The sequence below is a fragment of the Cyprinodon tularosa genome, unplaced genomic scaffold (genome assembly GCF_016077235.1).
Source record: "Cyprinodon tularosa strain WSP-4 unplaced genomic scaffold, ASM1607723v1 ctg209, whole genome shotgun sequence".
Lineage (NCBI taxonomy): Eukaryota > Metazoa > Chordata > Actinopteri > Cyprinodontiformes > Cyprinodontidae > Cyprinodon > Cyprinodon tularosa.
The window spans coordinates 934,851-1,056,746 of NW_024038774.1; the positions used below are offsets into that span (position 1 = coordinate 934,851).

General features: G+C 41.0%; 2 protein-coding genes across 4 annotated transcripts; one reads left to right on the forward strand and one right to left on the reverse strand.

Annotated features, from left to right (window-relative positions):
* Nucleotides 1–40,111: 40,111 nt before the first annotated feature.
* Nucleotides 40,112–96,556, reverse strand: shq1 (SHQ1, H/ACA ribonucleoprotein assembly factor). Of its 3 annotated transcripts, none has more exons than XM_038285247.1 (12): nucleotides 96,440–96,556; nucleotides 95,488–95,654; nucleotides 95,328–95,392; nucleotides 91,045–91,173; nucleotides 90,788–90,948; nucleotides 90,585–90,697; nucleotides 90,416–90,513; nucleotides 69,415–69,572; nucleotides 69,060–69,113; nucleotides 63,925–64,048; nucleotides 57,654–57,774; nucleotides 40,112–41,003 (listed from the first exon to the last, which is right to left on the reverse strand). In XM_038285247.1, the coding sequence occupies exons 2-12, from the start codon at nucleotides 95,628–95,630 to the stop codon at nucleotides 40,424–40,426; spliced, it is 1,746 nt and encodes a 581-aa protein (XP_038141175.1). In that variant the 5' UTR covers nucleotides 95,631–95,654; nucleotides 96,440–96,556; the 3' UTR covers nucleotides 40,112–40,423. The 3 variants fall into 3 exon arrangements, with proteins under 3 accessions (XP_038141175.1, XP_038141173.1, XP_038141174.1); XM_038285245.1 differs by having other exon boundaries at nucleotides 90,788–90,951; XM_038285246.1 differs by lacking the exon at nucleotides 96,440–96,556 and adding an exon at nucleotides 96,274–96,408 and having other exon boundaries at nucleotides 90,788–90,951.
* Nucleotides 96,557–99,703: 3,147 nt separating this feature from the next.
* On the forward strand, nucleotides 99,704–121,654 carry gxylt2 (glucoside xylosyltransferase 2). The gene is made up of 7 exons (XM_038285249.1): nucleotides 99,704–100,140; nucleotides 112,246–112,444; nucleotides 113,122–113,253; nucleotides 115,108–115,359; nucleotides 115,653–115,776; nucleotides 117,756–117,928; nucleotides 120,483–121,654. Exons 1-7 carry the CDS (start codon nucleotides 99,842–99,844, stop codon nucleotides 120,657–120,659), a joined length of 1,356 nt encoding a protein of 451 aa, XP_038141177.1. The 5' UTR covers nucleotides 99,704–99,841; the 3' UTR covers nucleotides 120,660–121,654.
* The last annotated feature ends 242 nt before the right edge of the window (nucleotides 121,655–121,896 follow it).

The following is a 121,896-nucleotide window of genomic DNA, read 5'->3' on the forward strand; positions in this document are numbered from 1 at the left end:
CACTACCAAGTTTAACCATAGAGGTGGCGTGTTCAGAATGTAGTGACGTTTGTATTAATACATAGAGATTTGCATGTAGGCTATAAAAGCAGCTAAATCATCAACAGCACTTGTAGAATAAAAAAACAAAACAAAAACCTCAGATTTATTTCAGCAATGGCTTTCTTTTTGCCACTCTTCCATAAAGATAGCCCCGTCACCAACTTATGGAGGGAAATTAGCTGCACTAAATCTTTTTTTAATGGTGCAAAAAATAATGGGTCGGACAAATATAAATGCACAGAATACTCAGATTAATTTAAGCTAATGATTCAAGATGTTGGACTGTCTGGTGTTACTATATACACTCACCGGCCACTTTATTAGGTACACCTGTCCAACTGCTCGTTAACACTTAATCTCTAAGCAGCCAATAACATGGCAGCAACTCAGTGCATTTAGGCATGTAGACATAGTCAAGACAATCTCCTGCAGTTCAAACCGAGCATCAGTATGGGGAAGAAAAGTGATTTGAGTGAATTTGAACGTGGCATGATTGTTGGTGCCAGAAGGGCTGGTCTGAGTATTTCAGAAACTGCTGATCTACTGGGATTTTCACGCACAACCATCTCTAGGGTTTACAGAGAATGGTCCGAACAAGAAAAAACATCCAGTGAGCGGCAGTTCTGTGGGCGGAAATGCCTTGTTAATGCCAGAGGTCAGAGGAGAATGGCCAGACTGGTTTGAGCTGATAGAAGGGCAACAGTGACTCAAAGAACCAGCCGTTACAACCAAGGTGGGCAGAAGAGCATCTCTGAACGCACAGTACGTCGAACTTTGAGGCAGATGGGCTACAGCAGCAGAAGACCACACCGGGTGCCACTCCTTTCAGCTAAGAACAGGAAACTGAGGCTACAATTTGCACAAGCTCATCGAAATTGGACAATAGAACATTGGAAAAACGTTGCCTGGTCTGATGAGTCTCGATTTCTGCTGCAACATTCGGATGGTAGGGTCAGAATTTGGCGTCTACAACATGAAAGCATGGATCCATCCTGCCTTGTATCAACGGTTCAGGCTGGTGGTGGTGGTATCATGGTGTGGGGAATATTTTCTTGGCACTCTTTGGGCCCCTTGGTACCAATTGAGCATCGTTGCAACGCCACAGCCTACCTGAGTATTGTTGCTGACCATGTCCTTCCCTTTATGACCACAATGTACCCAACTTCTGATGGCTACTTTCAGCAGGATAATGCGCCATGTCATAAAGCTGGAATCATCTCAGACTGGTTTCTTGAACATGACAATGAGTTCACTGTACTCAAATGGCCTCCACAGTCACCAGATCTCAATCCAATAGAGCATCTTTGGTGGAACGGGAGATTCGCATCATGGGTGTGCAGCCGACAAATCTGCTGCAACTGTGTGATGCCATCATGTCAATATGGACCAAACTCCCTGAGGAATGCTTCCAGCACCTTGTTGAATGTATGCCACGAAGAATTTAGGCAGTTCTGAAGGCAAAAGGGGGTCCAACCTGTTACTAGCATGGGGTACCTAATAAAGTGGCCGGTGAGTGTACATCAGGGATAAGCGCAAGTCAAACTTTTATCATGGGCTTCCCTCTTTAAATCAGTGTGTAGGATTGGACTGAAAGAATTTTGTTTGTGAAGTGGAATGCGAGAACTTTTGTTGTTAATGTGTTCAAAATGAAAAGTCATTAATCATTCAGAAGTCATTCCAAAGTTGTGAACCATTTTGGTGTTTACATCTACATCAAACATTCTCAACAATATAAATTAAATACATATTATTTAAAGTATGGGATTGTCCTTCCAGAGTCCAAAAACTGGACTCTCAGATTACTTGTTTACTCCCCTATATTGCCCCTAGGTGTAATTGTGGGTGCAGGTTTGGGTGTCCTCTGTGTTGCCCTGTGATGGATTGTCCTAGGTGTACCCTGTCTTTTGACCAATGGTCACTAAAGGAAGGTAGCAGTGAACCCGAGACCCCACATTGACAACTTGGATAGACAACAGTTGGAGAGGCATTGACAGCCATGCATCTTCATACTGTGTCTGTTCAATTTTTCCTATTTATGCAGCCAGAATTGCAACCATCTTACTTTACAGGCTTTGCATATTTAGCCACCCGTAGCCTTTGTGTATTCATGTTTGTTTACATTGTGCGATGGTTAAACCTCAGAAGGAGCTGTATGAGATGTGTGAACCTGTCTGTATGGGACACTGTTGGGAAAAATAGGCACATTTGACAATAGGGACATTTGAGGACACTGTTTCCTTCAGCTGCTGTGGAATGTTTTCATGCGTGTTCCTGTTTGGAGAGGCCGCACCAAGCTCCCAGAAGGCAGGAAACCGCATGCTCCTTACAGAGGGGCTGATAAGAAAGGGCGAGAGGAGGAGAAGATGGGAGGGGTGCTTTAGCAAACCTTCAGGAAGGTAGATTATCCCACGAATGCTGGCAGAGCTTCAGCCTTTGTGCATGTCTGCATAAGTGTGTGTATCTGGGTATGGGGTGTGTTTGTGTGTGCAAAGAAGCAGCTCCTTCAGCTCACTCAGCAGTGGGGAGTTTCAATGAATCCCATGCAGGCTCCACAAAAAGCTCCAGAACAAAAGGCCTGCAAGCTGAGAATGTGCAGCTCATACGGGCACGACCCAATCTCACGGTTTGTTAACTCTCAAACGTTACACAGAATAAAGACCAAGACAGTCACGCCTCGCTTGTCAATTACCTGCCTGTTGATGAAAAATCTGACAGCTCACCACCTCGGTTTGAAGGGTTCGCACATGAGAGCTACTATTACCTTGGGTGAAGGCACAGAGATGCAGTCTGTTGAAGTTTCACTGCAGAATTGATTAGTGTGTTTAGTCTGTTTAAGCATTTTTTTTTGCATTTGACTATTGTTGAGTTGTTGGTTTGCAAACTAAAAAATTAAAAATAGGAATTTTATGATTTTATCATGCATGATCATCCAAATTTGTGTCTATGTAAATTCTGTCAGCCAAACCACAACATATGGAGACTTCTGCCCACTTCTAGGTCTGATGTTATGCAGCTTCAGACAGCCAGAATCCCATGAGAGGGAGGCGGCTGAAGTTTTTACAAGCAGGGGTCTCAATTACTCTTCGCTAGCATGGCCACACAGAGTGACAGGAAACACCTGGTGCTCTAGTAAACCAGCAGCTGTTTGGCTTAAATGTTGATCCAAAAACTATGACACATTTTGAAATTGTTAATTTTAGATATATTATACATTTCTGGACCTGAAAGGTTTTGTCTTTGCAAAGCCTAAGACTCAGCCATATTGGACGGAGAGTGTCCATTAATACTTAGCAATCTCTAAGACTTGCCACACATTGTCAAGCAGATTTTCTCTTAGACATTGACTAGGACATTATAAAAGCTGATTATGCCTTAAACCATTCCCCAGTAGCTCAGGCTGTGTGTTTAGGGTTGTTGTCTTGTCCAGTCTCAGGTATTCTTCATTCTCTCCCTGGCCTTGCAGAATTATCTAATAATTACCCCTGTAGAAGGAAGGCACCCCCAAAGGGTTATTGGGCACCATCATGGTGATGTGCTGTGTTTTCAACATGTTTAATAATATTTTCACATATTGCTGTATTATATAATAGGTTTGGAATATTCGTCCATATTCCAAACCTTTCTTTAAGAATTTATAGAGGCTGTACGTGAATATAAAATAAAGCTTTGAAATGTTTTTACTCATCAAATAGTGTGTTGGTATTAATACAATATCAGTAATCTGGAAGGGAAAAGAGAAAAATATTAAAGTTAAACTTATGTTATAGGGGACAAATTCTTGCATATCTGAGCCGAGGAAATAGGCGACTTCCAGCTTCCTGTGGTCTAGTACCTGCTGATGGCGAAGAAAATGGTTACATGCAGATAACAGCTGAAATGTAAAGTACAGTAATCCAGGCAGCTGGGTTTCCCACAGCTCCCAGTATAACGGTGACTGCTAAACTGTGTCGGATGAGCTGCAGAAATTAAGACATGTGAGCCGTAAATTGTTGCCCCAAACCCCAACACTAGGATGGCAAGCCACATTGAAATTATGGAGGCTGTACTCTTAAGCTGGGCTGTTAGCAGCCCCCCCAGGGCTGAATGCTGGGGCAGCATCTTTGAATGTGGCGTGTGAATGAAGATTTCAGCTACTGAACATGACCGATTGTACTCAGCACCACAACAGCTTCCTCAGGCCAAGACAAAGCACTGATGCAGAACCCCACATCACTCATACACTCAGGGTTTCTGCATCCTGAGGCTGTTCCAAATAGAAATCTGATTGTGAGGGCTCTATAGCGTTTCTAAAGGTGAAACTGCTGGGTTTATACAACACCTACTGTGCAGCTGCCTATTCTCAGCCAGCCATTATCTTTGCTCATATAACCATGATTGGGGTCCCCTGGAGGGATGGAACTGATTACTGCAGCAAATAGCGCACTGCAAAAAAATTTAAATCTTTCCATTTTTCTTAAGATAAGTGCGCTTTTTCTTTAATTGAGTCAGTAACTGAGGCACTTTGCCAATAGAAAAAGACTATTTGCATTTAAAATATGAAAAAATGGCTGCAATCTCTTGTTTAAAGTGCATACTATCTAATTAGCTTATTATCTTATTTTAAGGGTAGAAATAATCATTCCATTGGAAGATCATCTTATATACCTACTCAAATGAAGGTTAAATGCACATATTGTAATAATTTTTTAATACTTTTTTTAGATTGCTTTTGCAGTGCGATAGCGATGTGAGATAAGATATATATATTTTTTTTTATTTGCAGCCCAAACATGCAATGCTTCTAAATCTTCTTTGGCCCAAATTATCCTTATAATGTTAAAATGATAAACTCTCCCAATTTGCTCAATAATTTTTGGATGTTAGATTTGCTGTTTTTTTTATTTCGATGCAAATGAAAATATATGGCATAATAAGTGTGATGCATATTAAAAACTGTTTTATAATATTTGCAATTACATACTGATGCAAAGCTCTGCAAAGAAGCTTGCATGATGAAATGAATACTAACAGGGAAAAACAAGCCATGACAACTAAGATAAACAAAACCTCATCCTTGATGACCAGTTTTCTGCTCTGCGCTGCTTTTTAATGAAGCAGACGGTCTATGGAAAATGATTCATTCACTGTTCTGCTCATCTGAGTGGGTAGGGCAACATGTCAGCCCATTGCCTATGTTATCTCCAACATGTGGTCACAAACACCAGCTTTCAAGGGTTATAATTCACCAACACTTGGAATAGCTTTTAGCTCGACTAAGGCTGATGTTTGCGATTTTCTGTGAGTGAATCCAGCTGTCTGGATCTGCTGTCAATTTGCTAAATTAGAGTATTGACAGATAGTGGGCCATCCATCCAGCAATCAATATGTTTTATTTGAATACCCTCAAAGAGGGTATTCAAATTCAATATTCAATATTCAAATTCCTCCCCTCTTTTTCTTCTTCTAACTTTTCACTTAGAGACAAAGCGAAATTCAGTTTTGTGCAGCTTTCAGACAGTAAATGAGTAGCAGCTTAGCAGTGGATTGAACATTTCCGTTTCATAAAGTGCAGCAGTGATCAGTGGTAAACAGTTTGGGGAAAAAAACATGGTGCAAAACGCAACAATATGGAAGTTCATAGCATTTCAAAATAAATATATGGTGCAAATATGCAGTATTCTTGGTTTGGTGTTATTAGTGTGGTGCAGAGTTTGTGACTTAATTTTGTGACAGTCTTTCTTTTAACAGTTCAGCTGTCTGATGGCAGTGGGGAAAAAGCTTTTGCAGAATCTGCTGGTCCTGCATCAGATGCTGCGAAACCTCTTCCCATAGGGAAGCAGAGGGAGAACAGTCCATGGTGGGGGGGTGAGAACACACAGTGCTTGGATGGAATGTCTTTAACGGGGGGGAAGAGGAGCCCCAATGATCCTCACTGCTGTTCCCACCACTCTCCTCACCTTCTTCCAGTCTGAGGCGCTGCAGCCTCCACACCACACAGTGAGACAGCTGGTCAGAACGCTCTCCATGGTGATTCTGTAGAAGGTGGTGAGGATGGGTGGGGGCAGTTGGGCTCTCCTCATCCTCCACAGGAAGTACAAGCGCTTCTGTGCCCTTTTGACCGATGAGGTGTTGTTTACATTTTATCATGTATTGGACAGAAAAACTATTTGGATGAAAAAGCTCTGGTTAAACGATTAGAGATCTGAACTGCACATAACTCTGAAAACACCAGGGCAATACTTTTCTATCCAGTGGCCTAGAGATGTTGCGTAAGTGACTGACTGAATATGATAATATCAAAAACAGCTAAACACATAATTTATTAATCATATGCTGTCAACGTGAGGGTGCAGGTTGGTTGAGGTCCCAAATGCAGATATGAGTGAGGCAGAGATGAGCTCTTGTAGGTTTATAATGTAGTCAAAGGGCAACAGAAACTAAATCTAAGAATCAACCCGAAAAACCAGGGGTCCGTTTCATGAAGCAGGTTTAACAAATTTCAATTCAAATCCACAACTCTAAATTGATCTAGCCAACTGTATCGAACTGAGTGTTCGGTGGCTGCTTTCAATTAGTTCAATAAATTTTAACAAAGTCCACTCAGAGTTAAGCGGGTATGAAAAGCCATTATCAGTGGAGCACCTATTCGATGAGTCAACATGACAACAGGCAACAGGAAGTGCCTATTTCACACCACTGGGACTAGAGATTTTAATGCAGAAATGCAAAAATAAATAAATAAAATGAAAAAAGGTGAAATTGTTTTAAAGACAGAGTAACAGTGCTACAGCTACAAAGGAGAGGAAGTGGCCACGGTGAAGATTGTTGGTTGAGTTAATGCTTAAGTTATATGAAGTGGACTATATCAGGCCGTTTTTACATTTATTAAAAGCACTCCTTTCTGTTGTTTGTAGATGACTGAAATAAGATTCTTCCTGATCAAAATCACACTCCTAGACCTAACTGTAATAACATATTTTCTAAATTACATTTTTGTAGCAGAAAATTAAATTTAGAAAGTAAAAAAACCAAACAAAATTGTACTAAAAAGAAATAAAAGTTATATATCTAGATATGCTTACCCATTTTAAATGGCCACTCTGACATTCATCAGCTTGACTGAAAATGTATTTAATATATCTGAAAAATATATTTTCATAGTTAAAATAATACAAATGCTGATTTGTAATATTAGGAATATGGAGATCTGAAATTCATTTCAGTAATTCTTCATGTACTGTAAATATAACTAAATGAAAATAAAATTATCTGCATCTCTCTCATATTAAACAAACCAAAAACAAATACATCTCATATCCTGTCAACTGAGTAGTGGAATCCTCTCCCTATAAATATTTTATTCTCTGTAAAAAAGCGACGATCATTCTTTTATAAGATGATTGTTTTAAGGTTTGGACAACTTAGAGTTTTCGGTAAACCTGCTTCATTAAAAGGGGCCCCAGGAGATTTAAGAAGAAAACACACATGGGGAGCCAAGTAACAACAAAGAACCAGAAATGGATGGATGTATGGGAGACAGAACAAAGACTGGGGTAATCAGCTGATATGGAGCAGGTGTGGATGGAAGTGACTAGAAGGGAGCTAGGGGAAAGGAGACAGGCACAAGGGGGCAACAGAGAGTAACTTAAGATTGCTTAAATATAGCACAAAATGGAAAATAAACCAAAGATCAACAAAACAGAATTACTTAGATAACAGAAAACTCAAAACTCAAAGTCCTAAAGGGGAGAACCATAAGATTTGCTCCTTGTTTTCTTTTGCCTTCACTTACAGCTGTTAAAAATAAGAAGACTATTCTATAGGGTTTGCTTGTTTTTAATTGTTTGGCTAGTTTTAGAAAGCCAATTACCCAAGAACTATATTTGAGAACTACCACTGGACATCAGATTGTAAAGTAAGTGCTTATTTTAGATAATCTTTTGCAAAAATGTTTTGTAAAGAAATTGTATATATATTCTTTGTTTGTAGAAACCTGACATTTTTTTTTCCATTTAAATTAAAAAATTAAATTTGTCATTTTTTCTCAGTACAAATAAAAAAAAACTTTACAGTTGAGATATATTTGATTTTCGAGGGCTGTTTGGCAGGTTGTGTACCTTTTGCAATATTATGCTAATTTAACAGAGCTTGAACAATGGCAAAAGAGCATTTCAGATTGTAAGACTGTTGTTAAATCTTCTGTAGAGGACTGCATCATTCAACAGACTTTGGTTGCCATCTTCATGCAGTTAGAACTGCAATGGCCTAGTCAAAGTCTAGACCTCAATCCAATAGAGAATCTGTGGTAGGAACTGAAAATTGCTGTTAACAAACCTAGTTCCATACCCTTTAAAGAAACTAGAGGCAGGATGAGGAAAGGACATTCACGAGTGACATGACTGTGGGTAACTGCCGCCACCAGCCAAGCCAGCAATGGAGCATGCAGTAAGGCAGACAGGCTGTAATCACTGCACAGTACTGGTGATCCTGTATGGCTGTTTACTCAATGACGATTTACTACAAGACCACTGCACATATTTTATGACAGCACCGAGCACCATGTCAAGCAATTCTTCTTCTACCACCACTGAAATAACCATGACTTCCTGTATTAAAGCTGTCTGTGGCACACATGTAACGTCGATCGACATCACAACCGTAGGATGAAATTGTAGCGTATTATAAAGCACACAGCTTATACAAGGCAATGGAGGGATACATGGATGGGCTCATAGGTGTTGGTTTTGAACCCATTGGCCAAAAAATAAAAAAATAACTGGATATGCATGTACAGTACTTATATAGCAGGAAGAATCGACCAAAGGGCTTTACACGACATTCATTCACACACAGACTCATGGTGGCAATAACATGGACAAAACACTGGAAAAACGATCTAAACATAAGTATAAATTTTTAAGTGTATATACCCTTAATTTGAGCAGGTAAATAAGATGATCTGCCAATGAATAAGTATTTTTACTCTTAAAATAAGATAATTAGATAATATGCACTTGAAATAAGACAATGCCATTGTGTTTTCTTATTTTAAGTGTAAATTGTCTTGTTCCATTGGCGAAATGTCTCTCTTACCTCCTCAATTCAAGAACAAATGCACTTATTTTAAGAAAAAATTACTTATCTGGATTTCAATTTTTCCAATGAAAAAAGACTGCCATACAAAGGGTCCCCCTCTAACCACCAGAGGTAGACAGCACAGGTGAAGTATCTTGCCAAAGTAGGAAATCCAACTGAAAGGCAGTGCAGGGGCTTGAACCACAACATTTTAATTTGTAGAGCAAACTGCATACCTACATACTCTGCATGTGTGTTCTTTCGCAATTCCTACTCCTAGTTCCTTCAATGAGCTTGTTTCATAGTTTAAGTTTTTTTTTTTAAGTTTAATGGTGAGTGGAGTTATACAATAGACAGTTAAATTTATCTGTTTGGTATGAGGTAAGCAAAAAAAGGAGAGACAAAAAGGTAAGTTTAGACTGATATGAAACAAATAAACAAGTGAAATCCATAAACCGGAACACCCATAGATAAGACCAGAAAGATTTCTGTCTCCAAAAAGTGCAAAGATGGTAGTTGCACATCTTAAAGGACATATGTATTCAGGTAAGGCAAGATACCAATGCACACCACACTTTTTATTTCTCTTTTGTCCCATATAGTGATTCTTTACAAAAGATTTATGTAAAGCACACTGATATAATGTATAAATGTAACAAAAAGGTGAAAAGTTTTAGGGCCAGAAGTACTTTTGCAAGTCTCTGTAGGAATTACTCCCTCCTCTCTTTTATCCAGAAACAAGCTGAAAAAGTGAACTGGTTAATGCTCCCCCCACCCCCTCAAATCCAGCTGCCAATTTCAGCTATTAGACAAGACATCCATCATGATCGTATAGGGTGGAGTAACTGACCTTGATGCAGTCTTCACACTCAATTTCAGACACCCTTGGGGAGATTTAGGCAGTGAGAACGTGGATAGCCTTCACATTTGATTCTTACAGTACTGGCTTTGATAAGCCAGAGAGAAGAGGAGTAATAGTGGAGATATAAAAGCTGAGGGTAGAGGGGTAAGAGGGAGGGGGACAGGTGAGTCAGCCGATGATGAAAGCAGCACAAAATGAAGATGAAGTAACCAGACTTGTGGAGATGAGAGGAGGAGATGGTTGGAAATGTCTGTTAGAGTGAGCATGTAGGAGGTGACTGTGGATGAAGGAGGATAAAGAGCTTTTCAAGGACTTTGTGATGCCCCCCCTCCCAACACCCGACCCTTAAAAACACCTCAAACTACTCTGGGAAGAGAAGACACAATAAAAGGCTGATTTCCAAAAAGGGGGCAAAAGAAATCTGAAGAGCGATCCATCACAGCGGAAGCACCAGAGTGAATTTAGGCAACTGTGAATAGCCTGGGCACGCGCTCTCTTTCTCTCTTCTCTCTCTCTGCAGAAGAAGAAAGGTGGCCTGTGAAAGGACGGTTACTTCCACCCCTCCCCCACGCTTCATCTCTCTCTCTTCTAGCTGCTGTGAGGAGAAGAAAAAAAAACAAATGCATGCACAGATGAGCACTCTCAAATGAAAACATACCTCCATACCACACAGGAATTTGCTGCCACACCATTTCTATTTTGATGCTGCAAGGCACTGGGTGGGGGCGTTCTTAAGACAACAACAAAAACAAAGCCAACACCTGCTGAGGTCTAATGTGAAGTGATTTGGACAATGCACTCCTTTTGCTTTCCCTTTTCTTCCTTTAACAGAGTGTGTTCTCTTCCTTCACTCTTTCCCCTGTCAGGAGGAGCGCGCAGCTCCGCCAATGGACCCCAATCCCCTGGGAGTTTATTTGTGAAACACCACCTGCGGGGTTTGAGTGGCATCATTAACAAAGGTCAGATGTGCTCACTGTGAAAATTATACACAGATGAATTTCTCATTGACTTGTTAATGCACCTGATATCCCTGCCCTGGGTGACAGAGTGCCCTTTGCTGCCTGTCGGGGGATATTTGTAGAAGAGTGCAACAATGCATTTGATTTAATTAAGAGGCTGCTGATAACGCTTTACACTTGAGTTAAGCAACCATGTAAATACAGCTAACGTCATTAATGAAGCAGGCAGCAAGACAAATCAATGTAGGGCTGGTGTGAACGTCTGGTGGATCGGAGTAACTCAGCTTTCATCAGACAGAGGAAGCCCTTAAAACCACTCAGTAGTAAAGTAGGAGCATTACATTTTTTGAATTTTAAGCTTTTTAATAATGCATATTTTCACAGTGGATGGATGATACGATGTGAATTCTAAAACATTATGAGAGCAGAAGTTTGAGTTTTTAATATAAATATTTCTCTAACCTACATTACACATTCTGGCTAAATTACAACAGCAGTTTTTGATATGGCTATTAAAGGAAGTTACCCAGGGCTGTGGTAGAAAGGGGTTGGTAGTGGGGGGTACACAACCATCAGTTGAAGAAGTTCTATGGTATAGATTGTCACATGGACATAATTTTAGTGGTGTTGGGGGGGGACATGTCCCCTACACTTCTTCAAACATCCGTTTTGTCCCCTGCACTTTTTACTGTCCAAAAAGTGTTACGTTATAGTACACAGACATTGGTCGAGCACTAGGACCAAGTGGAAAACCGCAGTCGATGCACGCTTCCCTGAGTTTAAATCGCCCACAACCTCCTGATTGGCTGTCACAGCTGTCACTCCTGAGAAGTTTACTTTACAAACATCTGATGCGCCATTGAATCTGGTCTGTGATTGGATGGTCAAACACGCTGAAGTTAGTTGTCTTAAAAAAATACTTGCACCCCCCACACTTTTGAAATCAAAGTTTCGTCCATGTATTCTCATGATATTAAAACTTTGAACTTGATACTCATATCAAGACAAATGATTTATACTTGATACCATATTTGATACTGCGGCATAAAAAAAAGTTAAAGTTACAGAAATCTTTCTAGTTAAGTTCAGTTCAGTTCATTATCACATCGTTTAACAGCCCTAAAGTTTTCTCATGATCTGCCACAAAATTTAGATGACTTTCTGCATTTTCATTAACTGAACATGTAGTAGTCAACTGCTAAATCATAAACATGCAAATCGATCCCACCTACATTTGGTGCAATTGTCCTTTTGCAGGAATTTTTTAGCAACCACATGCTTTTTTGAGCCATTGACATAATACTGAATCAATTTTTGACCACCGAGCTAATTAAAAATGCAACAGCTGATTGAAACTAGTTGTTTTTGCTGGAAAAGATCAAGCCATTATGGATAGTAATTTTCAACAACTTTTCAGGTCGGGGCTCTCGGGAGGTCGTTCAGGATAACTTTCAACACTAGTTTTAATGTGTGCAGGGATCATTGTCATGTGGAAGCATTAAACTAGATCAAGGTTTTAACAATTAAAACCACAGTCTGTCACTCTCTAAAGAAAGAATACAATATACCTCACAATCATTAAAGTCCAAACAGCCATCTATAGAAAGGTTTAATAGCCATATAGAACTATTTTGATGATGATGATGATGATGATGATGATTTTGAAAGATGAATGGTTGAAGAAGTCAAGGTCACGTTTTTAAACCTAGGAACTCTCAGGTATGGTTGTGGTAGCATTATGCTGAGGGTCAGTTGTACTGTTTGGTTACGATTTTGGTTACGAAATTTCAGTTACGATGTCTGTATACTTGTGAAAGTAAAATCTGTTGGGCTCTTTTTGGCATCAAGACAATTATTCTTATTGCCACATAGGACACTGTTAAAAAAAAGAAAAAAGAAAAAAGGATGTATGTATACATTTAAGCCTGTATTAATGATATAAAAACATTTCTATGTGGATCAGAGAAGAATACCTTAAATTTAAACCATTACATTCAACTCTTGTCTTGCATAATCATTCTTCTCTGAAAACAGAACAAATGCATCACTGAACCGCAAAACTAAAATGATCCCTGGTTGTTGTACAGGCATTATTTAAAAAATAAAAATAAAAAATCAAGCCATTAAAAATCTGGGCCCAAAAGCTGCAAAAGTCTTAAATAAAGGCTTAGATTAACATCTTTGGCTGTGTTTATTTTTCATTTTCACAAAAACCAAACTAGTTTTATTTTACTGTTGGCACAGAAATTTGAAGGGTGAATTGATGGCTTGTAATCGGACATAATAAGAAAGTGATGATGCTGAAGTGTTCTGGCTGCAGAAAATCTTTTTTTATTGTTTTTGGAGCATTCAGATGCAGAGCTTAATGATGTGCACTGTGCTCCATTTGGAAAAAACTGAAGAATAACAGCACTTCATCAGGAAAAATACACTGAAGAGGTCAAGCATTGAAGCCAAGTGCTCAAGTTTTAGCCTTGTTTTTCACCAAAAGGCTGTTGGAGCCACGATCTTCTCTTTATCGCATTGCCTTCCAGGAATAAATTGGAAGTCACTTTCCTAACAAATAAAACTTGGCCCAGTGTACGTCCTGTAAAGAAAAATGTAAAACTGGTGAAGAATAATCCTTACATGTTTTACAGTAACCCATTCAAAATTCAGACAGAATTTTTCAGGCTTTGCATGAATAGATCAAATCCCTTTAAACAACATCAAAATGCAGCAAAGGAAACGGATCATATGAGACTAAACATAAAACTTCAGCTACTGCAATTAGACATTTTTAAAAGTCAAAGCCTCATTGTTTATTAGCTTTTTCCTTTTACTCTTTCCGTCTTGGCTTGGTGTGGTTAAAAACACATTTAGTTTTCGATCTGAGGTTCTATTAACCTCCCTGTATGATTTAAGAAGGACCACAAGGCTTTCATGCCTGTGGTTCTAAGATTACCTTAACATAATGTTTGTACTTTGCTTAAGTCCCTATTTCTAGTTCTGCGGTGTGGTGGAGCAAAGGTGACAGTGGTGTGTAATTTGTTTAACAGCCTCAAAATGCTCTGAAATGACCTCACTTTAACTGCTAATTAGGAGCCACAATCAGTGTGCAGATTGACTGTTGATAGTATAATTATAGTGGTGGTTAGCATAGTGGGTACAGACTGCATTTTTCTATGTGCTGTGGTGATGGTTTAAGCTTTTTGCATGTTTTTCATGAAGCTCATCCAAAGCTGAGATGTTTGCCTTGTTTGTTTTTTTCAGATACAGATCTTTGCATGTATAACATCCAGTTACAATGAATTAAGAGCAAATGTTCTACAGTTTACTAAAACGTATCTTCTGCTTCACCTCTATTACCTCGTGTCTTATAAGCTGAGGTAATTTATATTGGTAGAGTTTTATTACAGCATGACAAACTTTTAAAAGCCACTTATTCTTTGTCTGTAGAATGTGGGTAAACTCCAAGTTTATGCGGTGCTTCAGAAGTACTGTATATGCTCATCCGTCCCTTTATTAGGTTAATTTTACGTGGTCTGTTATTGTTTTCATCTTAAGAACTGGCTTAATTCTTTTCGGGACAGATTTAATGTGTTTCCTCTGAGATTTTGACCTGGTCATTATTTCTAGTGTTGCCATTTTTTAGAGCAGTCAGTGATTGGCAGGGTATCAAGCATGAAGAGTAAGAGGATTTTACTGACCACAGCCTAAAATCATATAATAGGATGTTTTTCTTTAAGTTGAAAGGGGTGTGCTGCGGTGTGCAGCAAACTCTCCTCTCATCTGTCAGATTATTTATTAAATGGTTTTATGACAGTGACAAAAGCTGGATTGCATCATAATCCAACGTGTGCATGTTAACGTGTATGAGCTCCAATTTTACATGCATGATTTCACATTTCGTGTGGCTGGAGGGGGTCAGGGGACTGTCATAGGAAATGAATGGAGAGGGAGCAACAAGGCCTCCCTTTAGTGTCTGATATGGAGGACTCAGGTTTGCATCTTGGTTTGCACATCAGGTCTAAAAACCTGTTGCAAGGACGAGTACCCTAACCACACTTCTCTGTTTCATCCCTGTTTTTATGTTCTTAAATTGTTGCTATTTGATTTTAATCATTGGTGGATTGGATCCTCAGTTCATTCTTGTGTACATCTGGTAATCTTAATCTCCTTTGGAATATTTCTGTTTCTTCCTCTAAGTTGTGCTCTTATTCATTCACTTTCTTCCCTTAGCTCTCTCTCCCTTCATTGCTTTCAGTTGTTCCAAATTTCAACACCTGATTACATTCACCTGTGTCTCTTCCCCCTAAATGAACTGTCCAGTTGACATGTTGGTCTCTTACATCGCCCTGCCACATGAGACTGTTTTTTTTGTTACTCACATGCTCTTAATTTTGCTTTTCATTGCTTATCAAATGCTAATATTTAAATTTCCTGTTTGTATTCTGTTCCTGTTTCAACGCCTAAATGATTGTTTTATGATATCTGGTAGAAATACAGGAATACCTCATAAGAAATCTCATGGCTTTTGCAGTAATGCCTCAGCTGCTATTTTTCAAACTTTCTCTGCTTCTTAGCTCTGCAACAGTGCAACTAGTTCATACTTTAAGAGCAGTTCAGATCTATTTTTACAGTTCTAAACTCCTCTTAAATAACATAACTGAAAACTGTAAAAACATTGTTTGTTTGAGTTGACAAAAACATTTTCATAGCTAATTTAAATTATGTAAATTAATATTACTATTCATGGTGAGGGACCCACTTTTCTACTTCAAACAAGCATTCCCATAGTCCCTGACTGCTGCTTCTCACCTAAAATGGACAATCATAAACTACTTACACAATGCTCCATAAAACACAGATGCTTATATCTTATCTCCCGGGAGGTCAAAGAGGCAGATAAGTGTGCAGCTGTCTCAGTGGCCCCGCACAGCAGGAACACGCTGCAGTCATAACATTGTGCACAGGTCTGCCTTAAGGAGAAACGCTCTGTTAAGAGTCAAGCAGCTGTGTAAGATCTGGCTCTTCACAGATGACTGCTTTGTCATGTAAGAAGGTTTAGGCTTGTCCTTGTCAACTGAAGGAAGCGTTCGGTTGTGGAAAAACATGCAGGGCAAGCGATGAGTGTTGCGCTCATCCATGCGGCTGAAACACATGAAGCGCTCCATGGTGCCTGTGGTTTTCTGCCCTGGGAGTAAATGTTAAACGCAGAGGCTCATGCAGCTCGGATAGAATCACCACAGAGTGATGCAATCAAGGCACACACACAACGGCGCAGTGTTATCTGCACCAAGCACATTTGAAGCACACGAAATGTTTCTTGTTGTGCAGATGGTATGCAGAATGTTTCCACAAGATATAAAAACTTAAAAAATTTAATTAATTAAAAAAGCAGAGAAAGTAGTGAAGCTTTTCAAACTGGTGAAAATTGATTTTAAGTGCTGCTTTAGTAATGTGTGATAGTGTCTTTTTAAATCTCCATGACTAAACTCTGACATGAGTAAGAGTTCAGGTCGTGTTTGGTTTCATCCGTGAGAAGATTAAAATTGCTCAATTTAGGTTTCCTGGAGGCCTGGATGGTTGATTTGAAAACAGATTCATTTCAAACAGATCCAGCTGAAATAAAGTCTACATCTCAGACTCTTGGGTATCTATCTGGCTGCCAGGTTTCTGTGAACAAGAGAGAGAGTACCATTAATCTAAGAAGAAGAGGAAAAGAAAAGAATAGATAAAGCTTGTGCTTGTGCTGTTAGTCTAGGTTTGTCCAGTTTTTATTCAAAGCTAGAAATGATTAGCAATGATTGAGGACAATTCATAAAACTACTACCTAGTTTGCTTAATGCTACTTTGAATGTATCTCTGAAATTAAAGCTAAGGACATGGAACGATATTCAGAGTCACACCCTGGAAAACAGTGGGACCAAATATCTGTTTTGGTGTTTATTCCACAGTTCCTCCTCATTAAATGCAGTCAAAGTCAAAAATAACATAATAAGAGATTCATCTGGGAATCTTTCACTGCATGTTATCCATGCAGAAGCCATATTAGATCCAAAATCCAGTATTACTTGGCAGGTTTCCAGAGGGAATTCCAAAGTTGGGAGCGTTCAGCCTTTTTTTTTAGAACTTTTTATTTAACCATTTTATAAATCTTACAAAACATAACATTTCCTGACAGAAACTCAAATAGTACACATCACAACAAACACAAAATACCAAAAGTCTTTACAATTATGACAGCAGGCAGAGCAGACAACATCCACAATCTATAATCTGTGGCCAAGCAGTACCCTTTCCCAATGAGGAATTCCATCAGATCCCTCCTTTTAGTAATATCTCGTCCTCTCCATCAGAACCCCAGATATTCTGAAATACAAGTCCACCTTCGTATAAAAATGTCCATAGTTAGCTGTAGGCTTGCAGTCATTTGCTCCATTATGTAAACGTGTTTCAATCTCTGGGCCCATTTATTTATAGTTGGTGGTTTTACATCTCTCCAGTGCACAGTAATCATTTTCTTTGCTATCAATAAAAGGACCCTCAGTATATATCTCTGATCTGTGTTATATTTACTTTTAGGTATGGCTCCCAACAAAAACATCACAGGTTCAGGCATCACCTTTACTTTCAATATTCCCTCTATTTCCTTTCTAATATTGTCCCAAAATCCCTGTATTACAGGACAATCCCAAAAAATGTGTGTGGTATCTCCAATTTTTCCACAATTTCGCCAACATAGTGCTACACTAGGTTTTTTCACAAATGAGGAGATGATAAAGGGAGTATTAAAGTATCTGATCTTCACTTTCCAGTCAAATTCTTTCCATAGTTGGCTGTTAATTCCCCTATCACAGTCGGTACATATATCCACCCATGTAGAGTCTTCAATTATAACATTTAATTCTAATTCCCATTTTTCCTTGATATTGTTTGTGTTTTGTAATGTGTCAGTTCCTAACCTTTTGTATATATTAGATATGTGTTTTTTTGTTGGGAAATGCTTCTCTATAACACTGATAAAGTACTCTTCTATTTCATTTGGTTTTTTCTGACCAAATGCCTTTCTTTATGACTTGTGATATAATGTCTTATCTGAAGGTATCTATAAAAATCATTTGATGGGAGGTCAAATTGTTCTTGAAGTTGAGAGAATGATTTGAATTCTGTTTCTATAAAGAGTTGATTGATTGTACAGAGACCTTTATCAGCCCATCTTTTAAACCCTCTATCCCACACCGAAGGGGGAAATTCTATGTTCCCTACTATTAACATGGCCCTTGAGATGGACTTCGGTCCCCTGAGCAATTTTTTAACTGTTGTCCATACTTTTAACGTGTGTTTTATCCATTCGTTCTTTATTCTAATTTTTTGAATTGACTTTGTATCAATAAATGGCAGTGTAGATAGAGGAACAGTTTTAATTGAATCTTGCTCTATTTGAGTCCATGTTGTTTCCCGGTCATTTTCAAGCCACGCCACAATTGCATTTATTTGGGCAGCCCGGTAATAATTTTTAAGGTTCGGGAGACTCAGTCCTCCCCTCTCCCTAGGCAATTGAAGGCATTTCAATCTAACCCTTGGTCTCTTCCCTTGCCACATAAATGTTGAAATTAGTTTATCTAACGTGTTCAGAGTTGAGGCAGGTACTTTTACAGGAAGGGACTGAAACAAGAACAAAAGTCTAGGCAGCAGGTTCATTTTTACAGTCTCAACTCTACCTATTAAAGAAAGGGGAAGGACCTCCCAGTGCGTCACATCGTTTTTTTATTTGTCTAATTAGTTTGCTATAGTTGGCCTCGAACAGCTGAGTGGGGTTAGGTGTAATAATAATTCCAAGATATCTAAATCCTTGTTTGGACCAGCGAAAGGAGACACTGTTATTTAGCTGTTCAGGCCAGGTGCCTGAAATCATCATGGCTTCTGACTTAGTCTTGTTAATTTTGTAACCAGACACTGACCCGTATTCACACAGGCACTTCATAAGTGCAGGGATGGAAAGAAGTGGATTTTTTACAAATAGTAAAATATCGTCTGCGAATAGAGCTATTTTATGAACTGACCCCCCTTCATCTGCTATCCCTTGGATATGTACGCTTTGGCGTATTGCCTCTGCCAGAGGTTCAATACTTAGGGCAAATAAGATAGGAGACAACGAATCCCCCTGTCTAACACCTCGCTCAATCCTGAAGAAGCTGGAGCAGTGACCATTAACTCTAACTTTGGAGCTGGGCTCTTTATAAAATAGATTGATCCAGGCCACAAATTCTTTCCCAAAGCCCATTTCTATTAGTGTCTGCCTCAGAAACACCCAGTCGACTTGGTCGAATGCTTTCTCAGCGTCCAAGCTGAGAAACATTGACGATTGTGTTTCTTCTCGTGCTGTTGTCTGCAGGTTCAGGGCTCTCCTTATGTTATTTGTTCCTTGACGTCCTTGTATGAATCCTGTTTGATCTGGTTGTATTAATTTCTTAATATTTTTTTGAATCCTGGTAGCTATTATGGAAGTCAAGATTTTATAATCCACACAGAGTAAACTTATAGGGCGATAGCTGGTACACTGATGAGGGTCCTTCCCCTCCTTATGTATTACAGTCAATATGGCTTCCGACCATGAATTTGGGGGGTCTCCTGATTTAAGTACGTAATTATATAATTTACATAGTATGGGAGTGAGTTCATGCACAAATATTTTGTAATATTCTCCAGAAAAGCCGTCTGTTCCTGGTGACTTATTCTTTTTTAATTTGGTGATGGTTTCCCTAATTTCACTTTCTGTAATAGGTTTTGTTAACAGTTCTGCATCCTCACTTGATAGTTTTTTCAGATTAAGAGGGCTTAAACATTTTGTAACTTTCTCTTCTTTAAATTCTAGTTCTTCAGCCGTATATAACTGTTTGTAATAGGTTGCAAACGAGTCTGAGATTTTAGTTGGGTCAGTCTCAATCTGATGGGTTTCTGGGTTCCTGATCTTGGGAACTGCACGACTAGATTGGGCCTTTCTTAGTTGAAAAGCCAGTAATCTGCTTGCTTTATTACCCATTTCGTAATATTTTCTATTGGTATATCTGAGCGCTCCCTCTGCCTTATATGTCAGAGCTTCATCCAGTTGTTTTCTAACCTCCATTAATTTTTTTTAAAGTATCGTTCTTTCCCATTTGTTTATGTTCTCTTGTTAACTTTTTTATTTCAGCTTCCAATCCTTGTTGTTTAGCCAGCCTTTGTTTCTTTATCCTGGATCCTATAGAAATAATCTGCCCTCTTATTGTGGCCTTACTGGCATCCCATACAATTGAGGGGGAGACACTACCATCATCATTTATGGTGAAGTATTCAACCAGGGCTCTATGTATTTCTTGCCTAATGTTTGTGTCTGCTAATAATGAGACATTGAGCCTCCAATGTCTGAAATGATTATCTATTCCTAAATTCATTTTCATGGTCGCCGGGCCGTGGTCTGAAATAGTGATTGGCTCAATTGTGCTCTCTTTTATCCTATGTAATTCGGTTTTGGTTAAGCAGAAAAGATCTATCCTCGAATAGCTCCCATGAGCCTGGGACATAAATGTGAAATCTCTCTCATTGGGGTGGAGTTGACGCCAAATATCTACTAGTCCCAGTTCCTTCATCATAGTTGATAATGCCTTAGACATTCCAGATTGAGATTTTATTATTGTGGGTAACCTGTCCAACTTTGAATCCAGGGTGCAGTTGAAGTCACCCCCCACCAGTATAATCCCTTCGCTTTTATCTGCAAGTAGAGCTGTGACCCTTTTGATAAAATGTGGGCAGTCTTCATTTGGGGCATAAACATTAAGTATGGTTATCTTTACTCCTCCAATTGTGCTTATTACCATAACATATCTGCCTTCATCATCATGAAAGGTTTTCTCATTATTGTAATACACAGATTTATTAAACAATATAGCTACCCCTCGTTTCTTTTTTCTCCCATATGAAGAACTATAAACCTGGTCTACCCACTCTCTTTTCAGTTTTAGATGTTCAGTCTCTGATAGGTGTGTTTCCTGAATCAAAGCTACAGAGCAATGCAGCTTCTTTAGTTGACCCAGAATTTTTTTCCTTTTAATTGGATTATTAATTCCTCTTATATTATAACTTATAAAATTCAGCTCAGCCATGGTCCATATAGAGTCTTTTGATATAACTCCCTGCCTGTTTACATTTGGATGTCAAAGGGTATCTACTGATTAACAAAGTGACTTTAATTATAACTGTCAGGAAAAACAAAACACAAAGAACAGTGTAATTAACACAAAACTGAGCTTCCACTTCATCAATCTGACACAGCATCTTAACTCTGGCTGGGTCAGATCCCCGATGGTATTGGGGCAGAGAGGCGTGACCTACCCTTTCTGTGGAAAAAAGCACACACAGTGCAAATATGACCAATATTAAAAAAGGTCTCAGAGAGTGTATTCCACTCATCAACTCAAACAAAGCCTCCTTTGGACTGTCTAACACATTAACTTATTTTGTGACAACAATGTATATTAGGATCATAATAATTTGACGCTTTACTGTATTCTTATGAGTCCGTTAGTTATAATCAGTGTGGAGTTACCGACCTTATCCCTGCTTTAGTTGAAACAACCTTTTTATCTGTCTCAATGGTAACATCCCTTTAGTCCTCTTGCAAAAGGGTCTTGAGATCAGCTGGAGACAGAAGCGCTCCTTTTTTTCTCCTCCCTTGGCTCCTCCATCCATCCTTCAGCTCCTCCTCGATGCGCTCCCTCTCCCCGCATCCCGCGTCAATCCCCAGCTCCTTCAGCAGCGCTGCGGCACTCGTTAACGACGCAAACGTCTTCTCCCCGGTGTTCAGCTTAATTTTTATTTGCGCTGGATACAGGCACCTTGCCTGTATGTTCTTCTTTTTAAGCTGTTTAATAATTTCGTGGACTTTCATCCGTTTCTGCTGTAGCTCAGGAGAGTAGTCCTGATCAAAATAGATCCGCTTGCCTTGAAAGAGAACTGGCCCCTGGCTCCATGCCTGCTTTATGATTGTGTCTTTTACCGCCGCGTCCAGAAATCTTACTATTATTGATCTTGGAGGCGCCGTTGAATCTTTCGGCTTAGCCGCCAGTGAGCGATGTGCCCTCTCAATCTTAATATCCAGGTCCGGTGGGAGTTTAAGTTCCTTCTGGAGTAGAGCCTTTACAAAACCAGCCATATCTCTTCCCTCACTGTCCTCCGGGATTTGAAAAATTCTGATATTGTTCCTTCTCAGCCTGTTTTGAAGATCTTCACACTTTGCCGAAAGTTCAATATCGCGGTGCAGCAGGTATCTTAGCGCCCGCTGGTGGCGCAGCTCCGTGTCTTCCGCTGTGCTGAGTCTCTCCTCAAATCTCCCCATTCTTTCTTCGTGCTCCACCAGTTGGTCTTTTATGTCCGAAACAGATTGTTCAACGCGGCTAAGAGCCAGCTTAGTGTGGTTATGTCCCTCTTGATTTTCTTTTCGGAGTTTTCTCAGTTCTTCCAACACCGTTAAGTCTGATTGAATTGTGTTGCTACTAGCCGTGTGTTTGCTAGTCGGGCTTGGTGGATTCGGCTTATCGTCTTTTCCTTTCGAGGGATCCAGTTTATCTTGTCTTCTTTGTCCAGCGGAGGAACTCATGTTTCGTTCATATATATTTTTTTTATATTTCAGCGTCGAATTATTTTAGTTGTCACTCTTATTTTAAATGACATCCATCGGAGCTCAATTAACACGCTGCAAGAGCATCCATGACGTCACCGGAAGCCCGCGTTCAGCCTTTAACAGCAAAAAGAATGCACCATATGAAGCAGATGCTACCCTTCATATGGGTGACAGTGGCGTCGGATGTAGGAGTTTGCCCTGAAATCGAAGGATTGATGGTTCAAGCCCCGGCTCCGACTCGTTGTGTCCTTGGGCAAGACACTTCACCTGCACTGTCTACTGATCGTGGTCAGAGGGCCCGGTGGCGCCAGTGTATGGCAGACTCACTTCTGTCAGTGAGCCCCAGGGCAGCTGTGGCTGCAATGTAGCTTGCCACCGTGAGTGTATGGGTGAGTGACTGAATGTATGTCGGAATCTTTTTTTATGAAAAAGCAACGAGAGAACATTTGAATATGTTTAAGAATTCCTCAAACCCCAGCAGATAGCTTTCGAGGAAGCAGCCACATAGTTCTACTTTGAATCTAAATCCTTCAGAAGAAAGCAAAGTAGCAGCTAAATGTAAGAGCAGGCCATGAATAGACCAAAAGCTCCATATTACACTTTTCGTTTAAAATTCTAGAACATCTTCTGGAGGCAATAGGTTTACCAGACACCCTCGTCTCAATAAACCTGCAAGTCTTAGGTCATATTTTTGAATCCTCCATCTGGCTTTATGGTTGTGAGAATTGCAAAGCTGTACATTTCCATTGGCATAAAACTTCATTAAATATTGTTCTTTTCCTTGTTTCTTTCTCTGAGAAAAACACATGGTGTCTGATCAGCAAACTGGAGACACATTTAGCTCCAACCAGCCTTCCTGGTGAACAAAAACAATCCCTACATCATAATGCTGCCACCACTCTTTTCTGGGGTCGGAAAGGTATGTTCAGGGTGATGTGCAACATTGGATTTCTGCCACAAGAGTCCAGTTTTGGCCTGAATACTTTCCTCCTGACACTCTCCTCCTGTCGCTCTCTGCCTACCCCACAAAAAATAACAATGTCAAACTCTTTATGATATTTGTATTCTTGTCTTAATGCTTTACTTCTGATTTGGAGAACAGGAAGGAAAGGCAATTAGACAGCCAGCACCAAAAGGAGAGAAAAGGTTTTTACAGTAGCACTTAGACAGTGGCAGATTAGAGAGGGGTTACAGCCATCCATGAAGCTCTCCCACTACTGAATAAACAGCTTTGATTGGCACGGCACAAGCTCAACTCAGCCGAAATATGTTTAAACAGGGGGGGCTCATTCTGCCGGAGCAAACGACACCTGAGCTTTAACACCTGTGTGCTACCCAGGTTGAGAGGTCCACCTATAAAAGGGGTAAAGCCGAACCAGCTGTTTCCACCCTCCTCTGGTTGTACCTGGCTAAGCTGTCTGTCCTTCTCCGAGAAGGGAGCGGCATTCCCTGAATGCCATCAATGAAGTTAGGATAAGTGTGTTGACAAAGAGATTTGCTCGTCGCTCATCAGCTTATTGGCTCTGTTTATACAAGTAGCTTCGCTGCTGTGATTTTGGTGGTTTCATGGCCTGAAGAGTTAGTTGCTCACTTTTCACGTGAGAAAATGTTTTCTCGCTGTAACAGCAGCTTAAACAAGTTAGAGTGTTTGTAGTCCTTTCAACACTGAGAGGGACATATTATCTCACAATTGTGGCTCTTGAAGAAGGTCATGCTGTCTTGTGATAAGATAAATAAGAGAACAGGCAGATTGTCCTGATGTAAACCCCCTGGGTAGGGGTGTGTGTGTGAATATGAGAGCTTGTGGTCTGTTGACACACTTTTGAATCCACAAGCGGTCCTAACATGCTACAGATGTGTGAAAGCTGGATTCTGACGAGTAAACCGCAGATTTAAATGATGTATCCGGTGGTATGAGGGGGAGGGTGTTGGGGGGCATCTTATTGATTTTGGTTCTTCAAAGATTAGCGCACATTAGCCTTGCTCACTGAGCACAGATATGATAAAGAAAAACATATTGGACCATGCTTTGCCTGTTTCTGGTTGCAGAGGTCAGACAACAGTCTGGTTGCAAATTGATGTACAATCCAAAAATATAATCTGTAGTATTTGAAATTATTGGAAAATTAACCAAATAGGATGATCTTTCATTAAACATGTGCGGGAAATGTTTTTTAAGTGTCAGATTTAATTACCTCAGAAAACTGAGTTTTTTAGAGCAAATATGAAGTCTCAACATTTAGTATAATGTAGGCAACCTAATAAAAAAATTCATGCAACAGAAAAGAATCATGGTAGTTTTCTTAAAAGACAAACATACATCCTATTGTTTTGTAAACTTTGCTATAAATACTGCCCATGATGTGTTTCTCCCATCTCCTGGTTAGCCCTAAACTGGGTGGGTTGTCCACATGCAGGCGTTGTTGCCAGCATTTCCTTTTTTCCTAATTTGTCTCTCCAGTCAACCAGTTTGCAGTGTTAAATGAGAGGGGATTATCGATTTTACAAAATGAGTAAGGGGAAATAGTTAGAAATCAAAATATCCGAACATATGCTCCAGCTGCATGATTCAGAGCATCATGACCAACTGAATCTGTGTGTAGCACCGAGGCACCACCATAAAAATAAGGCCTATACAAGGTATCACGTAACACTGTGTTTACACAATCTAGAAACTTAGGAAAATGTTTTTTTTGAGAGCAGGCACTTTTCTTTTGTGGAGTGAGATTTATCTTGGTAAAGTGACAGTACGAAATAAAGCACACTCGAGAGTCAGGTCAGCACGGCTAAATTACGTCATTTTGGGCTTCTGTGCCCATCCATGCGAACTGTGCGCAGAAATTCTGTCACTACGCGGACTGATCTGTGTGGAAATCATTAAATACTGGAAGGTTATAGCTAATCTCTACCAAATAGAGCCGAGCATAGCTTGAATATCTAAAGGTTTCAACAAACTATGGATGGGCTTACTGGATAACAGCAGGTATGTGCAAAGGTGGGTAGAGTACCCCCACATTTTACTCAATTAAGAGTAGCACTACTTTACATTTTTGTACTGGCTCGATGTCACGTATAACAGTTGGATGTGAAGATTTCTTTCTAATGAGCAGTTTCTATGACGCAGCATAAGCAGTCGTAAAAACCTGACTGCACAGAGGTGTGGACATCTGCTTTGCATCCCCCTTAAGTACTACTACTTGGAATGGGGCCTTAAATGTCCTCTTACCGAGTCACAATGAAATATTAAAGGCATCCCAGTGCTGTTAAATCCTCTGATCTGCCCAACTATGTGGCAGAAGGGTTTAAGTGGCTTTGTGGTTCGATTCGATGATGTAGGGATGGCATAAATTCTGCTCACATTTCTGCCTCAAAGAGATTCCCGTTTCTTCTCCGTCTCTCCTTCAGCGTGGAGAATGTCTTATAGCCAGAAGCTCATGGGTTCAAATCCCAGCTTGGGGCTTTCCCCCTCTGAGATATGTTTTCTGTCTGTAACTCAGCTTTCTCTTTGGAACAAAATGGACCGATTTAGCATCTGATCCTAAAGAGAAATCGTGCCATATGTTGTTCATAGCAATAAGGATATGTTGAAGTGAGTGGGACAGCTCACATATGCTGGGTATTCCTAGCAATTCTGTGTCCAGCTGTACAGCAAAGACAGACCATAGGTCTATGGTGGTCAGATCTATGCAGGATTTTGATGTGAAAATTGCTATCTAAACTGCTTGATAATACAGATGTCCCATGCAAATCTTTATCACAAGCTTTCTTTTTGAACCACTACGCCTCCTTGTATACCTACAAAAAAGATGTTTTAATAAAATGAGTACTTACCTACGATTAGGTTTCAGAAGCAGAAAAAAAAAATCAAAAAGTGAAACAGCTGTCCTGGTTGAGCAGTAAGCACAGTTTTATTTTTGCTTAGACAGCCATACTTTCCCCATGGCTCTCTAGACAGAACTAATACAGTAAGATTTGAAAAAATTTAATTAGAGCTTGTAGAGTTAGACGCAAGCGGTTTGTTTCGGTATTTACAGTTTCAACACTCATTAACCCAAGAGACACACTGACAAAAAGATTTATTCCAAATATAATTAAGGTTAAGCTTTGTGTCCTGTGACTTTTTACCTTTATATCCATACATAGGGAAGTGATGGGCATAGAGCTTGGAATCCTGAGATTCTGAGTTCGAGCCCCACTCCCACAGACTGCCACTCTGGGTCAGACCAGCATCAGTGTTGAGATCATGACAGTCAACTGTATTTAGGGCTCGATCCTGACTAGGTTAATAATAGAAATGTATCATCTTTGATCAAGCATGCAGCTCCAGCTAGATGTTAAGGGGTGCAGATATTTTTGAAGGTAAAGATCCAACCCCTTCTCAAGTTGCCTTGTACTCCTTTCCTATTCTGAAAAGGCTCTTTGTCCAAGTTAAAGAACTGTCTGTGCTGAAACTGATACCACCATATTTTAAAGTGGGGATGGGGATTTCAGAATGATGTGCAGTTTAACTTTTACTGCTCTGTTACAGAGCAGAAAAAGTGATTTTGGGCTCATACTGACCACTGGACCACCAAAATTTGCTACTTCAAATCTTTCCCTCTAGCCCTACATTACTTGGACCAAATAGAAACTAGGCATGTGTATGTAACTCATCTATTAAGGTCAGATTTTTGTCCTCTTTACAGATTTTAATTCTTGACTCACATATAAGCTTAACTAAAATCCCCCAAACTCCTGCCCTATAGGGTTATAATAGGACATCATTCCACCCTTTGCATCTAAAACAGCTTCAAGTCGTCCATGAAGCCCATCCACAAGGTTTAGCACTATGTTTATTGGAATGTTTGACCATTCTCCCCTAGGTGCGTTTGTGAGGTCACACAATGATATCGGACATCGGTCTGGCTCTTAAGGCCAGTTTATGCTTCCGAGGCATAGCCTCTGTCTCTGTGCAAAAAAATCCTGACTACACGTCGGACGGTCGCAAACCCGCACAGACCTCAAGCGAAAGTGCGCAGACAAAAAGCAGCTGTGATTGGTCCTTGGTATGCCTTTCGGGCTGTCTGTGTGGTTGTCTTTCTCGATTCGGTGCCGGGGTGCGCCATTTTTAAAAACCGAGGAACAACTACAATGGACAACCTATGCTTCCTAATTTGTCTTTTTGCCAGCTCCATTAACAGAACCCGTTCCTCTCGATCTCTTGCAACTCTAGATCCATCTCCGTGACTGTGATCTCTTGTAGACAGGCTGTTGTTGTTTTGGAAGATAAACACTCCCACCGGCACCGCCAAAGTTCTCGTGACCATCCGCCAAAGTTCTCATAAGTTCTCGAAATAGGCTCCCCCTTGCTCTTTGGCGGGAAACTGCTGTGCATCCCTAGAAATTCCACACCGATGGTACAGAAGCATATCAGCAAAACTGGTTCGCGACCAGACCCAAGCGACATTTGATGTGTGCAGTTGCAGAAGTATAATCTGCCCTTTAATCTCTGTTCTAATTAATTCCAAAGGTGTTCTATCTGATTAAGGTCAGGACTCTGGACTCTTTGCAGGCCAGTCAAGTTCATCCTCTCCAGACTATGCCATCCATGTCTTCATTGAGCTTGCTTTGTGCACTGGTGCCAAGTAATGCTGGTAAAAAGGAAGGGGCCAGGTACGAACTGTTCCTCCCAAGTTGGGAGCGAGGAATTGTCCGAAATGTATGCTGCAGCATTCAGAGATCATTTCACTGGAAGTAAGGGGCAAAGCCCTTCTATTTTGTCTCAACACAGCTGAAAGTTGACTGTGGAAAATTTAGGAGTGAGGAAATATCAGGGCTGGATTTGTTGAGCAGGTGGCATCCTATCATACTCACATGCTGGAATTTACTAAGCTCCTGAGTGAGCCATTCTTTCACATTCTTTGTAACAACAGCCTGCATGCCCATATAAGTGCTTGATTTTATACACTTTTGGTCATGGAAGTGACCGGAACACTTGATTCCGATAATTTGGATGGTGAGCAAATACTTTTGGCACTATAGTGTGAGTCGTTAAGACACTAAAGTCCTGTTTTACAACCTAGCCCTACTTTAAATTCACAACTTTCTCCCTGCTTTTTTCCTCAGTCTTCCTGTCGTTGTTTTATTTTCTAATGTCCTAACAAATATCTAAAGTCTTCAGCTGGACTTTTACTAAGAATGAATATTATTGAGGTGGAGTATATTTGCCAATCACAGGACCTCTAAAAAGCTGTAGGACTGTTCTCTGTTTTATCCAGGGGTAACATATTAAAGGGAAGAGTTACAACTAGGTGCTGGACTTTTAAGATTCTGTCAGTGAAAATATTGATAAACCATGAATCATTTGCACTCACTTCACAGTTATGAGTTTTGTTTCCTCAGTCGACACTTAAAATCTTAAAAACATCCATTAAGTTAAGAATATAGCAAACCACCGCAAGAATGCAAGGTGTCGAAGCAAGAAGATTTAATCAGTACAATCTGAAAAGGCAAAGCTCTAATCCTGCCATCTGTCTCCTTCCTCTTGTTAGACTGTCTCACAGCTCCTTTGTCATACCTGTAGAAAGGCACTGGTGAGGTGCGTGGGTGGACTTAAATGCTTTTTCGTTCAAGTATTCCTCAACCCTTTTTCAACAAAGTGTAGCAACTATTTCGCAAAGCAAGCCTCCGTTCAGTATTTCAGATACCTGAAAAGACCCACGCAACGTTTTCAACTGTCTGATTAATGCTTCAGCAAGGTTTCAAAGAGTTCAGAGTCCCCACTCACAGAATGCTCCCTCTCCATTATCATCCTGTGCTATTAGAACCAGCTAAAGGTCAGAAAGGGAGAGAAAAGAAGCCACTTTTCAAAGGTTCAAAAGTCACCAGCGTCCTTCTGTATAAGTAAGTGGAGCTGAGTAGGAATGTGTTATCTGACTCTTCTCCTGTCCTCTCTCTTGCTGAGTCACCCAGTTCTCAGCAGACCTGCAGGTAATGCCATACAAATCTTATCTGATCTGACACCCTTCCCGCAGCCTGATGTTGCATTAACATACAACATGCATATTTAGTCGCTCTGATGTCAGGATAATCCGATGAGCTGCCATTCATGTGTGGGCAGAAGCTGATGCTGGAGCCGTGCTGCCACTTTCTGCAAACTGACAGCATTTTTTTGTTCCCTCACTGACGATGTTAGCATGCTTTCTGGTAGGCTTCACTAACCACAAGCTCTTTGATGAGGAACGGCAGACTTTTAGAGAAAGCATCAGTGGGAAGTTCAGACGGCCACCTTTCTTTGAAGCTTTGCTATGATTTTTCTCCACTCCCTCTCTATAAAGTAACCCCCCATAACGTTTGCTGCGAGACATGACTCTATAACATGTAGATTTAATCTCCCCCTCAGCGTGCCAAAGAGCTGCAATTGAATCATGTCGAGCAGTTGATCCGTAACGTGCTGACAGGACCGCGCACAGCGGCATATGTGGGTATTTGCTTTCAGGCAACACATTCCATGGGGAGCAGTGGGAAGGAAGCCAAGTATGGTGATACGGATGAGGGAAGGTGTTAGAAAACAGATTATGGAAGGACACGCTTTAAATGACATCATAAGAAGAGGAATGTTGAGTTAAGCTTAGTGGACTATAGAATGGATAGCACAAAGAAGGATGTCTTGGAGGAAAGGGAGCCATAGATGAAGCCGCTCAGCTGGAGTAGCTGCTTTGAGGTTTGACAGCAAACATGTTTATACTCTTAGTTTGAAGGTCTACAACTTAAAAAAGGTCTATAACTTAAAAAAAAAAAAAATATATATATATATATATATATATATACACTATATTGCCAAAAGTATTTGCTCACCTACCTTGACTCACATATGAGCTTAAGTGACATCCCGTTCCTAATCCATAGGGTTCAATATGACGTCGGTCCACCCTTTGCAGCTAGAACAGCTTCAACTCTTCTGGGAAGGCTGTCCACAAGGTTTAGGAGTGTGTTTATGGGAATTTTTGACCATTCTTCCAGAAGCGCATTTGTGAGGTCGCACACTGATGTTGGACGAGAAGGCCTGGCTCTCAGTCTCCGCTCTAATTCATCCCAAAGGTGTTCTATCGGGTTGAGGTCAGGACTCTGTGCAGGCCAGTCAAGTTCATCCACACCAGACTCTGTCATCCATGTCTTTATGGACCTTGCTTTGTGCACTGGTGCACAGTCATGTTGGAAGAGGAAGGGGCCAGCTCCAAACTGTTCCCACAAAGTTGGGAGCATGGAATTGTCCAAAATGTCTTGGTATGCTGAAGCATTCAGAGTTCCTTTCACTGGAACTAAGGGGCCAAGCCCAGCTCCTGAAAAACAACCCCACACCATAATCCCCCCTCCACCAAACTTTACACTTGGCACAATGCAGTCAGACAAGTACCGTTCTCCTGGCAACCGCCAAACCCAGACCCGTCCATCAGATTGCCAGATGGAGAAGCGCGATTCTTCACTCCAGAGAACGCGTCTCCACTGCTCTAGAGTCCAGTGGCGGCGTGCTTTACACCACCGCATCCGACGCTTTGCATTGCACTTGGTGATGTATGGCTTGGATGCAGCTGCTCGACCATGGAAACCCATTCCATGAAGCTCTCTGCGCACTGTTCTTGAGCTAATCTGAAGGCCACATGAAGTTTGGAGGTCTGTAGTGATTGACTCTGCAGAAAGTTGGCGACCTCTTCGCACTATGCGCGTCAGCATCCGCTGACCCCGCTCCGTCAGTTTACGTGGCCTACCACTTCGTGGCTGAGTTGCTGTCGTTCCCAAACACTTCCATTTTCTTATAATACAGCTGACAGTTGACTGTGGAATATTTAGGAGCGAGGAAATTTCACGACTGGATTTGTTGCACAGGTGGCATCCTATCACAGTTCCACGCTGGAATTCACTGAGCTCCTGAGAGCGACCCATTCTTTCACAAATGTTTGTAAAAACAGTCTGCATGCCTAGGTGCTTGAATTTATACACCTGTGGCCATGGAAGTGATTGGAACACCTGATTCCAATAATTTGGATGGGTGAGCAAATACTTTTGGCAATATAGTGTATATATGAGCTGGATATATCATTAGAACCTTCACATCTGGCTGCTCTTAGAGTTTTTCTTTCTAAAAGATATTTTTGCATCATATCCACAGTAATCTAATTGGTTCTACAGGGCTTGAATTTCAGCCCCCCATGGCAGTGCACTGTTCATCCCAAATCTACAAGGAAAAATGCTACTCCCAGAACAAATAGACTTAAAAACAGGTTATTTCCCAGAGCTGTGGACCCCCCTTCCACCCCCAAACAAATACAGAGACACGTTTTGCAATTCTATCCATATTTAGACTATACATTCAATTACATTCATTATAGTTGACATTTAGCTGACTTTTACCCTAATCATTATTAGTATAATCCAAACTCCAACAACCTAAATTTAGGGTTAAAGATGGGGGTCTGCCACATTAGGACCAGCCTTTGGCCACCTCAAGATCTGTTTCTCTTCAGAAGCTTAGGGAATACTTATAATGTATCAAAAAAAATGTCAACAAGTACTCACACACATACCCGATCTCAGACACAAACATACACCCCTAACAACTGAACAGACCGATAAGCCATTTCCTAAACTGATCCGGCACAGCAGCAAGCTCTACCCAACTCTACCCAACTTTAAAAGTTTTCATTCTTATGCCAGGAGCCTCCGTGGAGCACAGAGAGAACACCTATTATTTCCAGATTATTGACAGGAAGTCAAAAGGTCCTGACCTATGAAACGTGGTAATCCAACATTGTATTGCACATCCGTGTTTGTATACTTCTGATCTGGTGTAATTTCCCACTTTGGTTCACAAAGGCATCTCAGTAACGAGGGAACAACAGAGAAGAGGGAGAACTGAAAGAATCCACAATGTCGGTTTGTTGTGTGCAGCTCCCTTAGCGCTTGGATGTTGCCTCCAGCACAGTGTCTCAGTGAAATATTAATCGTGTTTGACAGCTGTTCTAGCTGGGGGAAAAAACACGGGACCAGAGCTATTTGGGAAAGCACCAAGACATACGGCAGAGCGTGCACTGGCTCAGATAAGGACTGCTACGGACAAAAGACATCACAACTCGTGACAGCACAACATGGTTCATCATGCTCATTAAGAATGTGCTGTTGCACACTGTGAAATTTTGACAAGCAGTAATCTGTTCCAACTGCCATGTCCCGGGGGAGGGGGGTTGCAGCAGTGATGCAATGAGGACAAGATGTGTGCAAAATAATGTTATAGTGCAGGATACATGGTTTTGGAATTTTCTTTACAAATTGATCAACATTCCCGAGGCAACTCGTTGAACCCCTACAGAACCCCCTTTAGTCTCAGTTATGGTGTCCAGGCTTTTTGGGTATTTCTATACCAGCCGCACATCTCTAAAGAATGAAAAATCCCCTGAACTGGTCCTAACGTGGACTTTGACTAGAACATAATGTATATGTGTTGTTCTAACCCATTCCTTTCTATTTCTGGCTGTATGTTTAGAGTCACTGTGCAGGTAGGAGGTGAACCTCTAAACCTATTTTTTTGTCTTTACTCTCCGGAGAGCTCCCATCGTAATGTTGTACAGTGAATAGGGTATATTCAAAGTGCTGAGTTTTCCAGCTCTTTTGCGACATCCCTCCAAATATTTTGGTCTCATCTAATCAGAGTGCCTCATTCCAGGTGTTTGATGTGCCTTAAACATAATTTAAATAAAGTGTTATTCTTGCTACTCTTTTGCAAATTTGTAGAGCATAAAACTGATAGCTGCCCTGCAAACAGATTCTACCTCTGGAAGGTTAATCTCTTTCAAGAATTACAATGGGTGTCAGCTGCTTTTGTAATAAATGCTCTCTTTGCCTTATTGCTTAAGGTAGAAGGTCATGTCTTGGAAAGTTTCTAGTTTGTCTATCTCATTCCTGGATCCCATGATTAATTGTATAGTTTTCATTGGCCACTTCTTGCTGTTTTTTTCTTTTATATGTAAGCAAATGGTATATTGTAGGATACATTTAGGCCTACCTTTTCTATCATCCAAAATGTCAGCATAAAAATAATAGAATTTTGATCTTGTGACCAAATTTTTTACTGGTGTGATGCAACAAGTAAACACCTTAAAGATACAAGACAGGGGTCCCTGAGGAACAGGGTATGGACCCACTGCTTTAGTCCCTCCGCAGCTACTCTTGCGGAAACCTTCCTTCTTCCTTAACACCTCAACAACACCCCTAAAAGCCCCAGCACACTTATCAAGCTCCAAATGCCCAGCACATTCTCCTGCTGCTCAAGAAGCATAGTGAAGGCAATTTGCAGCATTAAGATGCCTGATAGCATGGGTCCACATGGAGTTAAGGAGTGATTTAACGGACATTGCTCACACCAATTAGAGTGAATCAACCAGGCGTTGGTCCTGACGAGGCACTGGATGCCGCCACTGTTGACACCCAGCCATACACATGAACATATGCTCCCAAATACTATGAGAAAGGGAGCATTTAACTGTTTCTTTTGTGGTTTAGGGCATGAAAATAGCCCATTTAGATAATCCCTTCTTGTCAGCACCGTCGCCCCGAGAGACACTGACATATCCCAGGCTCTCACTTGCTCATTACCATACGCCACCTGAAGAAGGCCTGGCAACAAAGCCCTTAGACTGAGCTGATGGATGTCTCCACCTGCTTCTCTTATCACTTAGTATCAAAGCCGCCCCTCTTCTCTTTGCTGGTCCAGCCTGGAGTGACACGACACAGCATAGAGGCCACAAAAGGCAAGAGTGGGGACGTGCTGAATAAGCCGAGGCAATGGAGATGGTGCACAAAAGGGTTTCTATTGGCACGCCCATTGAGGAGTCAGGCCCTGAAGAGCACCTGATTCATTTCTTCTTGAGGGCTATTAATCTTTTCAAGCACCAGAATCACTTTGCCTCTCAGGAAAGGCCAGGAGATTGAGTTTTCTATTACAATCAACTAGAGGCTGAACGTAGCAGGCCAGTGGAGGGTGGCTGAGGAGGCACTGTCCTTGGAGCTGCCTTTCCCAATTTAAACAGAAACAGGACGAGGAAACCATTATTGTGCCATGACAAGACTGTAAAATGTCTATTCATAGTGAGGTGAGCAAGGTCACAAATACATGTTCTGGTGTTATGAAGCTTGGAAATGACAATGAGGGTCATTAAAGAAATACAGATAGTTCATTTCCAGACAATTCATGAGTCCTTGATGGGTCCTTGATCTATCTCGATCTCTAGCAATGGATCATTTTTAAGATTATGTTGAATCGGTGGCCCAAGGATTTTAGTAACAGAATGTGACCAAAGAGAAGAACTTAATATTTTTACAATATGTAAACATTTGTTTATATTCTACCAGGCAGATCAGAAGGCATTCAACTGTGGTAGGGTCAGAACTAGACCTAACACCAATGAACATGTAAAATTAAACAACTTATTAATTTCAGTCAGCACAGATGGTTTACACAGTTCATCAGGTGAATGTCTTTAAAAATCTTAAGAAATAATACAATTAATATGCGCTCATCATTCTACTGTTTTATAATCTCATACTTACCACATATAAGATTTGAATCAGGACCCGGGACGATGATGGAACAAGGTGGGTTTAAAGTTATTTTCTATCTGAGGAGCTTTTCTATGAAAACTCAACTCAGTTGACTTTGAAAGAAGCACGCAGATATAGTTAGTGCCAGTAAAAATTCCAAGATGTTTAGGTTTTTTTCTGGCAACTTTTAAAACTGGTGACTTTGCAATATTAGGAGGGTGAGTAGTTCAACCAGCTTGCTACCAAATGAGGATGTGCAACTAAAGACACAGGCAAATTTTGGTTGTAACTGTCAAAATATTTTTTTTTGCTATCACACAAAGTCTACCATTATCAATTAGAGGTCTCCATAAACTTTTCACTATTTTGAAGCGCAGAAGGCTGCCACTGTGCGGTGCCCGGGGAACAGATTGGGCTTAAGAGTCTTGGTCAGGGACACAGAGTGGCAGTCTGTGGGAGTGGGGTGCAATGCTCTAACCCCTAGACCACCACTTTCCAATTGCAGAGTTATATTGAAGATGGATTTTGTGGACACTCAGAAGCGACGGAACCCAGGTAACCTCAGACACCAATGGTAACTCCAGGTGAAAAAAGTAAAAAATCAAACCTTGTCAAGTACGAGTGCGAGCAACATAAATGAGCAGAAAAGTTGCTGCAGTTCTGTGTTTTGGCCACAGGTGGCAGCATCAATATATAACTCCGTAATGCCTCTTTAAGAAAAAAAAGAAAGTTCAGCGAATTAGCCTGATAAACCAGACTAAATTTGAGATTAAACGTGTAATTTGGCCCCGATGAATGAGACATTGGAAGATTGTTGATGAGAACAACCCGTTGTTTTTCAAACCGCTATCTGTACCTATTGGCCAACGCTCTGACCAACGAGCGCAACTGACTGTGACGTAGGAAGTGTGACAGAAAGCTAGTGGGGGAGTGTAAACAAACGGCGGAAACGTCCTTCTTAAAAATGAATGAGCGTAGAGCCTCTTCCTGCTCACGTTTCAACGAAAACCCCAAGTCTAATCCTTCCAAAACTGATTCCAAATCTGAGTCAAACGAGAACTGTTCAGTAGTTGTTGCCATCTTCCTTGTTGTGCTTTCTCCAGTGTCGCGCAGCTTTGTCATCACACCCTCAAAATCCCGCCCGCTTTGCATCCAGAAATTAGAAAAACACATCTCTGCATTGTGATTGGTCCACCAGTTCTAGGGCCTGGGGCATTGATCGAAGCCAGACCACTCGCAGGCAAAAATTATTTTGGCCGCTGGTGGGTGGGGCTAGTTTACAAGGCTAACAGCGAATATCATGCCTTTAAAATGTTCTGCAACAAACCCCTGTGCTGCTGGGATACATGTCTACCAATTTAAAGGTCTAACCCTAAAATAGCCCCCGGGATGTAGTTTGGAAACCTCTGCTTTATAAGTGCTGGAACGGGTCCTAACAGTTTAACCAACTCAACTAGAAACATTTGATATACTGGTATTCAAATTAAATGTAAGCTTTTTCATTAATTTTGCATTAGCTATAAAAGGAATATTTATTACTTAATACTTTTTTTGTTTTTATTACATAACTTCACATCTAAGAAAATATGACTGCAACAGTAATAAAGACTGATCCACATTTGGGGGATTCTAAACAATGATTTGTTTGGCTCTGTATGTTTTTTAAGAGCATCTAAAAATCTTGAAATGTGCATGCTGATTAATGGACTTTATGCTTCCCTTAGACTTAAGTCACAAAAAATGTGAAGGAGAAATTGTGCCCATGTCACATTCTGATGTCTAATTCTACAGCTTCAGCCTTAATAGACTCTCATTTATTACTGTTAAACATCTGCTGAAATAAATGGGCTCGTAAAAAAATAAAAGACCCATATTAGTCTGAAACAGTCTCCTAGACCCTCTGGGGTCAATAGGGGACACTTGCTACATCAGTGAGAGGTTGATTAATCAAATTCTAGCCAAATATTGTCTTGTATAATCTATCAGCGCTGTTCATTAAACTGGAGCCTCTTTATAAATGTCTGTCAGCGAAGGGAATTAATTGTAAAAGGAAGCCTCTGATTCTGCTAAACCAGCCACAGACAGCGAGTTAGTCTCCCAGGCGGCAGCAGAGGAGTATGGAAGCCACTTGGACGATGAAAAACGACAACGGAGGCTCTTGTCATTAAATCAATGTGAAACCCCAGCAGGGAGAGTGAGCCACTGCCTGTGGGGGCGCATAGTCCCAGGACTCATGTCCCCGGAACAAAGGGGTTTTAAATTGGCCTGCATCGATAACATAACCCATCTCAGTCACAGTGATGATGGCGCCGTACCCCAAGGATGTGGTGGGTGGAGGCTGCCTCTTCTTGGGAAGTGCTTAAAAATGGCATCCATCTCTGGAAAGCCACGCAGCAGAAACAAGTACTCATCATCACCTTTCGACTGCCTTCATTCAGCCTGGATGGTATACTGGAAAAGCCGGAGGGAGGAAAGGATACTTAGGAGCACCACTCACTCCCTCAGCCAATTTTAACCTATTAGGATGACAAGATCTGAAATGACCTCTGCTAATTTTGGTCAACGATGTCTTTAGGTTTTCTCTGAAAACAAGGGAATATATAAAATCAGACGGAACCCCCCCCGAGCTGGTCAGTGTGTCTCTGCTGGCCCTCTGCTATCCTATCTGGCGGCTGTCTCCACCCCAGGGTGCTCTTATCTCTCAAACAAACGCCTCTCTCGCAGCCCTCATCTATCTGCCTGACATGTGTTTCCTTGTTTGTTTTCTCTCGCCTGTTAGACACGGCCAATGATATTGAGCTGTGTCGGCTGCGCTTCTCCGTTCGCACCAGATTAATCAATCACTCTGGCGTGCTCCGCTCCCCTGTTTAGTGCAGACAGAGTCTTCCCCGCTTCAATCAATGCCAGGGCTTAAAGAAAGGTTTAGTGCTTTTCCTGCTATTTATTAGGTAAAGAATGGCTCCTTTAAAGTGGCTCAGTCTGCTGCATGCTGGGAGTGTTGAGTGGCACAGATGAATAAGCAATGCAGAATGTGTTCAAACCATCTGCAGCAGCTTCTGTTGTTTAATCAAATATAAAGGGCAGATTAGACTTCTGCAACCGCACACATCAAATGTCGCTTGGGTCTGGTCGCGAACCAGTTTTGCTGGTATGCTTCTGCACCGTCGGTCTTGAATTTCTAGGGATGCACAGCAGTTTCCCGCCAAAGTGCAAGGGGGAGCCTATTCGAGAACTCATGAGAACTTCACGTATTTATCTCTCAGTCTATCCCACCTTTGTAAACAATCCTTTGGATCCCGCTCAAGGATCTGGCTGATTTCCCTCCAGAAGTTGACAGAGACCTTGGCATCTTTATATAATTTGTCTGAGGCATCGTACATGTGTTCGTTCTTATGAACCTCCTCGATTAACCTTTCGTCGTAGTTGTCCATTTTAGTTGCTCCTCGGTTTTTAAAAATGGCGCGCCCCGGCACCGAATCGAGAAGGCCACCCATACAGGCAGCCGGAAAGGCATACCAAAGACCAATCACAGCTGCTTTCTTTCTGCGCACTTCCGCTTGAGGTCTGCTTGGGTTTGCAACCGTCCGACGCGTAGTCAGGATTTTCTTTGAGGTGTGTGACGACAGTTGCAGAACCTCTGCGCAAGGGGCGTGGTCTTGCACAGAGACAGATTTGACGGTTGCAGAGCCCATGCGTCAAACATAAATTGGCCTTAACCTGGAGATGCAGCTTGCATGTTATACTAAAACAGGGATATCCATGAGGTGGTGGATGGGCATAAAAAATATGAATCAGGTTGAGAGATGAGCAGGTCTTTGTCTCTGCTCTGTGAACCTTATATAGGTGTCAACGATGAGGCTGACCAAAACACTCTTCAGTGTGTGTCACTACAGAAGATAGAGTCAAAGTTCCAATATCAAACCACCAACAAAGAAATTATTTAATGTGAAACTAATTTCTATTATTTGTCAAGGGTTCATGGACGTTATAAGAGAGCAAGACTTTAAGCAGGTAACAGAAAGGTGGAACGGAGAACAGCAAAGTTGTTTTATTTTGCTTCAAAAAACCCAAATCTTTTATTGTCATTGAACATGTTGGATTTGGAAATAATTGGTGCCAAATTTTCTAGAAAACACAGAGGCTTGAGGTGAATATAACCCATCAAAAGCAGAAGAGTGTCAGTGAATACCATGGTAGGTGCTAACTGAATAGTGCTGGCAATAAGGTAGGACAGAAAAAGAACTTAAAGGCTTGCTATTAGCCAGGTTTCCATTCAACAAAAATTCTAATTTTGAGCGAAATTCTAAAAAGAAATGTAAATTTGCTGTTTCTATTTGGTTTGAAGTGAATAAACAAATATCTCAAAGCATATTGCCATCCTGTAGTAAACTGTAACTAGAGGCTGCAATCTAGCGCTGACCACTGATCAGTAATGAAAGTTTTAATGTATGTGGTGCTATCTGGGAAGTTATTACATTAACATTTCAGTTAGTAATAGTGATGTTGTAGCCTTGTCTGCACGCATAAAAGGGAAGATCCAGCAAGACGCCAACAACAGAAACAGCTGATCAGTCATGTGAGTAAAAGTTTGCAACATCAGAACTGATTAAAAAAAAAGCTGAAACCACCCCAAGCGAACATAAAAACTTTTTTGTGAATTGAAGGTTTTTTTTCCATCATCTCCTTGAAGTTGTTCTCATGAGATATTTCAAAATGCGCATTAGAAAAAGCTGATGAAAACACACCAATAGATAGGTCCTTTAGCATAGGGACCCCATCATGGCTCCTATAAGGAGCTATAGGAAATCCCACAATACTTTGCATGACAGGACAAATAAGAACATCCCACCTCAGGGAGTTTAACAGCTAACATTGCTCAATATTTTTTTATTCATTATAAGAAAAAACATTTATTATCCATTTATCCAAAAACAAGAGGGAAAATAAACCAAACTCCTTCTTCTGTCAGTTGTCCTGTTTTTTTTAAAGGTTTTTCCTTCCTTTATCAGAATAGGGTCAGGGATCACATTGTATCAGGCTAAACGTGTTGAAAATTGGAACCAGTAAGACAAAGCTTTCCAAAAACGGATTAGTAATAAGCAGAGGTTGCATCTCTATAAGCACAGACAGTTTTACGTACATGCTTAGTTACAGTGTTGGTTTATTGCAATAATTCATAAGTATGATTAGTAAAACTTGCCCAAAATACAAATGTATTAAAAAAAATATTGGTGTCTGCAAAGGCACAAAACTCATCACAAAGATTGAAAGTTCCTTATCACTTTATGTCTAACTAAAGAAGTCTTGATCCTGGTGCGTCTGAACGATGAGCAGAGGGTTTCTGCGAGTAGTCGGCTCTAACAACGTCCCACCGCTCCCACCCCTGCCAGATGGCTCCTCTGCCTCCGCTGCTTCGGAGCTGGAGTCTGCAGAGATCCTCAGTTCCTCTGTCATCTGATCCCCCAGCTCCTGGATCAGCTGTCTGCAGCCCTGTGAGGCTGAGCGAGAGGCGTCCGCCTTCCTGTTTTCCGATGGGGAGAGTGAACTAGAGGATGTATGGGGGATGGGAGAGCTAGAGGAGGTAGGCTGGGGCTGGGAGGGGTTGTCTTTGCATGTCTCTGCTCCTCCCTGCTTGGATTCTGAGCAGCCTTGTCCTTCAGCTTCAGACTCCTCACTCTCACTGGAAGAGCTGCTACTGGTGTCGTCACTGGAAGAGCTGCTGCTGCTGCTGCTGCTACCGGAGTCTTGCCGCTGTTCCTCCGCCACCATTCTAGCTGCACTCTCCAGATCATCAAGCTCCAGCTTCAAATCTTCCTTCTGAAGAGAGGCGTGTTGCAGCATGGTGGCCATCTCCATCACTTTCTTGGACCTGTGGTTAATAAGGAAAAGGGGAAGTTATTAAAAAGCAGAGAAGTATTTTTTGCTGCTTTTCGGCGACAAAGAAGGAAGAAAAGAGACATCAAACGACAAACTGATCAGCGCTGCGGCTCTCAAAGAGAAGCACGGCGGCGGACTTATCGACTGGCTCCACGCACTAAAGACATACCCACAGGATAACCATCTACAAATCTAACACCCATTAGGAAAATCCCATTCTTGTATGAATGCTAAGTAGCCTGTGATTTGAAAAGGCGACGGGGGCTCAATGAAATATGGAAATATGGATGTTTAATAATGTAAGAAGATGAGCTCTGCTGATACAAGCGGCTCGGGATCTTTTCTTCCTCCAACTGCCGCTCACCCTGCGAAAGGTGATAAGAGACTGTGAGGGATTACACAGAGCGGAGGCGCCCCCCACCCCCCTCGCTTTGGAACACACATACACACATGTACCTCTGCGTACAGGGAGATTAAAACAGATGTTCAGGGCTACAAATAGAAAGAGAGAAGAAACTAATCAGGCAGCACTCATGGAAGCTGATGGCATCACTTCACACCTTGAAAGAGACAAATTGTTTTCAAACTAAAGTATGCAGAGGTGATACGTCTCGCAATGGGATTCACACGAATTGAACTGAACTCTAATGATATGTTTTGCTACACTATATACAAATGATTACAAAGGAGTAGATTATATAGAAGTGGAAAGTATATCTTAAAGCAATAGATATGGAAGCTCCAATTGGACAGCAGGTTGTTTTTATTACTCAACATCAGATCCGGAGGATCTTGGAGTGTCCAGAAATCATCTGAAATTGTATTCATGTGTATTTTATATTGGCTAAATTAAAAAAAATAGGTAAAACATTATCAAAATAAGTGTATTTTCGCTTAATTTGAGTAAGTTAATAATGTTTTCACCCACCTTTACTCCGATACAGGTGAAAAAGAGCAGAATCTGGATCTCAGATCTGTAAAAGCTGCAGAGATCCAGAACCTGCAGGCTTGGCAACTATTAGTAAGGGATTTTATAAATCTGAGTGGTATATAAAGCTTTTTATAAAAATAAATGCATTAAAAGTGTTATTAGAAATGTCTCCAACTCATTTAAGGGAAACCACAGCAGTACGTGGAAGAAGCTGCACTGATCAGATGAGACCAGAACAGAACTTAAAGCTACAAGCAAAACTCTAGAGTTCCTTTCATAATAGTGGCTTAAGCCAATCAAATATAATGAATGTGGTTTATGAGCTTGCAGCTGAAACTGAGGAACCAATCATAGGTTGTTTAAAACTCGCAGCACTCACCTGGTGAATATGCATCCCTGGAGCTGGAACACGGCTGTCATATTATGATCAACTAACTAGAGAGCGAAAGATGCAGGTTTATGTAAGGCAGATGTTGATTATTAATTAGTTTAACTGATCCCTGATGTGTGTTGATGCTTTAGGCCATAATAAAACTGACACAATCATAACAAATGTTACAGAAAATCTCTGTTAAAATATTTTTTTAACAAGTTAAAGAAACATGGATATCAAATGAAGGGATCAGCAATGCCTGAGCTCAAGGTATGGCTGCTGATTGCACTAATCAATCAGTGAACCTCTGAACCGATACAAGCAAGGAATGCCAACATTAGCCAAAAATATCAACTGGCCAATGTATTAGTCTCTCCAACTTAAACCCTCTGATTTCTCTGGACCTTTCAGTTAATTCGAGACAGAGAATGTGGAAGATCACACAAGAAAAGATAATGGCACCACAAACCCCCTTTAACAACATCTTAAGAGTAAAACACGGTGGTGGCAGCATTATGTTGTGGAAATAAAGCAATGCATTCATTCTGGTGATGTGAATAAATATACACCAACCCACTTTCAAGGTTTGTATTGAGAAAAACTATTTAACAACACAATCCTTTTCTATCCGCTTCCCAACGATGTAATTCTGTTGATCTGTCACACAGAATCCAAAGGAAGCTTTTGGTGGAAACTATGAAAAATCTCAGAGGATAAAACCAGTTTCCAGATCAAGCATACTTTGTCTGAATTGATTCTGCAAGATAAAAGCTAGAAAAGTTGAAAAAGACTGCAGTAAAGCCCAGAGAGAGACCCCAGGCTGCAGCTCTACATCTGAAGCCCCCCAGAGAATAGGAAAGGCTGAATCCCCCCCCCCCCATTAGGGAGTACATTAAACAACCTTCCTGTCCCAACACTGCAGCTTAACAGTTTGAGATGTTTTTCTGATAAACGTCCTCCTACAAGGGCCCCGTCTCTGTAATGGCATCACATTGTGTGGAGGACCCCCGCTTGCACATTATTTACGCTGGGAAAGTCCGTCGAGCTGCCAAAAACCTAAAGTGGTTGCATTCCTCCCCCGTTGCGGTTAGAGCATGCAGTGATTACAAGGGATGACCTCTGGGGGTCACCGCCATTCAGCCTCTGTCCATTCAAGGTTGGAGAAAGTGTGCGAGAGCCGAGCTGGAGTGTGTGTGTGTGTGTGCAGGCTACTCTCCCTCTACCATTCATATGCACACACACTCTACACCTCTTGCCCTCTTTGGCCCAATTAACCCACTGCTGAGCACCCCTCATTACAGGGCCGTCCTAATGAGGCCCCTGTTCTGGTGAATGGTGTTTGTGGAAGCAGCATGCACATTCACTTAAGACCTAAAGGGGAACCGTGTAAACAGATCTCATTCTTCCTCTGCATCTTTGTTTCTTTTCAACACACATTCCTTTTCCTTTCTTGAACAGTGAGAAAGGAGAAGAAAGCAAACAGAAGATGGAGGCCGGGGGCCAGAACACTCTTTGTTCTAGCACACACTTTATAGAAGATGTTGCAGAGGATTCTAAAGGCAGAAAAGACAATCTGGCTGTTTACAAGTTGCTTTTTTTCCACATATAATTAGATTCTAGTAGGACTGAAACAATTGGATTAATTAATGTAATAATTGTCAAATTGTTTGGTAATTGAATGAAACTGGTAGACAAGACTCTAAGGTTTATAGTAAAAATCCAACAAACTCAGTGCAGTACCGAAGCCAAACCTGTACAATAGATTTATATACAGCTTCTATTTAGGATGGAAAATTCTCTTTGTTGTCCATCCAGAACTGTTCAAGTAGGATTGCTTAAGCTTTTTAAAATTAAGTTAAAGTCTCCTATTAAGTGCCTTTTGCCATCTGATTTATTAATCAGTTAATCGAACAAGTATTTGAGTAGTTTCTATTGTTATTTTTTTAACGTGTTATAAATAAGCTCAGGTTTTGGTAAATTAAACAGACAAATGTGGTAGTGGGTTGTGTTTAGACATTTAAATGACCTCTATGAGAGTTTAAATACTTAACTATCTTTTATTTAATGCAGAGCTGGGAAAACAGTAGTTTAGGTTGTGTGATGTCCTTCTAACAAACAGCCACAGTGTAACAGGGAGACCTGATGTCCTTCTGCAGCCTCTGCTCTGTCACATGATCTCTGCAGGCTTAGCCCCACAAACAAATGCAGATTTTTTATTTTATTTTTTTCTGGGAGAGCAATGCAACAATCAGAATCTGATCAGATTGCCATTTTTCATGCCAATGTAATATTTAGACATTTGGATGGAGTATAAATGACAGCAGGTAAAATTCTCCAAAATGCTAACAGCAACAAATTGAAGATTTTATGATATCGCTGACCTGAATGATCTCAGATAAGAAATGTAAATGTAAATCCCTTTATTGTCCCACAACGGGAAAATTCATTCTCCGCATTAAATCCATCCCCTTGGGGAGCCGTAGGCTGCCATTGTGCGGCGCCTAGGGAGCAGTGTGGGGCTAAAGGTTTTTTTCAGAAACCCAGAATTGAGGCTGTGGCGATCGAACCGAGTACTTGCAACAGAGCACAAGCGCACTGCTAACTGCTCTAACCACCCTGTTGTGTTTTCAGAGATTTAAAGGGGAACACAGAGATACGATGGTGACCTTTGCTGATGAGGACGAGGACCGAAGGGGCCTATAGGTATCCTGTGATGGGCCCTGGCTCTATAAAACCCATGTGGGGGCATCCAGCAGCGAGGCTGGAGCAGAGGGGCCTCCTGCAGTAGAGCCACTTCAAACACAGCTCTGTATTATCTTTCCCCCGTGGGAAGTCATTATTGAGTTAGCGTCGGAAAGGGGCGCTTGTTTTCTCTCCCCTCCCTCGCTCTGTGGTGGGAGAAGCTCTGCTTGCGGTGGATACAAAGGCTCCGTCCGGGGGGGGAGGGATAATGTTGTACACAATCATTACCACACCGCTGTTGTGGCTCGCCTTCATTGAACGGTGAAGGGAAGGCTTTTTTTTTTTTTCCCCTAGGTTTGAAAACTTGCTGCACTGTTAAAAAAGTAAATGGCAATTGTTGTTCTAACACACAATTGTATTGTAATCCGACTCAGAAATATAAATTTGACATCTAACAAATAAATACACGTTTGCCCAACTCAAATTCTCAGAAGTTGGTTTAACAAGGAGTTTTAAATCACCTATACAAGATTTTTTGAGTTCCCTCAACTGTAAACTCATGGGCATGCGCACTGCTTATGTTCATGGACACGCCCACTACGGTACGGGGTTTCCTATCCCTTTCTTCAAGGGCACAGCCTTTTTCCCTCGTGTTTGAGAAGATTGGCGGACATTGTGATTTTATGCATCTGGAGAACCACGGAGGAACGACCCTGGGACCTTACCAGTTTTCCCGGTGAGTGCTGCAAAGTACAGACAGTTAGCGGTTAGCTTCGTGAGTTAGCATTCCCTTGTGGTGTATTGCCACCGAGTTGAAGCATGAGTTCACATGTTTTTCACGTTCTGATGAAAGGAAAAGCAGCGCACGTGCGCGTTTATAATGCGCGTGTGCGCGTGCGTGTTTATGCCGCGCATGTGCGGGTGAGTGTTTATGCATAGAGAAAAGAGTGTGCCTGTTATTTTCATTGTACAAATGAAAAGAGACATTAAGTTGAGTGTAATAACTTATTAAATTTCTAAATTGTTTTATGTAGTGCAGTGTTGTTGCACTCAGGCACAGAATATTACAAGACTACATTATTTTACTTTCTTAATCCGATGTGGGTATTTACTGTTATTTACATTATTTACATGTGGATTTTTTGCTTTCATGATTTTATTTGCTTTACAAGAAAAACAGTGACATTAACATTTTATATGTTAACCCTGTAATGCAGCAGTTAATTCGTAATGAGTTAGAAAAGTTACATTACACACTGAAATTTATCATACTTGGAGAGATATAAACTGTACAGTTAAGAACAAGAAGTGAATGGATTTAACTAAGCTCTGTTGTGCTATGCAGGCTGGGTTTTTTGGATACCCTGGATTCTGGATTCTCTCCTTAAATGGAGATGGCGAGCCAACCGTGTGAACATCTGGATTTGGACTGAAGAGAAGGATTTGGACTGAAGAGGACTTTCTTTTTTTGCATTCATCGTCCTGTCGGAGTGGTAGGACTAAAAAGAAAAACTCAGAGATAAAAAGGGAAAACCTTTTTCTTTTTCCGTTGGGAAACAAGACATTTTATTTCATTTTATTTTTTTTAAAAGGGTGCACCCAATTTAAAGAGACTACAATTGAAAAAAACAAACTGAAGGCTGTCCAAATTTGTAAAACTGTTATTTTTTCATATATGTTAATACACTTACTTCACAAAAAATTACCTGTGTGTTTTCCTCTTACTAAAATGGTGTCTTACTGTTTTTTCCCTCATCATCACTCTTACGAATCTAGAACATTCTGGTCCAGTGTCAGGTTACTTTGATCTGTGCAGTTAAGATTATGTTGTTGAACATGGTTTTATACTGTATCTATTGATGCAATGTTTGGCTTGAAGCAATAAAAATGTTGTATTAACATAATTTTTTGTGTGTTGAATGATTGGTAGTGAAGACGATTGGTAGGACTAAAAAAACTGAGTTGATAGAACTCAACTTGCAGATAACACTACAAAATCTGAGTTTGTAGAACTCAAAATCTATATGTCAAACTCATAAAACAAAGTTGATAGAACTCAGAACTTAAAGGTGAAACTCAAAAACCTAAGTTGGTAGAACTCAAAATTTCTATGTAACACTCCAAAAACCTAAGTTGGCAGAACTCAAAAATCTTTGTAAACTCAACCACAGTGAATTTAAGTAAGGAAAACTCAAAAAAACCAAATGCATCACGTTGCCTAGAAAATGTAAGTTCTGTCAACCTCTATTTTTTTTTCAGTGTGAGACAAAGACGCCTCCATCTGCCAAAGTCTTTGTGGGAAAAAGGGAAGAGAGCTCGTCGGTGGGACCGTCTGTGAAGCAGAGCTAAATTACAGTCTAACATTTCTCTCATCCGCCTAGTGTCTGCTCTGAGAGCGGCTCATTCAGCGAGCCCGTGCTCTTGAAAACATGTCAGATAAAGCTTGTCCTTGGATGTATAAATCTGTGTAATATAATCACTGCAGTCCCTTGGAGAGGCTCGTGAAAGGCTTCATTCACTAGCTGAAGGGGATAAAGGCTGACAACTGGGAGCTGCGATCCTTCAGTGTGACTGAATACCAGCGCGGCCTCAGACACTGATAAGCATTCCAGATATGAAATGACTTTATCCACTGAGACATTGTTTGAGATCAGTCTCAAAGCAGCCGCAGAAGAGCTATTGTACCGTTCAGACTACAGGACCGGGATCAGGGGACTAAAGGATGCCGAACCAGTGTGGTTTTTGTTGGAAAGATGGTGAATCTTTTTTCGTGTAAATAATAGGAAAGCAAAGTGAAGAACCCTTGATCATCACACTTCTTTGTTTCTTTACTAAAACCAGTGCTCTGCTTTGAAACAGGAAACTATATGAATGTTCATTCCCCTAACAGGACAGCTTCTAGTTTTATCCTGTACCATTTTCAAATTTCAAAGAGAGAGTTCTGCACTGCCGAGTCTCCATCGCTCATCCAGAGTTCTGGTCAAGCTTTACCTGGACTTTGCTGCTCACAGGTTTTCTAAGGGGTTTACTCCTGGTGATTGAAATTGGCCATGGATGAAGGTTCATGCTGTATCTAGGTAATCGTTGCTTTGTTTTGGATCATGATCCTGCAGGAAGGTCAGATTATAGCTTTTATGCAATATCTGTTTGTAAACTTCCCTCATGATACAGTGTACTCTAATGAGCGTCTCAGGGTCATGGAGGACACATAGTCCCACAGCATCACAGATGCTCTATCCGACTTTACCGCGGCTATGGGGCTTCCATATATTCAGATTTGATTTTTTTGTCAAAACATGTTTCATTTCCTAAAGGCTCTTCATCCCTCTGCCATTACTTCCAATTAAGAATGCAAAAATGTCTCTCTTTGTTGCACAAATCCGACTGGTTAGAATTGATGACCACCTAAACTTTCCTTGATCTGGCTAAGCAGGCACCAGCTTAAAGAAATCAAACAAATCATACAAACTTAAAAAATTAGCCGATTTGGTAAGTAGGTCAGAAGCAGCAGGAGGGATGTGGGAAAAAAAAGAATTTGGCAATATATTGTGATTTTTGGCTGCTTAATGTAATATCGATATTTCAGTTCCTAATATCGATTATAAAAAACATCCTAACTTAAAACAAAGAGAAAATGGGCAACCTCTGCACTGCCACTCAGGTAGATGGCACCGTGGAGCCCTTAGGCTGTGCGGCGCAGCATCTTTTCTGTAGTTGAAGCAGTCACAATAGATGACGTGGAGTCAAAACCCAAACCAAAATGGATTCTGATGAACAAATAGAGCAATTGCATTTTTTTTTATCTGTACATTTCATTTTGATAGCAGGGTAAAATATTACAATATATAGAGATATTGTAATATATGGTGATAATATAGTTTTGTGACCCAAGTATCGTGACACGGATCGTCAACACTAATGCCAATACTTATCCCTGAGTAGGAGTGAGGGGAACAGCTTTGCAATACAACTGTGAAAGACTGAGAGGGTTTTAAAAACACTTACTTTTCCTGGTTAAATCAGGAAGTGCTTTGTCTAAATTTCCTGCTTCAGAAGTGAGGAAATTACTATTGTCTTCAGTTAGTTGTCGGGGCCCCCAAAAAGCCCCACAAACGTCCGATTTGACTTTTTAAAGTATCTTTCTTCTAAAGCAACATTACACGGTTTGAATAGTAGTATAATTAATATTTACTGTAAACTATGTAAAGTTCTTTGATTTCTGCTTCTTCCTTTTATTTCTCACATTCTGTTCGAGTCCAACCCTGCTGCTATTTATCCGTTTCAGAATTCAAAATGTTTGATGTACTTGTTTTAATGTTTTCATTTCAAAGCACCAGCCTTTGAGCAACTAAGACTAACATAACAAACATCCTAATCAATTGTATTAAATGGAGTGCACTTCAAACATGAGAGGAACCAATTATGCAGGCGCAGTTGTCTGTGTTTAAACTGAGCATGTGTATAAAGGACTAAATCCGGAGAGGCTCCATGCTGAGAGGAAATCTGTACTGCTTATCCTTGTTAGATTAGGGACATTTGGGTCTTTGTTCTTCCCAGCAGGACCCATCAGCATATTGTCAGAATCTCCATCACAGCTCAGGGTAACATCAGATAAAGCAGCTCCATTATCCATTTCACAGTATCCAGGACGACCATTTGACGGCTGAGTGATGCGGCCCGCTACTGCTAATTCTTAACAAGCATATTAGTGCCTGCATGTGAAGGACACTGGATCCCACTCTTTGACTGAGTTTTTAATACCTTATTGAACCTGGGAGGATGAGCCCTAAACAAAAAATCTATCATGAAGAGTCGCTGGTGTAAACCCTAAACAATACAGAGTCTTTGGATGAGGAAAGCTTGTAAAAACCCAGACTTTTAGAAAGGAAACAGCTGGAGACGATGGATTCCTTTGAAACTTAACTTACGCACCTTTTTTAACTGCTGGAAATTCTATACTATAAAATGTCCTGCATCTCAATAAACTACAAGACCTCTGGAAAGTAATTCTCAGGACTGATGAGACCGTTGGGAATAGGGGTTGGCCATGACAAAAACTGTCTTCTTTGGTAACACCAAAACCCAGCATTTCAACTGTCAAACACGGAAGTGGAAGGGTGAGGATTGGTGTTGTGTAGCCACAGACTGTGGACTCCTTACAGCCACAGAGACGACCCAAAAATCCTCAGTAGGTTAAAGTATGAGGCATTCTCCCCAAAAATGAACAACAGAGTTTTAAAAAAAATGGCCCAGTTCAAGTCCAGACCTTCCAGGGAATAAAATGCTGTGATGAGCCTTTTGGCAAGCTGGGTGGAAATTACACATATTTTCAACAAGCTACTGATTCACTTCTGGATTAATCCTTATTCAATAAATAATGCCATGGTGGAATCGGTTCATTGACAAGTTGTCATTACTCTGCTGCAATTTATTTATTTTCTCCCATTGTGTATCATTTCTTGGTTCAACTTCTTCTTTGTGTTCTTTCTGCTTTTTCTCCTCATCTGCCCTGGTGCTCAGTTTAGCTGTCGCTGCATCCTGAAGGGAGGCATCATCTGGGCTGCTGCCATCAAACACTAACTATGAATGATAAGAGTTGGGCCTACTTCTAGTGTTTGGTCTCGTTCACTACTAGATGTAGCTGTGGCTATAGCTTTTACTCTGTCTAACTGTATGTGCTCCATTTCATCCTGTCAAAATGAAAACCATGAACTGTTTTCTTTTTCTTTCCTACATAAAGCCACTGTATGGAAGTAGATTACAGTTACCTTTTCTAACAGAGTAATTATGGATCGGTGCTACTCTGCTCCTTTGTATGTCTGCTGTCTCCTTGAACCCCAGTCGGCCCCTGCAGAAGGTCACTCACACTGAGCCTAGTACTGCTGGAGGTTTCTTCCTGTTAAAGCGGAGGGTTTTGTTTCTCTCCACTGTCGATACATGCACGTTCGGTGTGAGGGACTGCTTTAAAGTCAGTGACACTATACAAAGCAATAGCTACTGTTGCCACATGCCCATCCAGAAGGAGCAACTCTGACAATCAGTTCGATTTCCTCAGAAGAACAATTGAAAGGGGTCATGGCCTGGTATTTTACATATAGAGTACTCATCTTTAAATTCAGGTTTAAAATTTAGCATTTATAAAAAGGTTTTATACAAATAAATAGAGCTTAGTCCTACCACTTTTCATTCTCCTTGTATGGTATGTTTACATGAAAACAGCAGGTTCCTGAATAATGTCTGCTTTTACAAACCTGTCAGTTAAGGGTCTTCAAATGTTTTATAATTTGCCACTATGTAAATAATGTGAACTTCATTCATTTTTATATAGCTGAGGTAAAATTGAGAACATCTTTTAAACCTTTGTATTAAGAAAGGAGGGAGTCATTTTTTTTAACAGCGGGGGAATATTTAGATCAAAGACCAGAAGGTCAGTTATCCCAGTCAATTTCAGCTTATTGCTGGGAAACAAATGAGAGAAAATCGAAAGAATTTTACAAACACCAGCCACTGTAGGGATTTAACTGATGGGATTTTTTTTCTTTTCAGTGACAAAAAAATATCTTCGGGGCGAAATAATGATCCACGCTTGGCAGAGTAGGGGGTGGATGTTAGTACTGAGCTCATGTGCTCCCAAGGCATTTAACCGCATGCTTTAGCTAACACGCTGACCCCGATGCTTCATCTCATTGCCCTCAGAGGCTCCCAGCTATTAAAGCACCAGATGTTTTTCCCCTGTGGCCGAACAGCTGACAAAACCACCTGCGACTCGCTGAGAATGGGTGGATGGAGGAGGACAGTGATTTCAGAGGGCTGCTGCATCCTTCAGAGGAAAAGAACGTCTGTCACTCCACCTTAGCTGTGCACTTTGTTGTTTCATGTGCTTCTGATTGGTTTCCTCTCACTCTCTTTCTAAAGAGAGAAAACAGCAAGCATCGTTTCTGAGCATGCACATCTCTCACCTCCCATTTACAATTATCTTATGGCACAAGCATTTCTTCTTTTAATCTGTCTACTGTCTTCTCCCCTACACGTTGTAATACCAGCCCCTTATAGACAGTTCATACACTTGAAACATTTTAAAATGTTGTAGACTGCAAAATTTTATACTTACTTTTAAAATGGCTAAGCAGAAGCAAAACAATAAAGGCATTTCTCAAACACATGCGTTAAACCTCCTTTACTTTAATGCCCCTTAATAGAATACTTCCTAATTAATGGCGTTTGAGTGCAAATCCCACAGTTCTAGGAAGCTCAATGAGGGTTTGTCATAGAGCATTGGACAAGGTTGTCTACCAACCTGGCCAGTCAGGGTATGGGAGCATTTGTCAGAAAAGCAGCCTGGCAACTCTGAGGGGTTACTGGGCTCCCACACCTACAAGCTTCCATTGGTTTTACTGGACTTTTAATTAATAGTACACCAAATAATTTTGAAGTGGATTGAATAAATAAACGACGCCCATGGCAGCTCTGGAGTAGCTGCAGAGACCTACGGTTTAGAAAGATGGGAGCACAATGCACTGTTTAATATGACCACTGGACATATAACCAGTGACAGCCAGCATTGACATAAAAAAGAAATTGTGACGATGTTGCAGTATTTGAACCAAAACCTCCCATAAGTTCACTGCAGGTAGATGATGAGGGATACTCTGAAGGAGCTTTCCGTTTCATCACATCTTTATCCATTTTTAGAGGCAATGCTTGATTTTTTTTAGTGTTCGACATTTCAGTGTTTGAGTTTTCAGTATTTATTTTTTCAGTGTTTTATTTTACAATGCCAAATCCCCTGTTCGATGCCAATGCAAGCAGTCCCTGGATTAGCTCCATAGAAGTACGTTTGCCCGAAACTATGTAGGGGACAAAACAACTATGTGGGAAACCGGTGGTCTGGTAAGATGATATTTTTACTAAACTATGTGGGGGAAAAAACTGGATACAGCGCAAACACTGCGCAACAGGGCAACACATGGAGGAAGCAGAGTCTTACTGTGTGGAGTTTGGTTCCATGGCAGTTCAAAGGAGGTATGAATACTTTTACCAAGCCAGAAATTCATGAATTATTTTTGAGCCCAATGGATGAACAAGTCATTAGGTGGTTGAAACCACCCCAATTAAAAAAGGTGCATGGGTGTTTGGGATAGGACCACTGACCTGTTTCAGCTAAGGCACAGTAAACACCACCCTGGGCTTACAAGCTTTTTATCTCTGGCTGCTGTAAAAATATATGCTGGCATTACTCCAATCCTGGATAAAGGGAGTAAAAAAAAAAAGATAAGATCTATCCAGCAACTCTGCAGGTGTCTTTAGCTTTCAAAATCACTTGCTGGAAGTAATGAGATGGAGAGGAAGTTATAATTGGAGACTTGAGGTAATGTAGTTATAATTGTGATCTAACAAAGCTAGCAAGGAGAAGTATAAGGAGTTTCCCCACAAAGGAAGGGAGTCGAGTTCTGGAGCAGGGATCTCTAAGCTCTAAGTGTTGGCCTGATGCACCGTTTGCTGAGAGGCCACACACTCCACTCCCCTCACTCACTCCATGCGACAATAAGGAAGATCCCCCACCCTGCGGTCTTAAATCACGAGGAAGTCTTTACAAGGCTGTAAATCTGAGACAGACATCCTGGCAGTCGGTGGAACTTTAGAAGGAGAAATGCCCGTGGGACCGGCAGGAGATTAGATAAATCAAGCCGCCCCCGCAGCCAGCAAACATCCATTAATCGCACGTCCATCAGGCGCAGATGATCGCTTCTGCTTTGTAGGCGGTGGGCAATGACAGGATAGAGGCGTCATATGACCGGGGATCCATTACGTCTCATCTCACCATGAAGCATGGAGGAAGACTAATCTTGGGGGAATATGTCACACTAGGGAAAAAAGGCTGACATGATATGTCATCAAACCTGTCAGACGACACAAACAGTGCAAGCGGAGGTTAGTCTGCTGTAAACCTCAAGAGAGGTCAGACTCCTCTGCAGATTTCTACATGCTGGCAGATTGTAGGAAATCTCTTTAGAGAGTGAGCCAGAGCGCACAACCTTAAAGGAGGAGAAAGAGGCCGTCAAGCTTGGCGAGTTTCTCTCTCAAGTGGCTGAAGGTGATAGAAACACTTCAACCAGGATATCTTTTTTCCCTCCCAATGACAGCCTGTAACAGTCTCTATCAAACAGAGATGTAACAATAGAGTCCGCGCATAGTGCTGCCAGAGAAAGAGCTAATCCATTTAATAATCGATGTGGAGCATAGCTGGAGTCAGCATGTCAAGCTGACATTAAGTTCCAGGGTGCAGTGAGGAGAACGAGCGAGGAGGAGCAGCGGCGCTGCGGTTGGTGCCCCTCAGAAGATAAGAGACTGATTGACTTTTTCTGTGAGCTGACAGAGCTTCAGCTGCTCCGTATGCTCAGAGGAGCGGTGTGTGTGGGTGTTTGTGTGAAGAAGAGGAATAAAGCATATGCTAGAGTCATTAGGAGGTTGTAAATGAACATTCACAAATGAGTTGAAGTTATAAATCAAGCTCAAGAGCTGAGTGGATTATATCTGCCTGGAAAAATGGAACCAGGGTATTTGTATTGAAAAAAAGTTGATATTCAGACAAGATATAATTTTTTCTAAGTGGATCATCAAAATAAGCGGTCATCATAATTGTCAATCATTCTGGTGATATGTTTATGTAGGGCCGTCCCACGAGCTAGTCCCAATTTTCACTTACCGGAGGGGAGTCTGACATAGCGGAAAAAATAGCAAATATTTTTTTGGAGAGTAAGCTTGTATTAATGATGCAAACAGCAACTATTACAAAGAGCTTGCACAAGGAGAAATGGGCTTGTGCATGCTCTCACATGTGTTTAACAGGTGTTCCCTCTCAGGTACAGGGTTGTGCATGTGTTTTTTTTTTTTTTTTTTTAAGTGGTAGGGAAACGGCTGTTCCAACCGTTGCATTTCCGAATTCTCCCGAGTGGTACACGACTTTACACGAGTAAATAAAGTGAATGTGATTGGTTGTTACTCAAGGGGGCGGGATTGTTGTGGCAGAAGGTTTGCAAGCAAATTTGATTGTGGCCGGTGTCTTGGAAACATCTTGCTAACGAGTTAGCAACTTAGTGCCAGTAGGTTCCCAATGGGAAATTACATTGGGACAAAGTAGCACTAAATTGGTGACAAAAGGCCAATTTATGCTTCTGACACATAGCCTCTGCAACCGTCAAATCTGTCTCTGTAAAAAAAATCCTGACTACGCGTCGGATGGTTGCAAACCCACGCCAACCTCAAGCGGAAGTGCGCAGACAAAAAGCAGCTATGATTGGTCCTTGGTATGACTTTCCGGCAGTCTGTGTGGTCGTCCTTCTCAATTCGGTGCCAGGGCCCGCCACTTCTAAAAACAATGGACAACTACGACGAAAGGTTAATCGAGGAGGTTCGTAAGTACAACCACTTGTACGATGCCTCAGACAAATTATATAAAGATGCCAAGGTCTATTGCAAAACAAAGTTCTCGTAACCATCTGCTGAAGTTCTTGTCAGTTCTCAAATAGGCTCCCCTTTGCACTTTGGCGGGAAACTGCTGTGCGTCCCTAGAAATTCCACACAGACTGTGCAGAAGCATACCAGCAAAACTGGTTCGCGATGTCAATGACAATGACAAGGAACGCTATGCAGCAGTAACATGCAAGAGGAGAAGAGATTTTTGTCGGAGGTTGTGGATGAGTCTCCTTCGTCATACATTTTTCATTTAGAAGAAAAAATGAGGACGAAGATGTGTGGAAGAGGACGCCAGGGCGGCAGCCGTTTCTTGTCTGTTTGAGCCCTTGCCTCGCAACGCTGCCAGTTCTGTTTGCTATACGCCTGCCAATTACACAGATGTCCATCCCTTTGAACACTGGGACGGAACTCAATGGTAAAATTAATGATTCTTATTTCTTATTTCAACCGTTGCGTATATTAGTTGCGACATATTAATCAAGATGACCAAAAAAATTTGATTGACAGATGACCTTTGATATTTGATTGGCCAAATTTAGGTGTACAAGCTGACGTATAAATAACTGGCCTACATTAAATAACGGAAGAAAAAAAAAAACAGATTTTAAGATAGGATTTTCTTTAAAATAGAAATTTTTCAAATTTTGGGACAATATCGCCTGATAAAGAGTACATTTATATACATGTTTAAGCCAGAACGATTTGACATTTAAATATGATTTCCCTACGACTTTAAATATGGAGATGGTGGGTCTTTTGAAAATTTTTTACCAAGATTTCATTGCGGTGTCAAGAGAAAACAGAGGTCAATACGCTAAGTAAACCAAATACAAGAAATCAAAAAACATTCACATCATCATACATTATTATCCCTAAGAGTCACATTAAATTGAATGTGGACATCTTTGATCATATCTCACCATTACCATCAGATTGGATAGTTCTTATTTGTTAAAACTGTTAAAACATATCTTCAAAAAATAAATATAAACATATAATTATCTATATGTGCAACTATCCAACACTAGTAAATCAATTGTAGTTGTGCCAAAATGATTCTTGACTTGAACATCAGGAATTTCTATGGTTCCTTTTAGAGGGGGATGAAGCCTGGTAAACGGCAGCAATCTCTGACGTTTTCACAAACATGAATTTACAGTCTAGTAATCCAGATTAGCCTTCCTCGAGCACATGAACCTTCAACCCCAAATCCTGCTGCTGATTTCTTACATTCCAGTGTTTGAAACATTTTCAGAGCAGAACTCAACACTTTAACTGGACGAAGTCTGATGGGGGGGTGGAATGATAACAGTGGGGGTGGGGGGCTGCAGTAAATCCCCGGGGAGCTGTTATCATCTCTGCATCTGGGCGCCGAGCCTACAACATCAGGAGCACATTTTTCAACTGGGCTTTTTTCCAGATGAGCACACCACCCTGCTGAACTTTGGCCAAGAGTGAAAAGGAGCTCATTACTGAGAAATGTGCTTGCGGGCTTAAATTTCAAGACGTGTAAGTGCTTTTTAAATATGGACGAGGAGAGGGAGAGCCTTTGAACCTGGATTGTTGGAGAGCCAAGTGGTGATTCTGGATTTTAGGCTTCTAGAACAACACCACCTAACTAAAGTGTTTAAAAGCCCTGAAAATTAAAACTCAACAAATTCAATGCCATTCACTGGGATACCAAAAAGTACATCACAGTTAATGGAAATAAATGCACAATTTTCAGAATTCATAAGAATATAAAAAGCATGGTTGCATTTAGATTTTGTCCCACAAGTCAAATCTGTAGAACCACACGTTGCTGCAGTTTAAAATGTAAAGTCTTTTATTTAGCACATCTACAGATTGTCTGTTTTGACGACTTTTCTCCTCAAGATTGGATGGAGGGAATCCGAGAACATATATCTTCAAGTCTTTTTAAATGGATTAAGATCTAGCTTATTAACTTCGAAACGTGTTGCTATAAATCCATCCACTGCAGCTCTGACTGTAGGTACAGCAACCAACTAAAACAGAGAAAACTGGATTGACTAGCTTGCACTCTTGAACTGTCCCTGCAGACACAAATCATTCGGCTAGACCCACAATCTAAATCACTGATGTTTCGTAGGAGCTGAGTGGCACTTCCCACGGCTCTGAAGGGAATTCCCTCCGGATCTATAAGCCAAGCGCAAACTTACTTGACCCTCTGGATCCAGATGCAGTAGTCAGAGATGTACAGGTCGTTCAGTATGTAGGCCGGGTCGTTCTCTCTGAAAATTTTATGGATATCCAGCAGGCATTTGAGGACGCAGGCTTTCCCTAGGCACAGGAACACAGCATGGCAGGCAAATGGAAAAAAGTGTTATTTAAACTCAGTACAGAGGATGACAACAAGATGCAGCTCCTGGCAGACAGAACATTCATCTTAAGGCTCACAGCCATTGTTCCATGCATAAAAGCCAAGGTATGAGATGAGAAGGAAATCTCAGCATGCTGCAGGGTAATTTGAGCCACATGTTTCAAGAAGTGACTCATTAGAGACATGGGAGAATAAGTACTAGAGTGTTTTAGCCTAGTAACTAGAACTTTCTGTGGTGTTTAAGATGAGCTTTTGGGTCTGTTTAAAGAGCTGGAGAGAAGGTAAAAAAAAAAAGCAGATGAAACATAATTATATTGTAATCACAAAGGAACATTAGACAAAACAATCTTCTATTAATGCCCTGGACATTAATGGTTTATTTGTGTGGTTGGATGGACTTAAGCTGGACTTAATTCCTGCCCTCTAATCTATATCTTTAATGTCTAAGATGCTTAAGCTCACATGGAGAGGAGTGGGTATTTTGAAATGAAAAAGCCACAATATCATCAATGAATGTGGGTTTATTGTCCAGCAATTTTACTCAAAAATCCTAAACTGAATCCTTTAGAGGTGCATATAGTACTGAGACGAGAAAAAAAGTCAGTCAGATTTAATCACAGCGTGTCATCAGCTTGCTAATAGGGCATTTTCTTTGATCCTTGATCTTGCTGCCACTCCTCACTGACAAGACTCGTTATTCTGCGTTTCTTTGAAGTAATTGCTTTCCACTTGCATTTCTTTGTTTTCCATAAGGCATTTAAATTTCTTTGGGAGATTTTCACTCTTTAATCAACTCATCAATCTAGCAGGATATCGAGAAGAACAATTTATTCTTAGATGAATGCACTGCCACCTACATGCAAAACCTTTACTGCCTACAACCTAAAATACAACTGCAAACTGTTGGACCTATTGGTTTTCTGCTGTTCTACTACGCCTTAAGAGAATACTTTCACACATAGAAATTGAAATTTTCTACTAAGACAAAGGTAGGTCAGGCAAACTCTACTAAATCTGTATGCAAGTTCAGGGGTGAATAAAGAAAGCAGCCAATAGGAGTCTGTGTCTCTCTTAATCTAGTCTACATTCCTAATCTCTTCCACTTCGTTGAATAAACCAAACAGTTGACTGTTTAGTATAATACAATTTGATGACTGAACTTCTTGCAGAGGTAGAATCCGATCAGGATACACTGGAGGAGAACCTGCTCTATCGCATCATTCCTGGATCATTTGGTTTGTCAGTTCTAGAGAAACAGCTGTTGACAAACCTGATCAACTGGATGTCCTACTTCATATACGTCACAGTTTGTTTTAGACCTATATACATTTAATGATTGGTGTCTCAGCTGCTCTTTGTACATCTCTACCCCACACATCTGTTCAGGTCACAGGACACAGACAGAGCAGGACCTGCAGCAGTCTCTTACAAACCATGACTGTCAATTAATGGGGAAACCCAAAAAAGTGATTTCTAGGTCAACAAAGTAATGTGCACAAACTTAAAAGCCGTTTTCCAAGCTGCGTAGACCTAGTTAGGCTGCCCTTTTTTAAAAAGGTTGGCCATGTAAAACGAGGACATGTGGCTCAGTTTGGTTGCAGGTGACATATTTATGGTCAGCAGACCAACAACAGGTGTCCGGAGTTTCTAGCTGGTATAGATCAAGCGCAATAAATATGTTTTTGTCAGAGGTAAGAACTGAGAAAAGAAAGCTCAAAGGCACTTTCAAGGGGATAAAAACCTCAAAGTTGCAGGTTTAGTGTCCCTAGTGGCCAAAAGTTTAACAGTGTGGCTTCCAATAGCAGCCCTTTAATTATTCTGAGCAGCATATATAACCAGAACTCACCACGTTTTGTGGTTAATGTGGAGTTACTAGAAAGAAGCCTTTAAACAGGTGCCTTCACCGGAACAGGTTAGTTTTTTAGTTAATTTCAGAGGTTTTACAGAAGTTTTCAAAGGAAGGGAAATAGATAATCTTGTATTAAATGTAGAGACTAAGTCTTTGCAAAGGTAACACAATCTACACCTGCATATTATATGTGGGTTTAGAAATTGTGCTACCACAGATGCTTCACGTTTGCAGAACCACAAAGAATTGGCCTCAACTTTTTCAACATTTGTCATTTCCTACTTTTAAGTTATATGACAAGCCAAACTACTACAGCCTCCCTCCTATCAACCATAAATAACCTCATGATTGGCCAACATCTCACAGACGGAAAGAGATACGTCTGAGCTGGTTGTCTGGGGGCATTCCAGACCAAGCCAAATAAACAACAAACAAACAGCAAGGAAAAGCTTAAACTAACAATTGGTTCTTATTTCATACATGGGGTTATACAGGGAGAGGGGGTCTGCCCTGAGAAGAAATTAGATCATATGTGGTAAAAGAACATCTGCTTGCAAGATTTGGCTTTTTTTTTGGTAAGACGTATCACATTCTCCACTTGTGGAAAACTAGAGGAAAGGTTAAACTCTGTAATTTTGCTATATGCCGATTCTGGCTTAAAGTGGAATCAAACTATCTCAATTTATGAAATGTTGTCTATTATTAATAATTAGATTACATTAGCATTGTTTCACAATTTTTTGGGAAAGGCGCCGCCATGTTGCAGCACTCTAAGCTGTGATGTTATGGGGTTATGCGATGCTTCAGCTACCAGTTGAATACATTAGAAAAACCAGGGATACTCCACAACCGTACAATACTTAGGAAATTCGGTATGATGGAAGATAAAGCTAAAGGGACTAAAGTGTCTAAATCCCAGTGCTTATGCTTTTGAGCCCATTCGCTGGGTGGCTCAAGCCTCATTAAGGAGAAGCCTCTGTGGGGCCGATGTTCTGACTATCCTTGCTACCTGACAATCCACCATACTATGTGGCAATGCACAGACTGATAGCAAGTCACAGGTTGCAGAAAGACAACTCTGTCCCTGTTGGGAAAAGCATCCCCATTGCATGACGCTGCTTCTGCCATACGCTTCTACACACAGAAGCCATTTTGAATGACCGCTGGTAATTTGCATCACACACCATTTTTTTATGCAAACCAGAAAACCTCTTTTAGTCAGAGCATGTTCTTCCACAAACTATTTGTTGCGTTTATGGATTTAGTGATGTTCTGAAAAATCACGTTACATTTGAGGAAAGCACGACTTTGAACGCTCCAGACAATGCGGATCCAGTTTGTGGGCTCAACAGTTTGTTTAGTCTCCAACTTTGCGTTGAAAAATCTTTAGTTTGGTCAACATGAAACCTTCCATATTTTGTTAGAGCTTCAGTGATTAAAACAGTTTATTCTAAACAAGAAACATTAAGAGAGGGTTTCTTAATACTCCATTTCCTATGTTAAAGCGAGACCCACCTACCCACTGTATCAGCTCTTATGTACTGAAACATTTAATCTGTGATGGGATTTTTCACCCTTAAGTCACATTACAGAAATGGAAATCTGTGTGTTGCCAAACATATAGATCTGGATGTAAATCATTTGAGTCTTTACTGGGTTTTACAGAAGTAGGTCAGAAATCTCTTAACTTCTCTCTTATCAAATGTCTCCTGGTTGTTATTCTTCTCAGTATTCAGGGAACAACAGCAGCTTCTGGAAAATATCTGGAAGGTGATTGAACTAGGCCGTATGCCAGCTGGATGCAGCTTCAGGTGACATTTACTTTTTCTGTCATGTCAGTAAGAGGATGACAGCACCATGACCCGTATGCTGCCCTCCACACTTCCCGTCCCCTCCCTGCATGCCTGGTGGCTCCTCAGTTACACTCTGGCTGCAGGTGGAGGACCCTGTGACGGATATCTGCCACAGTGCTGGAGGGCTGCTTAAATATTTACCACCGGATAACGTTTCCTTTAAAGCCCTAACCTATGTACCACTCTTAATGGGTTTGTTTAGCTGATACCTATGAATGTTAGTTTTATAGCTACTCCAATGGAGCAACTTAAAACTGGAACATGCAATAAAATTTCCCTCATTATAACAAAATAATGAGGATGTTGAGTAATACTGGAAGGAAACATCCCGACACAAGCCAGGCCAAATTACTGCGCTGTTACAGTTCATTAGGGAGAAACAACATGACTCACATTGGCAGAGTGTTAGATTTAACAAGGGGTAGAAATAAGAACGACTAACTGGGATCCTGTACATTTAAAACATCAACGGTAGAAATTTACTCCAATTATCGGAGTTTTGTTTAATTTGGTTCATTCATTTGGTTCCCATTTAAAGACAGAACAGATAGATGGATGAATGTTCAGACATATTAAACAATGGAAATAAATGAAGTCAGGTGGTATTTTTCCATGTTTGTCCCTTTTTTCATTCCAGGACCCCAGGACAGAGCATCACGCCTAAAGACCAGAACACACCGAATGCGATTTTGCGTCTGATCCAACAGAAAATTGTGTCGGACGAGGTTGTGTAGCTCCGACTGAAATAGACCGCATGTTTGTTTCAACGCAGTTATTCGGCGGCAATTTCATGGATTCTGGTCGCAACCTATATATGCAGTCAGTGTAATATGGAAAAAAAGCGGATCGGAGATTAAAAAGTCGTATGCAACCAGTATGATCCAGCATTTAGAAACAGCTGACTTCCAGCAGCAGGTTTTGTGAGCTAAACGCAACCCAGGTTAAAGCAGACAGAGTTGTTCAAAGATTAAAGAAAGCTGTTCGGGTGAGAGAGTGACAAACTGTCACACTTTCACACTCCTTTCACACACTAATCTTCCAACTCAATGAGGCGAGGACTAATCAGGGGCTTCAAAGGCCTTTAATTTGCTGTTATTTTCTTTAGTTATAGTTGTCAGAAGCAGGGTGATCTAAGTCTTTACACATGCTGAGTATGTTTACATTGCTGGCTCTCTGCTGTCTGCGGGGGCTTCGCTTTAAAGATTAGAGATATTAAGGTATCCCTCCCTGAGGTGTAAAAGCATGCCCGCACCTCCTTCTTAAATGTTATCTTTAAACACTTGCTGCATTATTCCTAAGCAGCACTTTCTTTATGACACCGTTTCCAGCTGTCAGGCTGTTTTTCCTCGAAAACACAAAAAGTGTGTATCAGCTGTCAGGCTGCCTTTCCAGGTGCATGCTCTCACATCTAAACCACATCCCATCATTTCTAGGCTCAGAGCCTGATACCGTCTGTGTGCGCACAGGTAAAGCAATTTACATATGAAAACACGGCTTAGGGGAAAACAGGATGACTAGAATTAGCAGAAGCCTGCGTATAGAGAGGGAGAGAAAAACCCCTTTTTTACCCCTTTATAAAAAAAAAAAAACAGGAAGAAAAATAAAAGTTAAATCAGCTTCAATGTGCTAGAGGGAAGGGCCCTGCAGAGGATAGTGGGGGGATTTGAGAAGGTTAAGCATATGCTCTGGCCAGGAGCGTTTTCAGAGCTGCTGCAGTTATAGAGTAACTATAGGTAAGTTCAGTAGGAATCCAATAAAATCAGCAATCAGATAACCGCTATCATAAATATGTTTATATCTACAATGGAAATTAGATATTCAGAAAAAACAAACTCCTTGTCTACATGTTCCCTCTACGTTTGCACGTCATGCTAGCTGGATCAGGGCTCAGAGTAGAGAATTGTGGGTGAGAGAGCGGAGCTTAATTCACTGACGCTCAGTGCAGAGCCGACTCGAGTCCCAAAGAGGAAACAGTCTGACCCGCGAGTTTCTGTGAGAAAAGCCATTTCTAAGCCTCACAAACTATTGATCCAGCGATTTCCCACTTAGTGAGCAAATGAGATACATGGCAACTACAAATAAATTCTTTCCCTTTGTAGCCCCTCGTTTATTACTATTAGTGCAGATGTTAAACATTGGAAGAAATCGGAAGACAGCTTTTGCATGTGCAAGGCAGTAGTAGGGAAAATCCAATCTGAGCCTTGCAGATTCTACTTATTGTTATTTCCAGTTTACGCGCCCCCCAAAATCATTAGATCTATTTCTATATAATTGTATATTATTGTTCTTCCATTTTCTCTTTTTTATACAAGAAACTCTTGAAGCCATGTTAAACTGAAAAGGTTTAATTAGTAAATTACTGATCTTCCTCCAGCTCTTATGTTGTGTGTTGCTTTTCAGTGACTCACCTGTTTGTAAAATTTTAACCGTGTCACAAATAGCCGAATTCACCAAAGCAAAGTGTCGGTAGAGTGGGTAGCACAAGACCCTCCGTCCGAAGGACACCAGGACATCAAGCAAGCAGCTGTAGGTCTGCAGGAGACAGGGCATGTCTTTGAGAAATATCATCAACTTAAAAACCTAAATAAGTGCAAGATATAGGCTGATAACTGGACTTGGATATCCACTAGTTTGATTGATCCTAATTGGTTTCATAAGTAAACTAGAGAAAAAGTTAACCTGTGATTTGTTTGAAATGAATAAAAAAAAATAGAATAAAAAAAATGCAAAAAAATAAAATAAAGGCTTCACTGCTAATACAGTAAAAAAAAGGACAAACAAACAAGCAAACAAAAAGAAGATGAAATCAAACAACGCAGAGAAGATTCCTCAAAATTAAACACTAACATCTGCCACAGGTGCATGCATATCAATGGTTCATTTAGGCTGTGAAATAGCAAGAGAGATCAAGACTTTACATTAAAGCTACAGTGTGTAATTTTCAGCGACATCCAACGTCCAGACTGCAGACCGCAGCAACATGAACGTCTCCCCCCCACCGCTTCTCCCCCCCAACAGTACGGCGAGCGTTACGGGACAAAATGTCTTCCACAACGTCCTCATCACCTACCTTCTCAAGTGATGAGGTTTGTTTACATAGATAATTTTACAGATAGTATTTCATTAGTCTGTGTAGGGTATAGATTTCATTTAGACTTTAGATAATAAATATACCCGTTATTTTTTCTACATCGTTGTGACGTTTTGGTGAGCTGCTTTGCATGGTGATATAAACAGATGAAGGAATTGTAGTCATTAGTTTAACAGCGAGATTGTGTTCGCTGGAAGAATATATATTCCCCGTTTACAGAGTCCAAGTCTTGTTTGTGGCACGGGGGTTACAAGGCGAGGAAGAGGGAGAGGAAGAGGGCGAGGAAGAGGGCAGAGAGTCCGGAGTGGGCGTGCAGCTAGGGCCAGGCGAGAGAGGGGAGCCAGCGGGGTGAGAGCAGAGGAGGAAAGGCTTGAAGATCTCCAAAGGAGCCGGAGAGAAGTAACCGAGGTATATATCCAGAAAATTATTTTACAGAAAATTACTGAATCATTACCTGTGAAACGTCAGGGACGTTGCTGAATAAGTATACTGGAAGTAACAGCATCATCACGCAGCATGTTATTGTTTTAGACAGGTCTGAGCATCCTGTACTCCAAAAACTGCAGTGATATTAGACAATTGTGTGTGTAGGATTAATTACCTGTCCAAGAGAAAACTGGCAACTTGAGCGTCACTTTGAAAACCTTTTTCCTCCATCAGTGACTTCCATCGTGTAAATGCCGTGCCAATGTTGATCCGTGTTTTTTGCCGTTTCTTGTCACGCTTGCGTTTATTCTCGTTGTGTTTCCGCTTCTTAGATGACGGGGGTTCGGTGTCCGCCGCTTTTCGTTGTGATACAGAGTAGGCATGATCCTCCATTCGTCTGATGTTTGGCCACACAGTGCCAAACAGTTTGCAAAGTCACTCACGCCTTCCGCCAGCTTTAAAGTCAGCGGGAGCTGAACAGACTAACAGCATGTGTTGCAAAATTAAAACTAATTGAAAGATCAAAATAACCCTAACCCTAACCAAGTTAAGTTGTGTCTTGGTTTCAGATACATAACCTACCTAATAAGGTATGTTGACTGAAAAGAACAAGTAAACTGTATTTGCAGTCCACTATTGTCCACTGCAGGATGATCCAGTTTAAAGAAATACATGAAAACTGCTCCAAAGTATCAAGCGCTGCTATAGGTGAGGGGTCAGATTTACTGTTGGTGCAAGGAGGTTCTAGGTGGTAACGCACTCACAGAGAACTCTTTGTCAAAGCCAGCAATGCTAACTGTTAATTTAAAGTGGCATAGTCACATTATAAGCCTATGCAAAAAAGACCAGAAAGTATTCAATAATGATAAAATGAGGTAAAATACACCAAACGTCCGTCCTGATTGTGTTTAGTTAGTCCTTTTTGAGCCTAAATAGAATTCCTGCTACAGGTACATGAGCAGACATAAAAAGAAGTGAGCGCCGTCTGCTGGTAGTACCGTGGAATGACCACAAAGCTACAACTGATGCAGCAACTTAACAGACCCAAATCCTCCCACAATGCCTAGGAGTAAAGCATCAACTTGGCGTGGCTGAAGACCAAACCCACCTACAGTAACTCCAATTTCTAGAAACTCCTCTCCAGCGCTTCCAAACAGAAAATCAAGGGGGGGAAATTCCTGTTGCCACCGAACATGAAACAGAGACAAAGCATCAAGGTATGAAGCATTTCAATTAAATCGATAAAAAAGTCTTAGGCTAAAACCTTTTCATTGGAATGATCGCTAATCAACAGATAAACATGCTTCTTCCTGTTGACCTGAACTGGATTTAATCTCCAATATTCTTCCCCATACAAGCCGCTGTGACAGAAAACAATTCAATCAATCAGTGTAAAATGTCATTTTCACTAGGACTGTAGAGACTAAGAATAGCATTACTGTCACTAGTAGAAATACCAATGAGGATGTTTAGTCATGCATCAGTCACTTCACAGCAACAGCTGAATGCCTCCATAGCTTTAGCTCCCGCCTCAGTGAGCACCAACATTCCTACTGTATTCTAAGCACTACTTGAGTCTCATTCGTTTTGAAATAAAAAAAAATTGTTTATTTATACTAGATCTCAGTTTCTTCTTTAATTTAACAGCTGTGCTGGGAGTTCCCCACTTGCTCACCTCCATTGCTTGAGCTACTAGCATGCACATTTGAAAAGGTGAGTGACGAGGCTATGCACCTTTAAGATGCTAGGAACTTTCAAAGCTTTTTATCAAAGCATTATTTGCAGCTTTAAACAAGAAATCTGAATCAGAAGGTTAAAGATTTACAACAAAAAATTTATAAAAAATTTAGATCAGCTCAAGTGTTAAAATGACTGGGAAAGAAATTGATGATATCACTTGACTTAAGGGCCCATTTCTGTGTGTTTTTATGTTCCTTAGGTTAAATACTACCTCCCATTGGTACAAAGGTGACGGAGCTCTAATTACTCCTAACGACTACAGCTAACCAAATGAGGGCTGGCAGCTTTTAAACACCTCTGCAGCTCCTGGCCGGTTAATCGCTGCCTCTCTTTAATCACTGACATCACTCTCTGGCGTTCGCAGCTTTGAAGGATGCACAGCCGAAAGAAAGAAACACGCATCTATCACAGCGTTCTGTTCACTCCTCCTGCACTTGTTAAGCATGTGCCGCTAGCTTGGGAACGCATGACATGGGGATCGTACCTTCCCAGGGGCTTATTTAGCAGAAGTGTAAATAAGCTCTGCTGCTGCACGCTGCGGGACTTGGGAACACCGGCTCACTCAACTGAGGATGAGTAAACATGAAGTATTTAGAAGGAGCTCTATAGAAGCTTAGGGGGAGAGTTTGGGAAGAAGAAGCGTGAGGCAGCAACTGAGACAAAAAAAAAAACAGTTAAGGGGAGGACAGAGCAAGAAAACATTGCTGGTATCAGCATTGACATGCAGACAGACTGCCAATCAAAAACGGAGCTCGCTGTTGTAGAGATTATGGAATGAGAGGAAAGTAGAGCTGGGGGAGGAAGGTGCTACGATGATGGGAGCTGACAGCCCTGCCGACTGTCTGACGAGCATTAAAGGGGCTGCCAGGCAGGTGAAGAACGCTTCCTTCTTCGCTGCCGTCAGAACAGGAAAACTTCCCGCTCTCAGTCTGCAGTCAGCGCTTCCTCCAGGAACCCCTAACCTGATCATGGAGGCATGTCTAACACCTATTAAAATATTCAAATGTGTCCTGGGAGGCTTTTTTCACCGATATGCCTCCCCGGCATTAATGAAAGATAAGCTACATCAATCTGTCTCGGCAAACGTCGGGGAACATGAACGAAACTGTGGGCGACAACAACAGTGGAGGCAACAAACACCAGATCCTCGCAGTGCGCCGATGTGCTTCTGCAGACGCAGGAGCAGCGGCAGCTTCATTAACCGACTGGTATGTGTCAGCTGGGGTTTGAGTTTGATTCATAGCTGTCTGCTAGGGGGGAAGCATAGCAGATGTGCAACTCTAGAGAACATGTGACTTAGCCCCCCACATCTAAACTACAGCAATAATGCCACAAACTGGGAGCTTAGAGACAGACCCATACATCTGCAGATACGTGCATCTGATTCATTAGTGCAATCAGCAGCCTCAAGATCACACGAGGCCATCATTGTTAACGCTTTGGTTGATTGATGAATCTTTTTTTGTTGAAGCTGAGACTTGTGCAGCATTTCTTACCATCGTGTCATTTTTATCATGTAAATAGGGGAAGAAGAAGCAATAGCGCATTCGAAAATCAGCAGCACAGATCCTTAATCTGGTTCATCTCTAATTTGGACACAAAGAAGACAGATAGGTCCTCTATATTATTTCCAATCCATGTTTCAAAGAGATGCATTAAAAGGTTGATGGGAGGGGAGTCTTTTGTATCTTCTTTTGTTTAAAAAAAAAAAAAGATTAAAATCTCACTTGAGGCAGTGTTAACTCTTTTCAAATGAAGTGATTTGTGGTTTCCTCAAATAATGTTTACCTTCTTGTTCTCTGAGATCAAAACCAGATGAAACCGCACCGCCTTGTTTCATCACATCAATAAAAACAGAATTCAATTCAAGCATGTAATAATGTATTAACTGGAACATCTCCTTTTATCAATCAGCTCATATTAAATGTCATTTTAAAAGCTTGATATTCCCTGAAATATATTTTCTTCTTCAAGAGGCATGCCAGAGTTTTCTAATGATACCGCCACCAGGTTTCTTTCCTTCTTTTACTTTTCACTCCTTACATGGAGTTGCCATTGGATTCTGAGTTGAACTGGGTGTCTGTCGCTTCTGAGTGTCCACAAATTTCATTTTGAGTATAATGCTTCAATTGATGGCTTTAATTGACCCACATAACATGACGTAAATTCAGCAAATTAAGCTACAGGCTTATAAATGAATTGGATTTGGTCTCTTCATCAAACCATGATTTAGTCGTAAAATGGTCAAATAAAAACGTAGAAAATGCATCTTTAAGGCAAACTCACCTCCAGCCAGCACAGAGTCCCGCTGAGTTTTCTGACGGTCCACTGAGACTCGACCTGGGGGTGGAGGAGTGGAACAGTAAGAGAGGCACCTAAAATAGTAGTGAATCTACCATCTATTTCATAGTGTAAGCTTAACCCATTCTGTTGTATGAGACACTTCTACCACGCTGTGAAGAGCATTCAACTATGAAATCAGCCTTTGCACTTCACAGAAGTCCACCCCAGTGTGAGCTGACCGTTTTCTCTTACTGATTTAAAAGTATGGAAGCTAGCAGGGGTCTAAAACCATATTAGGATGGTAAACTTTTTCCTCCTAAACTAAATAGCGCACAGGAGGAGTTCCCTCCCCACTTACGTTGTGTTCCCCCTCCGTGGAGCGCACTTCATAGGAGTACGCCAGCAGGATGTCGACCAGGCTGAGCCACGCTTGGTAACGAGAGGGTTTGTCCAGCAGGTAGGAGCGGTTTGTGAATTTTCTCAGCTGCTCTTTCTCATCGTCACTAAATGACATGGCTGCAGACAAAAAAAAAAAAAAAAATCCCCCAAAAAAGCATTAAAACACAGCACCAATGGGGGGTAGGGTGCAGTATATATAGTTTCAAAGGAAAATAATCACATGGCTTTAATGTATTCACTAACCTCACTTTTTGTGCAGTTGGCTATGTATACAACCCCAGACTTCGATGGACTCATTAGGCTTTTATAAAGTTAAGAGGAAAGAAAATTGTTTTTTTAATGTTTGAAAAATTTTATCCAAATCTGAAAATTGTGGTGTGCATTGGTACCAAACCCTGTGAATCAAAAGTTTAGTTCTTCCGCTGGGCTCAGTTAGACTCATCTTTATTGTCTTCCTTCCTCTTCTGGGTAAAAAAGCTAAAACTAAGTCAGACTAAATGTATATAATAAAGAATAAATCTGTGAATGAACAGATGTATATCCAATGACTTTGAACCGGATCTAGGTTTGGCCTTTGACTAGGCCATTTTATTGCACGAATAGGTTTTTTGTTTTCAAACCGTTCCACTGCAGCTGTGGCTGTAGGGTGAATCTCCACATCCAATACCAAGTTATTTGGAGCCTCCACCTTATTTTCTTGAAATATTTCCCTTAACTCATCTCCTTAATAACTCTCACAGGCTTTTCTTTACCTGTTGAAATAAAGCGTCCCCACAGCATGATGCTGCCACCGATGTGTTTCCCCCTGAGGCTGGTCTAGTCGCGGTGATATGCATATTTAGTTTAAAAACATGCATGGCGACCAAAAAGATCAGATGTTTATTCTAATGTGATCGGAGCATTTTTTCTAAATTTCTGTAGCTATCTTTCCGTTGAGCATGTAAGTGTGCAAATTATTATTACAAAATAAACAATCTTGATGATAAAAATACACGTTTTTGTGCTAGAATTTTTTTTTTTATCTTATCAAAATGTGTGTATCCTACAAAAATGAAATAGTTTTTGCGATGTGATCAACAACCAGATGGTACTTACAGAAAAAACAACAAAGAGGTAGAGGTGGCGGGAGGATGATGGTGAGAACAAACAGCTTCATGTGTAATTTTAACTGCATTTCTAACTAAATGGAAACTAATTGGCTTTTTTTGTTGTTGACATTAGCAGAATATTGACAAAATTTTGAGCCCATTTGCAAAAGAAACACTTCTACACAAATCTTTTCATTCCCTTCTTTCAGCAATGGATGATGTTTGCCACTGTCTATAATTCCAGGATTAATGGCAGATTAGCTTAATGACAAATTCTCCCCACTGAACTGTGGATCTTTATATCTCCTCCAGGGTTACCACATTCTGCTCTCTGATATTTTAGATGGACACAGTGGACACAGTCCACATCAGGGGGTCTGCAACCTGTAGCTCTGTAACCTGTAGCTCCGTAGCCACAAGTGGCTCTTTGGACCTTCTACAATGGCTCTTAATCGTGACCAAATTACGATAAAGAAACAACTAATGTTTTTGAAGATGGTTTAATTATATATGGCTGTCATGGAAGCTTTAGCAATTTTTTCAAAGAATATCTAAGTTCAGTTCTATTTCATCCCTACTGACCGCCAGAGGGCGGTGCTGAAAGCACTGAATGTTCCCTTCGGGCATGCGCAGTTCGAGTAATTATACCAACAGAGTCACACCTGTGACACCGGATGACCACTCGGAAGCTATATAGCCTGGTGTCATCCTTTGCTCTGCTCCTTTTTTCTTCTCGCAAGCGGTTCGCTAACTTCCCCGTTGTCTGAAGCCCCTGTATCTTGACCGGAGTTGCGGTTATTCTCCGCCCTCCCAGGGCTGCAACGGGTCGATTCTGAGGAATACGGAAGGTAAGTGAGTTGTTTGCTGGTGATGGTAGCGTCCGCGCCCCCTCTCCCGGCTCACGACTTTAGCTTTTTACCTACAGCTTCGTGCTGTTTTGTTTCGAACTGGTGACGGCAGCGTTTTCGCCCCTACTCCCAGTGTGAATAACTTCACTGCCGAAGTTATATACGGCTAACGTAGTTAGCTTCTTTAGTTTGTTGGTGTTATACCTGGTGACGGCAGCGGTTTTCGCCCCCTCTCCCAGTATATTCCCTACTTTTGCATCCTTTTTTTCACCGGTCTGCGCTGCTATAATTATTGACGGCCGCGGTTTTCGCCCCCTCTCCCAACCAAGTGTGGTCTACTTCGTTTGCCGAAGTTGGAGACGGCTAACGTTGTTAGCCTTTTTTGGTTTGTTTGCAGCCTTCTTCATCGGTCTGCTTAGTTATGAATGGTGACGGCAGCGTTTTCGCCCCCTCTCCCAAAATCAACCTTTTTTGCAGCCTTTTCGTTGGTCTGCTCTCTTAATTGGTGACGGCAGCGTTGTTCGCTCCTACTCCCAACTTAAGTTTCCATACAGCTAACGTTGTTAGCTTTTTTGGTTTATTGGTTTTATACCTGGTGACTGTAGCGGTTCTCGCCCCCTCTCCCAGTATCGGCTGCCTTGTGCTCGCAGCCTCTTTCGTTTCTCTGCTGTAATTGGTGACGGCTGCGTTTGCGCCCCCTCTCCCGATTTTCGATAACTTTCTGTTCTTTAAGCCTTGTCGGCCTTCGACATGGATGGCTCTCACAGCTGCATGGATTGTGGGGCTGCCCTGCAGGCAGAGGATGGCCACGACCTGTGCCCTACCTGCCTTGGACATGAGCACCTTTTGGAGGCGCTGTCTGAGAACCCCTGTATGAACTGCAGCTTTATGCCCCATGCAGTGAGGGTGGCCCGGTTGGCCCAGTTGTGCCCCCAGGAGGGCTCGGACCTTCCGCCCTCTGGGCAGGTGGTTCCCCCCAAGCGTTCTAAGCGCCGTGGTGGGACCACAGCATCTGTGCCCCTCCCCCGGAGGAAGCGGGCCAAACCTGACCAGGGCCTGTCCACAAGGGTGGAGCAGTTGTCAGCAGAGCTGGCAGAGATGAAGTCCTTGTTGCAGACACGGCAATCTGATCCCTCGCTCCCAGTGGTTGGGCTCTCTTCCCCACCAATGCCCGAGCTGGTTGTAGAGGATGACGTTATCTCTCTGGCTGCTTCCGCTTCTCATTTTAGAGATGAGGAGGAGGCAGGGTCCTCTCAAGCCTCTGAGGCTGGTTCATTTTCATCTCAGAGTGCGGTTGGAGAGGCCGGTGACGGTTCCATGCGGGAGGTCATGGCCCTGAAGCAGCTGCAGCTGGAACTCGCACAAGGAGAGGCATCCAGCTCCGGCAGTGCCTTTTTCAGACGTGGAAGGGCTCCTACTCCTTTTTCTGTACCTCCATCAGAGGAGTACTTGAAGGAGTTACACGCCTGTTGGCGGGAACCGAGAGCGCTGTCACGTCTCTCATCGGATGGTCGTGTATTAGCTGCCATGCATGAGTCGGTGAAGGCCGGCCTGGACCGTATGCCAGCAATTGAACCAGCTGTTGCTTCACTGATTGTGTCACCAGATGAAGCCCTGCGTCCTGATGTCCGGTGCCCGCGGACTCAATGTCGGGTTACAGATGACCTCCTCTGTAAGGCGTACAATGCAGGAGCGCGTGCTGGCCGCCTTGGCAATTCTCTGGCGCACCTCATGCTTGCCCTGTCTGCATCTGTTCAGGACACTGGTGGTGCAAGTAAGGCGGTTGGTTATAGTGACGCAGCGCTGCAGGCCTTCGCGTTGATGACCAGAGAGCTTGGACGAGTCATGTCTTTCCTTGTCCAAGCTCGTAGACAGGTCTGGTTGGCACAATCTCCTCTGACTGAAGCATGCCGTAGGACCCTCAGGGGTGTCCCGGTTGTACCAGGGGAGCTGTTTGGATCAGCTGCCTTGGAGGCGCTGGAACGGACTGCTCAGGCACGTCAGACTAGCCAGCAGCTTTCCGGCCTTCGCAGGAGCATACCTGCCTTTCCCCAGCGTTCGGGCCGCCCTGCCACTACCCCCAGCGTTCAGCCACGACCTCAGACTGGTGGCAGACCTATTGGTTCCTATCCCCATGATGTGCGGCAGAGACCGAGGAGGGACTTTCGTGAGCCAGTCTGCCGCCCTGTTAGACAGACCCGGGCCTCAAATCCTGGACGCCCTCCCCCCAGAGCCCCCAGGGGCCGTGGGGATAGAAGATGATGCCACCGGGCCAGCCGTCTGACATTTTTCCCATCAGCAGCTGAATTTCTGGGCTGCTCATGCCGTAGATCCATGGGTGGTTGCCACCTTAACCAATGGCTACAGGCTCCAGTTCCGAAGGCGGCCCCCCCTCTCACACCGGGTCAAGATGACTGTCATCACAGACCCGGTGAAATCTCAGGCACTAGACCAGAAGCTTTCCGCCCTCCTGGGCAAGGGGGCAATCGAGTCTGTAGATCCTCTGCGGCAACCCAGAGGCTACTACTCCACATACTTCCTTGTGGCCAAGAAGACCGGCGGTTTTCGCCCCATTTTAGATCTAAGGGGACTGAATCGGTACCTGAAGGTCCTTCCCTTCCACATGCTCACCATAACAGAGGTCCTTCAGACCATTGTGGCGGGAGGTTGGTTTACATCAGTAGATCTGATAGACGCCTACTTTCACGTGCCTATTGCGGCAGAACATCGCCGTTTTCTCAGGTTTGCCTATCGGGGGCGCCATTGGCAATTCCGGGTGCTCCCATTCGGGCTCTCCCTTTCCCCGAGGGTGTTTACTCGATGCGTGAAAGCAGCCCTCTCTCCTCTACAGGCCTCCGGAGTCAGGATTCTGCCATACCTGGACGATTGGCTTCTTTGTGCTCCCTCTCAGGTAGCTGCCTCTCGGGATACGTCCCAGCTTCTAATTCATGTGTCACTGTTAGGCCTCAAAGTCAACTTGGCAAAGAGTTGTCTTGTTCCATCTCAGACAACCACCTTTCTTGGGATGCATCTGGACTCTGCTACCATGATGGCCCGTCCATCTGTTCACAGGGTGGACGACATACTCCAGCTTGTCCGTCGATTCAGACTGGGCAGGGAGTTTCCCTACATCATCATCCTGCGAATGCTGGGCAAACTGACATCAGTCACTCGTGTCGTGCCCTTAGGGCTGCTCCTTCTGCGTCCTTTGCAGCGATGGCTCAACAGCTTTCGCCTAGACGCCAGGCTGCACAGGCATCGCAGGCTAATAGTGACCAGGAGCTGCCTCCATGCCCTAGCTCCTTGGCGAGACGGGACCCTTTTGTCCAGTGGTGTTCCAATGGGGCTAGTAGTGTGTCGAAGGGAGGTGGTCACCACGGATGCCAGCCTCATGGGCTGGGGTGCCATGTGGCAACACAGAGCTGTTCGGGGTCTCTGGGACCCAAGGGAGCGCACCGAACACATAAATGTGCTGGAGCTGCGGGCTGTGCACATGGCCCTCAGGTGCCTTCTGCCCCACCTAGAGGGAAGGCACGTGCTGATTCGGACAGACAACACCTCTGTTGTTTATCATATAAACCACCAAGGTGGCACCAGGTCAGCACGTCTCTTGAAGGTGTCGAGGGATCTCCTGGAATGGGCGTTTCCCCGTCTGTGTACCCTGCGCGCAGCGTATCTGCCAGGACGGCAGAACCAGTATGCGGACTCTCTATCCCGCCAGGCACCTGCTCCGGGAGAGTGGTCTCTTCACCGCGACGTAGTGCGCATAATCTGGAACCTCTTTGGGCAGGCAGAGGTAGATCTGTTCGCCACAGAGGAGTCGACCCATTGCCCCCTATGGTATTCCCTAACCGGGATGGCGGGCGCACTGGGCCAGGATGCACTGGCTCATCCATGGCCGCAGGTTCTCCTGTATGCCTTTCCACCCCTCTCACTGATTTGGCCGACTCTACGGAGGGTTCTCGAGCAGGGCCACAGAGTGTTGCTGGTAGCTCCGTTCTGGCCAGCGCGGCCGTGGTTCCCGCTGCTTTGGAGTCTGTGTCACGGTACTCCATGGCGTCTTCCAGCAAGGAGGGATCTGCTGTCTCAGTTGGGGGGACAGATATGGCACCCCAACCCTCAACGTCTCCAGCTGTGGGCATGGCCCCTGGGAGGCTGACTGGGTGTTCAGACACCGTGAGACACACCGTATTGAGTGCTAGGGCTTCCTCCACTCGGCTGCAGTATGCTAACAGATGGCGCCTCTTTTCTCAGTGGTGCCAGTCTCCAGTCTCTCCTTGATAAGGGCCGCTCTCCTTCGACCCTTAAAGTGTATGTTGCAGCAATTTCATGTCTTCACCGAACTGTTGACAACCGTACAGTGGGGCGCCATGAACTGGTTTCACTTTTTCTGCGTGGTGCTCGTAGGTTGTGCCAGCAGCCAGCCCCACGAGCCCCAGATTGGGATCTGCCGTTGGTTCTCACAGCTCTGTGCCACCCTCCATTCGAGCCTTTGGCACAAGCAGAACTCAAGTGGCTTTCCTGCAAGACTGCTTTCCTGATGGCTATCGTCTCAGCTAAGAGGGTCAGCGAGCTGCATGCTCTTTCTGTCAGCCCTAGGTGTATCAGGTGGAATCCAGATGGCTCTGGTGTTACCCTGTGGCCTAATACTGCGTTTGTGCCTAAGGTGTTGTCTCCTTTTCACCGTAACCAGCCATTGCGGCTGGCTCGGTTTCAGCCTCAATCTGGTACAACTGAGAATGAGTCTGAGTTGTGCCCAGTAAGAGCGTTGGAGGCATACATTGCAGCCACCGCCAATCTGAGACGCTCGGACCAGCTTTTCCTATGCTATGGGGGTCCAAGGTTAGGCTGTCCTCTTTCTAAACAGCGTCTGTCCCATTGGATTGGGAGTGTCATCTGCCACGCCTACGCTGCAGGTCACTGCTCCCTGCCAGTCGGTGTGAGAGCACATTCCACCAGGAGCGTCACCGCTTCCTGGGCTGCTTTGAGAGGGGTTCCGCTGGAAGCTATATGTGCTGCTGCTTCATGGGCTTCCCCAACCACCTTCACCAGGTTCTACAGTGTCAATGTGGCTGCCCCTCATCCCCTGGGTCAGGTCCTTTTACAAGGTTCTGCTGGGCCTCCTCTGTGAGGTATGTGCTCAGGATTCCTTGTGACATCGTTGGCATTAGTCATTCAGTGCTTTCAGCACCGCCCTCTGGCGGTCAGTAGGGATGAAATAGAACGAAAGTTACGTATGTAACTACGGTTCTATGAATCCCGGATGACCGCCAGAGCTTCTCTGTCCCTCAGAATCCTTGCTTTTGCGAGAAGATTCTGTAGGAGCATCGCAAAGGATGACACCAGGCTATATAGCTTCTGAGTGGTCATCCGGTGTCACAGGTGTGACTCTGTTGGTATAATTACTCGAACTGCGCATGCCCGAAGGGAACATTCAGTGCTTTCAGCACCGCCCTCTGGCGGTCATCCGGGATTCATAGAGCCGTAGTTACATACGTAACTTTCGTTTTCCAAACATCACAATATTAGAATAACCTATATGGTTTTACAGGGTTTATATATGATTGAGTAACTCTTATTTAATGCTTTTTAATGCTCTTAAAAATAATCTTAATGCCATCAACAAGTACCCATGACTTAAATATATATATGTACACGGCAAAATCCTTCGTCATCTTCACCGTGGACAAGCTGCAGCCATGTCCCGAGTTCCTTGTTTTCCCGCCCCTTTGGTTCAAAATTTGCATTTTTTCCCCCATTCTCTAGCCTTTTCTCTGCCTCAAGCTTCTTTTCCGAAGCCATTTTAATGCCACCATTATCAAATTTAATGAATTTTAATGCCAATTAAGGCCTTAATTTAAAAAATTATACTTTAATGACTTTTAATGATTTTTAATGACCCGCGGAAACCCTTTTTTAGATCTATCATTGCCTTAGTAAAGTTTTTTTGTTTTTAATTTTCCACAAATTACATCCTATAGACAAAAATCCATACATTTCATATCTTTCCTAATTTGGAAATCTAAAAATACAAATAAATGACAACAGATTTCCTATAGCAGCTATTTAACTAAAATAATAAGTTGTGTTTTATCAAACTGTCAGATAATTTTTAAGAGGTGTCAGAGTAATATTTGCTACTTCATCCTATTATATTGTAATGAAACATGCAGTAGTTTGTGGCTGTGATGTGACTAAATTAGTAAAAGCTTAGAGCGTGAAAATGTTTCACTGCACTGCATTTATAAGACCAACATTAAGAACATGGTGCAACAAATGTCCCCTTCAATGCAGTTTGTGCGGCCAGCATGTATCAAGATAATAGGACAAGCTGTGCTGCTGCAGGAATAAACAGCTTAATCAAAGCAGGCTTAGTGCATTAAGTCTTTAAGACCACGGCCACATTAAGCTGGATGAATATGAGAATACGGTTTTACTGAGCCCCTGTTAAAGTCTGAACAGAGGGGAGGAAGCTTTTGAAGAACAAGGCTACCGATGGTTAATTGGTGCTAAACTGTTCCCTCTCAGGGGGCCTGCAGCATTCCAGGATCCTCAGTGTTTGTCTGCATATGGTGAAGGATGAGGATTCAGTGCAGGAGGAAAGGAAAATTAAAACAAGCCTCGTCACAAACTCTTAAAGTGTAGCGAATTGGATCGGTATCTAAAAAACATCTTTTAGAGGATTTTTTGGGGGCTTTTTGTTTAGGTATGGGGTCCATATCATCTGCTGGTTCTTGGTCAGCTGTGTTTTCTGAAAACCACAGTCAAGACAGGATGTATTTAGAAGCTGATTTCATTTTCCAGCAGGATTTGGAATGGACTAAACTGACCAAATGTCCCAGAGGTTGGTCCAGGGCTGGCCTGGATACAAAACTGGACTGGACCTGAAACTCTTAGAGAAACTATGGCCTGTTGTCAAGGGAACAATGAGAACCAATAATGCAGATGATCAGAAGGTCACCATTAAAGCAAGCCACCGCAGAACATCAGACTGACCTCTTCTATAGGCAACGCTGCGCTGATAGAGCAACCCACGGAGAAGGAGCTCCATGAACATAAACTTTAGAAATCCAACGTTTCTGTTTGAATTAAAGATTTTTTATGTATCTTCTATAGTATTTTAATTTTCTTAAATCTGGGTTTTCATTACCTGCAAGCTAAACATTAAGAAATAAATCTTCCAAATTTTTAATGAATCTAAATGATTATGTTTTTTTTTTTAACATTCTAATATCAGAGCTGTACTTGCATTGACACACTTAGCAGTATATAAGAATATATTTTTCATTACTTGACCCTTTTTAACTCCATCTCATTCAATAATATATTTTTATCTTGTGCATCCTTTGACAGGCAGCTGCCCCATCCAGGGTGAACCCTTCAACCCTGCAAATATAGGCAGGCGTAGATGAATGATGGATATTTTACAGACTGATAAAACATCCAGCATGCTGGATGGAGTCTCACTACAATCGACGTTTAAACCTTAAAGAGAAGCTGAAGGTTACAGAGAGTTCTGTAAGGGTACAAATAAAATACAGGAGTGATGTGTTCATCAGGAGCCTCCAAAGCCTTCTCTGCTGGCCTAAAATCATCAGAAACACTAACCTACATTCATAACCTAAACTTTAATTTTGATCTTGTAGCGTTTCAACTTGCCTGTGCTGCCTTCATATGTGGTCTCTATATCTTTTGTCTAATCAGATTTCAGCCTTTGAGCCTTGCCATGTTATTGCAATCTGCCCAGGGCCTTCACAATCAGCAGAGCTGGCTGATGTTACCATAACAATATTAGTGAGGAGCATTTTCTTCAACCAATCAGATCTCAGATTTGCTAAAGGGCTCACCCTTACGTCATAATTTTCTGTCCTCTGATTGGTCAATTAGAGCTTAATATTAACAGCCAAGTTAAGCTAGCGACAATCTGCAGTTTTTCATGTCTCAAAGGTCGATACTAAAAGTAATAGTTTATAAATAATCAGCAGCTCTGGTTAGAGTGATATATTTTATTTTCATGCTCTATTTTATGTGGTAATTATATGCATATTGAATCTGAATGGCTACTGATGATGTAAATATGGCGACGCTGTGGTTATAGAGTAGAGGAGTAGTGGTTTCTGTTATTAAAATGTGAAAGTGGTGATATTAACCCCATGGTGAAACCCATCGTCTCAAATATATTATATATATATATATATATATATATATATATATATATATATATATATATATATATATATATACATACACTCACCGGCCACTTTATTAGGTACCCCAGGCTAGTAACGGGTTGGACCCCCTTTTGCCTTCAGAACTGCCTCAATTCTTCGTTGCATAGATTCAACAAGGTGCTGGAAGCATTCCTCAGGGTAGTTTGGTCCATATTGACATGATGGCATCACACAGTTGTCGCAGATTTGTCGGCTGCACATCCATGATGCAAATCTCCCTTTCCACCACATCCCAAAGATGCTCTATTGGATTGAGATCTGGTGACTGTGGAGGCCATTTGAGTACAGTGAACTCATTGTCATGTTCAAGAAACCAGTCTGAGATGATTCCAGCTTTATGACATGGCGCATTATCCTGCTGAAAGTAGCCATCAGAAGTTGGGTACATTGTGGTCATAAAGGGATGGACATGGTCAGCAACAATACTCAGGTAGGCTGTGGCATTGCAACGATGCTCAATTGGTACCAAGGGGCCCAAAGAGTGACAAGAAAATATTCCCCACACCATGACACCACCACCACCAGCCTGAACTGTTGATACAAGGCAGGATGGATCCATGCTTTCATGTTGTAGACGCCAAATTCTGACCTTACCATCCGAATGTCGCAGCAGAAATCGAGACTCATCAGACCAGGCAACGTTGTTCCAATCTTCTATTGTCCAATTTCGATGAGCTTGTGCAAATTGTAGCCTCAGTTTCCTGTTCTTAGCTGAAAGGAGTGGCACCCGGTGTGGTCTGCTGTAGCCCATCTGCCTCAAAGTTCGACGTACTGTGCGTTCAGAGATGCTCTTCTGCCCACCTTGGTTGTAACGGGTGGTTATTTGAGTCACTGTTGCCCTTCTATCAGCTCGAACCAGTCTGGCCATTCTCCTCTGACCTCTGGCATCAACAAGGCATTCCCGCCCACAGAACTGCCGCTCACTGGATGTTTTTTCTTTTTCGGACCATTCTCTGTAAACCCTAGAGATGGTTGTGCGTGAAAATCCCAGTAGATCATCAGTTTCTGAAATACTCAGACCAGCCCTTCTGGAACCAACAATCACGCCACGTTCAAAGTCACTCAAATCACCTTTCTTCCCCATACTGATGCTCGGTTTGAACTGCAGGAGATTGTCTTGACCATGTCTACATGCCTTAATGCACTGAGTTGCCGCCATGTGATTGGCTGCTTAGAAATTAAGTGTTAACGAGCAGTTGGACAGGTGTACCTAATAAAGTGACCGGTGAGTGTATGTATATATATATATATATATATATATATATATATATATATATATATATATATTAGGGCTGCAACAACGAATCGATAAAATCGATAAAAATCGACTTTTAAAAGCGTTGGCAACGAATTTAATCATCGATTAGTTGTGTCGCGTGATTAATGCGTCATCCGCCGCCGCCGTCATCCGGGGGAAGAAAAAAAAATATGGCGGAGCGAGTCAGCGCAGCAGTTGCAGTGTTGCCAACTCAGCGACTTTTCAGACCCCTCCAGCGACTATTTTTCAAAAAAGCGACAAGCGACAAATCTGGCGACTTTTTACGGTGTCACTGGCGGCTTTTGCCTGCCGTGGGGCGCCTCCCCCATCCCAACGCCTTTCTCCCTCTCCCACAGGAATCCCTCTCAGCGCGGCAGTCAGAGCCGCAGGATTTTAGTGAGGAGTTTACCCTCAGCGTCTAGACTGCAAATGAAGCGCGCATGCGCCAGGATTGACGGCGCAAATTGATCACAATAATTAAAATAGCCTGCGCTTTGTAAAGTGAAAAAAGTCGTAACATGCAACTTTTGTAAAAACAAATGAACATGGCACGGAAGCACCACTGTTATGACGCAGCACCTGAAAAGAAAACACGTTGGAGCCTTCAATGGCAGTGAAGAGAGCTGATCAGCAGGATGAGTAACCATGTTTGTTTGGTTTTAAAGTGGGGAAATGTAACGTTAGTTTCTCAGGTAGCTCATCTGATGCTTTCCTTACCTTGTTAGTAGGTTACAGACAGTGATAAGGTTGGCTTCTTATTTTACTTTTAATTTCATTTGAATTAGCTTAAGCAGCGTTTATATTTTCTTTATAAATAAATTAACTTGTAAATTATGAGGGCAAGGCTTTTAAAGTTTAAATCTTCTGGCAAAGATAAAGTAAAGATCCTGCAATTTATGGAAGTAAAGCAGAATAAAATCCAGCAAGATCAGTAATATGTCAATTAATTATCTGCCACATTCCCATGTAAATATCTGTCTTTGGAGGATGTGTTTTTTACCACCCCTAGTTCTCTCATTTTTATTCCAAATACAATTTATAATTTGAATCACAGGGCTATTTTTATCTCTATGGTTCAGTATTTTCTCAAGCAGCAACTTTAACTGCTATACTTTCCTGTCTTAAAAGGCACAATTCTTCTAGTCTAAAAAAAAACTCATTTGTTGAAATTTGGGGGGCCTATTGTTTGCACCCCTTAGGGGCTTTAAAAAACAAAAATGTCTTTTTTTGCACTTTATGAAACAAAGTACCCTATATTTTGTGGATGTACAGCTACATTTCTCATGTAAGTTTGCCTAGTTTTAACACAAACATTTATTTTTCATATTGCACCAGTACAGTTAATGAGCAACCTGTACTTGTGTGCTTGTTTGTTCTGTCTAAAATGTTTATTTTGGAATAAAGAGGTTAATATAAAAAATATTTTTCGTCCGATTCATCGATTAATCGAAAAAATAATCGGCCGATTCATCGATTTTTAAAATAATCGTTAGTTGCAGCCCTAATATATATATATATATGGAAATCAAGGGATATGAAGTAGATTAAGTTGAGGGGTGCCCACTGAAGGCCTCGGTACGATATGCATCACCCGCCACTGATATTTGGCAAACATATAGACATGCATGGAATGATTTTTCTAACACCGTACAGCTCTAATCTTCAGTGCATAACCAAGGCTGTATGTGTAATTAAATCTGCGTGGATTATATAAAAAAAGATGATGATCAATTTATCTTGTGGATCAGATTAAAGGAGAATTCCGGTTTTTAACACTTTTAGCCCATTTTCTGTAGTGTCCAGGATGAAATCGAATGATCGACACCAAAATTTTGACAATTGGTCCTGTCTCTGCTTTTTGGCTCATGCAGAATCCCCCCCTGGCTGCTTCAGGATGGCTTCCATTGTGCATGTCCGATAATGTCCTTAAAACAACCTTAAACGTTCTTTTTTTAAAATATGCTACTCACCGGGTCGTCAGCGCTGTTCAATGACGTTCCAAAAAAAGTTTCGTGAAGAAAAACCGTTCCTGTCTTGTTTTATTTAGCATTTTGTAAATCCCAGGACTATTTTTTCCGATACATCACAACCGCTTATAAACTTCCGCTTCCCGTTCGAATCTGAAGCGTCGCACACTCCAGACCACTAGTTGGCGACGGTATCCTCTACCGTCAAACTCAAAGTCCAATATGTCCTCCTCAAGAATCCACCTTTCGTATTCCATTTTCAGAGTTTTTTAAAGTGTTTAACAGAGACGTTAGCACCTCGACGTCGGAGTACACAGAGTGAAGCAGAAACACTTGGGCCTTGCGAAAAGACTACAACTAAGAGTAAACAGGCCCCATTTCCGTTTCCGGTGGCGGAGGGATATGGAATATTGCAACAGAACTCAATGGGATTTACAAAATGCTAAATAAAACACTACAGGAACGTTTTTTCTTTACGAAACTTTTTTTGGAACGTCATTGAACAGCACTGACGACCCGGTGAGTAGCATTTTTAAAAAAAAGAACGTTTAAGGTTGTTTTAAGGACATTATCGGACATGCACAATGGAAGCCATTCTGAAGCAGCCAGGGTGGGATTCTGCATGAGCCAAAAAGCAGAGACAGGACCAATTGTCAAAATTTTGGTGTCGATCATTCGATTTCATCCTGGACACTACAGAAAATGGGCTAAAAGTGTTAAAAACCGGAATTCTCCTTTAAAGTGCAGCAATTTGGTACGGTTTGTAGTGCTCTTCTAGAACGTCGGCACGTTCACCAGAATTGCAGGTTTTTATCTAAAAAGCTGGTTTCTGTTCCACCATCCAATGTCAGATCAGAACAGAGGCAGCGAGATGTAAAAGCGGAGCAGAAAACCTACATTGTTGGTCCCGTTTAGAATGTTTTTGTGACACCTTATCATGCTGGTGTTAGAAAAACCAGTGGAGGTGTAAATCATTTTCGCACATTCACAGTTTATGGGTCTAAATTCTGTGCCTTTTTTTCAGGTTAATAAAATCTCACAAATTCACACAAGCTAAGCTGGTTGAAAGCCAATAAAATCTGTCTGCTGCAGCCGCAGATGAATGTCTCTGTTGAGGTGCAAGAGAATCAAAGTGAACCAAATTAAATTAGGAAAATTAGCTATATCAATATGTCTGATAGCTCAGCCAGGGGAAAATACAGACTTTCTGGGATGTGACAGTGTTTGAAGACACTGCGTCTCTGCTATCTGAAAATTCATTAAGTGGTTCCTTTTGAAAGAGACATCTACTTAATGGGGATCTGCGGCAAGCCTAATGGGGCGACACAAACAGACTTCAATTCCATTTAAGCAATCTGCATCGTTTAGCGCTGAGAGGCATGGTGAACGTCTGCAGTACCCATCTCAGCTGGTTTTCTATTCCCCTCCCAACACTGCGTGAAACAGCTGAAAGCAATTCCTCGCTCTGCGTGAGGAAAAAAGAAAGAAATTCAGTTCTCTGGATTGCTCTGCTGCAAAGGAGATTCCTTCTGCATTACGTCAACTCTCTGCGGACGATACCAGAGTAACTCATCGGTGCGACTGCAGAGGTACAGCACAGCCAAGTGGACGGAAAAACCCAAGATGGACCCAAGATTTAAAAAATCAAACTCCAAAAAGTGACCGGTAGGATTAGTAAACTTCAGCAGCTGGCTGTGATGTAAGCAACGCCTTCCAAATGTTTTCACATCCATCACATCTTTAACATTTTTTTCTCTGATAGATCAACACAAAGTAGTGCATATTAGTGAACTTGAGAAGAACATAACAACTGGAAAAGAACATAATGCATGTTCACTCCCAGATAAAGGTTATTTAATTAGTCAATAGTAATCCAGATGTTCGCTGCAGACTTCAGAAGTTCGTTAGAAAACCAGCCTCTGCCAAATCCAACCTCTGTACATCTCCAAGTGGAACTTGATGGATATGCAAACATACCAAGAAGCTGGAATAGGAGCATGGTTACTCTAAAAGAGCAGCAGAGGGGCTCAGCTGGGGAAATCTGTCAACAGAACATTGTTAATTGCGCACACCAAACATCTGGGTTTCATGTAGGGCTCGGCAATTAACTGCAAATGTAATTATATCACAATTTAACAAAATGCTACTTTCTAATCACAGAGGCACTCAATTTTAACAACACTATATTTAACAAGAGTAACACACTAAATTTCTCACTCCAGCACTTTGGGCGGTACAACTCTTAAAGTGGGTTTGTTGCCACACAGAAAGTTGGAGAGTGGTAGCTAGCACGCAGATCCACGTATGATGGTAGAAGGAGGCAGTTTTTCCACACAAAGATTACAATCAAGTCCTGTAACAATGGGCACTGGACGATCGATTTCAAAACCAAAAAGCCTCGAGTGACACATCTACAAGCTTGGTGTTAGTGCAAAGGAAAATTTTAACAAAAACTGCAAGTTTGGTTAAAAATAATGGCAATAATAAAATTAATGATGATAATTTAACTTTATTGATCTCACATTGGAGAAAACTTCCTTTGCATTTAACCCATTCCCTTAGGGAACAGTGGGCCATCGTGGGGCGCCCGGGGAGCAGTGTGGGGTTAAGGGTCTTGCACAGAGACCAAGAGTAGTAGTCGATTCTCTTATCGATTCTATGAAACGATAAATTTGTGCACGGTGACATTCGTCTACCTTCGCCTGTGTCATTCTATTTCTACCTGCCTCAGCAAAAACAGAAGGCAGTGAACGGGAGCTGCCAGCCTCTGAGCCAGCCAGTCTCCTCACAGTCATCTAAATCTAATGGTGAAGGCATCTGTTTAATGAAAAAGCATTACTGTACCATTTTAGGAAATAAACTCATCTCCTCCTGATTTAAATTAACGAGCGTCATCTTTCTCTCGCTCCCTGAACTGCGAAGCAACTTCGTAGCATGTTTAATAACCCCAAAGAGAGGAAGGAAATGGGTTTATTTCCAGAAATGGCATCTGATTTACTAGGAACCACATTAAGCACAGCCAGTGATATAAAACTAGCTAGTTACCACCAGAGTTGCCTTCCATGCTGGTCATAACTTTAGCTTCTGTCCGGAAGCATTAAAAACACGGCATTCGTTAAAATGTATGCGATATTGTGTGCGCAGTGGTTCCTGCATGTTGGATGTATTTCCTCCCGAGGATGTCATTGCCACTTTACATCCAAACATTCGATCGGTTTACCCGATGGGACGGCATTTTTGTTTTGTTTTGCTTTTCTAGACTTATGCCTGGTCACCTCGTACTTGCTTACTGAATGCCGTGTGCGTAACTTGCGTAAAAAAGGGCTGTGGTGCTGCCTGGAACTGTTAAGAGAACCGTTCAGCAAGCTGCCAAACGGTGCCATGGAATTGGAACACACAGAACCGGTTCTAAACAGGAACCGGTTTTCGATTCCAATCCCTACTCAGACGCTCAGAATTCCAAGGTTTATGCCCAAACCACTAGGCCGCAACTCCCCAAATACCTGCAAGGAAGAGGAGGAAGGTCCTATCACCAGATGAAACTTAAACTGAGATCATCAACACCTAATGTCTATAGAGCAACATTGTGCTATGAGGATGACTTTTGTTTAGCAAAGACAGGGGATCTGACTGAAGCGGAGATGGACAGAGCTAAATACACAGTAGCAAACCAAGAGGAAAAACCTGCAATGGAGTTTAGACTGTGGCAGAAATTTTATCCCCATTAGGAGAACAACATTAAAAGGACTGGATCAAAAGGGGAGAATCAGGGACAACAATTCAGACTGTGGACTGATGCAGCAGCAGAGATGGAGAGCAAATTACTAAAAGATTTGTAGCTCTTACTGCTGGTAAAGAAGCCGCCACAACAGACTCAAGGATACCAGAAAAAAAAAACACAATGAAGTTTTTCACTTGAAAACAAATTAAAAGGATGTGAATACTTTTTCAAGGCATCATATGTGAGTCAGAAGTCTCAGATCAGGGGTGGGCTTCTTCCCAGAGCTAAGATGCTCTTCAACATCTCATCAAAACCTAATATTCAAATCCACACAGCAGCAATATGAGGCCCACGGATTTTCTATTAACTCTGCAGAGCTGATATTACTCACCACCAGGTTCATTCATCATCACTGTTGGACCTGTCAATTGTACACGGCATTAGCGTGAGGCTTTTGAAGAGCAGAGTGATGGGAAATTAATTTCTGACCTAATTCCTCCAGTTGGAAACGGCAGCTTGGCTCGTGGCTGCTCTCTGCAGGTCCAGATGGCACAGCGGCATGGAGCAAACACGCTTCAAAAATACTGCTGAGAGTCTGAGAGTCAGACTACCCTCCCAGGGTAACTCCAGAGCCAGAGGTCAAAATACCAGTTGATGTGGGCCTGTGATAGAGTCAAGCATCAAATCAAAGGGACATGTGATGAACTGTCTCAAACCATCAACACTGGGACTCCATGTCAACAGATGGCCATCTAAGATGGCCAAGGATCAGATTTCTTTACACATCCAAAGGAAAGTGGAGGAGATACAAAGAGCCTGAGCTGTCAGGACCACTTATAGCAGATCGGTGGGTAAATACAGACCCCCAGAGGACAGCTGTGGCCTGTCAGTGGGTTGGCCCTGACATACTGTAGCACAGCACAAAGAGGCCACTTTCTACTTCATTAGCATCCATGTCCTCATCCATCTGTCAGGTGACATATATATCAGATTCAGCAGACGGTAAAAACGGCAAGGTGAGGTAAAAAAAAACAAGACTTGTGATTGAAATATATGGTTAACTATTAAAATCATGAGCAAGCCATTTAAGATTTGATGGCAAGCTGCTTGAACTCTCTGACTGACGCCATTCTTCATACTCAGCTGGGACTAATGCCGTTCCAGCTGTCAATCAAGCCATTAAGTTTAATTTGGCCCATTTATCCACGACTGTGCCGCTGACTGAGCCGCTCTTTCTCAGACAGCAGAGTGAGGAGAAGGAGCTGCAAAAAAAGCGCCTGCAGGCGATGGCCGGATCCCACCGTTGCTATAAAAAACACCACCAAGAGCATTTCCTCCTCCAAATAATCTGTTCAATCTAAATCCCTCCTTAATCTGACTCCAGTGCACTCCTGCTGTAGCTTTGAGCGACGTGCCAGCTTAAACGGTGGATGTGCTGGAATTAGCAGGCTGTTAGGAGAAGCTAGTGGCACAATTAAACACCCTCGCAGAGCAAAGGTTCATGAGTTATCACCTCCGCACAGAGAACTCTGAGAGCCTGCAGTTATCGGCTGCATGAAAACCAGGCACTGATTGGAAAAGAATGGGAAGTGACTGCAAAAAGAGAAGCTGAATATAAAGCAGAGAGAAGATGGAGAAAAGCAAATTGCATTCCAACTCAGCCCTCTCTGCGCTGCAAACGCCGGCGCTTAAATTGGCCAAGAGGCAGAGCAGAGATGTAGCGATTAGAGCAGGTCCAAGTTCAATCCCTCATAATGGTAAGTGTCTTTTCTGTTAAAGAGCCCCGAGGCACTCTAACAAAGAGTGCAGCTCAGTAACAAATGAGCTGATGTCTCACTCCCACAGAGGAGTGCAGTAAAGAAAGGAAAAAAAAAAAGCTCATGTGTCCTTTTGGGAATTAATGTATTGTTAGACAACCATGACGGTGTCTGGCAGGCACAATGGCCGCCTATCAGGTTTCTGTTTACCGTCTGCATATGAAATGTTTCAACTCCCAAATGTGTCTGGAGAAGATTTAAAATGCCAGTCCTGGGAACAGAGACTAAAAAGACCGCTATGCTAAAACAAAAAATTATTATTGGTCTTGTAATCAGAAAAATTAGACTCTCAAAAGTTAGCGATTTTCCTACAAAGCCCTGCAAGAGACGTTATAGGACATAAAACAAATAGTAGAAGTGTAATATACATAATTAACTCCTGCAAACTGAATTCATCCGAGTAGTACAATTGCTTTTCTTTTTTGCTGAGATGCAGCCAGTTTAACCCTTTATAAGGCAAGTTGGCGTATTTGATCCCTTGCATACCCCATACAAATAGCGTCTAGAAGCACCAGATCTATATCCAGCCATTCAGCAAATAAACTGCTACATGGCTGTACATCTTATTTTGGCATTTGACCAAATGAATGAGCCCTTCAGTGGGATATTACCTACTGTAAATTAAGTTGAAAAATTAAGTTAACAAGTCAAGAAAAAAAGGTAAAAAGCTAATTGAAAAGTGAAAAAGTAAAGTTAAGAAGTTAATAAGCCTAGTTAACAATTACATTTAGCTTTATAAACTAAAAAATGTACGTGCCATTATCAGCATTAATACCTCTAATGTTATGTTGTTAAAAAAAAAGTTATTCTTTCACTCTCAGTGTTTTTTAAATTAATATCTTATAGAAGCACTTTTGTTATTTTTCTTAATATATTCGGGAAAGTTAGCTTTCCTTATCCATATTTTTTGAATGTTACAAAGGTAATAAGCTCTTGTCCTGGATTCCAATAACACTATTGGCTGGAAATTTTTATTTTCAAAGTATTTCACTAAGTTCCCTATACAGGGTTAAGCCGGGCGTAGACTCTGCGATTTTTTTCAATCGTTGCACAAAGCTGCAGCTCACACTGCGCGACGAAACCGCAGGTTTTGCTCTGATGTGATCTACCTGCTCACACTGTACGTCTAAAAACCATGTTGGACTCAGCTCCGCAGTGAGATGGTGCTACTCTGACTCGTCTATCCAGAAGCCAAATAAATAGAAGGGGAATATGAAGCTCACTAGAGTGAAATGCGCTGCCTTGGTAATTTGTGCAATTTTGTGCTGAAAGCCCTAAGAAGAAAAGGCGGTGACGTATTTGGACAAAGACATGCTGAGCAAGCGTGCCTACTACGGCCTGTAATTTTACAGAATAAACTCCATTTCACTCATTGCACCCCCACCATGCTTGTGTGTTTTGATCTGAGAGGAAGAAGAAGAAGAATCTTGCCCTCTGAGCGTTTTGCCCACAACGGTTGACTGAAAATCAAACATGTTTGATTTACCCCTGATCTCACGATTCCTGATGGTTGTGAGAGGCTGATCGCCCCTCTTTACCCCCTGTACACTAAATGACGCATAATCAGGCTGAAAGTTAGCCCGATCGAAAAATTCTCACAAGACTGGAAAGTCGGCCTGAAAAGGACAAAATAAAAAAATAAAAAAATCGCACAGTGTTAGCCCAACTTTAGGAAACACAAGCTGACATAGTGACAACTGGAGGTTCTCAGGGCCCCAGTGAAGACTTGTCAACTCAACATTCAATTGGAATCGCTTTAAATTCATCTCATACGTCCATTATCCATTTAACTACCAAACAAACACTGTCCTTCTTGGTTATTTCAGCTATTTAACTATTGTTATACTTCTTCTTCACTCAGGTAAGATGGAGGAGAGACTTGGTTTAGCAGTAAACCTTTTCAGCAGTGTGCTAGAGTCTTTTTGAAGAGGTTATCTTTTATAAAAAAGATTTGGATTGGCCTTAACACCACGTAGGGTCAAAATGAATTAATAAACAAACCTTTGCACAGATCGTAGCTATAAACTCACCAGATTCTCCCTCTGGATCTGCAGATGGACTCAGCTTTGACCACCACGGTGTAAATTTCAGCAGACAATTTATCTCATCGTCTTCAAACAAATCAGCTCTGCAATGATAGAGGTCTTAGCAGAAGGAAGCAGGAAGTCTAGCATGTGGGGATTAATGAGCTTTACTCACAAGTAATGGTCAGAGGAGAAAGCTGATGCCTCTGCCTCCAGCCGAGCCCGACGCCTCTCGGACGCAGATGTTCCCTCTGGGTTCTTCAGGTCTATCACATCCCCGAGTTCCTCCTTTAAGGTGTTCAGAGGGACTCGGTGAATATTTTTACTCAAACCTACAGTAGGTCGATTATACAGGGTCGCCATCCCCACAGAGCCTACCTGTAACCGCGAAAATACTCCGGACCTTTGATTACCAAAGCCGTATTTCTGCAGAGCCCCCATCTCCTCTTCGGATCGCTCCAAGTAGGCCTCCTGTTCAAGTTGCCAGTCAAACTCCTCTTCATCCTCTTCCTCTTCACCATTTGCTGCGGTTTCACTGCCTTCTTTGACAGATTAAGGAGGAGTCATGTTCAATCCTTCCCCCAAAGGCGACGACTAATAACTCAGCAAACGTAAAGATAAGTTCTGGGACTCACCGCCGCTCACGTCCTCCACCAGAGGCTTTGCTGATCGTGAGCCTTTTGGAGCCAGCAGACTGGTGAGCATTTGAAGCCCTTCGAAATGCTCCCCTGGAGTTTCCTTGGGGACCTTAAGTGTGAAAACCCCTACAGCAAGGATAACAGAGCAGGACACATAAACATTACATAACTACTGTATAACCGAGCCAAACATCCAGGATTCACTTCTTTAAGCACATTTTCTGCAACATTACTTGTCAACCTTAAGTTAAAGAACATAAAATGTTCTTTGAATGTGATTCAACAAGGTGCAAAACATTTCAGTTTGACTTGATGAAGAGCTACCTTGACAAAACAAGGCTTAAATGTGCTTATTCCATTATCAGTGAGGTTAAGGTTTTAAGGTAAAGGGAGGCACAGGGATGAGAGAACAAGAGTTTCTAGAGATAACAGGAAGGTTCAACTTAGAAACAAGCAGACAAACAAAAAACAACATAAAACCTTCCTTAAATAACAGTTGGAGCTGAAGATGAGAGCCTAGCTCCAATAAACTCACTGCCATGTTAGTTTTTTTTTTTTTTTTAAACAAAAACAGTTTGAGCTATAAGAAAAGTTCTGTCCCATTACAGTAACCAGTAGACCTGGACCTGACACACACCTGAGCAGAAACATTAGAATTATTCTTATTCAATCGACATGGCATTTCTTTATCGAGCTTCATTTTTCTTCTTAACTGAAGATCATGCAGAAAAAAAAGAAGTTATAATATATAATAATTTACTGCCGTATTCAATCTCTTTACTACTTTTACTAATATAATAGTCCTATTTAATTCTCCTGCTTTCATCTCTACAGAGATCACATCAGACACTGAAGCTTCCCTTCATTATAACACAATGGAAGATCTGATAAGAACCAGGGCCAAGCCTGGATGATTTTGATGCCGTCACTTTTTATTTGGACTTTATTTTTACTTCTATTTGGACATTTACCAGAACATACTGAAAATTACACTCATTGAGACACTTTAACCAAAAACACTTCTTTTTAAACCAAGTTCTTATAAAAGTGGGCTTCAAATAAATGCTATGCTGACCAGATTGTAAGTTTGTAATTTACAAAAATAAAAACGGGGGACACCTGTGAGTTAGGCCCACCAGTAGAACCAGAACTTTTCATTCAGTATAATATTGCTGATAAAAGCCAATTCTAACTAAGGTAATGCAAAACATGTCAGGCTGTGAGTACTAGGTTTCCAAAGGACGCCTCCACAGGTCCAACTAATTGACCAAGGGTTTATTAATTAACTATGTCGAAACTACAGCGTTTCGTTCGTCAAAACCTCTTAGGAAACACTTTTTTTAATCAATATAACCAGGGCAAAGAATGGCAGGCCATTGCAGATACATTTATTGTCTGAATTGTCTCATCTTTAATCAGAAACACTATTTCCGGAAATATATTCAAATTAAATTTGAAATGCAACCCCTGGCAACTATAAAAGCATTGTAAATAAATGTTATTCTTTGTTGTTGTTTTTTTTTTATGAAAATGAAAATTATTTCAGCGAACATTTATGCAAATACTTTCTCATTTTAGTCTAGTTTCAGTCTGGAAATTTAAGTTACACTTTTAGAACCATGACCTGCTTTTAACTTTTAATTTTTCCCCTTGTACTGAAGGAGGAGGAGGTCAGCAGGATCCAGAAAGGCCATTTACATTTTTGAGAAAGGCAAAGGCATCACCATCAATCTATTACACTATCTGTATCGTTCATGTATCGTTCTGAACACCTAATGTCATCACCATCATTAGGTTTTGGTTTAATCATGGACAGCTTCAGCTGTTGAATATGTTTGTGTAACTTGTAGTTTTTTTCCATAAAGGCTGTAGTCCTAATTTGAGCAGCCTCTTTCATATGAATGACATCTGTAAGGCAGAAGGCTGTTTGGATTCAGCACAGCAGCCTGGAGCCCCCTGCCGAACCTGGAAAGGAGCTGGGAGAGGAGATGGAAACTGGAGGCAGGAGCTAGAGTTTAAGATATTCACATCAATCCCTGGTTAAAAACCTGGCTATGTTTACCGGCTCCAACTTAGCGCAAATCAGCTTTAGGACGAAGATGCTAACTAGACTTGGCCAACTGAACCCAGCTTATTAGAGTAAGTCAGTTTTAACACGTCCTCCGTGCTCATCCGCATTTTTACTTACCGGGGGCGAGTCTGACATAGTGGAAAAATTGCAAATCTTCTTTTGCAAAGTAAGCTTGTATGAGCGATGTAAACAAGAACTTTTAAACAGAGCTCGCATGAGGAGAAATGGGCTTGTGCATGCTCTCGCACACGTTTAAACAGGCGTTCCATCTCGTGAGAGGGTACAGGGTTGTGCATGTGCATTTTTTTTTTAAGGTGGCGAGGACTGTTCTTTTCAAAAATTCACAAAAATCCTCTTTAAATGTAGGGTAAACCTAAGAATCCTAAAGTTCTTTCTTTCTAATTACTTTAAAAACAGAGGCTGCTTTAAAGACAGCTTATATAACTATAAAGACTATACAGGATTGATGACTTAAATCATTTTGCCCCACCGCAGAGCTAATCTAGTGGTCGCCTCAAGACCTCATAAAAATTTCAATGCACCCAAGTGTTGGAGCTTAAACCACTTTGCAAGGGAAAATAACAAATAGCTTAAGAATAGAGAGCCTCGAAGAGGGATCTTAATGATTGCTCATTAGAAGTCTAAACAAGGCCACCCATTAGCAGAGCTTTATTGGCAAACATTGCAGGCTCATACAGACAGTTTGTTAGCAGCAGATATGCTGACACTCTGGTAAAACGGGCTCTGTGAGAAAAGGAAAATGTTATTGTACAAAAGCCATAAGAGCAACTTAATAAAACCAAGTTAGTTGTGATAATTCTTGTTATTTGTGTGGTTAGAGGACATGCCCCAATGAACTATTAGCCAAAGAACAAATACAAGAGACAGCCTGGGGGTAGTACTCATTGCAGCATTACAGATGGTTTCAGGGGCCCATTAAATAAATGAACAAACTAGCCGATTCAGAGTGGCTGGTTGATTGAAGCATAGGCTAAAGATTCCCCTTGGATCAATCGTTAAAAACTGCAAAAGATTTGTCCAAATTTCTTGTTGGACTGTAACTAACAATGGTGAAATGAGCTTTAAGGATTCCCGTCATGTACCATGACTTTGAAACTAAATTACATTCTTCATATCTAGAATAAACATTATGGATGTCCAGAAAATAATTTCCGATCTCCATATTCCTAATATACAGGTCATCATTTGTATTATTTTGACTATGAAGAAATATATTTTAAATATCATAAACATATTGAGTCAAGCTATTAAATATCAAAACAGCCACTTAAAATGTGGAGTTTAGGACCATAATGGTGCTAAATAATTATCTGCTGAAAATGCTTAGGAAGGCCAATCCTACTGAAAATCTAGGACTCCTAATGATCAAAAGAAATACAGTAAATGTCTAAATCTCTGCTGGAGTGTTAGAAAAGCTGAAACAGAAAGATTTTTCATAACAAACTAGAAACAAATTTGATTTACATGATTTTTATGACTGAAATTTGCCCTTGAAATAATGATCCAACCAGGTTCAGACTGGGAACAATTTTCAGCCCTAACCGACCATCACCAAGACTTCTATAATGCAGTTTTACTGGCTTTGGTTATTAACACGGACGCGACTGTGACTGCTGCAGCATAACGTCCACACTTGCATGAAGCCAGCCAGACACGCACTTACATGTACTAGGTCACACATACTAGGAAGTTCTTCAAGAATGAATACATGAAAGCTCAGCGGTGTCTAAGCATTCACTGCCAGTCTAGGTGGCATGTGGGCAATGAAATGGAATAATGTAAACAGATGCAAAACATATTTTTGCAAAATATTCAAACATAAATTCACCAAATATAAGAGGAACGTCGTAGTTTGGTTTAAAGAAAGCAATTTGGTTTTATTATAAATTAGTTTGTTGCAAGGATTTTACAGTTTGAAGAAATAGAAAATTACACCATATACCAACCATCACAATGTGCATGACAAGGAAGGGCTATATATACTGCATGCATCATTTAAGTAGTTAAAATTGTATTACTTCTTGAGCTCTTTGGGTTGTTTACGGTCTCAGGTAGGAGCTTAAGCTAGAGAGTAAGTGTTGGGGCCGGTATGATTTAAGGAGGGTTGGCCCTCACACGCTGAAATTAGGATCGGCCCCCACCAGAGCCGGTATCACAGATTATTAGTCCGAGCCTGGATCCAACTCACCTTTATCAATGTCAAATGTGGCCATTTCCTTCCCATCTTCTATGATTCTTCCAGGAAGACTTAACCTAACAATAACAGATTAGATATTAAAACAAGATAACAAAAAAAAAGCAAGCTTAAAACTATCATAGCTGCAGCCAAGTGAAAGTAATGAACTCACCTGAGAAAGTAGGGCTTTGCATAGAACTTGAAATCAGTGCCGTCGATGAACAGATCAAACTCTGACGTTCTGGTGTATGGAGCTCTGATGCAGATGGTCAGATAATCTGGATCCTGGCTGAGGTCAAACGCAGGGGTGATCATGATAAATTATCATATGATAAAGACCTGCAGGTTAAAGGACAGTAAGAGTAATCAGTTTGTGGTGATGGTGTGCATTTCAAATGAAGGCACCAAACTGTTGTTCCAGCTGTCAGCTGACTACAGCACGCCCCCTGCTGGAGGGGACAGGTTCTTATAATGTGGCGGCAGCAGACACGTGTCTGTGACAGTTAAAATTATAAACTAAAACACATGTGTGGCACAGCAGCGCTTTAAATTGAGAAGTGCTAAACCTTCTGAGTGAGGCTGGCTTACTTTCTCACAACATTTATAACTGCTCTATATTTATAACATGGAGTATGTTTTCCGTGTTTGTTTAACAAGTAACCAAACTTTTAATTGCCAACATATTTAAGCTGCACAAGTGTTCTTGAAAGAAAAGAGCCTAATTTAATCATAACAATTACGGTTCACTAGGCGCACCAGATGCTGAGGCTTAAAATTACTTTTTAAAATAAAGAAAAATTGGAATAAACTTGCTATAAATATAATTGTACTGTACCCGAAATCCTACATCGACACCGAAAATTGGAAATTCGCTAACATTTGACCGCAAAACGAACCCTTTTGAAGCGGGTACACGGGTTTTGTAAAATAGAGCGTTTTCAAAGGGAGTTCTGTTTACAGTTAGCTAGCTGCTGCAGGCTGGAGCAAGCTAACGCGTGACGTGTCTCCTCGTGGGTCTCAGAGTAGCAACAGATAGCGGCTCTCTGATCTGCTCAGTGTGAAACAGACTAGCTGATTTAGAGCATTTTTAAAAACAAATGAGAATCTGAAAGAAACTAACTTACCCCAAACAGTCTGAGCTTTACCAGGAGGCTCTGAACGCTGTTAGATCTACCATCCCTTTAGCGTAATGTTTAGTGAAAACGGGCGGTTAGAATTTGCCGGAGCAAAATAAAAAAAGAGAAAAGCCGATTTATTTTGTTAACAGTGTCCAAATAAACACTTCAGATTGAACGTGTTGAATTTTAAGATACAGTGACTGGTTCAAATTTGATAAATGTCAGAAAAGTCGGAAAATCCACTTTATCACCAATATGGGTATTCTGCGACCCGAATACAAAACAACAGATTCAAGTTTTAGCAAAAAGTGTGCCGTCCTTCACCTTAACATAAGAACCATTTAAAAAAGGAAAGATGATTAATGTTGAAATATTAATATGATTAATATTTAACAATCACAGTCTTATTCATTATCCAAAACTACCACTTTTAAATCGTTATCATTTGTTTAACTTGATGATTTCAGACTTTTTTTCCCACACCCAGTCCTGATTACTGCCAGATATAAAGAAGTTTATTAAATGCCACCAGTCTGACAGCACAAATAATGCTTACAAGTTAAAATCTAGATCTCAATGGTCACAGTAGATTTGGTCTACACAATAAGCAGAGACTGCAGTTGCTTAGGGGCCCCGTCACTGACACCTGGTTGGCCCCCTTCACAATTCTGGACTAGAACACAGTAATGGTGCAAAAAATTCCTCTTAAAACCCACCTGATTTTAAAGTAAGTGACTGACCAGACCGTATTTATACCCCAACACCTGGCAGATTTCAACATGCTCTTTAAACACCAATAGCAAAGCAGACAGTGGTACTTTTAATTACTATGTTAACAACTGTGTATACTGTAGTTCATTAGACGGTTGGTAAAAAACACACTCCTATATTTATGTTTCAAACAACAATAAAGATCCTAAAAGAACAATGTATTTGAGTATTCTATTTTTTAAATTACAACTTGGAATTATGGGTAATCCAGAGTGTTGTACTTCATATGGGGCCCATCCAGATAATGTTGCTTATGGGACCATTGTTGTATGGTTACACCATTGGGTCTATAGCTGCTGCAGGAAGATCCTCAAACTGTAGCCAGAAACTTTTTATAAGGGTGGCCAGGCAATAACCAATGTACACTGAGGGGTGGCTGAAAGTGAATAGGCGCCAGAACCTCAGGTTGAATCTACACTTTTACAACAAGAAAATTATCGAGCACAACATCCCTATTAGCTAAATAAAGACAAACTATACTTTCCTACTACCTTTGCTGACAAATAGATGCATAAATATTTAAACATCTGTGCTTTCTAGATAAAAGGTATAGTGGATACAATTCTTTCAGGTTTGAGTTTTTGGATAACATCTTTTCCGTTGTCATTATTTACCTACTTTTATTAATAATCATTCAGCATAAAATTGATATTTACAAGTACTAATATCTACATAAATACACTATTTAATATGTTTTATTAAAATAGTTATTTATCAGTAATTTCACTGAAGTCTCTTAGATGACTTGCAAAGACACGATTTTCTCTTTACCCCATAAAACACAAAATCTAGTTCTGAAAAGAGCATGAATTCTGTACTTATGATCATTAATGTTAGTGTATTGCTGTGGATAATTAACCACATTGTTAATATATAAAAAATTTTAACGTCTTGAATATTCCACTTGAGAGGATTACTGCTGCCAACATCTGTATTAGAGGAAAAAAAAAATAGTATGGGTGGTCAGTGTTTGGCCAAGGGGGGCCAGGGCCACCCCTAGCCTCCCATCTTGCTCCGCCCCTGACTGCAGCTTTGGCTTTCTGTGGGGATTTTTCTTTAAATAGCTTCAATGTTTAGGTGACCTTCACATCTGAGTAAGACACAGCATCATATAGACAAGGAATGCAGTATGTTATAAAATCAGAGAGTTAATTGTAATGGAATCCGTTGCCTTTCCTTTGTATGCCATGAATGGATCTCCATCCCTCTCCATGCTTAGATGAATATTATCAGAATAAACCATTGGTAGAATTTCCTTTGAAATGGGATCATATTTGATAAAGAAAGATAGGCCACAACACCTGACTTTAAGGTGATTGGCACCAGGAGGCATTATTCTATTCCTAGATTTATTTACATATAAAACAGAATATTAATAATAGAGGTCATCTTGTAATCTTAAAACCTATGGTTTGACAACACCAACACAATTAACCCCAAGTTACCTGTCTGCTTATTGATTTATGAATATGTGCATGGATGAAACAAAATTGGGTGAGGTCACCATTACTAGAAAAGTGGCATATAAATTATGTCCATTTGCAACACTTTGCATTGCTAATTCCTCAATTTCTAGTAAGAAAAATAATAGCTCTAATAATTTATAAAAATGTATTTATTAATTTTTTGAAAAATCAGAATTTTCCACACATCAGTTCATCCTTTTGTTGACTTGCAGCAAAAAGGTGACCTTTGCCAGTGAGGTCAGGTTTTCATTGCCGTTGGTTTCTGTGTCTGTCTGTTTTTGAAATAACTTAAAAAGTTCTGGATTGAATTTTGCTGAATTTTTCAAAGAGCGTGCATGTTGTTACCGGGAACAAATTGTTATATTTTGGTGATGATCATCTGGATCCATTAAGTTTTTCAAACATTCTATGACTGACTACAGATATGAACTTAGGGAGAAAAATGTCAGGGGAAATGAGCTATTTGGAGGAAGTCTTCACTCTCTTTTCTCATTGTGTTTTCATTTGCTTGTTGTAAAACTGTTTTGTTTTTTTTTAACAAGCATGTTTCAGAACTTTAATTTCATTTTTGAAAGTAATGCGTCTTTAAGGGTGATTTTTTTTTCTATTGTTTTAGGCAGGAAAAAATTGTGATTACAGTTTTTAGTTCATATATTTTCCTAATATAAATAAATATATATATATATATATATATATATATATATATATATATATATATATATATATATATATATATATATATATATATATATATATATATATATATATATATATATACACACACACACATATATAATAATATAAAAGATAAGATACCTTATGTTTGCTATTCACAAACAGCTTTGATAGTTAAAAAACATCATATTTGATTTTATTTTAAATTTCTTACTTAGAAAAATCTGAAGGATATCACTCTAGATCGCATTAAATATAAATAAAAGTAACGGAAGTTTAAGATCATCATGTACTGAAATGTGAGTCATAACTTTGCGGGGTGCTATACATGGAGCATTACGGTAAAGCTGAGGAAACCCCTCCTCCTCGGTGTAAACCCTCCATGGACGGAGAGGAACCGCTCTCCATCATCATCCGCCGAAAAGTGCGAGCGGGGAGCGGTAAGAAAATGCCATCCCTGGCCGCTCTCCCTCCGCAGCAGACATGAGCCCGGCCGATGCCGCACCGAGCCGCTCTCACCATGCGGATCCACTGCAGAGTACTCCTGATCGCCCTGTGTTTGGGACTTTTTCTACTTCTTTACTTCTTGGGGGGGAACGGCGGCGCGGAGGATCCGCTGTTGAAAGAAGTTGGAGCGGATCGGGACTCGGAGGACCACAGATCCTCTCCCCGGCTGTCCGATGATCGGAGAAGAGATGCAAAGTTGGCCAGGAAATCGTCCACAGGAGAGGGCGAGCGTCCGGGAAGACAAGACGGCAGGGCGGCTAGAAGGGGGGGCAGCATGAAGGCAAAGAGGTAAAAATGGGAGTTTGTTTCTGCTTGCAGTGGATCCAACCTTCCCTGCTAGTTCAATTTCATGCTTTAAGTCACATTACTCTTTATTTCTCCTAATGTCAAAACACTCCCCTGTGTGCATGCCTAGTAATGTGCATTTAATCTACTGTAGGTCACCCTAGAGCATGGTTCACATGTTTGGGAATGTGTGCAGAGAACATAGTTCCAGGATTCTGCAGCACCAGGCTATAAATCATCTCCTGCTGTCAGTGTCTTCATCATTGAACCCCATTTTGTAGGAAGTAGGCCATCCTCACACTCCTGTGATTGATTGAAACTGCAAAGACACCTCTTGGTATTTAAAATTAATGTGTCCTATGTGCACAAACTTATTCAGTTGAACCACCACAGATACTATCATAAAATACTCATAAATGAAGCCCATTCTGTTGAGCAGAAGCTTGCACAAAACAATCTGAAAGTGAATCTGTGATTTTTTTAAATTTTTTTGTCCTCCTCTTTTTGAAGTGTTGCACAGATCCTCTGATCAGGCTTTCAGTTTCACCCAAGATGGAAATGTCACCTTCGCTTTCTGCTGCAGAATGGACCCAGTTTTGTATTTTCAAGCCTCATGCATCCCTTGTGTTTTCACCTCCAGCTTATGACAGCTGCGCTGTGGAGACGCCGGCTTGGTAATATGTATTCAGCTCCAGAGCCAGGCTGGAGACTCCAGACGCTGCTCGGTAGATAAAGAGCCATCGAGGCGTTGCATTGAGGAAAGACCTTTGCGTCCTTGCAGAGGCACACTGCTGTGCGTGTGCTCAGTGCTGATAAGGGAGATGGGGTGAGAAGGGGTCACCGGTGGTTGTTTAAAGAAAATGGAGGATGAATAAAAGACTAACTGGGTGAAAAACTGTGCCAGACCGCTCAGATAAGAGGAAGTGACTCTTAGTTCAAGCTGAAACTGTCAAAGTTTTGGAGAAAAGCACATTGCACACGGCCAATGTGTGCATGAGATTAACTATTAGAATAAAGCTTTATTGCTTTTCTGGGATATAAAGTGCTGATGTTAGTCGTTTCAGTCTGTGTTCTGGGGTAAATCTACTCCTTCCTGTTCTGCTCGCCTATAAATTGGAGCTGTGGACAGATTTCCTGTGAGACGCGCCCAATAGACACAAATCCAACTTTGAATCTTTTAATTTCCTCTCCACGCATCGCATCACTTCCTGTGGCCAAAAGCAACTGAAAGAAATGTTCGAGTAGCTCCTGTCACCACAAACCGTTGTCTTCAGTTTGCCCAAATTGCAGACCTTCCCTAACTTCAATCCAGGCTTAATCTGAAGTGATTTTTCTCCCTGTAATAATTAACAGTCCATTTGAGATGGTAGTTGCTCAGTGAGCACACGATCGTGAAGCTCTTATTACCAAATCACTTTGTTCTTTCACACTGTCTGTGATTACAGAAGCCAGAGGGTGTGGTTTACAGATCACTGCTTTCTCTTGATCATTTCCTGAGAGGAAAATCCCCGTAGGGCTGATCTCACCATGCTCATGTAGACTTTCAAACCCACCGTTCTCTACATTTTATTTTCTGCATCAAGTTCTTATATCATTAAGTCACCATTTATCCCCAATATTGTGATATCACTGACAGCTCATGGTGGTTATGGGTTTATGCTCTCTCTAAACATTACATCTTTTTTCCAACATTTCAGTTGTCTTGAAGTCTGGGCTTGACCTGGACCTTAACGCACGATGGTTCTTGTTCTTTTTTTTCTTCTTTTATGAGATTTCTGTTATGTTGACATAAAACGGTCCACTTTGGATCCAGCTTCAAGTGACAAGCAGAAAGCCATGCATTGGCCCTAGATGAGCTTGAAAAATCAACTCCAGAACCTTGGTAAACGTAGCCTGATAAACCAGACTAAATGTGAGATTAAATTTAGTCTTGCCCCGATGAATGAGACATCGGAAGATTGTTGATGAGAATAACCCATTGTTTTTCAAACCATGCCTGTGCCTATTAGGGGTGTAAATAATAATCATTTTGTATCGATGCATCGATCCAACAGCCGACAATCTGATGCATCGATACGTCCGCAAGAGTATTGATTCATGTTTTTTTTTCCTCCGGTCTATTTTATTCATTTTGCTCCTGGGCGTAATTCTCCCTCCCGTGCTGCGTTGGCACTAAACCTGTTTTGTCCTCCTACCTCGCTTCCTGGTTATACTCCTGCAGCAGTGTGTCACAGTGAGCTTGACACAGACATTTTTGATTTATGCTTAATATTGAAGCGTGGTCTGTGCTACACACAGACTGGGTCTAGATATGGCCGAGGCGGTGGGGAAGTGGGGGCGAGTTTAGTCCGACAACGGAGGGACATGAGGGCCAAAAAGAGCGGAGATCCAGGTGGTAAAATCATCCCAGCGTTCTTGTGCACCTCGCTCTTCTAACGGGTCAAACTTCACAAGTTGTTTTCCCCAATTTCGGTCATAAAAACAAAACAAGCCGGCCTCCTGTCTGCGGCACTGTTTGCGGTCAGCTACAATTTGGGAGAGGTGCAGCGGAGCGTCTGTGGAGGGAGCGGGGACGTCTGGAGCCGAGGCATTGAATTGCACTCATTGCACGGATTTTGTGCAGTATTTTCTGATGCAAAGCCTTGAAGAATCTATAACGCAGGGGCATTAATATTTTTCAGTGAATGAGGTTTTAATAGGAATAGGTGGAGTACAACATTTCTACTTCTGTTATTTGCTGTTGTTTCTCAAAAAAAAAAAGCATAACGATATTACAGATTTCATTGATTTATTTCAAATTTGAAACATTGTCTAGCCTGTAAGATAAAAAAAAAGACAAAAGAACCAATTAATCGAATCGAATCGTGGTGTATTCTTGAGTATCGAAAATATTCGAATCGTTGGGTCAGGAAAACGATACTGAATCGAATCGCCATGATGGATGTGATTTACACCCCTAGTGCCTATTGGCCAACGCTCTGACCAATGAGCGCAACTGACTGTGACGTAGTAAACGCGACAGAAAGCTGTTGGGGGAGTGTAAACAAACAGCCTGTAGGTAAAACAGCGAATACGTCTTTCTTAAAAATAAATGAGCGTAGAGCAGGGGTGGGCAATTCCAGTTCCTGGGGGCCGGTATCCTGCAACTTTTAGATGCATCCTTTGTCCAACACACCTGAATCAAACGGCTGAGTTACCTCCTCAGTATGCAGTCAGTTCAGTTCAGTCGTCTTATCTGATTCAGGTGTGTTGATCCAAAGGCACATCTAAAAGGTACAGGATACAGGCCCTCAGGAACTGGAATTGCCCACCCCTGGCGTAGAGCCTCTTCCTGCTCATGTTTCAACGAAAACCCCAAGTCTAATCTTTCCAAAACTGATTCCAAAGCTGAGTCAAACAAGAACTGTTCAGTAGTTGTTGCCATCTTCCTTGTTGTGCTTTCTCCAGTGTCGCACAGCTTTGTTGTCACGCCCTCAAAACTCCGCCCACTTTGCATCCAAAAATTCAAAGCACATCTCTGCATTGTGATTGGCCCGCCAGTTCTAGGGCCTGAGGCATTGATCGAGGTTAGACCACTCACAGGAAAAAATGATTTTGCCACTGGCGGGTTGGGCTCGTTTATTAGGCTAAGGTAAACCACCTGTGGCTTTAAATTACCTAGGTCTATTGGGAGCCAAACTAGCTTCACCCGTTAGAGCTTCTACCACCATTAGTGGTGTCCTGATAGAACCATACAGATATTGCAGCTTTGAGAATTGTTTATTTTATATATATATATGTATACATACACTGACTGGCCTAAAAAAAAAGTTGCTACCTGGATTCAACTAAGCAAATAGGTACGAGCCTCCTATTGGATAATTACTGCATGGGCGATTATCTTTCAGCTTGCAACAAGCTATTTAACCCCAACTGGTGCAATGACTTAGCCTGGGTGCCATTCCGAACTTAGCCCCGCCCACAACGTTTGAGGTCGGGAAGTTCGGTCTGGCATTGCTCAATAGTAGCGCGAGTATGCTCGCACAATATCTGGTGGGCCAATCAAATAGTCAGGGCGGGCTTTATACGATGATGGACAGATGATCAACAGTAATGTAATCAACCACGTCACCAAAGCGCGCATGGGTGACAACAACAATGGCTGCCGCTGGAGAGTTGAGGTGTGTAGATTCTGCTATTAGGTCTGTTCTAGAAGATATCGACAGCAAATTAATTTTAAAAGAGGAACAGAGAAACGCGATCAAGGCGGAAGTTTAATTTATCAGCTGGCTCCGTTGGTCATTTAACATACGTCACGCACTCCGTTGCTCTTATTGGTTGTAGGTCTATCCAATTGAGTGCAGAAGCATTTCTTTTCCTGGTTCGTTCAAAACACGCCCCATAATCACAGCTCTATGGAGCAGTATCAGACTCATATTCTGACTAGAATTGAGTAGGACTACGTCAGGCTAGCAATGACTTGCTTTGCATTTCCTAAACAACCATGTCGAAAGACACATCCCGTGGTCGTGGAAAAGATGTTAGTCTGTTTGAGAAGGGTCAAATCATTGGCATGCATCAAGCAGAGAAAACATCTAAAGAGATGCAGAAAATACTAAAACTGAGTTAAGAACTGTCCAACGCATTATTAAAAACTGGATAGTGGGGACCCATCATCTTTAAGGAAGAAATGTGGCCGGAATAAAATCCTGAATGATCGTGATCGGCGATCACTTAAACGTGTGGTGAGATCAAATTGAAGAAAAACAACAGTAGAACTCAGGGCTATGTTTAATACTGAAAGTAAGAGCATTTCCACACGCAAAATGCGTAGGGAACACAATGGATTGGGACTGAACAGCTGTGTAGCCGTAAGAAAACCACTAATCAGTGAGGCTAACTGGAAAAAAAGGCTTTAATTTGCTAGGGAGCATAAAGATTGGACTGTGGAGCAATGGAAGAAGGTCATGTGTTCTGATGAGTCCAGATTTACCCTGTTCCAGAGTGATGGGCGAATCAGGGTAAGAAGAGAGGCAGGTGAAGTGATGCACCCACCATGCCTAGAGCCTACTGTACAAGCCTGTGGGGGCGGTGTTATGATCTGGGGTCGCTGCAGTTGGTCAGGTCTAGGTTAAGCAACAGTATGTGATCAAAGAATGAGGTCAACTGACTACCTGAATATACTGAATGACCAAGTTATTCCATCAATGGACTTTTTCTTCCCTGATGGCACAGGCATATTCCAAGATGACAATGTCATAATTCATCAGGCGGAAATAAGAGATCGTCCTCTATACCTTTAAGCACTGTGCTTCATTGTTGAATGGCTCTGACAAAGATTCATCATTAGAGATGTTATTTTTTATTTCTATTTTTGGCGTTAGAAATTAAACAGTCTTCTGTTGTCTTGTAAATGTATTGTGAACTTTTCCAGAGCTGTTTGTTAGTTTTTTTTAAGTCAGTCTCAGCATTGTGTGATTTGTTTTTTTTAAGCTAAGATACTAACTTAATTTCGTTTAACATTTTATTGAATCTATGCCAACATTGTACTTTATTTTACCCGAGCTTTTACTAATTGTACATTAGGACCTGGTTGTGATTGGTAAATATCAGGAAAAATGATACAGCTTAAAAGATTGTACATGTTTTCCTGAAGAAATGCAGCTTCAAGCCCTCGATTTGAGACGCAGCATTTCTCCCTACAGATGTGCGTGTGCAGGATTAGATTGCTGTTAATGTTTTGTATTGAAACAAATCTCCTGGCCTGTCGCTTCAGATATAGTTAAGCGGCGTTCCGGGCAATAAAGAAGTCACTCTCTCACAGCGGCATTATGCAGAGCCATAAAAATGTCATCTCGCATGAGTGAGCGCTCTCTCTGCTCGGGGTGTTTTGAGATCTCCCCGATTGCCTGGGTAGCCCGATGTGCTTCTAAAGGGTCTCATCAGGAGATTTTTGCTAAATCTGGTAGTTTGGCTAAAACTCTCAGAAATTACAACTGAATGAGTCATTGGGGGCGTGGAGGCCAGAGGATAAATGATGGCTCTCTACAGCCAAGTTTTGAAATCAAAAACAACTTTTTTAAAACAAAGGCTTGTTTTTTTTTTACTTGAAAAGCTGCTGACCTTAACCCTTTATAGTGCGAGTTACCTTTTTGTGTCACTTGCATACCCCATAAAAATGGAGATGTGCTTGTCCTGTCCTGCAATTACACTCATAACTTAAAATTTCGAATTTCAAAGTATTTCACTGAGTACCCTATGAAGGGTTAAAAGAATAGTTTATATATTTTTAGAAGAATCCTGTTGGTCATTTTGAATTACCGTATTTTCCGGACTTTAGAGTGCACCTCACTATAAGCCCCGCCCACTAAAAAACTGGAAACCTTCATATATAAGCCATATCGGGCTATAAGTCGCTGATATCTAATGAACTTTCTCCCACCAAACCAGTAGGGGGAGCTCTATATATCACCCCTAGAGTAGTTCCAAAAATAGAAAATTAAAACCGGTCGACTGGACTTTCAACTTGGAAGACGTTTCCCTTCACATCCAAGAAGCTTTTTCAATTCAAAATGTCAGGAATAGTGTCAAGTTCGAGGTTTTATACAGTAGCCCAACAAAACCATGCTAACGGAGGAAGGGTCCACACTTCACATGCATTGTCTACTGATGGGGGTCAGAGGGCCCGGTGGCGCCAGTGTACGGCAGCCCCGCTTCTGTCAGTGAACCTCAGGGCAGCTGTGGCTACAATGTAGCTTGCCACCATCAGTGTGTGAGTGTGTGCGTGAATGGGTGAATGAATGTAGTGTAAAGCGCTTAGGTCAAGTCTCCTGACTTGAATAAAGGCGCTATATAAGTACATGCCATTTACCATGATGGTGAGCCGTTTAAACACGACACCAACAGCAAAGCAGACAGTGGTACTTTTAATTACTATGTAAATAACTGTATGTTTCAAAACGAAACAAAAATCTTTAAAGAACAATGTATTTGAGTATTTTATTTTTTACACTACAACTTGGAATTATGGGTAATCCAGAGCATAGATTAAAACCATAACCATTACGTACAATGTGTTAGCGATGATTCATGCCAAAATTAGGTACTTTAGCGGATTGCAGAAAAGAAAAAACAAAGAAGAGCTGTAACAACGGAAAAAACGTCCCAAAATAAACATGGGATCAGGTGTTTTACTTCATATGGGGTCCACCCAGATAATGTTGCTTACGGGCCTATTGTTGTGTCGTTACCCCATTGACACAATCCAAAGCAAAATGGGTTTCTACCTTGTTAAAATACAGTTCATCTTAGTTTATTTATATAATACTCAATTCCAATAGATCAAATCTTTTAGTTTATATGAAAAACTGATTATATGTACAGATATATATATCTGCATTAGTTAAAATATATATATATGTATAAACATATGTGTTCCTATATAGCTTCTCTTTCAAATTAGGAGCTGGTATTAAACATACTTTTATTTGCACAATATTCTAATATCAAATGTTTCTTTGTCATCAGCTCTAATGGAGGGAATTATCATTATATAGAATAATATAGAGGCTTGCATACATTAGCCGGTGTATAATTAATCTTATTTCACTTAGTGAATTGAGTAACTGAAATAAATGTAGCAATAATGTGAATAGCTCTCCCTTTAAAGGGAAGAAACTAGATGCAGAGCTGGGCTCATTTGATGACTTGGTGTTCAGGAAGGCACAAAAACACAGAAGCACTTCCTTTCCTAAACGAAAGTTAATGGCAGCAATAGCTCTTTTGTTGGTTTCATTTAGTAGAGAAACAACCAAGAAGCAGATAAGATCTGTGTGATAAAAGTATAGAAGTAGTGCCATCAGTTGTTTCCTAAATGGTTTTGTCAAGGAAGGAAACAAGGTTAAACATAGAAAGGTTTAACTGCATCACCCAGTGAGAAAACACGACAGCTTTATTTCTCAGTGTTCTGCTGTTTCACTCGCATGGTATAATGTTATTTCTACACTGAGTTGTTTGAAGTAAACTCTTCCTATTACTTTCTCTTGTGTAACAGTGTGCTTTTATTTTTGTTAAATTCTTCTAAAAATATACATTTTAAGCATTCTAACCCATTGTAATGTTAACAGGTATGATTATCAAGTTCAAATTTGTTTTATTATTCTTTTATTTTAAACATCCAGTGTAATACTTATCTAAATAAATATATCACAACTCACTTGTCCCATAAAACAACCCAAAATAGTGTATATTATTATAGTGTTGTCAGATATGTCATCCTTTTTATTAAGTAATTCATTAATTGATATCAAACAATTCATATTCGATAACCAAACTACTTGTTGCATTCAAACGTCACAGAACAGAGAAGTTTTCATAATTAATGAACATTTTAGGTGATAAAAAGTAATTGCATAGTTACTTGACCTATTAACTTGTAACTTTGCAGTATAAAGTTTATATAGTGAATAACTATTTCCATCTAAATTAAACTTGTTACCCTCCCAGTTCCTTCATTTCTTTTTCAAATCATTTCATATTTGGACCAAACATGACAGGGTTTAATTGGCACCAAACATCACAGCATATTCCTTAATCTTGATCTGAATTTTCTTGTACTAAAAGTTCCCCAAGGTACAATGCATGCATACAGACGGAATATATATATATATATATATATATATATATATATATATATATATATATATATATATATATATATATATATATATATATATATTTTTTTTTTTTTCCCATTTTGATGCATTTATTAACTTGGATTTTAACTTTTATTTTGTAATATTTGATCGGCCAATCACTGATCAGGTCAGAGTGACTACTTCAAATCCTTGATCCATTGATTCATGAATCACTAGCATTGAACATCTCTACTTTGTTTCATTCAGTGAATGGCTTTGATAGCTCCTGCTTTAGAGTCCACTAAATGACCCAGTTCCATTCTAATAGCTAAGAAGGCCTCAAGGTGTGTTTCTCTACAGCTGTTTATCTGGTGTCCGCTCTATTTCTCCATTTTTCTTCCATATTATTGTTAGTAATTTTTTTCCTCTGCATACTTAATAGATCTTGTATTGCTTTGCAGCCAGAGAGCTCATCTCCTGCTTGCTCTCTTTGCTGACTGTAGTGAATTCAGACAATTTGTGGCTCTTCCATGCCTTTTTTTAAAGGCTTCCAGATGTGGGGAACATTCTCAACTCATGAGCTGCTCATGTGTTCAGGTCATGTTTGCAAAATGAAAATCAATTTTTTGTGTCTTTTTGTTTTTATATATAGCAATTTTTTATGCATAGGAAGTGCAATCTTATCGTCTGACATGGGTATATCTGACAGTAGGGGAGTATTCACCAACCTCTGCATGGCTGTCAATTTTTTTTTTTTTTTTTTTACAGAGCCTTTCCATTTTTTCTAACCTAATTTGCCGTGCGCTGTCGTCCCTCAGTCATGCAAAAAACAAGGTGTCATGCTTTGAGGCAGGCAGCAACCCAACTGCCAATTTTCCCATTTTTGTTTTCTTTTTCTTCTCGCTCTTCCTATCAAAACCCAGAGGAAATCCTTTTTCTTAACAAAGAGTGTATCAAGCAGAAAAACCATTTCCATTTCACAGTAGCTTTGCAAAAGATGTAATGCTTTGAAATGAAAGATTTGTTTTGTTCTTCACCCCCCCACAGACCCACACAACCACCTGAACATCTCATTATAACCCCCCCAAAATATGATTTTAGGCTTCCTCTACCCCGCCCCTACATCTGCACAATAAAACATCTCTTTATTTCTATTGGGGGGCCTCTATGCTCTTTATAGTTAAATAACTAAGACCTGTGAATATATGGGCAGCTAAAAAGTAGTGGAGAATAGCAGATACTTCATTACTAGGAGGTTTCTACTCATCCGTAGTGCCTTACTAAAATATTGCTGCCTGTTCATTTTATATTTTTTTCCCATTATTGCTTCGGTGCATCTCTATAACCCAGGCTGATGTGCTCCCTTAAACTAAATGAACTAAATCAAACTCCAGCCTCACCTTACTGTAGCAATTATAATTTAATTACTAGATAAGCCAGAATGATTCATATTGTTTTTAGAGACAGTTTAAAAATGGCGGAGCCTGAGAGCTGCAGTTCTTCTATATATCACCCCCAATCAATGCAACTGTTTGATTGATATCAAAGGAAATACCCAATAATATCACATAATCGAGTCCTGATGAATATCCCCTCACCTGAACCTGTTGGATACTTGAAACTTAAAGCGAATCTGACCTATGTACTGATTAATTGAGCCGTTCGATTATCTGCCCACGCTGAAGTACCTACGTATCGTCCGTTTAGTTTCCTTATCCGAGGGTAGGAATTGAAGTTGGACAGTTAATTACATTTGCAGTATAATGTCAATTTTTTTTATTGCAATTTCCAAACCTCAGAGGCACTTGGATGTTGGTCATGTTACATTTAAAGAGAATCAGAGACACGCTGTCTCTCACTCCAGCCTTTAAGGTGGTTGTAATGTGCTTAAAGTCAGTCTGCTGCTACACAGAAGGGAAAAGAGAATCGCCGCTAGAATGCATAGAGCTAGAAGTGAGCACTTTACCATGCAGCAGTGAAGTCTCACAATGACGGAGTCTGGACGAGAGCATTGAAATCCATGAAAACGGTGAAACCCTGAAGCTGATGTCTGGAAATACTTTGGTTTTCAGAGCACAAATGTTCAGGATGCTCACCATGACATAAAGTACCATCAAAGCTGTTTAATACATAGACAGGTTTGCAGGGGGGATTCATGATTTATGTTCAACAAGGACCTAAAGAAAACTGTTCAAGTTCTTGTTTTATTCAGATCTTTATTACAAATGTTTATCGATAGGGCATATTATGGTTGGTACGGAAGAATATATGAATATATATATATATTTTAAAAAAATCTTAACTTCAACTTTTGGCAAAGTTGCAGTAGGGACTGGGTCTTTATTTGATCCTTTCATTGTTATAGTGAAAAAATGTGTTCTCATTGATTTGGAATTATTGTGACATTGATGAATTCCTATTTATGGTCTAAAAAAGGGTTGTTTGGATTCCATTTGATAGATTTTATTATATTTTCCTTCATCTGTTCTATGAGTAAATCAATTAAACTCAATAAATCAGACAGTAATAAATGGCATGTACTTATATAGCACCTTTATTCAAGTCAGGAGACTTGACCAAAGCGCTTTAAACTACATTCATTCACTCACACACTGATGGTGGCAAGCCACAGCTGCCTTGGGGCTCACTGACGGAAGCGGGGCTGCCGTACACTGGCGCCACCAGGCCCTCTGACCACCATCAGTAGACAATGCAGGTGAAGTGTCTTACCCAAGGACACAACGACACTGAAAGTGGGAGTCGGGGCTTGAACAGTCAATCCTTCGATTTCAGGGCAAACTCCTACATCCAACGCCACTGTCATCCTAATAATACGATAATAATAAAAACAGACTCGAGTTAAGTCATAGAAATCCCACATCTTCATGCAACTGGTGACCTGATCCTTCCACACATTCTCTTCAAACAGGAACTGAATCAAAAGCTAAACGTATCTTAAACACGCTTCATGACCTGGAGAAGTAAAAAGAAAATGTCTTTCGGTAACCATGGCAAAATGGTAATAGGTTTACAGCCACTACAAACAGGAAACTGGACATTTGGGCATGCAAATGTATTGGTGCTTAGCTCTGGTATTGGTTTTTTTCTGCATGATGTTCATTGTAATCTCGATCAGTGCATTGTTTCTCTCCGGGTCCTCTGGATAGGCATCAGCCCCCTGTGATGCTAATCGATAAGCAGTAGAAGATTGATTATTACTTTAATAAACAAATCAAACTTAATGCAACCCACTGCTTTCACCGGTCTCTTTACTAGGAATTAAATCAGTGGCTGATTTCTTTTCCATAAGTCGCATTCTGGTCTTAAAATCTTTGCATGCTATACTCCTTTTAACCAGCAGTTACATTTATTTTCAGATGTTGCAGACTTAAGTTGCAGCTATAAATTTACATTAGAGATATTTTATTAGGGTTTCACCTGTCTATGCCCTGCTTTATCATTTATTTGTGTCAATATGTATTTTCTTTTCCAGTAAGTTTCCAGGTAACGTTCTCCTACCCGTGACCAGGCGCAGGCTGCCTGAGGACCTCATGCACTTGGCTGTAGTGGCTTGTGGGAACCGCCTGGATGAGACCCTCACTATGCTTAAGTCGGCCCTGCTGTTCAGCCTGAAGAAGATCAAGTTTCACATTTTTGCAGAGGACCCCTTGGCCCCTCAGTTTGAAGAAAGGGTAAGAAACACTCAGTGTGCAAACACGTATGCACACAATGATTCTCTGAAAACTCTTTTTCTTGGTCATACAGTCTCTTTTCTTCCAAAGTATCAGGATAAAATAAAACCATCATGCTTCCTCTAAGGTCGACCTTTTTAGGTCTGCTTAACAAATAATTCCTCAAACACTAATATAAACTCCCGTTTCTATAATTTCTTTTAATAACAGACATCAAACTTAATGTGTAATAGTTTCCATTTAAATGTTTAGTGTTAAAGCCTTCCTCCATGGGTGCTGAATCAGAGCCATGTGTTGAAAGAGGAAGAAAGGGAAGCACGGCATCCTGGGCCTGCATAATGTTGCACATATGCTGACTTTGAACAGGGAAGAGCTCAGGAGCAGCCACAGTGTTTAGAGACGTGATGAAGGTGCTTGCCAAGTCCTGCTGACTCTCAAGTCTTTTCAGGGCCAAATTCTTACAGCGATGTATTAACTTAATCAGTTTTAGCTATATTTTTTCTGGTTTTTAGTCAAGCTGCAGATGTTTTTGTTTTTTATGGCAAATATCTGATCACTTATTTTGTAAAGAGCTGACCAGTTCATACTGTTTTAGATGCCGCTGATTTCTCTTTTTAGACAAGACAATATAATAATCTCTGTATGTTTCCATAATTGATGTATCCCTTTGCTTACAGCTTAACCAGTGGCCTCAATCCATCTCAGACAGATTCAAGTATTCAATCTACCCCATCTCCTTCTCTGTGGGTGATGCCGATGAGTGGAAGAAGCTCTTCAAGCCCTGTGCTGCTCAGCGACTCTTCCTCCCTGTAAGACTGCAACCATATCACCATATCTCGTCACATATTATTAGCTTGCAAAATGTCATTGAGCAGGTTAGAAAGAAAGTTTTTCGTCACACACATCTTTTTCTCCTTGTTTCGTCTCTTCTTTCTAGGTGTAGTCCTTTGCTAGAGTTAATTACATGCATGACTTCCCAATGCACACTCAATGAAACAGCCTCGTCTCAAGAGAGGGAAACCAATGATTTCATTAAGGGGATCTTGTGCTCTATTATTGATTTTCCTTTTCAGACCAGTGTACATTGAAATATCAGCCAGTTTTCTGACAACAAAAAGGGGCATAATGCTGGTACAGCAGATCCATAGAGCTTTCCTCCCATTGAAATGCAATCAGTAGCCATTCAGTTTGTTTAATCTAAAAGAGCTTTTCCTGAAAATCGAATTGCAGCTTCTCTGATTTTCTTCTTCATCCCTCATTTTCGGATGCTCCTCTTAGATTGCCGTATCCAGCTGATTATTGGTTAATGACATTTGGCAAAAAAGCTGCACTTAATGCTCTTATTAAAAGTGTGAAATTACACAAGATCTATGATTGAGCCTCGAGGAACTCCTTTTAATTATTTTAGTAAACTGAAAGTATATTAATCTGTAAGAACAAACTGTCTACTTGATCAGCAAACAGGGAAGAAATTATGCTTCTTACTAAATTCAACTGAAAGCCCAGGAGGCTGTTTTGGATCAACGTTGCTTAGAGCTTTATCAATATTACAGTACAAGTTAGGCAACTAATGATTATTTTGCTAATTGATTCATCTGTTGATAATTTTTTTGATTAATCGGTTAATAATCCGATAGCAAAAAGCTCATTGAAGAAGAATTTTTACAGTATTAAAGAAGTGGAAACTGAAACTTTTCCGATTAAGGAGTTCTGGATAGAGCATATTGACAGACGGAAATGTTTTTCTTGTCTTAAATGCAAAATGTTTCGATTATTCTCTTACAATTTTGTTATAATTACTTCTCTAAATGATTTTTTCTGTCAGCTAAAGGCATGTTTTAGAGTCTCTATGATCCTGTTAATGATAAAAGCATCACTAAATGAGTTTACAATTATTATAATAATTAATTATTCATTATTTATCCAGTTCGTTGTTTCAGTTCTAGTACAAATAACCTTAAAATCTAATTTCATGAGATAGTAGGTGTACATCGAGTTAAATTTAGATCCGTGAAACCCTCAATGGTTCTATTTGAATGAACAGTTATCGGTTTGTAGAGAATATTAATTGTTAATTCTGAATAATATTTGCTTTACTCTTAATTTTACAGAATTGTCTCAATTATGTTCAACATAGATTGAAGAGGAATTAAAACCTGATGGAGACTTAATCTGGTTCCAGACTCCAAGCCTGATAACTGCCTGATTCTGAAGGCAGAACTTTAAAAAAGAAATAGACTAAAGGTGGTGTGAACTGCTCCCTGTAGCAGCCACATTAAGATTTGCAGGTCTGTGTGTGGTTAACATCACACAGTTTTGTTTGTTTTACTGAACTGCCAGTTAATTACAGACAATTTGAAGTGACATTGAGAAGAAAGGCCAAATCTGAGACATTTACAACAGTATTATAACAGCCCTGTTATAGCTCCGGATGCTGTGCTGAGTAAACATAAAAATCTCTTAATTAATTACCGCGCAGGTGAGCAAACTGTTAACATCTATAAGGAGGTTATAAGCTGTGTTCTCCCTTCACTATTATGCACTGTTTTTATGTCTATCAAGCAGAATCAGAATAAACATTGAAGTAAATAGTTTTTATTGTAAGAAGCTGTTGAAAAGCTGAAGGGTTGTTACCCTTATGTCTAACTGGACGCTGCTCCCAGGTTATCCTGAAGGATGTGGACTCGTTGCTCTACGTGGACACCGACGTTCTTTTCCTGCGACCCATGGATGATGTCTGGATGTTGCTGAAGTCCTTCAATCAGACCCAGCTGGCAGCGATGGCTCCAGAGCACGAGGTGCCTAAGATCGGCTGGTACAGTCGCTTCGCCCGCCACCCTTTTTTTGGGGTCACCGGGGTCAACTCCGGCGTAATGCTGATGAATCTAACGAGGATCCGCAGTACGCTGTTTAAGGTGAGCTCACTCTGCAGCACTTGGCGCTATGAGGAGCAGGCTGGGGTTTTTCCTTGTTTGAATTCATGTCAAAGGCTGAGTGCTTCGAGTGGCTGTGACTGAAGCTCTCCAGATTAACACGCCAGCTTCACACACTTCTTGCCTCAGAGCTCAATTTAGCATCTCTTCTGGCAGCAGATTGGACTTGAAAAGTGGGATATAAATATCTTTCTCCTCCTTTGATGATTTTCTGTCTACTGTTTAAGGTCGAGTGTTGAGCTACTTTTTTTTTTTTTTTTATCTTGCTCTTACAGAGTAGCCTGATTCCCGGAGGTCTGTCGTGGGAGGATCTTCTCCATCCACTCTACCAGAAGTACAAGAACCACATCACCTGGGGAGACCAGGACCTCCTCAATATTATCTTCCACTACAACCCAGGTGCAGTTTCTGTCAAACTTAAAATAACCCATCTACTGTGGATACAGAAAGTAAAGCAGTGAAATCCTCTAAAAGCTTCTATATTAAAGGTTGACGTGCATATCCCTCTCTGTAGACACTGAACTAATCCTGTAATGTTTTAAAGCAGCCCTCGTCATGGCTGAGGCTTCAGGCGGGATTCCAGCTGCAGCTGCCAGATGTGGCATTAAATGCTCAGATCCAGCGGCTGCCAAACGACTGAGCCAAAAAAAGCTCAGCTCTGATGCCTCCAGATGAATCTTTTAATTTTTTTTTTTTTTCCACCAACAGGAGAACAATCATTTTATTGTTTGCGGCTTTAAGAGACTTAATGCTCTTTGTAGACGAGTCTAAAAGGAACCAAACAATGTGGCGTTTTAATTCCTTATTTTTCTAAGGCACGTCCTGCCCTCTCTGTTTGTGCAATTATTCACAAAGGTTTGAGGACCAGATTTTTTACAGAGACACCCTTCATCTTTTACTTGAGGTTGCAAACATCCACTTTTTTGCACAGCGTCTGTAACTCATTGTTCACCCACTTGAGCTGAGGTAGTGGAGCAGTTGGAGGACATTTTAGAAAAAGCAAACACTTGGCCTAACCTGCATTATCTGCTTTAGGATGAGTTCTGACTATCTAGACCTACAGAAAACTGATCTTTTTCCTGTTTGTTGATTCTTATACAGTCTGTTTTAGGACCAGTGATGGCTTTTGTGACGTTACTTTTTCAGATATGATAAATAAAAAGATATAAAAAAGCTGCACTTACCTGTTTAGCACCCTTAAACTAATACTCTGTTGAAGGAACTCCTGATTAGATGAGCTTTTGTTCACCTCTGCTTATTATAGGTTTTCAATACCTACCATTGTGTTTGTTTAGCCTGTTTTTTAGTTGTTGCTACATGTTTCTGAGGTATAAGCTCAAGTAATTAGAGGTTTATTGATTTTAATACATGTGCCTTTATCTCATTTGTCTTTGCCATAAAGTCGAACTGTACCCATTAGACCCGGAGCATGATGCTGCCCCTACTTTGTTTTTCTGTGGGATCTTACCTTTTGGGTATTGTGGGGTGCCAGTTCAGAGTTGGTGGCACCACACCAAAAACCTTTTTATTATATATTGTTGACAGTCTTCGTTTTTTTTTAATCCTTTTTTTTGTTTTTTGAAAAGAAACATGCTCCGTACCTTATTCTGTAATGCAGGTTTATGCAAGGTTTATGATCCAAAGAACCATTTTTGTATTTATTTAAAAAATGCTAACTTTTAGCCTAAGTTATTAAGAGCCATTAGTTAAAGTCCAAAGACTGCTTGCAGCTGATACCTTAACACTACAGATAATTTGGATCCTTTTTAGCTGAAATAAAACCTCTGGTTCTAGCTAAAAGGTATGGTGGCCGACTGGGGTAAACGTGTAAAAAAATGGCCAAATGCGCTGCAGACACATGAAATATGCAAACTCCAAAATGCACAAACAAAAAAAGAAAACAAATGTAGTTTTAAAATAAAAAAAACATCATTCACGGAAATTATGATTTTTGTGTTGTGGAGTTTGCTTCATCCTACTCTCAAATGTTGCAGGACTTTTCTGTTGCAGCATCGTTTGTGACACATTTATTCATTTGCTACAAGTTTTTTCCCTGTAAGCCATTGTAAAAAAGACATAAAATAGCCAAATTTTATAAAGACACTAACTCTACAGCTGGATTTTATGCTAGGTTCAAACAGAAATGTTTCTAGTTGAACAATACTGGATATATGTTCCACTGAGTGGGAAATAGCTTTCCAGTTATTTTTCCCCATCCAGTTCTTTTTAGCAAACCCCAAGCTCTTTAACAAGGGTGTGCACTCTTCTGAATGAACCACTGCAGAGGAGAAATGTGCTTTGAGCTCAACAATTATAGTTCCTCTTGTCGTCAATCAGGCGTGACGAGTGCCTGATCTTTTTCTTTTCTTCCGTTACAGAGACTCTCTTTATCTTTCCCTGCCAGTGGAACTACAGACCTGACCACTGCATGTATGGGAGTAACTGTAAAGGTGCTGAGGATGAAGGGGTGTCCATCCTCCATGGCAACCGAGGAGTTTACCATGACGACAAGCAGCCTGCATTTAAAGTAGTCTATGATGCAATGCATGACGTAAGTGTTGAGAGTAAAATGAGGTCTCTGTGGTATTTAATGGCCAGGGACCTGATGGATCTTTTGAAAGACTGTGGCGTATGATTTCCATCACTGTGATGATTCAGTTTCTCCTCATGCCCTCTTAGAGGAGACAACTCCCTTCGGGGTGGAAACCCTTCGCCCATATTAAAAGCAGTCAATCGGAATAACTTGGCATTGCTTTCTGCTGACCTTTATCTCTCTAGGGACCGAAAAGGCAGAAGCACATGATCAAAAAGCCACACATACCACCCAATTAGCTGCTGTAGCCAGAATATGCAAAATACCTACATTTGTGAGGAATATTTTCAAGTGAAGGGTTTTGATGTCTTGTAACTTAGAACTGTTCTGTAGATAGATTTCATATTAAAGATATTGACGCCTCCCTTTCGTATTCATTTGAATTTTTCAGATTATGTTGTGCTACAAGCACAGTGTTTGATATATATTACTAGGATTTTAGGTGAAAGACCAGAACACAAAGTAGAAGGTTTGAAAATAATTTTGATGTTGCAGTGTTACATTTTGAGATACTTCTCCTATAATGTCATGCTGACATGAATCAGCTCCGCAGGTGCAACTTCTCTTTGTTTTTAGGGTGACATATTTCCATCTATCAAAGGGATGAAAAAATAGACTGTAAGTTAATTCTGGTTCTAACATGTACACTGTTCCTGTTAGTACCTTTAGTAATAAATTAATCTTCCCATGAGCTATGACCTCCTCATGATTCCTCCCGTTGAAAAACTTCCCCACAGCACCATGATTCCACCATCGTGCTTCAATGTTTTCCCCTATTTCCATTCTGCTTCCAGTTTATTCTGCTTCTGTCTCCGCCCCTGTCCAAACTCCATAGTAAATACTCACTGTGAATTAATTATCTTTATGCATGATGTACTTAAAATGCACCAAAATAAGTTTCAAAAAGCTATTGAAACAGTTTTTGTACCCACCTGAAAACTGTTTGTTTCTATCAGTTTTTTATTAGTTTTATTACTCCCACTTTTCTTTTTCTTCCATTATAAACTTAAATATATCTAATTTCTACCTGAATTACGTTTTTAATTAATTGCACAGTTTTATTTTTGCCTTCTGAGATGCATTTTTTCTCCTCTGCCATTATACACCTGACTTCCTCACTGTGGAACATAACCTTATAACCTTATTTTCATTGTCCTCACCTGCTGCAGAAAAAAAAAAACTAGATGCATAACAAAAAGAAAAAGGCAGACAGTTTTAATTAGAGCTTTATGTCCCTCTTCCAGTGTTTTTCCTTGCACTTCCACATTTATCAGTTACTTTTATTGAGTGATACAAGTATGTTTCTTGGCATAAAACCTCTGGGCTTTCCAGCAGAGAGGGTCTGAGTTTTCCTGATGCAGGAGTAAAACGAATGGCAGTAAAGTGAGTAGCAGACATCTTAGAGGTATCCAAGCTTATAGTTTTTGCTTTTGGCCATAATTTCCATTTTGATCTCATCTGACCAAAGGAAACCCCTTCCACATTCCCACTGTGTCCCCCACCTGTTTTATTGTAAACTGTCAGCAGGACTGCTAATAAGCAGCTTTCTTTTTACTGCTCTAAAAAAAGCCAGAGTTGTGGAGGTAACAGTTTTCCACCTGACACATGGATCTCTGTGCTTTCTCCAAAGTTGCCTCTCGGCTGCTTCTTTAAATACTTTTCCTTCCTCCTGTGGTGTCAATTTAGATGGATCATAATTAGTAAATTGTTCAAGACTTGGAATATTTTTAATTGAATCAGTTTATTTGTATAGCTCCGCTTCACAACATCTCAAGGCACTTTGAGTCAATTTAATCCTGACAGTTTGGAATAACTACTAAAAATAAAAGGCTGCACTGGATTTTTGTTTTGGGTTAATGGAGGGAAAGGGCTGATTATACACCCATGCCACGCTTTCATCTGTTTATTACATTTTTTTATTATGTTCTTCCTTTTTAAACATGCTAAATTTTCTTTTAACAGCTTTGTACCGGTTTGTGTCTCACATTCAATCCCAATAAATTTAATTAGTTTGTAGATTTCAGGTTAAAAAAAAAAATACCATAAGTTGTAATGACAAACATACCCCTTTTTTGTGACAATGTTCTTGCCTTTCTTAAAGCTGAAGTTTTACTGTACACCAGTGAAAAAACCTTCCACCTAAAGTTGGGTTAAACAGAATGTACTGCTCTTGTAGCTCATGAAGAGAGCTCATTGAAAAAAATAGCCAGACTGTCGTTTGTGTTAATTTTCTCAAGCTCACATTAAACAATCTGGGTCAGTTTTTCATTTTAGGCAGCGTTCTCTCTGGCAGTGAAGTCAGCTCCCTCTGCACAGCTGAGATAAGCCTCTTAAAGACAATTCTGCACATAATTTTAGGATTAATACGCAAAACCTGCCCTATCCCAGCTGACAGAATTTCTAAACGCTGTCACCAGGCTGTGATGGATTCCTTAAAATTTAAAAATAACAGATTGAAAAAGCTTTAAGATAGACATTGATGTGGTGGTGGGGTATGTTTCTGTCTCTGCAGTTCCCCTTCGAGGACAACATGTTCCAGTCCCTCTTCTATCCCATCCAGAACAAGTTCCTGGACACAGTCAACACTCTGTGCGGTCGGATCCCGCAGGTCTTTCTCAAGCAAATAGAAAAGACAATGAGGAAGGTGTTTGAGGAAAGGGTGGTACGCCACGTCAGGCCGCGCAAATGACCGAGAGGGAGAACTGGGCTCCACGTGGATGAGGAATGACACCAGGATCATTTGGGTCAAACCAGAGGCTCCCAGTGGGTAGTGCTGGACACATTTGACCTCCTGGAATGAGGTTCAGAACATGACAGAGTGACAGTGCCTTGCAAAAGTCTTTACTTCCCCTTAACCTTTACATTTTGGAACGGGACGACACGATGTGCACAGGATTGTGAGCTGGAAACGGAGCCAAACATCTTTTAAATCTGGTTGATGCATTTTCCTACTAAGTTTATGCCCATGTTTTACAAATGAACAAAAGCTCCATCCTTGGGAGAGCATCCTGTGAACAGTAAATTAAAAATATTCAGTATACAATTTGACAGGACCATTTCAACACAGGTAAATCCTAGTCTGTTTAGGGATTTCTTTGTGTGTTTTCAATAGTAGAAAATGACCTTTTTTCCTGCAAGTAAATTCCAGGAAAAATCTCCCTAAACTACCAGAGATATGAATGTTTTAGCAGCAATATTGAAAGTGGGTCTGCAGGTATGAGAAGAATTCAACGTCTCTGGATCTTTTCTGCAGTGGCTAGATGCCACCATCAGTATTTAGTAAAGCACAACAAATGAAATCTTTTTTTTTTATTTTAACTATTGAATACAGATTAAGATGCACTTTTTTATATTGGGACTGGATGTATTTTCTATTTTTTGTTGTTTGTAAGTGAATGTCCATATTTTAAGTGACTTTGCCTGACTAAGGCGAACAAAATGTGCAAGTTTTTTTTTTATTGGTGACTTACGATGGGTGATAATGTGCCATATAAATATTATTGTGTGCCATGTTTACTATCAGAGGATATTGAGTGATATAGAAGTGTATGTGTGTGTATGATGGAGTGTTGTTTTTTTATGTGATGTAATGCTGTAATTATATTACATATTTCATCATGGAAACTTAAAATGACAGTGCAGTCGAAATGTTTCAAAATAAAACAACACATTGTTTTGAAGCTACTTCAGCCCAGTTTTTACATAAACTCTATGCTGTATGTACACTTAGGTTTGAAAGTGAAATATGCTCTTCTTCAGACTGCATAGACCTTCTTGGGAAAAACGTATAAAGCATATTTCTATATTTTCTTTTTAAAATTTCCCTAGATAAAGTTAGTATAGTTAGAGCTTAATAAGTAAAACATCTTACTCTCTTAGAATGATTTTAGATAGATTTCAAAAATGGGAACAATAACACCAGAAGT

Excerpts from the sequence above, each read along its gene's own strand:
- shq1 (XM_038285245.1), bottom strand. The coding sequence starts at position 95,630 with ATGATCACCCCTGCGTTTGACCTCAGCCAGGATCCAGATTATCTGACC. Across the intron at positions 69,114-69,414 it reads CCACGGAGGGGGAACACAAC|GTCGAGTCTCAGTGGACCGT; the intron begins GTAAGTGGGGAG and ends CTCCACCCCCAG. Across the intron at positions 57,775-63,924 it reads GGTTAAAATTTTACAAACAG|GGAAAGCCTGCGTCCTCAAA; the intron begins GTGAGTCACTGA and ends TCCTGTGCCTAG.
- gxylt2 (XM_038285249.1), top strand. The coding sequence starts at position 99,842 with ATGCCGCACCGAGCCGCTCTCACCATGCGGATCCACTGCAGAGTACTC. Across the intron at positions 112,445-113,121 it reads CCCCTCAGTTTGAAGAAAGG|CTTAACCAGTGGCCTCAATC; the intron begins GTAAGAAACACT and ends CTTTGCTTACAG. Across the intron at positions 113,254-115,107 it reads CTCAGCGACTCTTCCTCCCT|GTTATCCTGAAGGATGTGGA; the intron begins GTAAGACTGCAA and ends CGCTGCTCCCAG.